This window comes from Ovis canadensis, chromosome 22, assembly GCF_042477335.2.
Source record: "Ovis canadensis isolate MfBH-ARS-UI-01 breed Bighorn chromosome 22, ARS-UI_OviCan_v2, whole genome shotgun sequence".
In the NCBI taxonomy this organism is placed as follows: Eukaryota; Metazoa; Chordata; class Mammalia; order Artiodactyla; family Bovidae; genus Ovis; species Ovis canadensis.
The window spans coordinates 66,820,907-66,954,241 of NC_091266.1; the positions used below are offsets into that span (position 1 = coordinate 66,820,907).

At 60.9% G+C, this 133,335-nt stretch overlaps 10 protein-coding genes and 3 long non-coding RNA genes across 32 annotated transcripts; 4 read left to right on the top strand and 9 right to left on the bottom strand.

Annotated features, from left to right (window-relative positions):
* Window positions 1-5,024: 5,024 nt before the first annotated feature.
* On the bottom strand, window positions 5,025-16,845 carry ADAM8 (ADAM metallopeptidase domain 8). 9 transcript variants are annotated; one of them, XM_069567447.1, is made up of 24 exons: window positions 16,501-16,845; window positions 15,378-15,481; window positions 14,443-14,519; window positions 14,269-14,347; window positions 14,105-14,181; window positions 13,791-13,974; window positions 13,450-13,509; window positions 13,300-13,368; window positions 12,848-13,017; window positions 12,665-12,746; window positions 12,164-12,312; window positions 11,743-11,920; window positions 11,417-11,506; window positions 11,144-11,333; window positions 10,975-11,056; window positions 10,511-10,673; window positions 10,015-10,092; window positions 9,397-9,481; window positions 8,488-8,602; window positions 7,844-8,021; window positions 7,401-7,484; window positions 7,198-7,251; window positions 5,847-5,924; window positions 5,025-5,476 (listed from the first exon to the last, which is right to left on the bottom strand). In XM_069567447.1, the coding sequence occupies exons 1-24, from the start codon at window positions 16,544-16,546 to the stop codon at window positions 5,426-5,428; spliced, it is 2,523 nt and encodes an 840-aa protein (XP_069423548.1). In that variant the 5' UTR covers window positions 16,547-16,845; the 3' UTR covers window positions 5,025-5,425. The 9 variants fall into 9 exon arrangements, with proteins under 9 accessions (XP_069423548.1, XP_069423549.1, XP_069423552.1 ...); XM_069567448.1 differs by having other exon boundaries at window positions 7,198-7,248; window positions 16,501-16,710; XM_069567451.1 differs by having other exon boundaries at window positions 5,025-5,472; window positions 7,198-7,248; window positions 16,501-16,701.
* LOC138427677 (uncharacterized) lies at window positions 16,365-21,518 on the top strand. Its single transcript, XR_011252108.1, has 4 exons — window positions 16,365-16,913; window positions 18,596-18,730; window positions 20,322-20,585; window positions 20,795-21,518. It is a non-coding gene; the product is annotated as an uncharacterized lncRNA (long non-coding RNA).
* TUBGCP2 (tubulin gamma complex component 2) lies at window positions 18,726-35,775 on the bottom strand. 9 transcript variants are annotated; one of them, XR_011252106.1, is made up of 18 exons: window positions 35,406-35,766; window positions 32,691-32,873; window positions 31,002-31,130; window positions 30,217-30,393; window positions 29,246-29,405; window positions 26,856-27,063; window positions 26,474-26,673; window positions 26,023-26,212; window positions 25,767-25,912; window positions 24,192-24,372; window positions 23,148-23,328; window positions 22,404-22,576; window positions 22,132-22,260; window positions 21,802-21,922; window positions 21,198-21,313; window positions 20,910-21,038; window positions 20,105-20,268; window positions 18,726-18,964 (listed from the first exon to the last, which is right to left on the bottom strand). XR_011252106.1 is itself a non-coding variant. In XM_069567440.1 (18 exons), exons 2-18 carry the CDS (start codon window positions 32,838-32,840, stop codon window positions 18,829-18,831), a joined length of 2,718 nt encoding a protein of 905 aa, XP_069423541.1. In that variant the 5' UTR covers window positions 32,841-32,873; window positions 35,406-35,775; the 3' UTR covers window positions 18,726-18,828. The 9 variants fall into 9 exon arrangements, 6 of the variants coding, with proteins under 6 accessions (XP_069423541.1, XP_069423545.1, XP_069423543.1 ...); XR_011252107.1 differs by having other exon boundaries at window positions 20,105-20,309; XR_011252105.1 differs by having other exon boundaries at window positions 20,105-20,309; window positions 21,170-21,313.
* ZNF511 (zinc finger protein 511) lies at window positions 34,974-39,007 on the top strand. 2 transcript variants are annotated; one of them, XM_069567457.1, is made up of 6 exons: window positions 34,974-35,713; window positions 35,904-35,977; window positions 36,269-36,470; window positions 36,617-36,741; window positions 37,903-38,037; window positions 38,705-39,007. In XM_069567457.1, the coding sequence occupies exons 1-6, from the start codon at window positions 35,561-35,563 to the stop codon at window positions 38,781-38,783; spliced, it is 768 nt and encodes a 255-aa protein (XP_069423558.1). In that variant the 5' UTR covers window positions 34,974-35,560; the 3' UTR covers window positions 38,784-39,007. The 2 variants fall into 2 exon arrangements, with proteins under 2 accessions (XP_069423558.1, XP_069423559.1); XM_069567458.1 differs by having other exon boundaries at window positions 35,502-35,713; window positions 36,380-36,470.
* Window positions 39,008-50,151: 11,144 nt separating this feature from the next.
* Window positions 50,152-54,180, bottom strand: LOC138427663 (uncharacterized). Its single transcript, XM_069567436.1, has 3 exons — window positions 54,084-54,180; window positions 51,307-52,206; window positions 50,152-51,208 (listed from the first exon to the last, which is right to left on the bottom strand). The coding sequence occupies exons 1-3, from the start codon at window positions 54,178-54,180 to the stop codon at window positions 50,226-50,228; spliced, it is 1,980 nt and encodes a 659-aa protein (XP_069423537.1). The 3' UTR covers window positions 50,152-50,225.
* Window positions 54,181-59,856: 5,676 nt separating this feature from the next.
* Window positions 59,857-61,710, bottom strand: LOC138427664 (spidroin-1-like). Its single transcript, XM_069567437.1, has one exon. It carries the CDS (start codon window positions 61,708-61,710, stop codon window positions 59,857-59,859), a length of 1,854 nt encoding a protein of 617 aa, XP_069423538.1.
* Window positions 61,711-65,441: 3,731 nt separating this feature from the next.
* LOC138427804 (uncharacterized) lies at window positions 65,442-72,314 on the top strand. Its single transcript, XM_069567785.1, has 3 exons — window positions 65,442-65,800; window positions 69,182-69,431; window positions 70,672-72,314. Exon 3 carries the CDS (start codon window positions 70,701-70,703, stop codon window positions 71,925-71,927), a length of 1,227 nt encoding a protein of 408 aa, XP_069423886.1. The 5' UTR covers window positions 65,442-65,800; window positions 69,182-69,431; window positions 70,672-70,700; the 3' UTR covers window positions 71,928-72,314.
* LOC138427806 (uncharacterized) lies at window positions 65,815-66,868 on the bottom strand. The gene is made up of 2 exons (XR_011252185.1): window positions 66,718-66,868; window positions 65,815-66,313 (listed from the first exon to the last, which is right to left on the bottom strand). It is a non-coding gene; the product is annotated as an uncharacterized lncRNA (long non-coding RNA).
* Window positions 72,315-78,859: 6,545 nt separating the features above from the next.
* CALY (calcyon neuron specific vesicular protein) lies at window positions 78,860-89,656 on the bottom strand. Of its 2 annotated transcripts, none has more exons than XM_069567786.1 (6): window positions 89,562-89,656; window positions 82,162-82,304; window positions 81,693-81,806; window positions 80,914-81,027; window positions 79,737-80,089; window positions 78,860-79,226 (listed from the first exon to the last, which is right to left on the bottom strand). In XM_069567786.1, exons 2-5 carry the CDS (start codon window positions 82,282-82,284, stop codon window positions 79,763-79,765), a joined length of 678 nt encoding a protein of 225 aa, XP_069423887.1. In that variant the 5' UTR covers window positions 82,285-82,304; window positions 89,562-89,656; the 3' UTR covers window positions 78,860-79,226; window positions 79,737-79,762. The 2 variants fall into 2 exon arrangements, with proteins under 2 accessions (XP_069423887.1, XP_069423888.1); XM_069567787.1 differs by having other exon boundaries at window positions 79,733-80,089; window positions 89,562-89,612.
* Window positions 89,657-99,034: 9,378 nt separating this feature from the next.
* On the top strand, window positions 99,035-102,703 carry PRAP1 (proline rich acidic protein 1). Of its 2 annotated transcripts, none has more exons than XM_069567461.1 (5): window positions 99,035-99,144; window positions 101,065-101,131; window positions 101,743-101,792; window positions 102,223-102,320; window positions 102,429-102,703. In XM_069567461.1, the coding sequence occupies exons 1-5, from the start codon at window positions 99,137-99,139 to the stop codon at window positions 102,638-102,640; spliced, it is 435 nt and encodes a 144-aa protein (XP_069423562.1). In that variant the 5' UTR covers window positions 99,035-99,136; the 3' UTR covers window positions 102,641-102,703. The 2 variants fall into 2 exon arrangements, with proteins under 2 accessions (XP_069423562.1, XP_069423563.1); XM_069567462.1 differs by lacking the exon at window positions 99,035-99,144 and adding an exon at window positions 99,918-100,066.
* A 5,959-nt stretch (window positions 102,704-108,662) lies between these two features.
* FUOM (fucose mutarotase) lies at window positions 108,663-112,128 on the bottom strand. Its single transcript, XM_069567459.1, has 6 exons — window positions 111,998-112,128; window positions 111,480-111,548; window positions 110,327-110,397; window positions 110,060-110,158; window positions 109,237-109,310; window positions 108,663-108,990 (listed from the first exon to the last, which is right to left on the bottom strand). The coding sequence occupies exons 1-6, from the start codon at window positions 112,080-112,082 to the stop codon at window positions 108,924-108,926; spliced, it is 465 nt and encodes a 154-aa protein (XP_069423560.1). The 5' UTR covers window positions 112,083-112,128; the 3' UTR covers window positions 108,663-108,923.
* Window positions 112,129-112,629: 501 nt separating this feature from the next.
* Window positions 112,630-115,498, bottom strand: LOC138427634 (uncharacterized). The gene is made up of 3 exons (XR_011252093.1): window positions 113,392-115,498; window positions 113,090-113,211; window positions 112,630-112,970 (listed from the first exon to the last, which is right to left on the bottom strand). It is a non-coding gene; the product is annotated as an uncharacterized lncRNA (long non-coding RNA).
* A 3,719-nt stretch (window positions 115,499-119,217) lies between these two features.
* On the bottom strand, window positions 119,218-128,764 carry ECHS1 (enoyl-CoA hydratase, short chain 1). The gene is made up of 8 exons (XM_069567395.1): window positions 128,508-128,764; window positions 127,212-127,409; window positions 126,680-126,807; window positions 125,203-125,302; window positions 123,950-124,054; window positions 123,384-123,503; window positions 122,291-122,358; window positions 119,218-120,061 (listed from the first exon to the last, which is right to left on the bottom strand). Exons 1-8 carry the CDS (start codon window positions 128,593-128,595, stop codon window positions 119,996-119,998), a joined length of 873 nt encoding a protein of 290 aa, XP_069423496.1. The 5' UTR covers window positions 128,596-128,764; the 3' UTR covers window positions 119,218-119,995.
* Window positions 128,765-133,335: the final 4,571 nt, after the last annotated feature.

The following is a 133,335-nucleotide window of genomic DNA, read 5'->3' on the forward strand; positions in this document are numbered from 1 at the left end:
CACCCAGAAACACCCAGTCTAGGGGAGTTCCAAGTGGGCTCGAGGTCGGAGTCTGGTGGACAGGGGAAGGGGCCCTTCTGGCCCCGGGGTACCCCTGCCAGGGGGCTGGTCCCCCTGTTGCGTGAGCGCTCCGATCCACTGGTCCTTCAGTTTCACCAGGTGCTCTAGCCTGGCCACCTTCATCTGCAGAACCTGCAGGCACACACACCCGAGGGACGCCTGTCCACACTCCTGTGGTGGGCAGCTTCAGCCCCAGGCTGAGTGTCCAGCCAGCCTCCCTGCAAGGCCACACCATCAGCGATAAGACCAAAGGCCCTCAAGCAGGCCACTCTGGGCAGAAACGTGGGCCCCTGAAATGAGCCTGAGACCCCAGGTGAAAGAGGGCAGGCCAGGAGAGGGAGGGGCTGCCCAAGACCCAAGGAGCCTCCTGGCCGGTTCCCTTTGCAGCCCTGCCCAGTGGCTCAGCCGGGCTGGGCAGGTCCTCGGAGCAAGCCTGCCGAGGGGACAGCCTCATATGCAGGGGTCACTTCTGAAGGGAAACAGCTGAGAACATGTCCCCGTGCAGACAGATGGTCGAGGACCGCCCGCCCGGGGCTCCTGCTCAGCTGTCCTCACGCACAGCTGCTGCCCCCCAGCCTCTCCCAATCAAGGCCAGGGCATAAACTCCCCTCCTGGAAGGAGAGCGCCTGCCATGCCCCAGCAGTAAGAGTGAACAGATCTGGAAGTTCGTCTGCCCCTGAACACGTGTCCAGAGGACAGAGGGCTCCCACTGGCTGAGGCAGGGGGCCGGCGTCTCAGCAGACCGACCCTCCGAGGGCCCTGAGTGCCAGCACACCATGGCTGGCCGCACTGCCCCTCGGCGGTGAGCGTGAAGGGCAGGGGCGTCCCGAAGCTGGGCGCTGCCTTGTTTCAGCTGACGCTGGAGGCTGGGACCCCGGCACCCCCCCAACCCTGTCAGCCCCAGGATGCTGCCCCTCGGCACCCCCTGCCCCCGCCCGCATCTGTTTTATCTGATGTCAGCGACAGTCACGGGACCGGAACTCAACTGTGTCACCACCAAACAGCAGGTGAGCTGTCTTGCCCTCTGGGTTTCAAAAATCAAATGCAGTTGGACCTTGATCAATCTGGTGGTGTGTGTGTGGTGGGGGCACCAACCCCTCCCCCAAGTCAAAACCGGCACACGGTCTGACTGTCGCGACTGCAGCGCAGACCACAGCGTCGTGGTGCCCATCTAGTGAACACCATGCGGTTCAAACTGCGCTGTTCTGCGGCCCACGGGGGCCGTGCCTCCGTGTCAGCACAGGGCCCAGAGCCGGGCAGGCGTGAGGGCAGCAAGGGGCCTTGCTGAGACAGGGCTTCCTCCCTGCCGTCCAGCAGATGCAAACCACAGGATGACGCCACCTTCCTGCTTCCTCAAAAAAGCTGTGTCGATTGCGGAGCCAGCAGGAACCGCTTTGTCATCACCATTTCTCCAGCTCCTCCAAACCCGAGGCTGCGCGGCCTGCACGCCCCACCCCCGCTGTCTCGGGTCCAAACATGCAGCCTGGACGCCCAACAGAACACGTGGGGGTTGCTGAATGGCAGTGACGGGACCCAAGCCTCTCCTGAACCCGGGAGTGCTGGAGACCCTCAGCGAGAGGGGGAACAGGCATACACCCCCAGAACCAGGCTTGCGTCTTAGGGAGCTGCCTTCTGCTCCCTGCCTGGGCCCCAGGGCCCTCGAGCCTGCCGTCCAGTATGTCCGGGTGGCAAGGCCTGTGAGTCTGCAGCCCCTGACTCGTGGTCCCTGGCGTGATGACAGGCGAGGCTGGGTGGTCAGTCTCCCCTCTGCTTCTGGCTATCTCTGGGATATGCTCTTGGGCCCCCCGCCGGCCGGGGCCCTGCCTGGCTGCTCCCCGCCTCACCGCATGCTGGTCCAAGCTACTTGGAGGGGTGCCTAGGCCTGTACCTTGACGGTCTCCTGGAGGACTACCAGCGCCCGCTCCTTCTCCTCCAGCAGCCACTGCAGCAGCCCAGGGTCCAGGCAGCGCCAGGGCTCCCGGGCTGGGCACCTGAAAGGCGGGCACGGGACTTTAGCAGCAGGCGGGCCTTTAACGGGCGGGCGGGCGGGCGGCCAGTGGGGGCGGTGCAGAGGGTTCGATCCGGAGCCCACCCTCTGTGTGCACAATGGCCCATCTTCCCTGGAGCCCTCTGACTCCAATGGGTCTCCGCCCCAGAGCACGCCGAGGGGCTCAGCAGGCCTGCGAGACCACCGGACCTGTCAGCTCCAGCCTCCAGCTCAGGTAGGGCCGTGCTTTGTGGCCATGTCGGGCCTGAGCTGGTCCACAGGTGCAGCCGCCACACCTCTGAACGGCCTCCTCATTCGGAGAAGCGACCCCTGAACCCGGACGACGGCCACCTCACATGGCCTTGCGGGGGGTGACGGAAGCAGGGCTCCCTCTGAGCGAGGCGCTCCCCTCCCGCTGGGTGCCGCCCCAGTGCGGCGGCGCAGGGCCCCACACGGGGCAGGCGTGAGGCGGTGGTCTGGACACCCCCAGCCTGTGCAGGGGAGGCGAGCCCCACCCACCAGCGTCACCACAGGAGCATCCTGCTTCCTGCAAGGGGCTCCACCGTTGTGCTGTGAGACCCCCGGGAGGGGCTGACTCCATCCTCGTCCGCAGGCCTGCCGGTGTCCCCGTCACAGATGGGCAGGGGGACGGGCTCCCCGGAGGAGAGGGCACGGCCTGGACCCGAGCGCTTCTGAAAAGGGACGCAGGCCGGCCGGGCACGGGGACACGGGGCCTCGCCCCCACTTACTTGCTGGTTTTACTCTCATCGTCAGGCAACGAGCCCGTGTCCCAACAGAGCAGAGGCCACGGCCACGCGGCGGTAGCCACATGTGCAGCCACGCCGGGCGGGTCCTCGCTGGCCTCCACCTTGTCCCTCCCTGCACTCAGGATGGGCCTGATGGCCCCAGGGGTGTTGACGACCACCTTTCGGATCTCCTCCTCCGAGACGCTGAGACCCAGCTTGTGGAAGGCGTTCCTGCAGAGGCAGTGGGTGCAGCCTGAGACCGGAGGCCCAGCGGGCACGCCCACCTCGTGCGGAGCGGCTGGACTGGGGTGCCTTCCGGCCCCCGCACCCACAGAGGCCTGGGGCCACCTCGTCCCCAGTTGCCACCCCGGACTCCCGGGGCACAGCGCGCTGCGCCTTCAGGCCGGCCGAGTCCCAGGCTCCCCGCTGCCTGTCTAGGCAGCACTCATCCTCCTGAGGCTCCTCGGCTCTGAGCAGGTGTCCCGCGCACTCACCTCCAGGGTGCTCAGAGCCTGACTTCCCACAGGCTGCCGCAGCTGCTGCCCTCTGCAGGCTTTGGGGGTGGGGGCAGCTGCCACCCCACCTCTGTCTCCCCTAGTCTCTCTCCCCTCCGAGTAAGTCCCACCAGAACCTGCCAGGCCTCAAGCCGGCTAAGGCACTGTCCCCTTGGGCAGGGTCCTCCAAGGGCCCTTGGCGGCTCCGCACGGCCTCCCCACTGCAGCCTCTCGTAAGCCCCAGATCGCCCCCTCACCGCTTGCTGTCACTTCCTGTGGTCCTGCCTGTGTCCTCACGTGACTTGTCACAACTGACACCGGCCCCGTCTCCTCACTTATCTGTCTTCCCTCTCGACTAGCTGGGCCCATTTACTGCTGTGTCTGCTGGGCCTGAGCAGTCGGGCACCCAGAATTTTTGGTGGGTGAGTGCCTGAGAGGCGAGGTCAGCAGGCAGGATAACGCCCTGCAGAGCGTGTCTCAAGCTGACTGTTGCTGGCCTCTTGGTGGGGAGCCCCCAGGAGCCTCAAGTGGAACTGGACAGTGTGTCAGGGAAGCCCGCGGCAGGGATGCAGCCTGAGAACCTGTCCCCAGCGTGGGGGCCGCCGACGCAGGCCAGCCTCGCGGAGCGAGGAGTGGGCCCCGCAGGCAAGGCGGGGCGGAAAGCCCCGCTCGGAGCCCTGCCTGTTGAGAACGTTCCAGTTGCTGCGCTTCTGGCCGCTGCTGCAGGTGGGGACCACCAGCCGCGGGCGAAAGAGCTTCACGACCTCCGCCAGCATCACTGGGGCGCGGCGGGCAGGGGTGTGGGGTGGGCCCAGGGCCCCCGGATGTTTGCAGCATTCGTCCCCCAGGGCCTCCACACGGAGGAGGATAGAGGGGGGTCCCGGGGAGCCCCCGCAGGGTGTGGGCGCCCCGGCGGGAGGACCGTGAGGGCCAGCGGGCTCCGAGGAGCTGCTAGGGGACCCCCCAGGGCAGGCGGGGGTGGGGCGTGAGGAACTCCTGCCCCCCACCCTTGCCGCCCCACTCCTCCCCCCAGGGCCATCGAGGCAGCGGCCCTCCCGCCCCTCTCCGGGGGCCTGGACGCCCCGGCTTCGCAGGGAGCCCAGGGCGCGGGGGCCTTCGCCTGGCCGTCCCGCCAACCAGGCCCCGCGGCTCCCGCTGGCCGAGGAGGACGAGCGCTGGGCTCTCGGCCTGGACCCCCAGGCAGGGCCCCCCGGCCCCCGGGCCCTCACCGCCGTCGCTAAAGTCCCGGGCCAGGTGGCGCTTGCGGCGGCCGACCGGCAGCGCGTCCAGCCGGGCGTAGAGGCCGCGGAGGGCGCCGGGCGGCGGCGGCGGCGGCGGGGCCGGGGCGGCGCGGCCTGGCGGCGCCCAGCATGCGGGCCCCCGGCGCGGCGCGGGCAGCTGCCGGCCGTTGCCGGGCGACGGCGCCGGAAGCGCCTGTGGGACCGGAATTCCGGGCGGGGCCGGAAGGGCGGCGCGCGCAGGTGAGGCTCGGGCTGGGCAGGGAAAGCCAGGCCCGGCGCGGTGAGGCTGGGGGTCCCCGCGACGGTGCAGGGCCGGGCGGCCCGGCGCGCTGCCGTGCAGGGGGCGCAGCGTCGGACACGACTGAGCAACATTCACACTTCTGTCTCAAGAAGCCTCGAAGTCACGTCTTATAAATTAAATTCCACGCTGTTTCGCATGCAGCACTTTACACTGATCTAGTAAAAACTTGCCGTCATTTAAAACTTGATCAATAACTTAATCGTAAAATGTAAACATTTTATTAAATTTTTGATCCCTGCTGAACGTGCGCCGTTTTCAGGAACCCAGATAAGACACCAGTGGCCGTCTGAAGACACACGTGGTTGAGGAGGGGCTGGCCTCCCCCAGCCTCCTTCCCCAGGTCAGGACAGCAGCTGACGGCCCAGCTGGGAGTCCTGGGCCCAGCCAGGGAGTCCCGGTCCAGAGGCCCTAGGCTGTGACCTTGAGACACAGAAGAGCTAGCGCTTCCTTTAGGACAGCTCAGACAGTCCTCAGGCCCTGACGGGGTGGAGGGCCTGGGGCCAGGCGGCTGCATCTGCTGCTGCTGCTGGTGAGGTCACAGACCGCAGGCAACATCCAGACAGGTGCACGGATGCCCCTCAGGGTGCTTTGCCCCATCACCTCCTCTGGACAGGGGGTTTCAGAGCAACCTTCGGGTCAACAGCTTCCTTGGGGAGGGAAAAAAACATAGTAAAGGCCATCTGCTACCAAGAGCACAACTGAATTAACTTCCTTTCACTTTTCTCAAAATTTGGATCCTCATTTCATCCAAAACCGTGACTGCTCAGAGTGGCAACAGCCCTGGATATTAACAGCTGATGCTTTATCAAGAAGTCTGTTCTCCATCCAGAAGCAGGAGACTTCCGTGCTTACACGTGCTACGCTAACGTGCAGAAAAAGACGTTAGCAGCCAGAAGAAGCAGTAAGCATTGAAAAGCCCTTTGACAGAGTACAGAGCAGAGGTTATGGCCTCTAGTGGGGGAAGTGAGCAAGCTCTGCCCCACCCGGTGGGCCCTGATCTGGCAGTGAGGGCCTCACCTGAGTGGGTCCAGGCTGGGCCCCTCTAGCTCCAGGCTTGACGGGTGGCAATGGGGGAGCACAGGTCGGCTTGATGACCTGGGAGGATGGAGACACAGCTGATGGCTGGCAGTGCCGGGTGCTGTCTGCCCAACACTTCTAGGAAGTTCCATGGGTGCTGTGCTCGGCCCCAGACTGGCCTGCAGGCTTCTCTGGGCTGAGCTCTCTCTACAGAAAATTGCCCTCAACACGGTCCCCACCCTGCCTGGTACTGCCCTTGAATGAAACCCAAGCGTGGCAGGGCCCCCATGCCTGGGCCTGTCAGGTCACCTCACCATCCTGCCCCCTCCCTCAACTCCCTGCCTCACCCCACCCCAACACTACCCAGGAAAAGCTCTTAAATTGCCAGAATGTGGGTCTTTGGAAGGTCTAAAAGCAAGGATTCGCCACTAAAATGTGCGTTCGTTTGCATTTCACCTTTCCAGGGGCAACCTAGGCTGGGGTGGGGAAGGAAGGTCTCTAGCAGGAGCCCTGCTCGGCCCAGGCCAGGGTGGGGTGCGGCCCAGCACCCAGAGGGCCCTGCTGAGTGGGGCTGGGGGCTGAGGGATGGGGGCGGCCTGCACTTTCTTCTCTAGCGCAGTTCCCTGGCTGCCTCTGCTTCCTGGGCCGGAAATCTGTTTGCCCAACCCCCGCCCCTGTTTGGCCTGTCAAAACCCCTCCTAAAACTTCAAAGACTTTTTCTTGTAACTTTACTGTAACTCTAAAATTAACTCAACATAAAAAGTTGAAAAGAGAAATAGGGAATCTTCATTGGCTAAACACTGCAGTAACGGTTGTCCCGGGCGAGACCCGCCATCAGAGGCCCCGTGGGTTAGCTTGAGGAGGAACTGGGCTGGCGTCTCTCCAAACACCTCCAAGCTTTAACCACAAAGGGAAGAGGGCTCTAACAGTGATTCCAGTCCCCACAGACACCACTGCAACCGGTGATGTCTCCACACCGCCGGGGACGGACAGGCTGACACGGGCCCACAGGACGCCTGGTGGGAAAAGCCCCGGCCCGGGGCGGGGAGAGAGAGCCTGGTCTTCCAGGCCTCACCGGCTGTCAGAGCCGGGGAGCCCCCGCCTGCGGGGAGGTGAGAGTGTGTCCAGGGGTGTGTAGGAACCTCACCAGTGCTCCCAGCAATGGAGGCAACCCACCAGAGCCGGACCTCACGGTGGGTAGAAGGGCCTCCCACACGCGCCCCAAGGCAGGGGGCCTGCTGGGGCGCCAGAGACTCACGTTTGGGAGAGACTTTTCCCAAACCGCGGAAGCCTTGAAAGAAGGGAGGTGGAGCCCACGGTGCCCCTGGGCTCCTCCCCATGGCCCTCTCACCTGCTTTGGCTTCAGCACCGGAAGGGGCTTGGCGGGAGGAGCAGGTCTGAGCTGCTGGGAGTGGGGAGGACTAGTCAGAACCCCCAGGCCCCCTGGGTGCTCTTCATGTCCTCGCTGGGCTGCCAGACTGGGCGCCTGGCCCACCAAGTGCAGCCACAGACCCTCCTCCCCCTGGGGCCCGCAGTGTGCCCCTCCCGGCTCACCTGGCCCGGGGCCTGCTGGGGGTACACAGGAAGCGGGGACGGTGGTCTAGCCGTGGCGGCTGGAGGCTGAAGGGAGCCTGGAGGCTGAAGGGAACGGGCGTGAGCCTGGGTCTCCCAGGGCAACCGCACCAGAGAGGCCTGGCTCAGAGCTGCCCCCCACCCGCTGAGGACCCAAGGTTCTGGCCCCTCCCCCAGCCCTGGGGTCACAGGGAGGTGCTGGCAGCCTCTGCGCCTCCTCCTGGGGCGTCCCCCTCCCTGGGACCGCCGGTGCGGAGGCTCTGAGCCTCAGGCTCGGTTCCGCTCCCCCGGCTCAGGCGGCTCTTCAGACCCCTTGTCCTAGAGCCTGGTTTTGCCTCCAAACGGGAGTCACGGGGGCCACTCTGAGCCTCGTGAACCTGAGATTTGGGGGTGGCCTGGAGTCTGTTGGGATGGCTGGCGCTTACAGCAGGGGGTGGTCGCTTAGGGGTCACCGAGGAAGCTGTGGGCTTGGGGGGCTGGGCGGGCGGGGCCGGCTCTGGGGAGGCCCCGGGGGGAGCCTGAGCCCTGCCTTTCGCAGGCTTGCTGAGCCCTTCATGGAACAGCGGGTTGGAGAGCCCCATGGCCGACTTGGGTGCCACATTCCTAGGAGAAATAAGATGGGTCAGTGTGTCCTGGCCTCAGGATTCAGCCCAGGGAATTGAGGATCCTGTGCATGAGGACCCCGGCCTGGCCCCAGACAGCTCAGCTGCAGCCGCCCCGCGGGGTGTGCGGGCCACAGCCCCACAGGGAGAGCTCTGGGGTCGGGCCAGGCCCAGGGCAGGGGGCTTGGAGGCCACTAGCAGGCGTGTCCTGCTGCAGCCCGCACGGGCCGAGGTCCCCACACAGCGGGCTCAGAGTGAAGTGTCACCCCCGGGCAGGGGGCCGGTGCGGCCTTCTCTGAGCTTCCCCGTCACCAACCTGTCCCCACAGCCCAACCTGCTCCCCCGCAGAAGGCAGGGGCCCAGGGCGGGGCCCCCACCACGGGGTCCCCTCTCCCCGCAACAGCACGAGCAGGCGACTGGCCCTGCACACGCTGACGTCCTATGAGCCCAGAGCACAGCTCCCCCACCTCCTTCGGACCGGGCTCCGGGCCCTGCGGTGGATGAGCACGCCCGCCAGGATCAGCACCAGCACCACCAGGGCGCCCACACCCACCAGCACACGTGTTCGGAGGCTCCCAGGAGCTGTGGGGGCACAGAAGGCCAGGCATTACCAGGGCCGGAACTGGCTTGAGGCAGCAGGGACCAGGAGGGCCCGACGGCAACTCAGCACTGGCCAGGCCAGCCTGGAGCTGAGGAGGGGCGAGAAGGGGACCACCTCCTTGGGGAAGCCAACAGTCAGAATCCTGGCCACACCCCTCCAAAGCCCAGGCCCTGAAACTCTGAGACCTGGTGCCTGACACTGGCGCTCCAGGGTCCCGGGGGACCAGTCGGGGGCTTGGTGCCAGGCGGCCTGGTTGGGGGGCTTGGCGGGTGGCCTCGGGCGGGGACTTAGTGGGTGGCCCTCGGTCCGGGGCTTGATGGGCGGCCCTCGGGCGGGGGCTTGGTGGTGGGCGGCCTGGTTGGGGGTCTTGGCGGGTGGCCTCGGGCGGGGGCTTGGTGGCAGGTGGCCCTCGGCCCTAGTGATGCAGGCGTGGCCAGGCCAGGCCCCGGGGGCCGCAGTGCTGTGCACGTCCTTGCGTTCAGTGGGGGATAGTGTGGGGCTGGGAGGCCAGTGTCCTGGGCCCAGAGTGGGTTAAGGACCCAGCAAGGAGCGGCCCGTGCCGCCTGCAGCCCTCCTTCTGGGACAGGCCTCCCTTCTCGGGGAGGGCCGCCCTGGACCCGTGCGGTCAGGCTGCAAGGCCACACCCCGCACAGGCCCGTCACAATTCAGGGGCACGCGGCCTCCTCTCAGCCCTGCCCAGGTGGTCTGAGGAAAGGCAGGACCAGACCCCGTCAGGCTTGAGAGCGTGTGGACAGACACGGCCCGCCCAGCCTACCTGCGTGCAGGTCGGACAGCGGCTCTGCACAGTGGGGCGGGGCCCAGCCCGGGAAGCAGTGGCACCGGTCCTTGTGGTCGCACTCCTGGGGAGCAGCCGGGCGTCAGGGCCTCGGGGCCCCACGCGCTGCGCTGCCCGGGGCCCCCGGCAGAGGACAGGCGGGGTGTCTAGGACCGCCACCACCAGGTTTCCTCCCAGGTGCCGACAGCTGCGGCCCTCCCAGACACTGCGGGGCTTTCTGAGCAAAGCAGGCATCGCCGCGGGGGGCAGGGTGGCATGGCGGTGGGCTTTCCTCCCCAGGAGGGGATGCAGGAGGGCACAGCCCTGGGGCCCGGGCCTTCCCAGGGTCAGACCTCAGAACCGGATGCTTCACACCTGACTGTTCTGCCCATGTGTCCACCGGCTCTGACACCCAGGAGATCCCCTACAGTCCCCGCCTCGGGAGGGCCCGGCAGCTCCTGACGCCCCCAGGGCGCCAGCCTTGGCCGTCTGTCTGTCTCGGGGCCGGGGGCGGGGGCGGGGGGGGCGGCAAGCGCGGCCAGCACATCTCTCAAGCCCAGAGGGCTGCTGGCGGGCTGCTGGCGGGCTGCTGGCGGGCTGTGCCCTGGGCCCACGTACCCCGTGGCTGTTGCACCGGGCGGAGCAGTTCCTGGATCTGTACACGTGGAGGCCCCGGCAGAAGCCGTCCCAGCAAACCTGGAGGACAGCGGGGGCCTCCTGAGGCGGCCGGCCGGGGCCCCTGCTTGCAGCACCCGTCTCCACCGCCAGCCAGAGCTGCCCCCCCCTTGCATCTGGGCTCTGGGGGTCCAGGCCACAGCCCCCACCCTCTCGACGGCCCCGCCTGCAGGTCATCTGCTGGCCAACCTCAGCCGTGGGAAAGGACTGCGCCCAGCCAGCTGTCTGCGGCCACCAGGGCCAGAGGACCCCCTGCCCACCCCCAGGCCTCGCAGACCGTCTTCAAACCCATTCACTCCGGGGGCTTCTCCCGCAGCCCCGTGCGCCTTCTGACTTTCTACCCGGGGCAGAGCGCTCCAGCAGCTGCCACAGCCCTGCTCTGGGCCCTGCAAGCTTGCCCCGAGCCCAGCGGCCTGACCGGGAGGCGTGTCTGGCCCACCTGCTCCTCGCCACACTTGGTGCCCTTGGGCACCGGCTCATACGCAGTGCTGCCATCCCGGACGACAGCTCGGCAAGTGCCTGAGGGGGTGGTGAGGATGCAGTGTCGGCCTTCCGGGGGGTCCTGTCCCCCCTCGCAGAAGAGAGTGCCGCACTTGTTGACCCTGGGGACAGAGGGACGAGCATGGGGCTGCTCTGTGGGGCTTCCTGCTCCAGGTTCAGCGCGCCAGGAGCTCCGAGGCCCCAGGCGGCCACAGGCCTCCACACCTCAGCCCCAGGGCCCAGCCCTCCTACAACGGCTCGGGCCGAGGGTCCCACAGGGCAGGGTGGCCCCCCCACCCCCGCCATCCGAGAGGCCCCGACTCAGCCCCAGACTCCTTTGTGCAGAGGACCTTCTTGTGGCCCCAGGGAGGGGGACATCCCGGGCCCCGGCCCCAGGGGAGTTGGGCCACAAGGGATGCTCACCTGCCGGACTGCAAGGGGACCCCAGCCCCGCAGCCTTCGGAGATGCTGTAGCGGAAGCAAGTCTCCACTGCCACCCGCGAGCCTGCAGGCAAGAGTGGGTCAGTCCTCCGGCTCGGGACCCGCTGCCACCCTCACCTCCCTGACGGTCCCGCAGCTGTGCCCCCCTCACCTGGCCCCCACAAGTCCTGGCAGCGCTGGGCCGGTGTCGGGCAGGCCCCGTTGTAGCAGTAGCCCCCTGGGCAGGGTGTGCCGTTCTCCCGGAAGGCATCCTCAGGGCACGCGGGCCGCCGGCCATCACAGTGCTCACCAAGGTCACACTGGTCCTTCGCGGGGCGGCACAGCTCTCCAGCCGGCTTCACCTGGTTCCAGGTGGCCAAGATCACCATGGGAACAGGAGGCCCCCAGCACGCACACCTGCCCTGAGCCCGGGCCCCAGGCTCACCCTGCACTCGTGGCAGCAGGCGCCGTGGGCACACTCGGCCCCCTCGGCCAGCAGGCAGGTGCTGGCGTTGCAGCAGCGGTTCTGACAGTCCTGGGGGGGGGGGCGGGGGGGGCGGGCGACAGCGAAGGTCCAAGTGGGCTGCACACCGGGACCCCTGCCCCGGCAGTGGGAAGACTGGCCGTTCCCACCCAGCAGCCCTGCCGGTCGTTTCAGGGTGTGGCCAGGTGTGCAGGGCACCCAGGGGTCGGGAGCAGACTCCCAACCTGCAGATGGGAACTTGGCCCAGGAGCCCAGACAGCGGAGGGAGGCGGTGCTCAGCTCTGTACCTCAGGGCGGCCACAGTCACACTGCTCCCCACGCTCCAGAAACCCGTTTCCGCACACAGGGCCGCCCACCAGCCGGTCAAGGTCTGGGGTGTCCACCAGGCAGGCTGTGCGTCGCTTCTCCAGGAACGTCTCCAAGTCGGCCCGGCTACAGTGACTGAACTTCCTGGGGTACTGGGAGCTGGGGGGGGGGGGGCCTTCCAGTTATCAGGAGGGCTCCCTGGGGTACTGGGAGCTGGGGGGCGTCCTTGTTATCAGGAGGGCTCCCTGGGGTACTGGGAACTGGTGGAGGAGGGCTTCCAGTTATCAGGAGGGCTCCCTGGGGTACTGGGAGCTGGGGGGCGTCCCTGTTATCAGGAGGGTGGGTGGAGCCAGCTCTGCGTGCTGACAGCACCCCCAGCCTGGGGCCCTGTCGGAGCCTCACCCGATGCTGGCCGCCATCACACAGCCGCCACCCTCCCGTGGCACCGGGCAGTAGCAGCTGGCGACGTTCTCGTCATGGTCCATGCCCAGGTTGTGGCCCATCTCATGGGCCATGGTGCTCGCCACGCCGATGGGATTCAGGCTGTGGTCCTGCAGGGGGGCCGTGCTGGCTGGGGCTGCTCCCAGGTCTGATGCCCCACCTCACTGCCTGCTCCTCCCCCACTGTCCGCCCCAGGGAGGCTGAGAGGCTTGGCGGTACTCCCGCCAACCTCGCTTCTTCAAATAGTAGATATACGATAATATTATTACAAATAACAGTAACAGCATCAGTGCCGTTCAGCCTGCCAGGGCGCAGCACAGGGCGGAGCCGCGGACCTGAGTGCCCCGCCCCCCCCACGTGCTCTGCGTCAAGCCCCAGGCCTCGCGACCGCCCCACCCCACCCCCCCGCCCCACGCGGCCGGCTACAGCCTCTGTCCAGCGAACCCGCGCAGACCCCCGCACCTGGTTTACAGCCCCTGAGTTCTGGGAGCACATGGTGGACACCTTGGCCAGTCCCACGGTGGTCCCGGTGAAATCGACTCCGCTGGAAGCAGAGCAGTGTCCGCCGGAGAGCAGCGCCCCGAAGCCCGCCCCAGGCCCCCGCCCCCCAGGGGCGCTGTGGCCCCCGCCCCCCAGCTCGCTCACGTGATGAGCTGCACGTTGTCGTGCGCCTGCCGGCCCACCAGCTCGCGAGTCCGCCAGGCCAGGAAGTCGTCCAGGGTGGCGTCGGGCTGGGAGCTGACCTGAATCTTGTCCCCACCATTCCACATCTCCAGGCCCACGAGCACCACGCGGAAATTGAGCTCCTGATAGAGCTGCCAGGGGACAGGGAACCGCGAGGGTCAGGCTTGGCGGTGAGGCTGGCGGAGGGCCTGAGACCCCGCGGTGTCCACTGTGATGCAAGGGGTCTCGAAGGCTGGGGCTGGGGCAGGGTCCCGGCAACCCCTCCCCCGGCGGGCGGCTCTACCTGCAGCCCGGCCGCCACCAGTGCCCCTCCAACCCTCCTGTCCAGCAGGGTTTCTGTCGGGCTGGCCGCGAGCTGCCCAGGGGTCCCAGCGGCCACTGCTGGAAGCCCCCAGGGCGGAAGTAGCGCCCACCTTGTCCACGTGGTTGACCACCTCCAGCACCCGCTGACGCATGGCCTCTCTGCTCCCAAACCGCTGGAACTGGAGGACGGCAGACCCTCAGCGGCAGCCTAGGGTCTCGCCCCGCCCATCCCCCCTGCGCCCCGCCCCCGCCCCAGGTACCTCCGTGCTGTCCGTGACCACGAACAGCTCCACGTAGCGGGTCTCTCTGGGTTCTGACCACTTTTGAGAAGCGGTAACAGGAATCCAGTCAGCCACTAGCCACAGCCCTCCTGTCCTCAGCCCATCGCCACATGCTGACCCCCTCCCGGGCCTGGAGCTGGCGACCGGCCCTCGCCAGCACTGGGGGAGCCGTGGTGGGGGGGGGGGTCGGGGGCTCTGCCGCTTCGGGGAGGAGCCAGACGCAGGCCCACCCCCCCCCCCTCCCCGTCGCTGAGCAGCCAGCAGTCTGGGGGCGCGCGGGCCCAAGCAGAGCCGGCAGGAAGCGTCGGGCCTCCACTCACCCGCGGTCTGAGGGCTGCAGACACCCGCGGCCCCAGGACTCTGTCCAGGCTGCGGTCATCGACGCCGCAGGTGCCAGCCTCCTGCTGCAGGTGCTGCGCCAGGTACAGGGCGTGCGGGCCTTCCTCCCCTGCCCCCGCCAGGGGCTCGATCAGGTGGACGGCGGGGCCCGCCTGGAAGAAGCCCCTGGGGCAGAGACGAGCGAGGCTCTGAGTCTGTGGCCCCAGGGACCCCACTGCCACCCCCGCAGACGCCTTCCTCCTGGGCCCCAGTCCCTCCTCTGGAGGGCGAGGGGCGCCTGGCCCGCAGCACCCACCTGAGGCCGGCGCAGGTGCTGAGGCTGGCGGCCGAGCGCGGGTGCCCCTCCACGCGGCCCTGGTAGAAGCAGTGGTCCTGCGGAAGGGGGGTGTGAGGACCCCACCCCCGTGCCCGGCTCCCCGCCCCCGCTGCTGGCCCGGGGCAGGGGCACGGGGGCCCTACCTGCCTCTGCAGCTTCTCTGTCACCTGGGAGCCGTTGGTGGCCGTGTAGGTCTCTGCGTAGCCGGAGCCCACCAGGTCCCTGGAAAAGAGCCACTGTGGTGCCCTGGCCGCCCCTGGTGCAGAGGAGAGGCTGGAGAAAGAGAGGTGTGGGGCAGGGGAAAGACGGGCGCTCACCTGTTCTTCCGAAGGTGCAGGGTGAAGGTGTGCCCTCGGGCCCCCAGGACGTAGCTGACACTCTCTGGGTACAGGCCCTGGGCAGGGGGCAGGGAGGGGTCCAGGGTGAGGCCCTGCCCAGCCACGCCCACCTCAAACCTGGAGGGGCAGCGGGGGCTTGGGCTGTACCCAGGGCGTGGGGCAGGCGGGCAGCTCCACCCAGACCTGGGCCTCAGGCCTCGGGGAGAGGACAACGCCCCTCCCAGGCCACGTGGGGGAGGAGGACCCCAGCCCCGACAGGACAAGGGGGCCAGGCCGCCCTCTCTGTTCAGGGGACCGGCTCCTGCAAGGCCCTGCGCCCTCCAGCCCCCCCCCCCCAGGCTGCAGCTGACCCCCCAGGACCGTGTGCTCAGAGTCAGCAGAGGGGGCTAGGGGCCCAGGGCGGTGGGCGGTGGGCGGTGGGCGGCTCCTCCTGGGACAGAGAGGTCAAGTCAGGGCTGTCTCCACCCTCACATGCAAATGTGCAGGCGCAGACCCCGACAGGAATGCCCCCAGGCAGCCCTGGGGAATCCCAGCCCTGCTCCAACACCCGGGAGAGGCAGGTGAGGTGTCAGCGACGCAGCCCACGGAACCACCCCACGTCTCAGAGTGAAACGGGGGCGGGGCCCCGGCTGGCGAGCTCCAGAAAGGAAGACGGGGCTGTGCCAGCCGGGGCCACCTGAGGCAGCCCTGCCTCCAGGGTGAGCAGGACGGAAGAAGCTGAGGCCTGGGGGCAGGGGGCAGGCTGCTGGGGCGGAGGTGAGCTCCCAGGAGTCTGCCCAAAGCCTGGAAGCCCCCGGCCCTCAGCCCCCTTGCTACAATCATGGGCACACAGGGAGCTATCACCCTGCTCAGTGGGAAACGGGCTCTGAGGCGGGTGGGGGGGACCCCCGGGCCAGCATCCTGCCGAGACTTACCAGGCGGGAGGGCAGAGCCCGCCGAGCACGGGGTACACCCAGGCGCCGGGGCGTCACCACCTCGTACTGCTCCACGTGGGGCAGGGCGGCCCCGGGGGCGACCCCTGCAGGAGAGGGGGGTCAGCAGTGCACAGCACACCCTCCTGCCCCGGGAGTCCCTTCCCAGCCTGCCATGCACGGCCCCTTCTCTGGGGGAATCACCACAGACCCTGAGGTCTGGCTCCCCAGCCGGAGTGGGGACCCTGCCTTAAAGAGACCACAGGACCCCCACCCGGGCGGTGCCCAGAGACGCTGCCCAGCGCCAGCCCGTCTAGGAGCTCACCAGCTGCCACCCAGAGCCCAGGTTGGCCTGGATACCGCCCCCCTCAGGGGCCAGGACGCACACAGGCCCTGGGGGGTGGGGGGGAGCGGGTCTGCCCGCCCCATTCATCTCCATGATCACAGGGCTGCATCTGAAGGCAGAGCGAGAGCCCTCTTCCGCCGGGCTCAGCCAGCCTGAAGCTAGAAGCTGCCCTGTACCCAGCCGGACAGCCCAGACCCAGAGCTGGCCACCGGCCTCACCCCTGAGGTCCTTCTTGCCAGCATTAGTGGTCGTCCCCCGTCAGACCATTTGGCAAAGCTCCAGGACAGAGGCCGAGGGGAGGGCGCCTGCCTGGGAAGTGCCCTCGCCCCAGAACCCACGGAGGCTCTTGGGAGCCAGGGTGGGGGTAAAGGCCAGCAGCACAGCCAGCACCCCCAGAGAGAGGCAGGTCCCCATGTGGCCAGGCAACTCCGTGGGGTGTCCCCGACCCCCCAGCTCCAGGCTGAGGCTCCTAGTCCTTCCTTTCTCGGCAGGCTGGGGCTCCCAGCAAAGGTGGGCAATAGCCCCCAGGCCCTGGATTGGAGCCGGGCGGGGGGTGGGGGGGCAGCCAGCCCTTCACTCTGAACTTCCCCGCAAGGCCCTCCTCCAGCGCAGGAAACGCCCAGCTGACCGTTTACCCACACAGTTCCCTTTTGCAGGTTCCCTGCGTCCACCGCCTTGGCTTCCCCGCTGACTGGCCGACTCCCCGAGACGAGCCCAGAGTCCCGCGCGGGGAGCCGCGGGCCAGGCGGCGGTGCAGGCAGCGCGGGACCCGCTCCTCACCCTGCAGCCCCAGCGCGGCGAACAGCAGGAGCCCGAGGCCGCGCATGGCGGGGGTCCGGTGGGCGTGGGGTGCGCGTCGGCCTTCGGGGGCCCGAGCGCTGGGATCCGGGGTCCGGGAAGGGCGGCGAGAGCAGGTACCGCCGCGGCTGCGCCCGCAGAGGTTCGCCTTGCGCTCGAGTCAGGCTCCTTCCCGCGCGCCCCACCCGCGGCGACCAGCCCCCGGGCCGCGGCCAATCGGCGCCTCGGGTGCCGGGAGGGGCGGGGCCCCCACCGCCCAGGTCTCCCGTTAGTCCCCTGAGGCTCCGGGTCAGCGACCGTAGCCGGTGCTCAGCACAGGGAAGTCTCCTAAATGTGAGCAGAATTGGCAGGGAGTCGGGCTGACACGGGCCACCCTGCAACACTGCGTCCTCCAGGTGGGTGAGGGACAGGCCGGAGCTGCCGGGGGCCTGCTGGGATGGCGGAGTTAACCGACTGGGAAGGGCTGTGTGTGTGTGTGTGGGGGGGGGGTCTCTTGAGGGGGGCATCCCTCCAGCTTCCTGGGAACAGAAAGCCTCAGCGGCCCCTGGGCAGCCCTGCCCCCAGGCCCTGAGCCCTTGCTGGGGAGCCTGGCGCAGGGCACGCCGGGGGGCAGCCTCTTCACTCGGGGCAGACACCCTGCACTGTGGAGAGGGCCAGGCGAGGCTGCCTGCCCGGTGGGTGGCCCAGGAGCGGGCCAGTGCGCCAGTGCCCTGCACGGCGGCTGGACAGCCTGCCCGCGGGCGGCTCCCCTGGTTTCTGCCAGTCCTGCCCTCCCGTCCTGCAGGGTGGGGCCGCCCCCTTTGGCCTGGTACCCAGGGACCCAGGCTTCCTGCAGCCGAGCTGCCCACTGGCACCCACGTCTCCTTCTGGACAGGCTCCCTGACATGGTCAGACGTTGGGGCATGTCAAGGCCTCAGGTGAGATGGTGTGGTGCTCACAAGTGGTTCCAGACCAGAGGTCAAAGTTCACCAGGCCATCATTCCCCCCAAAGTGAATCGCAGGAAAAGAAACCCAAGGCAGGACGGGCTCGCACACACTTTGGGGTGTTCCGGGCGCAGCTGACAGCGGGCGGCAGAGGTGGCTTCTGTCCCTGAGCTCACATCACGATGACGCGCGTGAGACGCCCAAGTCATCTGGCAATTTTACTTCTCTTCCTTGGTATTTATTGCGTGTTACCTGATAGCAGAAGTTCAAAGGCAGCCTGACCCTATTTGGGCAAAAACACCAGCTGCTGGGACTACATGGCCCCACAGCGAGCTGCCCAGAGCACAGCAGGAAGCTCAGCGACAGGGCAGCCGCCTCCAGCCAGAAAGCCCCCCCACCACCCCTCGACATGGGCCAGAGCCCCTCTCACCACAGAGGACCCGGCCACCAAGCCCACCACCGGCCCCAGCACCACCGGCCCCAGCGGTGTCTCAGGAGAGCCCAGTGCTGAGCCCAGGACAGGGATGAGGGCCTCGGGGCCAGGTGGGAGGCCAGCAGGTGCCCTCAGGCAGACGCTGTGGGCAGAAGCCCCACGGGACTGGCAGATAAGCCTCGCTGCTCCAGGGCAGGCCTGCACACAGCTCACAAGAGGAAGCTCGAGTCCACCCCGTTTGGATGGTGCCCTCTGCTGGGCACAGCCAGGCTGAGCGCTGCCCCCACCCCAGTCCCTGGGGGAACCCGGGCATCCATCCCCTGCCAGGGGCTAGGTGGTCAGAACTGGATTTTGAAAACGAGACACACGGAATTCTGCAGGAAGGGCAGCTTTGGCAGGAGGCTGGGGGGGCGGGGGGGCAGGGCAGCAGGAAGATGCTAACCACCGGACACACCCGGGACAGCGGGCTGGGTGGGGCCTCCCCTCAGGCGGCAGCCCCAGGCAGCTCTTGCACCCTCTCGGCTGTGGGCTGATGACGCACCCGCACCCAGGCGGCTCCAGCTGAGGACCAGAGGCTGTGCTGCCCCCTGCTGCCCGGAGCCGACCTCAGCCTGAAGGACCAGAGCGGACACCACACTGGATCTTGCCCGTGCCCAGCACCTTGCTGACCATCCTAAAGTTGTTCTAAGGCCATGTGTTTTCACTTTGCTTTATCTGAAGCCAAAAAATTCATCCAAGTAACTGCTCCATCTGGGAGAGGATGGCAGAGACGACTGCCCTGCCCCGTGCCTGCCCAGACCAGCAGACGCGCTCTGGTCCAAGTGTGAGCCCAAGAACGAGAGGAGACGAGTGCAGGTGCGTCAACTTTATGTCTGGATAGGACACAGGGCACACACGCTCTGGAGACGCCGCAGGGCGCCACGCCGAGGCTCGGCCGGGGCAGCTGGGCAGCGTCACTGTGCAGGCACAGCCACCCTGGGCACGGGAGCAGGGGGCCCCCTCGGGCCGGGCACGGTGGGGGCCACCTTCTGGCTCCTTTCTGCAGACAGGCGCTCCAGCTGCTCTGTGTAGAAGCCGTTGAAGTCCAGCCTGTGGGGGAAGCGGGTGGGGTCCTCAAGCCACCTCAGTCACCCTGGCGACACCTCACCCCCACGGCGAGGCCCAGGGCACTCGAGTCACCAGCACACGTGCACACACAGCCAAGGCGCCACCTGCTCCAGCGCCAGTGAGAGCAGAGTTTAAAGACAAGGAAACCCCCAGATCAAAGGGCAGACAAGCACCTCCAGCCCTGGGACTGCAGCTCTCGGAGCCCTCGGGCAGAACAGAGCAGTCCCAGTGTCCAGCTGAGCCGGAGGCTGCCCAACAGGAGCTTCCGGGAGCAAGGGCCGCCCCTCCTCCACAACCTCACTCACTGAGCGTAAACTGCCAGCCCAGAGCTGCAGACCCCACTGCTTGGCCCACAGGCCCCGTGCTCCACCCTCCACAGTCTCCCTCCTCCACTGCTTGGCCCACAGGCCCCATGCTCCGTCCTCCCCACGGGCCCCCGCTGCCTGGGCCTCGGGCCCTGTGCTCTGCCCTCCACAGTCCCCCCCACTCCACTGCTTGGCCCTTGGGCCCCCTCAGATCCCACACTCCTGCCCCCATTACGCCTGCTGCTCGTCGCTCCTGGGGTCACAGGCAGCGCACCCTATGGGATCACAGTCACGGCCCTGGAGGCGTGGCCACCTCGCGTGCCTGCCACGGCAGGCGGGGCGTGGGGAGGGCAGCACCCCCTCACTGCCTGTCTGGAGACAGGGTCCTCCCTTGTCCTGTCCTGGCTCATGGTGCAGCGGCCGGTGCAGCTGACCCCGGCCTGGCCCTCGGAACACAGACCCATTGGGCCGGGGGAGGTGCTGATGTGGCAGCCTCGCGCGAGCATGCGTGCAAGCACTCACGTACACACACCCTGATGGATGTGCGCACACTCAGACGCATGCACACGTGTGAACACCCAGACGGCCTTCTTTCAGCAGGTGGCGCGGACCAGCACCAGCACGCAGAGGCCAAGGATGCGGCCTCAGTCGCTGCGGTGTGGGGCTCGGCGGGGCGGGGGCGGGGCAGGGGCTCGGCGGGGCAGGTGGGCGCCGGGCAGTTCAGGACTCGGTGGGGCGGGGGTGCGGGTTGGTGAGGGGCGGGGCAGGGCAAGGGGCGGTGCAGAGGCTCGGCGGGGCGGGGCGGGGCGGGGCCCACCTGGAGATGACGCTGGCCATGCCGTGCTCGCAGTCGCTGGTGCTGTAGACGCTCAGCCGGGCCAGGAGGTCGAGCAGGTGAGCTGAGAAATTCTTATCGAATTTATTGATGGTGGCCTCGAAGCTGGAGGCCAGCTGTGGCGCGTCCACATGCTCAGCCAGGCACTGCAAGACACGGCGCCCCCAACAGCTCAAAACCTGCTCCTCTTTTTAAACAGAAGAACGCGTCTTAGAAAGTCATCAATAAAAGGTAAAAAGTTAGGGCATCATATAAATTCCTGAGACGGGAGGACCCAGGCCCATCCAGGCAGGTGGCCCTGCGTCCCTAGCCCACGGAGCCAGGAGCCAGGACGTGGACCGCGGGGCTTCCTCAGGGAGCTCAGATTTTCAAGCTGCCCCTAGGCAAGTGGGGAACCTGGAAGTGCCCGCATGGGCCACCTTACACCGCCCGCCCTACAGGACACACACCTGCACCTGATCAGGTGCGCAACTCCGCCAACTAGACAGACTCTGTTCAGGGGCCACAGGGCCCAATCTCCGTGCTCACTGGGCCCCCGTGGGTGTCCCCATGGCCTGGCCTAACCACACACCCTTGGATGACACAGCCCTGCCCTGGGAAGCTGGGAAGGGAGATCCTCCACGGCTTGTGTTTGGAACGTAATTTAAAAATAGTCTTTTTTATGAACCAAAGGCAGGCAGGAACGGAAGGACGTAGCAAGCAGGCTTCTAAGCACCGTGACCCGAACACTGTCAAATCCGAGGTGAGGAAGGAGGCCCGCCGGGGACGTCTGCGCGGCACCACCCACCTTGCGGGCGAGCTCCTTGCGGGCGCGTTCCTCAGCCCGCTCGGCCTCCGTGGGAGGCCCCTGCATCGTGCCGTGCTCCAGTGTCAGGCGGCCCAGCTCGCTGTCCAGTTTCATGCTCTGCGTGAATCTCTTGGGGGTCGGGAGGAATGCTCGTCAGCCACAACCAACCCCCGAGAGGAAACGTAGCCCCTGCGCGGCCAGGACGGGCTGCAGACTCGGGTCGTGGCTCCCGCCCCGCGCCCACCCAGTCCCGGCGGCACCTGCATGCAGTTGGTGAACATGACGCACACGGACATGAGCTTGGAGAAGACGCGCAGGAGCTCGGGGTTGGTCAGCATGCAGTCCTTCAGGCAGCTGTCCAGGAAGCTGGTGTGATGCCCCAGCACGTCGTCGATGTTGGAGGCCTGCGTGGGAGGCACCGTCGCGGGCGCCCGAGGGGACGGCACCATGTCCCCACGGGGCTGCTACCCATGCTGCTCCGCTCCTCTTTTAAACAACCCTGGGGCCTCTTAGGGAAAGCCTTCAAAATGTTGCTAAAAGACCACATTTAATGTGCCCCACAAGGTCTAAGATTTTGGTTTTTAAAGACAAAATACACTGTTCGCTGTACTTTTGGTCCTGGAGTTTGGTGACGTGCCCCTGGCTGAAGGGCCCCAGGGCCCTGGACAGGGTGCCGGCCCAGCACCGAGGCTCTGAGGGAAGGACGCACACCTCCAGCAGCCTGAGCCCAGGAGTCCCGCGCGCCCTGCCTCCCCTCCTGGGAGCCGTGGGGCCCGGTCCTGCCTCCCTGGCCCCTGAGCCCGCTCTGCAGACCCCCCCGCCCGGTGCGGGGCTGGCGGGGCTGGACTCACGGCCCCCCCTCCCTGGTGCGGGGCTGGCGGGCTGGACTCACGGCCCGCAGGTTCTTCTCCAGCACGTGCCAGGTCGGCTCCATCACCTCGAACATCATGTAGTACTGAATGTTCTGCACGAAGTTGAGCATCCGCTGCCGCAGGGTGAAGGCGCCCGCAAACCTGCGCGGGGCGGAGCCGTCACACGGGCGCCCCGAGGGCCCGGGCCTCCTGCTGCTCCACACCCGGAGGGGCCTGGGCTCCGTCCCGCCTGTTCGCAGCACAAAGGCGGGGCGGCAGAGGCCGCGGGCGCGTGCCGCAGGGCTGTGCTGGGTGTGCACAGGGCCCACCCGCCCGCCCCGGGCACCGCCCGCCCCGGGCACCGCCCGCACCACTTGGCAGAGTGCAGGGAGCGCTGCTTGGCGGCCTTGCTGCTGATCCAGACGCTGCAGAGCTGCCGCTCCACGTGCTTGCAGTAGAACACGTGTCTGAAGAGCATCTGGTAGCGCGTCAGGGCCTTCCTGTCAGCACAGGGCAGGCGGCTCCAACCGGCGCCGGGAGCTGCTGCTGCCCCGGACGCCCCACCCGAGGCTCGTGGGGCAGAGCGCGGCCCAGCAGCCAGTAACCCCCAGGGCACGAGCAGGCATGCGAGCCCGACGCGCACCTGTTAATGATCAGAGACAGGGGCCACTTGACCACATAGTCAAAGGAGAAGGCCTCCAGGCCGCTGAGCGTGAGCTCGGTGGGGTCGGCGTGGACCATGGCTTTCTCCTGCTTGGTCTCGATGGCCAGGACCCGCAGCAGCTGGGTGATGAGGTCGTGAGGCATCAGGTCGATCTTGGGGAAATGGACGAACAGCATCACACGCGGCCACACCCACCTCAGCATCATGGCTAGAAAGTGAGCCCAGAGCCAAGGAAGAGGCCCAGACACACGCTAAGTCTGGCAGATGGCCGAACGCACCGGACACCCACTGACAAGCTGAACCCGAGCTGCGGGAAAGGCAGAGCCGCACACGCCTGCGTCAGAAGGAGCGCCTCAAGTGGGCAGCCTCTCTCTACAACTCAAGAAACCTAACAATAGCCAACTAAGCCCACGATCAGCAGAAAGAGAGAATAAAGATTAGAGCAGGAATCAGTAAAAACACAACAGAGAAAAAACACAATAGAGAAAGCAGATGGAACCAAGTTAGCTGTCTGAAAGATTAGCAAAACTGACAAGGTTTTAGCTATACTTAACTAAAAAAACACATACAAATTACTAAGGACCGAGGCCCGTGTCCCTGCCCAGCGCGGCCGCAGAGGCCCACGCGGAGGCTGGGCGTCCACAGCCCGAGATGCGTCCCGACAGAGCCTGGGCACTCCCGGGAGCGCCCCCCCGCGGGGAGCAGCGCTCAACAAGGGCCCACCTTAAGGTCATCTTTGAAGGGGTCGGTGTTGGCGGTGCTCATACGCAGGGCCAGCTCCAGCAGCGCCTCCAGGCGAGTGGGCGTGATGTCGTCCACCGGCTTCTTCAGCTCTTCCTCTGTGAGGTCCATGAAGTGCACGAAGAAGTCGCCCTGGCCCATGAGGAAGTAGCGCTTGATGGACCTGCGGGCAGGCAGAGCCCAGACTCGCCCGGCACTCCCCACAGTGGGTGCCAGGCCACGAGGGGCTGGGTGGGGCAGGGAAGACGTGGAAGTGCGGCGCCCGTGAGTGCCCCCACCGACAAGCACACTTACATGGGCGTCAGAGGCTCAAAATGAGCCCAAAGGGATGGGGGCACAGGCCTGCCGCACCAGGCTGTGCAGGAGATGCCGCCAGACGGGCACGGAGGGGGCTGCAGACGGGCCCCTGGAAGGCAGGGAGCTGCCGAGCTCACGCACCTCAGGTGGGCCATGAGCCCCTTCTACCCCAGGAGGAAGCCGCGCACCTCAGACGGGCCTCAAGCCCCTTCTCCCCAGCCAGGAGGAAGCTGCACACCTCAGATGGGCCGCGAGCCCCTTCCCTCCTCAGGTGGGCTGCGAGCTCCTTCTCCCCAGGAGGAGGCCGCGCACCTCAGGCGGGCTGCGAGCCCCTTCCCCCCAGGAGGAGGCCGCGCACCTCAGGCGGGCTGCGAGCCCCTTCTCCCCAGGAGGAAGCTGCGCACCTCAGGTGAGCTATGAGCTCCTCCTCCCCCAGGAGGAAGCCGCGCACCTCAGATGGGCCGCAAGCCCCTTCCTCCCTCAGGTGGGCTGCGAGCTCCTTCTCCCCAGGAGGAGGCCGCGCACCTCAGGCGGGCTGCGAGCCCCTTCCCCCCAGGAGGAGGCCGCGCACCTCAGGTGAGCTACGAGCTCCTCCCCCAGGAGGAAGCTGTGCACCTCAGACGGGCTACGAGCCCCACAGGAGGAGGCCGCGCACCTCGGGTGGGCCGCGAGCCCCTTTCCCCCTCAGGCGGGCCGCGAGCCCCTTCCCCCCAGGAGGCGGCCGCGCACCTCAGGTGGGCTACGAGCTCCTTCTCCTCCATGAGGAAGCCCAGCAGCACCTTGCTGGCGTAGCCAAAGGCCTTTTCGATCTGCTCCACGTACGCCCGCTCCTTCAGCGTGTAGATGACCTCTTTGGCCGCCGGACAAGTGACGTCATGACCACATTCTCTGACCACGTTCAGGTATTTTCCTGGAAAGGGATGGAGAAAAGCGCATCGCAACTTTTGCTGCACAAGCGACCAACCGCAGGCCTGGACCTGAGAGGCCGAGTCCTATCGCTAGCCCGAGGCCAGGAACAGAACCACCTGGGAGAGAACTGTCCCAGAAACCACGCCCCCTGCCCCACCCAGAGCAGAGCAGCACAATACAGGCGTCATCCACGGAGCGTGCGACTTCCTGCGACTCCTCACCGCGGACTTTCCTCATCGAGGCCACGAGAATCACCTCAGAGAGCCAGACCCTGCACCACTTCCCAGCCCTGCCCCCAGCCCAGCTCTCAGAACCAACGTCAGGGCCCTGGCTGGAGCCTCCCCAGGTGACGTGTAACACACGTGTCTCTACACAGGTTCCTGACCCACAAGGTGATGCCTACAAGCACCACCGGTCCAGCAGGGCCTGTGCCCTTCCCTGCTTTTCCTCTGCTGGCCTGTGATGCTGGGAGAAACGCGGCACGTGCGTCTGGCCTTGCTCCTGGTCCATCACTGAGCACCTAGAACCCTCTAACCCCACCTGAGTTCACACCCTCAAGGGGACTCCTGGCCGTCCCTGCAGACCTTCAGGAGGCAGGCTGGCGGCCAGAGGGACCAACCACATGGCAGGACAGCGAGACCCTCGGCCCTTCCCGATACCTGGGGAGGAGAGGGGCTGGTGGTCAAGTTAGGGACCAACGGCCCACGAGAGCACCGGTTGTGCCCTGTCCTGGAACCAACGTGATCCCACTACGGGACAGGCTTGGAGAGCTTCTGGGCTGATGCGCACGTCCACCTGCCAGGAGGGAGGGGCCTGGTGGCCCCCAGCTCCTCGGGGACAGACACACTCCCGAGTGTGGGACCCTCCAGACCTGCCCTGCAGACCTCCTCGGGCTGTTTGTCTGTATCCATTACAACATCCTTTATAGCAGGCCAGCATATCTGCTAAGTAAAGTTTCCCCAAGTCTGGGGGTCGTCACAGCAAATATCAAACCTGGGGAGGCCCCAGGACCCTGACTGGGGGCCACACTGACAGACACGCAGCGGCCTGGGGACCCGATGCTCATGACGGGCGTCTGCCGGGGCAGGCCTCGAGGGAGGCCTGATCCCTGGGCCCACACTGCCCCGGCGGTTAAGTGTCAGATCCGAGTTCAGTGGGGTGGTCCCCTAGCTGGTATCCACGGGGGCGCTGGGCGCTGGCTGCTGTGTGGAGACGCAGGCGCCCGGGGGAGCAGTGGCGGGGGCGCTGGCTGCTGTGTGGAGACCCAGGCGCCCAGGGACCGGGGAGCGCAGTGGCGCCCGGGGAGCGCAGTGGCGCCCGGGGAGCGCAGTGGCAGGGGCGCTGGCTGCTGTGTGGAGACGCAGGCGCGCGGGGGCGCGCGGGGCCGGCACTCACCCGTGCTCAGCACCTTGCCCGCCATCTTCTGCAGGAAGGACGGGATGTGTCTCTGCACCACGGTGTAGCGCTGCTCCCAGTACTTGTCGTTGTAATCCTCCTGGATCTTCTCCTTGCGCAGCTCGTGTTCCTCCACCATGAACTCGCTGCAAGGCAGGGCGCGCGGTCCCAGGCGTGCAGGGGGCGGGGGGCCGCAGGGCCGCTCCCCACCCCCCCCACCCCCGCGGCCCCCCGCCCCCGCGGCCCCCCGCCCCACCTATACGGGTCGTCGATGATGCCCCTGTAAATCCACTTCTCCAGGATCTCGAAGTAGGGCACGCTGGCGGCCGTGGTGAGGTACAGACATAGCTCCTGCGCCTGGCTGTCCCCCGTGTAGCTGAAGCTCCGGTCGTGCAGGAGGCTCAGGGTCGCTCCCCCGACACACTCGCCTTTATCCACCGAGGTGGCTGCCGGGGAGAGGGCAGCGTTCAGTGCCGAGAGGGCCCCTGGCCACGCTGAGCGAGAGCCCTCAGCTCATCTCCCACCTTCTCAGGGGAGAGGTTCTCTTTCTGGGATAAATTCAAACTATGAAGCTGGGGTTTCTGGGAACTCCCAGAGTCAGTCTCTCGCAAATTCATAAAACGTAAAGCTACACAGCCTCGGACCGTTTGAAAAAATCGAAGACAAGCACCTTGACCCAGAGGGTCCCTCCCACCAGGCCCTCACACCTAGGGAGGCCAGGATGTCCACAGTGCGCATGGCTGGCTGAATGTAGAACCAGAGCTTCTGCAGAGACAGCAGGCCCTGCCTCTGCAGCTGCTCCAGCTGTGTGACCAGGATCAGGTACTCCTTCAGCAGCGTTCTCATGGCGGCGGCCAGAGCGTGGTTCACCTGTCCATACTCAAAGGAGGACTTTTCCTCGATGAACCTGAGAGGAAGGCGGCCCTGAGCACGAGCAGCAGGGGCTGCGTCTCGGGAGGGATGGCCCGAGGGCCTGTGGGTGCCACCTCCCGCGCTCCTCCGGGTCTGCGGGCCCTGCATGGAGGCCGGCCTCTCTGCAGGAGGGCTCTGTGCACGCGCTCCAGTCACTGTGGCAAGCCGGGTGCCTACCTGGTCACTGTGGAGTAGCTGGCAGCCACGGGCAGGATCCTGCTCACCAGCTCTCGGATGGACAGGTCCAGATTGGGGTCCACGAGGAAGGTTCGGCTCTGCCTCCCGGTGAGGGGCTGGGCCGTGATGTACCTGCCGTCCACACCCACCAGCACGTACAGCAGGTCCTCCACGATGGCCGCCTCCTGGGAGGCCAGAGGCAGCGTGCCTGTGGGTGCAGACACCAGCGGGCCTCGCCTCCAGAGCCCCACTCCACTGGCCTCTCTCCCCCACCCCCTCCCTCCATGTAACTTCCTCCAGCACCGCAGATGTGAAAACCAAGGTGACTGCCTGGCTTAACTGATCCCATCAGGGAACCAACGGTTGAGACTCCACAACCTCCACCAGCAGAGGCACTGACCACCCGACAGGCAGGGACCACACGGCGAGTCTGGAGCTGACGATCAGAGCCTTAAAGCAAGGGAAACCCTCCACACACAAATAACCGCTTCATCTTCAAAGGGACGTGAACGTCTTGGCCTCACAACACTCACAACCTGGTGAGGCTGGGTCGCTCAGAAGAAGGCCGGGACCAGGCTTTGCTGTGGGAGGGTCAAAGACGGGCGCCACGGTCACCACGTGGCCAGGAGGAGACACCAGGGAAGCTGGAGCCCGTCACGGACATGGCAATCGGGAGGGGCGTCAGACAGCACACTGGGCCTCATGGGGCACAGCAGATCCCTCCTCACAGATGGGGTCCCCCAGAAAGGGGAAACTTGAGAGCTGGGAGCTCTGCCTGAGGCCTCAATGCTGGGGTGGGGGCTGTGGAGGGGCGAGGGACAGAGCCACGTGCTGCTCAGACTCCAGGAAACTGGCCGTGTCTGCAGGACCTGAGCCCGAGGCTCGGGGACCCAGCGGGAACCACACACACGGTTAGAAGCGACAAGACGCCTGTGCCCACGGCCTCGGGAACAGGCCAGGAATTGTGGAGACGCGAGTCTACGCTGCCCAGCCATGGGCTGGATGGCCCAGACAAGCAGACGGAGCTGGAGGCTGGCATGAGGAGGGACGGCCTGGTCACAGGCGGGGGGCACGCCTCTGCTGTAGGAAGGGACTTGGGCGGCAAAATGACTGTGGGGGGCACCACGTAGCTGGCGAGGGATGCCCAGCAGGGCTGCTGCACGCCACGCAAGGAGGCAGGGCCCCCCAGGAGAGGCTACGTCCGGGGGACAACAGGGAGGACCGAGGATGACTGTGATGCTCACAGGCATCTTGGCATGGATGGCACTGGGGCCTGTGGTGCCAGGCCAGGGCGTGACGGAGGCCAGAAAGGTGACACAGGGCCGGTGGGACAGACGCCGATCTCGCCACCAGAGCCCACGCAGTGTGGCTGTTGGAGGGAAACGGGCAGGCCACCTGTCCTGGCCAAGTCCTCCCTGAAATAGCATCACACGAGGTGGCCTCAGGGGCCACCCTCAGGCACAGCGCACCCTTACCAGCGGGCAGCACAGCAATCCCGCTACAAAGGAAACCTGCCACATCGAACCCCATGAGCCCGGCCGCCCTAAGACCCAGCGCCCGGCTGCCTCCGCTTCGCGGGGCTGCACCTCCCCTCAACCCGGCAAAGCCTCCCAAGAAGGCTCCAAGCAGTGCCTCACGTGGGCCTGGAACCTACTGCGTCTTCTAACTGATCCAAACATGCAAATCAACACTCACATAGTGCATGACCTCGGGGAACAGCTTCCCTCAGGGGTTTTCCCACGGAACCTCTTTGGATCATGTTGAACGTGCAGCTGCCCCAGGAGGCAGGGCTCCAGGAGGCAGGGCCCCAGGCTCATCATCAGAGCCCCCACCCCCCCCCCCCGCCCCTGCTTCCCGCCCTTGGGTGTGGCCCCGGGGACCAGGCTCCATGAGCCCCACCACACGAGACCGCTGCAGGGCAGGCTCCTCTAGTGCCTGTAAACATGGCCGTGCCTCCGCCCCCGTCTCCCCTGTACACTGTGAGCAGGAGGGCAAGACACAGCTCTCTGCCCCCAGGGGGTCATGAGACGTGGGGGAGGGGCACAGACACCCGCACGCCCCAGCGCCCCTTGGTGCTTGTGGCCGAGGCCATCATCCTGATGGCAGAACCTGCAGGGACGTGACTCACTGTCGAGGACGACGACCCTGGGGATCCCGCTGCTCCCAAGTCTGCCCAAGCCCCAAGACACGCACGCTCCTGAGAGCCGGGGCACATCACCACCCACCGGTGGGGGGCAGGGTGCGGAGGCCAGCGGGTACCGCGTGTTGCCACATGGCCGAGGGCAGCAGAGGGCTTGGGGGCGGCACGCCGCCATCCACCCACCACCTCCAAGGAGATCAGCTTCCCTGTCCCCGTGAGGCCCCACTGTCCAAAGCTGTGCGTCACCTACCGATGGGCACAGCCGCGTCTGCGCTCGCGCCTGAGCCGGTCAGGAAGTCCCCGAGCAGCGTGGGCCTCTCGTACACCCACGCCGGGAAGACTGGGAGGCGCTGCCCTGAGTTTTTTTTGTTCTGCTTGTCTCGAAGCAACTTTCTTGTGAGTTCCAGAGACTGGGGGGGGAGGTTTTTAAAGACAGAAAGAAAACACACACCTTTAGTACAAACACTTAAAGTTAACACACTTACTGTATGAAAAGACACACCCCTAAGCACGTGTGAGGAACACACACACGTGGAAGCGAACCGCACCTCAACGCCCATCACGGTGACGGGGCGGGGCCCAGGTGGAGCAGGAGCCCCCGGCACGCAGGCGCCCAGAGCCCTCAGCGCACCCTCACGGCTCGCCCTGGCCCTCGGTGCAGGCCTGAGCTGCCAGCTGGGCACAGTGCCCACTGAGAGCTGGGCCAGAGAAGGGGTGCCCGCACCCGAGCCCCCTGGGCCGAAGCAGGGAGACACGGCCCCGCCGGCACAGGCAGGGGGCAGCGGTCCCCAAGGGCGCCGCGCACCCAGAGCACTGGGGGGGAGGGTACCGGGGCGGGCAGAGCTGTGAGGAGCCACAAGGCGCCGGACACAGAACGTGCCCAACCGGCACGGGCCTGCAGCTCAGACCTCAGGGTGTGGTTCTGAGGGGCTCGACGGCCCAGAAACAAGATGGGGGGAGACACCCGGAGAGCCGCCTGGGGCCAGGGCAGGGTTGGAGGAGCAGTAAGAAAGGGAGACAGAGCACCACCGCCCACCAGCTGCCCACACCCCCGAGGGAGGCAGAGCCGGGCCCGTGCTGGCCGAGCCCGCAGTGCAGGGGCAGCAGACGCCCCCGCCCCCAGGGCAGGCCAGACCCTCTCGCCCGGGGCCCAGGACCCCATCCCAGGGCCGGTGCCCCCGGGCCAGTCTCCACAGGCCAACACCGTGGCCACCTGCTCACCTGCTGCCACGTGGGGCCCGTGGCCACGCTCCCCAGCTGCTTCCTCAGCTCCTCCAGCTCCTGCATGGAGATCTTGGAGGCTGTGGCAGGGGTGCCGAAGCTGGCGGTGCTGCTGGCCGCAGCGCTGGCCGCAAGCTCTGCTCTCTCCTTGGCGTTCTGCTGCAGGTACTGCAGGGTCTGGAAGCACGGGGCCCTGGCGTCACGCTGGCCACACACAGCCGCCCCGCCGCCCTCCCGCAGCTCGGCCTGCGGGTCCTCCAGCTGCAGCCTGGTCGCCTCGGGCTGAACGCCACGAGCTGCCACGTCCCCAGGTCACCGGACAGGACCCCACACCCACTTCCCATGGCTCGGCCTGTCCTCCGCAGGTGGCTGGCCTCCCCTGCTGTGCGAGACATCCCTTCAAGGGTCCCGGCATGGGGCTACCAGGTGTCCCTGAACAGACCCTGGGCCTCGTGACTCGAGAGGAAGCACTGACCGGCCCCGCACACCCTGGGGCCACAGCTCACACTCTTCACGTGCACATCTCAGTGTCACAAGTAACACACGCTCATTTAAGAGATGAAAACAGACTAGATGACGGAGGACACAGTCCCTCAGCCCCAGAGGCCACCGGTAGCACTCCTCGTGCTTGTCACCATCAGGGCCCACGTCCGCTCGGGTGCATGTGAGTTATCTCAGTGCCGCGGGCCTGAGGCTGAGGGTCAACAAGGGGCCAGCACCAGGGAACAGGAGAGAACATGGGCCAGGCAGGACACCGCCCACCCGGCCCCAAGCCCGGCACACACCTCCCTGTCCTCCGTGAGCTTCGACAGCAGGTACACCAGGGGGTCCAGGTTCCTCGTGTTCTTAGATTTCAGTTCATCGTATTTCTTCAGAAAGTCCTCAGGAGTACGAGAAAATTCTGCTATTTTAACCTCAAAAGCACATTCAGAGTGATTTAGAGACTGTAACCAGGAACTTTACAAGGCTGTGCACTAACTAACTTCCCCCCATAAAAAAACCAGCATGAAGTCAGGGAGATGAGATAGTCATCCATCTCTGAAACAAAACCAAGGAACAACCTGTCAGACTTGCCCTCATCTCCCCTGTGGCTCCCTCGCTTCCTCCTCCTAAGCGGCTCACGGCCTCGCGCTTCTGTTAGCAGGTTACGCGTTCAGTCTTCACACTTCCCTCTGGAGCTCATCGCTACACACAGGTTCAGGAGGTACGTGTTCTCACTGATCAACACGCCCCCCTTTAAAATAAAGCAGATGCAACCGTGTGTTCTCAAACTCTGTTCTGCTCAGTTAAGCTTTCTGAGTTATCCTTGTGTCGTCTTAGGCTGGCAGAGTGAACGAGCTCTCACAACGTTCTGCTTTAAACGTTCATACTTCCTTACTCGGCTGCTCAGGCTTGGCTGAGGCAGGCGGAGTCTCTGGTTGCGGCGTGTGGGACCTAGTTCCCTGACCAGGGACTGACCTCCGTGCACCGGGAGTGCAGAGTCGTAGCCACTGGGCCACCAGGAGAGCTCCCATGCTGGTTTAAAACAGACTTCAAAAATGTCTTTTACAGATAACCTATGATTTTAAATTGCACAGTTTTTCAATTTTTAAAAATCCACTTTAAAATGATCTCACTGTGGCTAAAGCTGGGAGCTTGCTTTTCCACCCAGAAGAGAATCTGTGCCATGACGTGAACAGATCCCAGTACCATCTGGGCCTCCAGACGGAGGTCAGGCTGCCAGCTCAGGGCTCTCCAGGCCTCCACTCACTCGTCAGCGCACCCGGCGGGGAGAGGGGCCACGAGGAGCCGCCGGAGCAGAGCTGGGCAGAAACGCGGTCCACAGAGAGCATCCGACATCAGACGGGCACCACTGTGGCCACCCAGTGAGGAGAGTGAATCTGTGCCCCACACAGCAGTGGGGGCGGGACCACCTCACCCAGCCCAGCCCTGGAGGACAGGGTCACCTCAGCCAGCCCAGCACCGAGGGACGGGACCACCTCACCCAGCCCAGCCCGGGAAGATGGGACCACCTCAGCCCACACAGCCCTGGAGGATGGGACCACTTCACCCCACACAGCACCTCACCCCACACAGCACTGGGGGTCGGGACCATCTCACCCAGCCCAGCACCAGGGGACAGGACCACCTCACCCAGCCCAGCCCTGGAGGATGGGACCACCTCAGCCCACACAGCCCTGGAAGATGGGACCACTTCACCCAGCCCAGCCCTGGGGGACGGGACCACCTCACCCCACACAGCACCTCACCCCACACAGCCCTGGGGGTCGGGACCACCTCACCCCACACAGCCCTGGGGGTCGGGACCACCTCGCCCAGCGCAGCCCTGGGGGTCGGGACCGCCTCACCCAGCGCAGCCCTGGGGGTCCGGACCGCCTCGCCCAGCGCAGCCCTGGGGGTCGGGACCGCCTCGCCCAGCGCAGCCCTGGGGGTCGGGACCGCCTCGCCCAGCGCAGCCCTGGCGCGGCACTCACCTTGGCGCTGTGTGCAGACACCGTGGTCGTGACGTACGGGGTCCTGTTCTTCTGCAGCAGGTCAATGTAGACCTCAGCACCATCCCCTCCGTGCACCCGCAGTAGGCTGAGCAGCTCATTGACATCATGGTGAATCCGAAATTCACTCATGATTTTGGCTCTGAGACATTACAACGTGTTCCCCTAAAGGTAAGAGACAAGCCATTTATAAAAACAAATCCCTACATATAAAGAAAGTTTAAAGCAATCAAAGTTGGCCAATGTCCAGTCTTGAGAAGCCAAACTGTCACATGAGCCAGCCTGCAGGCCCACAGCTTCCCCGGGCAGACCCCACTACAGCCTGCACTGACCAGCCTGGTGGGCCCACAGCGTCCCCGGGCAGACCCCACTACAGCCGGCACTGACCAGCCTGTGGGGCCCCTTCCTGGGGAGGCCCTTCCACGCCCCTGCTGGTGGGGGCTGTCTCAGTGGGCAGCTCTGGGGGAATCGGAGCCCTGACTCAGAGCCTCGGCAATTGCGGCCAGTGTCCGGGCTGCTCCCCTGCTGGGGGCTGGCACACACACAGAGAGCGGATGCGGGCTAAAGGCCTGGGCCTCCTTCCTCTGGGTGACTCCAGCCTCACAGGGCCCTGGGCCAGCGCGGAGCTGCTCCCTCAGCTGGCAGCCAGCACTTTCTGGCCCCAGCTGTACAGACACAGCAGCCCCTGCCCTTCAGGGGTCCTGATCACACAGGGAGCTCTGCACAGGCCTAAGCCACTTCCCGTCCTGGCTCCCTCCACGAGGCCCCAGCTGCCACTCTGGTAACCGAGATGCTGCCTCTGCTCGCCCAGGCCAGGTGTTCACATCCACCACGCACTGTAGCTGGGTGGGCTTCCCCTTCAGCCCCACCTGCCCTGTCAACCAGATGTCCAAACGTCTCCTCACTGGATATATAACCTTCCAGGCCAAAACGGTAAATGAGATCCCACCAAGCAGACAGTAGTGGCCTGCATGGGGACTTCTGTTCTCCCACTGATGATCGGTCCAGTTAGCCATTATTATTAACACTAAGACAACGGCGGACAACTAGATTCAAAAAACAAACATGAGCAGGCTTTACGTGCTTCGCATAAACGTCTGGACATACCTACGCAGGATTCATAACTTGGGATCATGTACCACAGGAGACCCTGGGAAATTACAGGCAAGATTATTTCTGATTTTTATGAGGAGGTCTTTCAACAGATCCTCAAACCCTCCGTGAGCCTAAGAAGATTAGAACCACGGTGCCAACAGCTCCAGTGAAGACAAGCTATGAGTGAGACATCAGCTGGGGGAGCCTCAGCACACATGCCCACAGCGTGGGTGTTGACTTGTAACCACACAGAGAGAGACTCTAACCCCAAGTGACGGAAAACAAGCTCCCTGTACACGTACATCGGTCGTCAAACAGAGACATCCAACGCTGGCCAGAGGCAGAGTATCTCCAGAAAGCCAACAGCAAGGGTGAGCTGGCACGTAAGTCACCAGCACGGTACTTTTCACATCAGGAGGCGCTCACAGGACTACGGTCATGGGCCTGAGGCATGGCGGGGCAGGGGCTGAGGCTGAACCCTGACTTGGGGCTTCCAGGCTGTAGGACCCTGGACAAAAAGCTTGCCCTCTGTAGGCTTCTTCCCAAGGAGAATGAGTACCAGACCCTACTCAGGAAGCTGTCATGGAGACACAAGGCGGCACCTAAGAGTCTGCACTGTCGCTACCGAAGGAGCAGGAGTGAACACCGCTGCTGCTGCTGCACACGGCCGATCACCGGAAACGGCTGTTACCTGAGGAAAAGAAAACCGGCCGGGAAGCAGGGCCAGCAGCCTGAACCACGGCAACCTCGCGACCAGTCACAGAGCGCAGCGAGGCGGCGCTGGAGATGACAAGCGAACCAGAAGACACACAGAGCTCTCACGGGGCCTCTGCGACTCCAAGGGCTTCACCCACATTCTAAGAGGCTCCCAAGGCCTGGGGGTGTCCCGCAATAGCTGGCCCGAGGACCGCTTTGGACACGTGGATGCCAAGGACACTGCGTTTGCCCGCGGAAGAGACACAAGCGGGTGGACAGGGCTGCTGTGAAAAAAGCTCACGGAAGCAAACGTTTGTGTAAAAACTACCTTCGTGAACCCCCACACCTGCAGGAGAAAAGAGCGGACGTCCCACATCACAAGCACTGACGCTCCCAGGAGCCTGGGTTTGGGAACAGTTCCCGCGAGCTCTGCGGCTCTCACCGGCGGGCAGCACCGCCCTGAGAGGGCTTCCTGGCTGCGGCCTCGCTGGAAGGGCGCCCCTGATCCTCCCTGGGCAAGAGGCCGGGGGGCCACACTCCGACCGAGCCCCCTCCACAGCGCGGCAGCGCCCCGCTCGACACCGCTCCGAGGAGCGTCTAGCGCATCTTGCTGACGCTCCCGAGTGCTTCTCCCTGCTGGCCGCCGCCCACGGACCCACAGACCCCGGCGACAGAGACTGGGCTGCCGGGCGCAGCAGAGCGACACAGCGAACCGCGGGTCTCCCGGAGACCGCTCGGGCTCCGTCCCGGAGACAAGGCCGGCGCGGAGGCCGCGCAGCCCTTCAGGCGGGAAGCGCGGCGGGGAGCGAGCGCGACGGCGACGAGGGCCGGAAGGAGCCTGCGGGGCTCGGGGCGGGGAGAGGGGCGCGAGCCACCGGCGGGAGGGCCGCCCCGAGGCCGACTCACCACGGCCGCGCGCCGAAGCCCGAACCCGAGCGCGCCAAGCCCGCGGCCCCGCCCGCGGCGGCGGCGGAAGTGCCGCGTGACGTCACGTCCGGCCCCGCCCCGGCCGGCTCGCGGACGGTGGCCCGCAGGCCGTGCGGCCGCCGGCGCGCAGGGCGATGCAGTTGCCGCCCGCGCTGCACGCCCGCCTGGCGGGGGGCCCTGGGGCGGCCGCGCCGCTGCCCGTGCAGCGGGACGCCCTGGCCGGGAACGCGCCCTTCCGCTTCGCGGCGCGCCAGGTCCGCTTCCCGCGAGAGCACGAGTTCTTCGAGGTGCGTGAGCCGAGGAAAGCGAAGGCGGTTGCGGGTGGGGGCGGAGCGGATCCCAGGTGGGCGGGGCCAATGCTCGGGGCGGGGCCCGGGTCCTGGGGGCGGGGTCTGGGTCTTGTGGGGCAGGGCTCGGGCCCGGGTCCTGGGGGCGCGGGCGGGCGGGGGTGCGAGCCCTCAGAGCTGTCTTCCGCAGGACGGGGACGTGCAGAGGCACCTCTACCTCCAGGATGTGATTACGCAGGTGGCTGCGGAGCCGGAGAGGCCCAGGTGAGCGCTGTGGCCCAGCTCAGGGCCCTTCCTGCCCACTCCTCACCCCTCCCTCTGCTCGCCCCGCCCTGGTGTCTGCTCGGGACCACCGACGAAGCCAGCATGGCTGGCCTCTCCACCAGCTTGCTTGTCCGTGAAGATGTATTTGTAATGAAGGCAGGGTTTGGGATCGCAAGAGAAAATCCGAAGCTTTATCAGCTTTATCCGAAGCCACTTAAGGGGAGTGGTGACAGGGAGCCTGGCGTCCTGGCCTCCGAGGAATTGCATCCCCACCAGGCGTTTTTCTGCCAGGGTGCCTGAGTTCACTTGTCAGGTGGCCGGCTGCTGCCAGGCGTTTGACGCCCTGGAGGACTACGAGCACCACTACCACACTCTGCACGGAAACGTCTGCTCCTACTGCAGGCGGGCCTTCCCCTCCGGTCACCTGCTGGACACCCACATCCAGGAGTGGCACGACTCACTGTTCCAGATCCTGGCCGAGCGGCAGGACATGGTGAGTGACGCTCGCCCCCTGAGGCCAAGGGCAGTCATCACGGGGCTTGTCCCCGAGCCGTGTGCCTCATGGTGCTGGAGCCTGGGGTCCAGACTGGGTGAGGCAGTGGTCCCAGGGTCAGGGTGGTGACACGGTTTCTGCTGTAGTACCAGTGCCTGGTGGAGGGCTGCACGGAGAAGTTCAGGACCAGCAGAGACCGGAAGCAGCACCTGGTGGCTCATCACCTCTACCCTGCGGACTTCCGCTTTGATAAACCGAGGAAGGGCAGCCGGTGCGTGTTGCTCGAGGAAGCCGCCCGCTGAGCCCAGCAGGCCTGGGAGCGTGCGGGCGCCCTCGCGCAGCACCCATCACCCAGCGTCCCATGCGGTTGTGCGTTAACCCTGTGAGGCAGGGGTTACTAACCGAGAGGGTTGAGCAGGTGGAGGCGGTGTTGTACGTGGCCAGTCTGTCTGCAAGAAGGACAGGAAGGCGGGGAGCTGCCTTCCTGGGTCTGTGAGCCGGTGACCGGGGTGCCGGCACGGGGTCTGCTGGGGGTCCTTCTGTGCTCACGCTTTGCCTCTGCCCCCTCCCCCCCAGCACCTCTCCTCCATCCTCACGTGGACCTTGGGGGGTTTGTCCCAGGCCATGAGCCATTTCCCGCACATGGAGCCCTCTGGCTTTTTATCCGTCCCGTCAGTATTTTACAAGCTTGACCACAGAGCTGTGTGGTATTGCTCAGCATGCACTGTGGGAAGTGCCCCGGGAACTGCCCTGGAGTTCGTGTTTTCTTTGCCTTTTCATTAACTGATCTCCTCAGGGGAAGCTTTGTAACCATCTAAAGATTGCATTGATTGAAATCATTTTAGACTAAATTGTTGTCCCCAGTGAGGACTTTGCTGTTCAAAGTAGAATGGTCAGGAGAACCCACTTCAATACGGGAGGTTTTTCTAAGACCTTGAATGTGACATAACTCCTTTTTTTCCACGGAATCATTTTAAGGAGAAAGAAGTCATGCAGCGCAGGATTGAGGCAGTGGTGTTAGGGAGGAGAAGCTCACAGCGCGGGATTGAGGCAGTGGTGTTAGGGAGGAGAAGCTCGCAGCGCGGGATTGAGGCTGTGGTGTTAAGGAGAAGCTCAGTATCGTGTGACTGGCTTTAGTGAATTTCTCACCTAATTGTCGTGGAAAGACGCTTGGTAACATTGATAGTCATTTACCACATGACACCATGAAGGTAGTGGTTTAAAAGACAGTGTGACTGTTACACCTAAGTTCATAAAACGTGGTGTACGTCATATTAACAGTTACCTCTGTTTGTCCTGGAATTCCAGTAGCCTGGAATTACTCTGACAAAACAGCCATAAACAGCCAAAACAGCTTTGCGAGTTCAGCCCTGGGGGAAGGTGGGGCTGCAGGAGCTGACCCCAGGAGAGTGCTCAGCCTCTGTCTCCCCAGCCCAGCCTCGCAGGTGTCGACAGAAGCCGCCGGGGAGGACCGAGCACCCTCTGAAGGAGACGCCATGGAAGTCTGCTCCGAACACGCAGAGGCCCCCCCAGAACCTCCAAGAGAGAGGCGGGTCTACGGCCACAGGTCAGTACCTGGCCCCTTTCTGAACCAGGTTCTGAACTTGTGCTTCTGGGGAATTCTGGGTTTGACGCTGAGCGTCCCCACTGAGAGGAGCCGTGCTGGGCTGGAGTGTTGGCTTCTGGGGGAGAGGAAAAGCCTGACGGCCCGCTGCCCTCGGGTGACCTGGGGTGCTGGGAGCACAGCCTCCTCTGGCCGTGGTCTGGGTGGGGACGGAAAGACGCAGGAGGCGACTGCCCAGGTTGCAACCTGCCACCTGTCCTACTGCTAATGGTGTTTTTGTTGGATTAATTTGATTTCAAGTCTAATTTGGGGGTCAGTGTTGGAGAAATGGAAAAAACGACCCACAGGCTCACCCCGTCTGAGGGAGGACCTGGAGGCCCTCTGCGGCCTGCTCACAGGTGTGGTCACTCTGGCCTGAGAGTGAGCCGGGCGGGCGGGAGAGCAGGGCGGTGGGCTCAGGCTCCAAGGGCGGCGGGCACGGGGCAGAGCGCGGCCACGGTGGCCTCACTGGACGCAGGGAGTGCCCACCTGAAGAGCCCGTGGCCGCCCTGCGGTCCGCTCTGGAGGAGGGAGCATCGGAATGCAAGTCAGGCCCCAGGAGACTGCTGCTGCGTTGAGCCGTCTGTGGGCAAAACCACAGCGGTTTTGTGTGGACGATTTTCCATTTCAGGGTACCGTCGACCATCTGTTTTGGGCAGGGTGCCTCTCGAGGATTTAAAAGCACCAAGAAGAGAAGCAAGTGCCCGTGATGGCGGAGCCCGGCCGACCGCCCTGCTCATCCCTGGCCGTGAATAGCCAGCTGACTGGGGCCGCGGGGCATGCGCGGGTCCGGGGTAGGGACCCCTTGTGGGTGACCGGGGTTTGGGGAGCAGCTGCCACCCCGCACGACGCCCTTTGGCGACACATGGCGTAAAGAGTTTTCCTTGAGTGCTGTAGATGCCGAGGCGCGCGGAGTAAAGGGCCTTCAGCTACAGGGAGTGATGGCCATCCTTCTGTGCTGGGTGACAGGATTTCGTCCTCGGGGGCCACTTCTCAGGGGGGCGATGGGGTGACAGGTCCCTGGGGGCTCTCCCTAGTTTTGGGGAGATGCCCGGGGCCCTGGTGCCCGTGCTCGGGGCAGACTCCGCCTCGGACGGGGCTGCGAGGCCTGCGGAGCCAGAGGGGCGTGGCTGGGAGGCGGCAGGGCCCAGGCGGGCGGCCCGGCCCGGTTTGGCGATGCAGGCCCGCCACGCTGGGCTTGGGAGCGGGGCCGTCCCCCTGCGGGGCCTGCTGGGCGCCTGGGTCTGGGGTCCGGCCGGGTCAGCGGGCGCTGGTCTCGGGCCCCTCTGAGCCCCGCCAGAGCTGCGGCCGTCTCCTCCGCGCTGTTCCCAGCAGCGCTGAGGTCGCTCACCGCCCTGCCTGCCCCGCGGGGCTGTTCTGCACCTGGGCTGCTCTCTCTTCAGGTGGCCCCTCTGGCCCGTTCTCGGCTCCTGCTCCTTCTGGGCAGAGACAGTCAGACGCCCGCACTCTGCCCTCCAGCAGCCCTCCCCGGTTTCCTGTCCCTCGCCTGTCTTTGCTGCATTCCGGGTACCTGCTGGAGACCCATCTTTCAGTTCCCCGATCTTCCTATCAGCCGTATCAGGTGTGCTTTTGAACTCACTCACAGCCTTCAATTTCCAAAGTTATGATTTTCAGTTCTTCTAAGTGCTGCGTTGTTTTCTAATTTGCTGGACGTTCATAGCGTTTATCAATCTCACTTTTTCTTTCCTAACGTATTAACCCTGTTGTACTCTCTCTGACTGGTAACACCAATGCTTGGAGTCTGTGGGTCTGATCCCGCTATCATCTTTCCTGTTGCCTCACGCATGCTGCCTTCTTTCCTGGGGAATTTTGTGATGTTTGGCTGTGAGTTTTTATTTCTTAGAGTTTACCACTGGCGTTTCTCTGACACGCCTAAGCTCTAGCTGAAGAAATGAATAATTGTTTCTGCCATATGACTGCAGGTCTGTGATCTAGGACCACTTCACAATAAAGTATTAGAAAAACAGATTGTTAAAAATTGTTAGGTATGAATTTCCACCCCAATTCACTCTTCCACCCCTGCCCTTTCTGTGTTGCCTTTACACAACCCTAGCCAAAGCAGAACAGCTGAGGGATAGAAACTGACCTCTCATTTCACTCATAGAAAGAGAAAGAGAAATACACAGAGACCCATTCTTCTGCATCCAGTTGACAAAACCCAAAGGTCAGATGGCACGCCCTTCTGTGTGTGAAGTGGGGGCACCGTCATCTCTCATGGGGCCAGTGGGGGTGCTGCGTGCTGCAACCCCCTTGGAAGGGGGATTTACCAACACCCAACAAGTCGCTTCTGCACATGCTTTTGACCTAGCGATCCCACTTTTAGGACTACACTCTGAACCCACATTGCAATACTTCGAAAGATTTACACAAAAGGCAGTTTATTCAGTGAAATTCTTAACAACTAAATACTGAGAACAACTCAAATGTCCCAATTACCAAATGACCTGAGTAGTTTTGAGAACTGAAATTTTTTGGCTTGGGAAAAAGATTTACGAGCATTGAAGTTAAAAACCCATAGTCCTAAAAAAAAAAAAAACCCACAGTCCTGAACTTGAATTAGATGTATTGTCATAATGTATATGCCATATTTACTAAACCTACAACTTTACTGAAAGCCCAGATTAGTCTTTTGAGATCACGGACGCTATTGAGGAATACCAAGCTTGGGCTCAGGAGGCAACCCAGAAAGGTGCTGCTGGTCGAGGGCAAGACAGCTGGTGTGGGCAGAACAAGAACTACAGCCGGAAGAAATACATGGAATATACTTACATCCGTGAGTTCATAACGTCTTTTTAAAGACAAAACATGCTTCCACTGCAGAGACCCTGCTCCAGGGGCTGCAGCTGAGGACTCAAGGCTTCCTCCCCTGGCTCCTTCTCCAAGGACCCGGCCCAGTGCCTGCCTAAGTGGGGGTGAGGCCGCCTGAGGACAGGGCGCCCTTCTGCCCAGCCCCCTCTTGGCGGGCAGGCTCCACCCTGGCACCACTAGGGTGCTTGGCCGCTGGTCACTTCCCCAGCTGTGGGGCAGTGGTTCTTGCCAGGAGAGATAGCGGAGAGGACCCCAGGCCGGCTCCCCGCTGCCCAGCTCCTGGAGCAGGGGTGTCACAGAAACGTCTGCCATTGTCTCCCCGCCAGCTCCAGAGTCACACCTCGGAGACTGGGGCGCAGAGGGGTGAGCAAGTCAGTGCAATAGGTCGCTCCTAATCTCTTCCCAGAGGACTGACTGTTTGCAACAGACTGTGGGGAAGTTCAAGCGCAAGTTCTCAAGTTTCATGAGGCGGTGGTGGACACTCAGGAGGAGAGTCAGATAAGGCTAAGCTGGAGGCTGGGTCACAGGAGGGAACCAGGAAATAAGAAGACCAGGGGCGCCCTCGTGGGGTGGGAACATGAAATGCCAATGCAGAAAAGATTGTGTCGGATGCCGCATATTAATGCGTACATATGGAATCCAGAAAAGTGGTACAGATGAACCTATCTCCAGGGCAGAAATAGAGACATAGAGAACAGGCTTACGGGAATGGGGGGAAGGAGAGGGCATGACGAGTGGAGAAAGCAGCGTTGACTTGCACGCACTGCGATGTGTAACAGCTAGCGGGAAGCTGCTGCACAGCACAGAGAGCTGTCTGCTCTGCGATGACCAAGAGGCATGGGGCACGGAGGCGCAGGAGGGAGGGGCTGTGCGTGTGCTTTCACCTGACTCACTGTTGTCGTACAGCAGAAACTAACAGCATTATGAAGCGATTATACTCCAGTTTAAAAAGAAAGACTGTGTCAGACAGGCCGGAACTGGATTGGTTAAGCTGTAGAGGAATTTATGCCCAGGGGGTTGTCGAAATCAGTAGAGCAATCAGCTGGCAATTCAGTTCAGTTCAGTCGCTCAGTTGTGTCCAACTCTTCGCGACCCCGTGGACTGCAGCTCGCCATTCTTCCCTGTTCATCACCAGCTCCCAGAGCTTGCTCAAACTCACGTGCATAGTGTTGGTGATACAATCCAATGACCTCGTGCTGTTGTCCCCTTTCATCCTGCCTTCTATCTTTCCCAGCATCAGGGTCTTTTTCTATGACTTAGCTCTTCACATCGGGTGGCCAAAGTACTGGAGTTTCAGCTTCAGCATCAGTCCTTCCAATGAATGTTCAGGACTGATTTCGTTTACCATTGACTGGTTTGATCTCCTTGCAGGCCAAGGGACTCAAGTCTTCTCCAACACCACAGTTCAAAAGCATCAATTCTTCGGCACTCAGCCTTCCTTATGGTCCAACTCACATCCATACATGACGACTGAAAAACCATAGCTTTGACTAGACGGACCTTTGTCGGCAAAGTGATGTCTCTGCTTTTTAATATGCTGTCTAGGTTTTCATACCTTTTCTTCCAAGGAGCAAGTATCTTTTAATTTCATGGCTGCAATCACCATCTGCAGTGATTCTGGAGCCCAGAAAATAAAGTCTCTCACTGTTCCACTGTTTCCCCATCTATTTGCCATGAAGCGATGGGACCAGATGCCATGATCTTCGTTTTCTGAATGTTGAGCTTTAAGCCAACTTTTTCACTCTCTTTCACCTTCATCAGGAGGCTTTTTAGCTCCTCTTCACTTTCTGCCATAAGGGTGGTGTCATCTGCTTATCTGAGGTTATTGATATTTCTCCCGGTGACCTTGATTCCAGCTTGTGCTTCATCCAGCCCGGCATTTCGCATAATGTACTCTGCATAGAAGTTAAATAAGCAGAGTGACAATATACATCCTTGATGTACTCCCAGTTTGGAACCAGTCTGTTGTTCATGTCTGGTTCTAACTGTTGCTTCTTGACCTGCATACAGATTTCTCAGGATGCAGGTCAGGTGGTCTGGTATTCCCATCTCTTGAAGAATTTTCCACAGTTTGTTGTGATCCACACAGTCAAAAGCTTTGGCATAGTCAATAAAGCAGAAGTAGATGTTTTCTCAACAACAGAATGGGAAAGACTAGAGATCTCTTCAAGATAGAGATACCAAGGGAACATTTCATGCAAACATGGGCACAATAAAGGACAGAAGTGGTCTGGACCTAACTGAAGCAGATGATATTAAGAAGAGGTGGCAAGAATACACAGAACTATACAAAAAAGATCTTCATGACCCAGATAATCATGATGGTGTGATCACTCACCTAGAGCCAGACATCCTGGAGTGTGAGGTCAAGTGAACCTTAGGAAGCCTCACTACGAACAAAGCTAGTGGAGGTGATGGAATTCACAGCTGAGCTGTTTCAAACCCTAAAAGACGATGCTGTGAAAGTGCTGCACTCAGTATGCCAACAAATTTGGAAAACTCAGCAGTGGCCACAGGACTGGAGAAAGTCCGTGTTCATTCCAATCCCAAAGAAAGGCAATGCCAAAGAATGTTCAAACTACCGCACAATTGCACTCATCTCACACGCTAGTAAAGTAATGCTTAAAGTTCTCCAAGCCAGGCTTCAGCAATATGTGAACCATGAACTTCCAGATGTTCAAGTTGGTTTTAGAAAAGGCAGAGGAACCAGAGATCAAATCGCCAGCAACCATTGGATCATGGAAAAAGCAAGAGGGTTCCAGAAAAACATCTATGTCAGCAATTAGTGGAGTTTAACAGTGGGGTGTGGCCCCAGGGCCGTGTCTCCCTCAGCGCAGCACTCACCACTGGGAGGGTTGGGGGCGGCAGGGTGTGTGTGCAGCAGACAGTCGTCACTGAAATAATCCTACCAGTCACCAGAAAAACAATAAGGCCCAGGTGAATAACCTCAGATATGCATATGACACCACCCTTATGGCAGAAAGTGAAGAGGAACTAAAAAGCCTCTTGACGAAAGTGAAAGAGGAGAGTGAAAAAGTTGGCTTAAAGCTCAACATTCAGGAAACTAAGATCATGGCATCTGGTCCCATCACTTCATGGGAAATAGATGGAGAAACAGTGGAAACAGTGTCAGACTTTATTTTTGGGGCTCCAAAATCACTGCAGATGGTGATTGCAGCCATGAAATTAAAAGATGCTTACTCAGTGGAAGGAAAGTTATGACCAACCTAGATAGTATATAAAAAAGCAGAGATATTACAACAAAGGTCCGTCTAGTCAAGGCTATGTTTTTCCAGGCTATGGATGTGAGAGTTGGACTGTGAAGAAAGCTGAGTGCCGAAGAATTGATACTTTTGAACTGTGGTGTTGGAGAAGACTCTTGAGAGTCCCTTGGACTGCGATGAGATCCAACCAGTCCATCCTAAAGGGGACCAGTCCTGGTTGTTCATTGGAAGGACTGATGCTGTGGCTGAAACTCCAATACTTTGGCTACCTCATGGGGAGACCTGACTCATTGGAAAAGACCTTGATGTTGGGAGGGATTGGGGGGTGGGAGGAGAAGGGGACGACAGAGGATGAGATGGCTGGATGGCACCACCAACTCGATGCACATGAGTTTGGGTGAACTCCAGGAGTTGGTAATGGACAGGGAGACCTGGTGTGCTGCGATTCATGGGCTCGCAAAGAGTTGGACACGACTGAGCAACTGAACTGAACTGAACTGAACTGATAACCGCTCTAATGACAGAAAGTGAAGAGGAACTAAAGAGCATTTGATGAGGGTAAAATAGGAGAGTGAAAAGGCTGGCTTAAAATTCAACGTTCAAAAAACTAAGATCATGGCATCTGGTCCCATCACTTCATGGCAAATACACGGGGAAACAGTGGAAACAGTGACAGATTTTATTTTCCTGGGCTCCAAAATCACTGTTGACAGGCACTGCAGCCATGAAATTAAAAGATGCCTTATCTTTGGAGGAAAAGCTATGACAAACCTAGACAGCATATTAAAAAGCAGAGACATCACTTTACTGACGAAGATCTGTATAGTCAAAGCTATAGTTTCCCAGGAGTCATGGATGCATGTGAGAGTTGGACGATAAATGAGGCTGAGCGCCAAAGAACTGATCCGCTCAAACTGCAGTGCTGGAGAAGACTCCTGAGAGGCCCTTGGACAGCAAGGAGTTCAAACTAGTCAATCCGAAAGGAAATCAACCCTGAATATTCACTGGAAGGACTGATACTGAAGCTGAAACTCCAACACTTTGGCCACCTGATGGGAAGAGCCAACTCATTAGAAAAGACCCTGATGCTGGGAAAGATTAAGGATAAGAGGAAAAGGAAACGCAGAGGACGAGATGGATGGCATCAGCAACTTAATGGACATGAGTTTGAGGAATCTCCGGGAGACGGTGAAGGACAGGGAAGCTTGTGCGCTGCAGCTCACGGGGTCGCAAAGATTTGGACGCAACTTAGTGACTGAGGAACAAATACCGTGAAAGCTATAGAACACTGTTCAGATGAATAAGAGCGAAAAAATTAGAAACACATCTCATGCATGGTTAACTTAACATTGTTAAAATGGCAATACTCCCTGAAATATTCCCTAATTTATAGATTCAATGCACTCTCTATCAGAAACCGAGTGGACGTCTTTGCAGAAATTGACAATCTGATTCCACAATTCATATGGGACTGCAGGGACCCCAGAATAGGTCATTCTTGTTCTTGAAAGAAGAGCATAATAGGAAGGTTTCAAAACTTACTACAACAACAACAACAACAACTTACTGCAAAGCAACAGTAATCCAGACACTGGTACTGGCAGAGGATAAATATACAGGTCGATGGAATAGAACTGAAGGTCCAGAAATAAACCCACACACCTACGGTCAAGCGATATTTGAGGGCATGCAAAGACGATGGAGACAAGGGTAGTCTTTTCAACAAACGGTGCTGGGACAGTTGGATAACCACATGCAAAAGCATCAAGGTGGATACTTACCTTACAGAATATTAAAAAATGGATCAAATGTGTAAATGCAAGAAATATAGCTATAAAACACCTAGGTAAAAACCAGAGTGAATCTTCATGATTGTGCATTTGGCAAAAGATTCTTAAGTGTGACACCACAAGCAGAAGCGAGGCCTTCCCTGGCAACCCAGTGGCTAAAGACTCCTTGCCCCCGGTACAGGGCGCCCTGGGCCAGTCCTGCAGCTCAGAGTTTGCAGCCACGGCTAGAAATCCCACAGGCTGCGACTGGAAACCCTGCAACTAAAACCCAGCCCAGCCAAATCAATTTTTTTTTTAAGTGCAAGCAACAAAATTAAAAATAGCTACAATGGATTTAATCAAATTATTTTGTACTTCAAAGGACACTGTCAAGAAAGTGGAAAGACAACCCACATAATGGAAGAAAATCTTTGCAAATTCTGTATCTGCTGAGGATTTAATATCCTGAGCACATAACGAATGCTTACAAATGCTCAACACAAAAGAAAACCCAGCTGGAAACTAGGCAAAGGGCTTAAGCTGATGTTTTCCTAAAGAAGATACGCAAAGGGCAAATGAGCACATGAGAAGGTGGCGTCACTGTAAACACAGATTAAAGCCTGAGGCTTCACATTCACTCGGCTGGCTGCAATCAATATCTCAGGTAGAAACAAGTGTTGGACATGATAGGGAGAAACTGGACTTTCCGCTGTAATTTACCATGTTAACAAATTCAAGGGGGAAGCAACTGATCACTCAAATATATGCCGAAAAAGCACTTAACAGAGCGCAACCTGCACTGATATTAACGCATCCTGTTAACTAGTTGGAAACATAGGGCACGAAAAGCCACGAGTCATGCTTACAGCGAAATGTTAAAAGCATTTGCTCTGAAAAGCAAGAGTAAGACAACGATGCCCCTTCTGGAAACTTCTGTCCACACTCACACTGCAGGCTCTAGCTAGCCCGTAAGGCAGGAGAAAAGTGAGCAATGTGTACCGCTGCGTTTCGTTTCAGCTCTGTTTAACGGAATTTAATCCTGCCTCCTTCAGGTCCTGGGCGCTGCCCCTGGGCCTCTGGGTGCAACATTCACCACCCCGTGTCGTGGGCACAGGGGCTCACTGAGGGCGGGCGTGAGTACACAGTTCCTCATTCTACAAATTTTCAAAGTCAACCTGGAAAAACAGTGACATCATTCCTTGAATGTTTAAAGGAATAATGCAACTGTTTGGTGTGGTTTTTAAAAACACATGTTTCATACATGCTGAGACATTTCCTGTCCACATTTTACTGCCTCTGAAATTTTGCATCTTATCGCAGGCCATGCTGGTTAATTTGCTGTGTGGTTATTTTTCCTAATGGTCCAACTGATGAAAACTCACCACAACATATAGAATATCAGAAACAGCAAAACTGCGTGTATTTAGTTAATGAGAAAACACTTGTTTAAAAGTCAGATGAAAGTTCCAGAGCTCTGGGCCATCTGGGGAGCATTACACCCTGTCACGCCAGGGACACACGTGCGGTGCGGTCACTCAGAACCACTTCTGAGGGCATGCGCAGCACTGGCCAGGAGGCCAGCAGAGAACCTGCCTTTGCCCACTGCTGGCTGCATCCGGAAGCGTGTGGCCTCGGGTGATGCAGAAATGGCCTCTTTCTTAACAAGGTGATTATTTTGGCCTTCCAGCCTATCGGGATGAAGTATCACCTAGGTACTACTTTCCTGTAATGAAATGTTTCACACTCACAGAAGCAAATGTAAAATCGCCTGCATGTCCTGGCAAGGACAGTAGAGCCCACAGCCCCCCAGCCCCGCTCAGGAAGTGCCCAGTATCAGAGGAGTCCCTCGAGGAGGCCTCTGCCCTCCCGGCAATTGCTGTCTGTGATCATTCGAGACACACGGTCAGATGGTGCAGTCCCTCCCCCAGAAGTCCTGAAGCAAGACTGAGCCAGCCCCACCCTCTGAGGGGTCCACAGGCACAGTGCCTGCGACCTGGGTCCATGCCTGGAGTGGGCTGGGGGCGTCCCCCCAGACACAGAGTAGGCCAGGCTCGTGCAGGGGCCAGCAGGGGCCCTGGAGCTGACTGGGTGCCAGGAGGGGCCTGAGGCCCAGCCTGACCCCACCCAGGCAGCAGAGGCGACACTGACGTGGGAGCCTGCGACTCGGGCTTGGCGAGCGGGTCACGATCTGGGGTCCTCCACGGTCCCACCTTCCTCGCTCCACACTTCCAGGGTCACCCAGAGTCCACGCCTTCGCACAACTCTGCCACCCTCTGTCTCTGTCTCTGTACCTCCAGAGGCGCAGTCTGCCCTGAACTGCTGTCCTGCCCCTTTGTCCGGGGGCACCCCACGGGAGGGCGCCGGTAGGCAGTGAGGGGGCAGGGCGCTGGAGCTCGGGGCCTTCCATGCAAGGTCATGACGAGTGAATCCTCCCACACTGGCTCCAATGGGCTCCTGGCCGCTCGAGGGCTTGGAGACACAGTGGCCGAGGAGATGGTCACAGTCCCTGGGCCCCGAGACCTGGCCCAGAGCATTCAGGGGCCCAAGGAGAAGTCCGTGGGCAAACTGCCCTCTCCCGTCCTAGGCAGGACCCTATTCTAGAACCAAGGAACAGTCTTGGTAAATCTGCTTCAGCCTTGCCCAGCAAGAGCACCCAGCTGGTGGGCTCTGGGCCCCACACAGCCTGTCACCCTCCGTTAGTCTGGGTGCCAAGCCCTGAGTCAGACAAAAGACGCCGACCACCTCTGTGGGGACCTGAGCTGTGAGGCTCCCTAGGGGGGTCTTGGTGAGACCCGGATATGGAGACGGAGCAAACCAGCGCGGCCGGCTGGGTGCTCTGTGGGGTGCTCTGTGGTGCAGAGAAAAGGATGAAGTGTGACCAGCTTTAGAGAGCAGCAGGTGCGCTCCTGTGGGGGGGGGGGGGCCTGAGCAGACAGAATGCGCTCCGTGACCGCCCTCAGGCCCCCTGGCCCCTCCGCCAAGCTCACTTGGTGCAGGGACCCTGCCTGCCTTCCCCACCACATTTCCAGACCACCCCTGAAAGTCGCGACTGGAGTGGGTTGAGTTTAAACAGCCCGGGTTCAGGACTCGCTGGTCCACATCAGAGGAGAGACGGGAGCCAGCTCACCTCCTCCTCCCACCACCAGGCCGTCACCTCCAGCAGCAGGGCTTCTCTCTCAAGTCCTGACTTTGCATTTCCCAGGAGACCGAGGGAGAATGACTGCCAAGCACAGGAGTTAATGCCTCGCCACCCTTGCTCCCACTGCCTGGCTAATAGAGCTCCACCTCCTCCCTCTTCTCCAGGCGGCAGGACCCCAACTCTGCGGTCCCCAGGGGGGTAAGGGCCGGGAATTCCTTCCCCTGTGGGCCCCCAGCGGCCCCATGCCCCCGCAGCCCAGGCGGTGCGCAGCCCGCGTCCCCTCTCCAGCTCCGAGGGTCAGCTCGTCTTCTCACCCGGCGCCTGAGCTCCCGATTCCTGAACTAACCCAGCACGTTGTCCAGAGGCAGTGGGAGGCTAAGGATCAGGTCTCCGGCCGCCAGCCGTCCGTGCGGTCGTTGGGAGGTTCTTGCCCGCAGGCCCCGCCGGTCCTGCTGAGGGTGCGCCTGGCCCCGCCCACGCCGGCCCCCTCCGGCTCCGTCCTCGCGGGGGCCAAGCGGCCCCGCCAGGCCCGCTCCGCCGAGGCCGAGGCTCCGAGGCCGGCGGCCGAAGCGTGGGCGCCTGCGCATCACACACGTTCCCGCAGACAGCACCTGGCCTCTGGTGCAGCAGAGGAAATAAATGAGCGTGGGGAAAATGCCCTAAAATACGCGTGGACGTTTCCAAGCGGCCACGACGCTGAGAAAGTTCGTTACTGAAAGCAACAAGTCAGTTTCTCTTCAGCAACCCCGGCGCCAAACTACCGTTGTCTCGTCTTTGCGCGGAATCGGCTTCCGGCGGCCGAAGCCAGAAGGAACCTGCTAGGTCCCCAGGCCCGCGGCTGCGGGAGGCGGGGCCGCAAAGTGCTTCGCTGGCTGCCTTGCACACGAGGAGAAGCCCCGTTTCGGTCCATTTCGATGCTATAACACTATGTTCACTGCTTTTCAGGAAAATTTGTACAAACATGACTTTTTAAAAAGCTTTAAAATATCCGTAAGATACCGAGAGATAGGTCTGTACATCTATTCCAACACTATTAACAACAAACCACAAAACCCTTAAAAAGACGAGGACCCCAGACGCCCGCTGCGCACCAGCGGGGTCCCCGCTCCTTCCCGGGGACCGGGGTCCGCCAGCCGCGCGCCACCCCGCCCTTCCTGCCCAGCGGACCCGCCGCCCCAGGGTCTCGCGGCTCTAGGGCAGGTAATACAGGCCGCAGGCGGCCGCGGGCGCGGCGAGGAGTCCGGGCACCTGCGGCGGGGCGGCGGCGGAGCCGTGAAGGGGCGCGCCCAGCGGGAAGGGCGGGGAGGGCCGGGGCAGCAGCGGCCTGGCTGTCAACTTCAGCTTCTCCAGCTCGGCCTCCAGCAGTCGTTTGGCCTTGGCCCGGCGGTTCTGAAACCAGATCTTGACCTGCGTCTCGGAGAGACTCAGGCTGCTGGAGAACGCGGCGCGCTCGGCGACGGACAGGTGCTGCTGCTGACCGAACCTGCGCTCCAGCGCCAGCAGCTGCGCGGCGGCGAAGGGCGTCCGCGGCTTGCGGTCGCTCTTCTGTTTCCGAGCGCGCGGGGTGGAGGGCTGGGGGCGCCTGGGGCGAAGGAGCACAAAGCGGGCGCGCGGACGCACGCCGGGATCGCCGCCACGGCCGATCCTGGATGTGAGTCCCGGCTCTATGACCGCGGGCCTCAGGTGAGACGGGACCCCCGAAGCTTGCGGGGTAATAGAAGCAAGGTACGGGAGGGGGAGGGGGCGGCGCGCGGAGAGGGACAAAGCGGACTGGGGCTCTGCTTCCCAGGGAGGAGGGGAACTCTGCCCGCTTGGAAAAGCGAGAAACTTGGGCACGAAGCCGCAGCAAGACCTGAGCGGTGAGCGAGGAGGGGAAGCAGAGGCGCGCCTTGGCGGGGACTGTAGCGTGCGCGGCCAGAGCTGCTCCGAGACGAGAGGGCCCCGCCCCCGGGTAGAGCAGGGTAGGCCTGTTTGGAGGGGGCAGGTGGGGCAGGGCTCGCGCGCCGGAGGGCTTGGGCAGGCTGTCGTGGGCTGGTTTCTTTCTTCGCACTCAGGCCGGCGCGTTAGTAGATGGCTATTTCCGAAGTTACGAACGACAGCGCCTTTCGCGCCCTGGTCCTCCGAGCCTGGGCCAAGCGGGCTCCTCTCGCAGCCCGGGACGGCGCGACAGGGCACTTACGTGGGGCGCTCGAGGGGGCGGCCGGCGGAAACCAGGCCCGGGATTCCGCGGCGCCCCGCGGCCTCTCCTCCTGGGGTTGCACGGGCTCCGAGCCCAGCCAGCGCTCGGCTTCCAGCAACGACTCGACGCCGAAAGGCAGCGGGCCGAGTCTCTCACGGTCCCCGTCCCACGTCCTGAGCCCAGAGGGGTTCATGCCGAGCAAAGCCGGGGCCAGGCGCTGACGGGCGGGCGCTGGGCTAGCGGAGCCCGGCGGGCGCAGCGTGGAGGAAGCGCGCCGCGAGAGTGCCGGCGACTCGGCGGCGCCCCCTCCCTCGGTGCCCTTTTTATAAAAAGCGGCGCCCCTTTCGTACCCAGCTGTCCAATCGCCACAGTGACTGCCGCGTGGGTACAGACACCCATTGGTTTCGCTGATCCGGGAGGAGGGGACGGGCAACGAGGGGCGGGGCCGCCGGCCGACCCCGGACTGGGACCCGTGCACCCCAGCCCCGGCCTGCCTGGCGCACCCCGTCGGTTTCCTAGAGCCCGTTGTGGCCGGGCTGGGATACGGCTGGGGCACCGGAGAGCATGAGGCGCTGGCCCCAGCCTCCTCGCGTGGAGGAGCCCGCAGTGGGCGCGACGGGGTTGAGCCTCGGTCCGGGCGCCTCCCGCAGGGTCCTCGCCCGCCGGCGGCTCGTCCCGCTGCGCCACAGCCCGGAGCCGGAGCCATCGGCGCGTGCCTGCCATGGTCCAGGCGCTGTCTCCAAACCCTGGGGGTCACCTTTGACCGACCTTGCACCCGGACTGGAGACTCTGCTTCCGTCGCCTGGAAGTCGGGCCACGGCGCCCTGAGCCTGGGTGGCTCTCCAGGCGCCCGTAGCTGGCGGGCGCTCTCCCTGGCGTCCAACAGCTTGGCCCCTGGAGCGGCCGGCGGGGCGCGGCGAAGGTCCCAAGGCAGGGCCCGGGGCCACGGGGGAAGTCGAGGCGCCCACGTCTCACGCGCCTCCGACACGGGGCCTGGGACACAAGCAGGGCTCCTTGGGCCGCCGGTCGCGAAGTCGGTCACTGGGTGTCAGCCTCTCCTGCTCCACACTTGCTGGGCCGAATCCTCGGGAAACCCGGGCCCTGGGACCTGGGAAAAGTCCTGCGACTCCAGTTCCGACAGACCCCGGCCGGACCGCGGAGGTGCTTCCGAGACTCCGCGACCAGGTGGGGAGGGATCCCGGACCGGGTTCGAAGAAGGAGCGAAGGTCCGACAGAGACTAGCACGTATTGGGACTCTTTCCCCGAAACTGAACGGATCTTTGGTTTGGAGACCTCCCTGAGTGCTGCAGACGAGGCACCCCTCTGCAGTCTCTCCGCCAAGGGAAGAAACCCCTCACGCATTGTAGAATAGATCACGAGATTGGTTTGCCAGGAACGATTTCGTGTCAGAGTAATATCCCTGACTGCAGAAGCAGCAAACTAAATCGACTAAATGCTTATTTCTGAAAAAGCAAAGTTGTTTAATGAAAACTAGTTTTGGATGATGCTTTGTCCATTTAAGCTAGAGAAATTCACTCAGGAAGTTTCTCACCATGCAAATTTAGAAGCAAGACTGAAAGCGGCCCTCAGAGCCCTCCGGCCAGGCCTGTATCTGAGGCTAGACCAGCTCTTTCTGCATTCTGAGATAAATTGCCCTTTACTAATGTAATAAAGATGTTCTGAGTTGATTGAAGATAATTGCATCATTAAAGCACTTTCTTTGAAGTTCTCTCTCCTGATAGTTTATCTTTAGCAGGCCACTCACTGGAGCCTTTGAAAAAGAATTTTAAAGGGGATAACAGCCAGCTGCCTCGGCCTGCCCCATGTCCACTCAGGATGGCCCAGAGGTGGCGTCTGGGTAGATGACGCGGGGCCTGGGCTGTGCCTGGCTGGTCTGGGGTGGGATGGGGCTGTGGGGCCAGGTACCGGTACCAACCTTTGGGAGGTCTCCCTGGGGGCATCTGGACTGGTGTGTCTCCCTCCCAGCAGGGCGAGCCAGTGCTGACCAGGCTCCTGCCCAGCCCAGCTCCAGAGGTGGGTGGAGGATGGAGGAGAGCCCCTGGGTGTGGATGTCAAAGCCCAGACTGCAGCACCAAGCACGAACAGGCTCCGGCACGGCGGCCTCTCCAGCCCCACAGGGCCCTGGGACGGGAGATGGCTGGGGTGGTGGGCGTGAGAAGGACGGGATCCCATTTCTGTCAACGTGTGGGCTTTGGGCACGGAAGCCTGGACACAGCTGCAGGAGCCTGGGCACCGTCTCTGGCCACCAGAAGAGGTGAAGATGCCTGCAGGCACCTGGCTTCCCAGTGGCTCAGGAGCAGGCCAGCTAGGCCTGTTGTGTGGACAGGGGTCCAGGCGCAGCCCCAGCAGTGGCCCCTCTTGAGGCTGGTAGGTGCTGAAGCCAGTGCCAACTCCCCACCCCATCTCAGGTGAGCCCCTGAAATGATAGCAAACCTCAAAGACCAGCCCGCTCAGCCCGCGCTGGAGCAGACACTGACCCCAGTTTGAGTGGCATTGTTCCCGCAGTTCGCTCTGAGCCCGGAGGGGCCAGGAGGTCAGCAAAGGCTGGACACCTGTTCTTCCTGTGTCCTGGTGCCTCCTTTTGGTGCTAACTTCAAGGGGATGAGCACATCCTGATCTTCCAGAAACGAGGGATGAGTCCCGGCACGGGGACCGGATGCCGAGAGGCCTCCTGTCGGCGCAGTCAGCGTGGGGAGGTGAGTTCTGAGAACAGACTTTGTTTTGTAGGACTCATCCAGTAGGGTTTGGAACTGTGCGGGACTCAAACAGGAATAGAAAAGCTCCTCCCGTCTTGAAACCTGGTGGAGGGGAGGGTCTGCTGAAGTGAGAGAAAGCCAAGTCACGCTCACGGTGGCGGTGCTGAGGGAGGGAAGCTGGCACCATGTGACTGAGGACACTGACGGTCCCCTTTTGGACGTGGATAGAGGCAGCCAGCGTGGTCTCCATGGTGGTTTACAGGCGGGGCACCTTTGCTGGCCTATGGCCTGGAGACAGCTGACTCCTGGTCTTGCTCCAGGGCAGCCCCGCGCCTCCTTGGGGCCCTTCTAAAGGCCGCGCCTTCCAGACAGTGCAGTCTGCAGGGAGCACCGTGCAGCCCCACCACCTCATGCCTTACCCTCCGTCATCTCTCTCAGCCGAGGCCCCCGACAGCCTCCCTTTCCTGCCGAAAGGCTAGGACCATTCTCCTTCTCAAAGGTATCTGTGTTGGAGCCTTTAACTTTTTCCTTCTTGACTTATTAGAAAATTTCTCCAAATACAAGTGGTGGTTTAAATGACTCTGGCCAGAAGACGGCATGAGCTCCAGCAGCTGGTGGGTGTGATGAGGGAGAGGCCGCTGGATAGGAGGCCCATCTCCCCAGGTGGATGCTTGGGCATCTCTCAGGAGAGGACCTGCTCCAGGTCAGATGAGGCCCACGAGATGGGGAAGGCTCAGGTGAGGGTGTGGGCTGAGGAGAGAAGGCCTCGGGACTCATCCTGAGACCCCCGTCACTTCAAGGTGTCTCCTCACGTCTTTCCTTTTCCCCTGTTCCCATCTAACTTCTCTGCCAATTCACCTTCGTGCTTACTCTTTGCATGCAGAGCTTTGAAACTCGGGCACACCTCCTGATGAGAGAAACCAGAGGAGGAGCCCATTTTTATCGAGTGACCCTCTGTCCAGAGCAACAGGTGCAGCTGATTTTGTCTGGTACAGAACGACCTCTCCCCGCCCCGATGTCTGGTGCCTAATCCCCGGGACCCAGCAGTATGTCACGGTATGTGGCAAAGCTGGGATTGAGACTGTTCATCAGCTGCTTTGGGATGGCTAGAGCACCCTGGATCATCCAGGTAGACCCAATCTAATTGTGAGGGTCCTCAAGAGGCCAGAGGGGGCAGCGTGGGACGGACTGAGCCTGTCACAGCTGACTTTGGCTGTGGCCTCTAGAGGACCCAGAGCCTCCAGCAGGACCCACCCAGGCTGCTCACACCTGATTTAGCCCAGGGAGACCCACTTGGACTTCTGGCCCCAGGTCTGTGCAGGGGTGTATCTGCACTGTCTGCAGTCGGGAGATAGTGCAGTAGGGCGCTGGCGTCCCCTACGTGGCACTTCTTATCATCCTCGCTTTCGTGGGAGAGGAAACAGGCTCTGAGGGAGGCGATTTGGCAGGGGTCCAGAGAGAAGGGCCCAGCCCCGAGTCACTCTCAAGTCCGTGCCCCTCCCTCTGCACGCTGCTTGGGGTGGGGGCCTGGCACTGTCTCCATGGGTCAGAGGCACCCGAGAGCCGGGCTCCGTGGCACCTGGGGCCTTGCTGAGGCACCAGCTCTAGCAGAGTCCAGGCGCAGGCATCCCCAGCCGCCTCCCTTTATCTGCCTGTCCGGCCCCATCGCCAAGCCCCCAGGTGGGAAGCACTCACGCGCCCTCTGCTGGCAGGGCCGGGAATCAGGCTGTCTGTGCCTGGTGGAGGTGGGGCTCTGTCTCCTGGGCCAGCTGGCTGTGGGCGTCTAACTGCAGAGACCGGGTGAGCTGGAGGTCTCGGCGGACACAGGAGAGCAGTGGGCCAGGGCAGTCCTTGCCTGCAGCAATGGGGGCCCTAGGGTCGGGCTCGCGGGGCAGCCCAGGTGTGAGCCCGCGCACAGAATGGGTGGGAGAGTCCACCAAGCTCCACAGAGAGGATGCAAGGCAATGGCAGCCCACTCCAGTGTTCGTGCCTGGAGACTCCCAGGGACGGGGAGCCTGGTGGGCTGCCGTTGCCTGGAGACTCCCAGGGACAGAGCAGCCTGATGGGCTGCGGTCCATGGAGTTGCACAGAGTCGGACACGACTGAGCGACTTCTGTTTCACTTTTCACTTTCATGCATTGGAGAAGGAAATGGCAGCCCACTCCAGTGTTCTTGCCTGGAGAATCCCAGGGACAGGGGAGCCTGTTGGGCTGCCGTCTATGGGGTCGCACAGAGTCGGACATGGCTGATGCGACTTAGCAGCAGCAGCAGCAGCAAATATATATATATATATATATATATATAATTTTTGAGAGTGAACAGCTTTGGAGATGCTTGAGAAAAGGCGGGGCATGGCAGGAAAACACCACCATTCAGGAGAAGACGGGGAATGAGTGTAGGATGGTTCTGGAAATAGGAGCCAAGCCGCCACTCCAGGCTTGATGCCCCTCGGCCCCAAGGCCCTGGGGGGACAGTGACTAGACCCAGGGCCTCTGGCCGGTGCTCCAGGGGCATCTGGACAGGGCAGGACCGTGACCCAGGGGTGAACTAAGAAGGCCGCAAGAGGCCCCTGACACCAGCCCTTTGGGCAGCAGAGGCTTGTCAGTGCCCCCATCTCTAGCAACCAGCTGTCAGATTCATATTCTTTATTGTCTCCTGCTTTCTATTTCTGGACTTCCCTGGTGGCTGAGACGGTGAAGCATCTCGCTTACCATGCGGGAGACCCGGGTTCGATCCCTGGGTCAGGAAGATCCTCTGGAAAAGGCAATGGCAACCCACTCCAGTACTCTTGCCCGGAGAACCCCATGGACGGAGGAGCCTGGTGGGCTGCAGTCCGTGGGGTCGTGAAGGCTTTCTATTTCATTGATCTTTTTGTCTCCTTCACTTAGTTTATGTTTAGTTTGCTCTACTTTGTCAAGTTTCTTAGCGTGGAAACTGTCATGGATTCTCAAGCCTGTCTTCTTTGCTGGTATAGCCGTCAGCGCTGCGAATTTCCCTGTAAGCGCTGCTTTCATTCTTAGTTCAAAATGCTAATTCTCTTTTGATTTCCTCTTGGACCCAAGGTCACTCAGAAGTGTGTTACTGAGTTTCCAAGTATTTGAGCTTTTTTCAGGGATGTTTCTGGGTCTGTTTTCATTCTACACCCATTTGGTAGACCACACTTTGACATTTGTCCTTGGCCTTGACTGGGGAGGAGGGAAGGGGAAGCTGGGATGGAGAGAGATGTTGGGAGCAGAGGCCAGAGCCACAGAGCTCAGAGAAGGGGCCCTCGGACCCGTGAGGCCTGAGGGGCCACGGGACTCAAGGACAGGGACCCCAGGACTCTGAGCGAGTGACTCCACCTCTCCTGGGAGTTAGCGGCCCCCCCAGAGCCTCGGGGGAGAGCCTTCTGTCAGGACCCTGTGGCTGAGGAGGGACTGGGGGAAGTCATGCCCCCAGAACAGAGGAGACCCCGTGAGGCCTGAGTGCGGGGGAGAGCGGCAGCTGGGAGCAGTGGGCGGTTCCGGGGCCGGGCATGGCGGGGTCACACGCTCACCGCCCGGATGTGCCTGCAGCCTGGCTCATCTCTGTGCTGCTTGCCAGCCTTCTGTGAGGACTCTGGGAATCCACAGGAGCATCCCCGTGGCACCTGGGCCGAGGGATGGCGATACCTGGAACCTGGGGGTCCAGCCAGGAGCCCCAACGTGGCCCCTGGCTCCGGGGAGAGGAGGGAGGCAGGAGGAAGCCCCCAGCACAGGGCCTCACCACTCCTCTCAGCGCTCCAGGAAGGACTGGTCGGGCCCCCGCCCCACACCGCCCTGGCCTGGGAGGCAGGTGGACCTGGTCCGGAGAGGGGACAGGGCCCTGGTGGCACGGGGGAGCCACCCTGGCCCACCTTACGCGGCCTTTTGCCCCGTCCCACGGCTGCTGCACCGTGGATACGCGCCACAGGCTGCCGCGCCGTGGGTACGCGGTCTTTTGCCCCGTCCCACGGGCTGCCGCACTGTGGAGAGGGCCTCTCGCCAGCCGTGGGCACTGCGGACCGAAGTGCTGGTGAGGGGTACGGGCTTGTAGCATGGGTGGGGAAGGCCGCCGCCCCAGACCCCATCCTGGGAGAGATGGAGGGGTCCTCCTGGGTCTGGCTCCTCCCCAGGGAAGTTGGAGAGAGTCCTATTCAGCTGGGCCATGTACTTTCCTCCCAAAGGCCTTCTCCCCGCCCAGCCCAACTGCCCAGCACACGGCCCCCTCTGAATGCCCAGCCAGGCCCTTCAATCCTGGCCTGGCCCCTCCAGCCAGGCAGGGTCCTCCCCAGGGCCGGAGGAGTGTTCAACGGGCCTGATTACCAGGTGGGGCACTTTGGGGACAATAGGCGGCCTGGCTCTAGTCTCCAGGTGAGAGGGAGCTGTGGAACCCTCTAGCTCTGCTCTGCGCAGGGGACACACTCCGTGCCAGGCAACCACTGGTTAATCACCTGCAAAATACAATCGCGCCCCCTGGCTGTGAAAATCGCTTCAGGGACTGCGGAACCAACTTAGTTGCTGGGAGAACCCAGAATTGATTTCCTTTGGGGTGGCCCAGTGTCCAGCCACCCTGCAGCAGAGAGAGGGGTCCCCCCAGCACAGTCATGGGGATGAACCGTGTTCTAGAACATGCAAGGGGAGTTCTCCTTTTCCCCTGGTAATGAGCAATATCAGACTGTCCTCACAGACAGCAAGAAGCCTGGGGGTGATGCCTGGGAGCCCCTGCTCCAAGCGCCCACTACCCACCTGCCCACGGAGCCCTTTGCACTTGGGGCAGGTGGAAGGTTCTAGATGCTAAGGCCTGCAGGCATGACTTGGAGACAGTGCCCACGTCTCAGACCCGAGCTCCGCCCCCTGCATGACGCAGTGCTGTACCACCTGTGTGACGCTGCCCTCCTGGGCTCAGAGCTCACCCGCGGCAGAGGACCAGGGGCGTGTGCCCAGTGCCAGTTACAGGCAGGTCTTGAGGGGAAGGAGGGGTGAGGGAGGGTGAGGGGGACGAGGACTTGCGTGCCTGGCTCGTCTTGGCTCTGCTGAAGGGCTGTGCCCCCTGACCTGGCACCCTAACATCTCTGGGCCCCAGATCCCTGCTTGGTCTCCCCCAGATAAGCCAGAGCAAACACAGAAAGAATTCCCTTGTTCACGGTCATCAGAGCCTCTGCCCACTGCCCTTGCGCCCCCTCCAGTCGGCCAGGCACAGAGGCCCTGGGGAAGAGCAGGTCACCAGCCACGCAGGGCAGTGGGTGGCCTTAGGGGAAACAGAGGCTACTGGGTCCAGCTGCTCACCGGAGGGAAGGGGGTCCGTCTTGTCCCAGGCCCTCAGGGCTGACGGTGCCCGCGCAGTTGTCCGGGGCCTTGAGAGGGGAAGGCACCTCTGACTGGTCTCAGGGTCAGCTCTGTAGACAGGGACCCTCTTTCCAGTGAAGTGGGGTTCTGCCAAAGTGCCGTCAGCCTTCCCCAACCCCCATGCAGCAGGACCACTCCCAACAGGGCAGGCAGGCGTCTGAGTCTCTGCGGGAGGCTTCTGGAGTTTGTAATCCTGCCTAATCCTGCTTCAGATCCCCATGGGCAGGAGGAAAGCCACACGCAGCGGACTCAAGCCAGCCAGCAGATCCTGGTCCCGGGGACAGGCCAGGGGTGGCCCTCTGCGGCCCCGAGCCCCCTGCTCAGGGCCCTGGAGGTCCAGGCCCAGGACCTGTGCTCAGGTATGAAGCGGAAAGATGAAGACGCCCGCCTCACCTGCCTCTCTGGGGCCTCTCCTGAACTTGTGCAAGATCACACACAGGCCACGTCAGCCAGCCCGGCCTGAGCCCAGGACCAAAGTGAGCCAGAGCTGGGGCCCCCCCAGAACCTCGGGAGCTGCAGGGGACTTTCAAGGGCGCTCTGGGACTTCTCTTCACATTGAACAGACCCTGCCTCAGGAAGCATTACATGTCTTGGGACGTCCTCTCTGAGCTGATGGCCTTGCTCCTGAATGTGACCAAGCTGGAGGCCAAGGTGCAGTGAAGGCCAAAAGGCCCGTCCCCGGGCACTGCGTCCTCCCCGCCCGGGCCCCGCGTCCTCCCCGCCCGGGCCCCGTCCCCGGGCACTGCGTCCTCCCCGCCCGGGCCCCGTCCCCGGGCACTGCGTCCTCCCCGCCCGGGCCCCGTCCCCGGGCACTGCGTCCTCCCCGCCCGGGCCCCGTCCCCGGGCACTGCGTCCTCCCCGCCCGGGCCCCGTCCCCGGGCACTGCGTCCTCCCCGCCCGGGCCCCGTCCCCGGGCACTGCGTCCTCCCCGCCCGGGCCCCGTCCCCGGGCACTGCGTCCTCCCCGGCCCGGGCCCCGCGTCCTCCCCGGCCCGGGCCCCGTCCCCGGGCACTGCGTCCTCCCCGCCCGGGCCCCGTCCCCGGGCACTGCGTCCTCCCCGCCCGGGCCCCGTCCCCGGGCACTGCGTCCTCCCCGCCCGGGCCCCGTCCCCGGGCACTGCGTCCTCCCCGCCCGGGCCCCGTCCCCGGGCACTGCGTCCTCCCCGCCCGGGCCCCGTCCCCGGGCACTGCGTCCTCCCTGGCCCGGGCCCCGTCCCCGGGCACTGCGTCCTCCCCGCCCGGGCCCCGTCCCCGGGCACTGCGTCCTCCCCGCCCGGGCCCCGTCCCCGGGCACTGCGTCCTCCCCGCCCGGGCCCCGGCCCCGGGCACTGCGTCCTCCCTGGCCCGGGCCCCGTCCCCGGGCACTGCGTCCTCCCTGGCCCGGGCCCCGTCCCCGGGCACTGCGTCCTCCCCGCCCGGGCCCCGTCCCCGGGCACTGCGTCCTCCCTGGCCCGGGCCCCGTCCCCGGGCACTGCGTCCTCCCCGCCCGGGCCCCGTCCCCGGGCACTGCGTCCTCCCCGCCCGGGCCCCGTCCCCGGGCACTGCGTCCTCCCCGCCCGGGCCCCGTCCCCGGGCACTGCGTCCTCCCCGCCCGGGCCCCGTCCCCGGGCACTGCGTCCTCCCCGCCCGGGCCCCGTCCCCGGGCACTGCGTCCTCCCCGCCCGGGCCCCGTCCCCGGGCACTGCGTCCTCCCGGGCCCGGGCCCCGTCCCCGGGCACTGCGTCCTCCCCGCCCGGGCCCCGTCCCCGGGCACTGCGTCCTCCCTGGCCCGGGCCCCGTCCCCGGGCACTGCGTCCTCCCCGCCCGGGCCCCGTCCCCGGGCACTGCGTCCTCCCCGCCCGGGCCCCGTCCCCGGGCACTGCGTCCTCCCAGGCCCGGGCCCCGTCCCCGGGCACTGCGTCCTCCCCGCCCGGGCCCCGTCCCCGGGCACTGCGTCCTCCCCGCCCGGGCCCCGGCCCCGGGCACTGCGTCCTCCCTGGCCCGGGCCCCGTCCCCGGGCACTGCGTCCTCCCCGCCCGGGCCCCGTCCCCGGGCACTGCGTCCTCCCCGCCCGGGCCCCGTCCCCGGGCACTGCGTCCTCCCTGGCCCGGGCCCCGTCCCCGGGCACTGCGTCCTCCCCACCCGGGCCCCGTCCCCGGGCACTGCGTCCTCCCTGGCCCGGGCCCCGTCCCCGGGCACTGCGTCCTCCCCGCCCGGGCCCCGTCCCCGGGCACTGCGTCCTCCCCGGCCCGGGCCCCGTCCCCGGGCACTGCGTCCTCCCCGGCCCGGGCCCCGTCCCCGTGCAGTGCGTCCTCCCCACCCGGGCCCCGTCGAGAGGAAGGAGGGTCTTGGCCATCCTGTGCACCCTCCACAGCGGCTGCTGGGCAGTGCCTGGGGCTCTCCAGGGACACGAAGTGAATGAGGAGCAGCAAGGGGCCCAGGGGTCACACGGGGCATTCCCAACGCATCCTCCGACAGCCGTGATGGCGCCTGACACGGGAGAGGGACGCTTAGGCGGCCTGGTCAAGGAAACCCAGCGTGAAATCTGAGCAGAGACTCCAAGGCCAGGAGCGCTGTGGGGACAGAGGCGGGAGGGGGCAAGAGGACCTTGGTCATCACATCCTGGACTGAGGCTGTATTTTGTTCTAAACACGTCAGGGCAGAGATGGGCAGGAAGTATCAGAGGCTCAGACCAGAGGAGGTATGACAGCTCTCTCCCCCTGCCTCACAGGCTCCTCCAGCACGGTGGGTGGGCAGCAACCAGGAGCTCTGCAGAGACCACTGGGCCAATGAGGGCCTGACCGGAGCGAGTCAAAGCAGGCCAGCAATGTGAACTGTGTTTGAGGATGCTGTGTTTGGAAACAATATAGGATAGAGGATAACTAACAACTGAGCATCTAAGTTAACCCTGGTCCGAAAGTCTGTTTATTTAGACCGAGCAGCTGAGCGCACACTCCAGCAGGGGTCTAACCACCAGGTCCTGGAGCAGGGCGCCTGTCAAGCCAGGGCGTGAGCCAGGAGGGAGCGAGGGTCGGGCACCCCCAGACTGCCCGAGCAGAGTCCAGGTGGGTCGGGGTGACGGGCTCATCGTGTGGGAAGCTCACGGGCATGGAGGGAGCTCCTCCCCTGGAATGGCACAGGCTCTGGGCAGCCACCCTGGTCCCCGACCCTGACCCATACCTGCGGCCTCATGCAGCTGGAGCCCGGCCATCGCAGGGCCTCTGTGAGGTGGGCCAGCAGAGGACTGGGCCTCGACCGGAACTAGAGGGTTCTTTACTTCCCTGGTGGCCAAGCCTGGGCTGGGGTCCCATTGTGTGTGCCCCTCAGCCCGGCACTGAGTCACTGGACCCTCTCTGGGGCACATGTGAAATCCTGGAGGAGCTCGTCCCTCCCGGAGCTGGTGGCGAGGAGCCCGGCATGCCAGGGTTCCCTGCAGGACTGGAGGTCCCTGTGCTTTGAGGGGTGGGGAGGCATGCGACGGGTCAGGGGCAGCGGCAGGACCTTCAACCGAGGCCCGAAAGGGTCTGAGGCAAAGCTGAGGGATGTCCCAGCTTGAGAGCTCCTAGGGTGCAGGCACTCCCTGCCGTGTGAGCCTCGGTCACTCAAGATGAGCCTGTCGCCCCTGCCAGGTCCGGGCTGGGCAGCCGGTGGCCGCACACGTCCCAGAGAAGGACAATGCTTCCCAGGCGGTCGCGGGGAGGCGGGCCGGGTCCCAGCACGGCGAGTCCCAGTCCTCTTCCGGAGGCAGCCATGCGCGCTACAACCCCAGGAGGGGCTCCGGGGACCCTGAGGGTCCCCACCCGCCCACACGGGGCAGAGCGGGGCTCAGGCAGGCCGCTGAGGCTCCGCCCCAGACCTGGGCAGCGGGCCACTGCTCCTCCCAGGGGCTCCCCGGTGTCCCCAGTGAGGGCACTCTGCTGAGGAGCATCTTCACAGCCCTGCCTCTCCCTGCGGGGCTCGCTGCCCACCCTTTCATCCCCCCTCGTCCACCAGGTGTGGGGCTGGAGGGAGGCTGGGCTGAGCTGCCGCAGGCGGAGGTCCACGCAAGTCCCGCCTCTCCGGCCGGGCCGGGAGCGTGAGGCGGCGGGGCGGGAAGCCGGGGGCCCGGCGCACCCGGACCTCGATGGCGAGGGCTCCGCCCTGTGGTCCTCGGTTCCCGCAGCGGCTGAAGAAGCCAGGCTCCCCCGGCTCAGAGGTGCTCTGGCCACAAGGGCCCCCTGCTGGACTCTCCGATCCGGCCCGTCTGGGAGCGCAGGGCCGGCCGGCTGGCGGCAGGCTCCCCAGGGGAGGGCCAGAGCCTCGCCCCCGGCCCCCGCAGGAGCCCCCGAGGTCGGGCTGGGACGCGGCGCCTTGTCGTGCACACGGGGGCGTCCTGGTCACCGGGGAGGCGCGCGCTCCTCCAGTCCGCGGGCGGGGCGCACGCCTGCCGCCCGACGCCACGGCCGGGCGGGGCCCCGTGGGGAGGCCAGGCAGGTCCCGGGGTGGGCGCCGGAGCGGGTCCAACGGCCGCTCTTTCCCGCGCCCTGCGCCCTCCCCGGCCCGGCCTCCCGCGGCCTCGATCCCCGCGCAGCCTTTCAGGCCTCTTCTCCTGGCTCTCCCAGGGCACCACTGTCTCTCCTCAACCCGCCTCTGCCCTCCTCACAGCTGCCCCTCCCCTCCTCACACCCGCCCCTCCCCTCCTCACACCCGCCCCTCCCCTCCTCACACACCCCGCCTCTCCCCTCCTCACCCGCCCCTCCCCTCCTCACACCCGCCCCTCCCCTCCTCACACACCCCGCCTCTCCCCTCCTCACCCGCCCCTCCCCTCCTCACACCCGCCCCTCCCCTCCTCACACCCGCCCCTCCCCTCCTCACCCGCCCCTCCCCTCCTCACACCCGCCTCTCCCCTCCTCACACCCGCCCCTCCCCTCCTCACACACCCCGCCTCTCCCCTCCTCACCCGCCCCTCCCCTCCTCACCCCCGCCCCTCCCCTCCTCACACCCGCCTCTCCCCTCCTCACCCGCCCCTCCCCTCCTCACACCCGCCCCTCCCCTCCTCACACCCGCCCCTCCCCTCCTCACACCCGCCCCTCCCCTCCTCACACCCACCCCTCCCCTCCTCACCCGCCCCTCCCCTCCTCACACCCGCCCCTCCCCTCCTCACACCCGCCCCTCCCCTCCTCACACCCGCCCCTCCCCTCCTCACCCGCCCCTCCCCTCCTCACCCGCCCCTCCCCTCCTCACCCGCCCCTCCCCTCCTCACACCCGCCCCTCCCCTCCTCACACCCGCCTCTCCCCTCCTCACACCCGCCCCTCCCCTCCTCACACCCGCCCCTCCCCTCCTCACCCGCCCCTCCCCTCCTCACACACCCCGCCTCTCCCCTCCTCACCCGCCCCTCCCCTCCTCACACCCGCCCCTCCCCTCCTCACCCGCCCCTCCCCTCCTCACCCGCCCCTCCCCTCCTCACACCCGCCCCTCCCCTCCTCACACCCGCCCCTCCCCTCCTCACACCCGCCCCTCCCCTCCTCACACCCGCCCCTCCCCTCCTCACCCGCCCCTCCCCTCCTCACACCCGCCCCTCCCCTCCTCACACCCGCCCCTCCCCTCCCCTCCTCACACCCGCCCCTCCCCTCCTCACACCCGCCCCTCCCCTCCTCACACCCGCCCCTCCCCTCCTCACACCCGCCCCTCCCCTCCTCACACCCGCCCCTCCCCTCCTCACACCCGCCTCTCCCCTCCTCACCCGCCCCTCCCCTCCTCACACCCGCCCCTCCCCTCCTCACACCCGCCCCTCCCCTCCTCACACCCGCCCCTCCCCTCCTCACACCCGCCTCTCCCCTCCTCACCCGCCCCTCCCCTCCTCACACCCGCCCCTCCCCTCCTCACACCCGCCCCTCCCCTCCTCACACCCGCCCCTCCCCTCCTCACACCCGCCTCTCCCCTCCTCACACCCGCCCCTCCCCTCCTCACACCCGCCCCTCCCCTCCTCACCCGCCCCTCCCCTCCTCACACCCGCCCCTCCCCTCCTCACACCCGCCTCTCCCCTCCTCACACCCGCCCCTCCCCTCCTCACACCCGCCTCTCCCCTCCTCACACCCGCCCCTCCCCTCCTCACACCCGCCTCTCCCCTCCTCACACACCCGCCTCTCCTCACACACCCCTCCTCTCCTCTCCTCACACACCTGGCCTCTGCTCCCCTCCCCGCCGCCTCCTGCTGGGTCTCCCGCCTCCGCCTCCTCCCCGCCCCCTCGGCCTCCCGCCTCCGTCTTCACCCGGGGTAGCTGCCCCTTTGAAGCCCCCGCCGGCTTCCTACCGCGCGCGGAGCTGCCCTCAGGCCCCTTGGTTTCAGCTCCTCTTCATCCTTTCCTTTTCAGCTTGACTAAGACCAGCGCAGAAACCGGCGGCAGGGGGCGGGGTCATGGCCGAGGGGGCGGAGCCTACGCTCCGGTGAAGCCCCGCCCCACCCCGCCCGGTCCCGGGCCCCTTGGGCGGGCCGCGGAGACACCGCCCCGGCTGTTTCAGCGAGGCCGTGCATGGCCCGCTGTCCTGAGCCCACAAAACGACCAGGTGTGTCTCCCAGGTACTGTTTGGTTGTTTTTAGTGTTTGTAGGAAGAATGAGACGGAGAAGGAGAGAAAATTCGGACAGGTTTAGGGGACAGGCCACAAAAGCCCCACCCCAGTCGAGCTGGACCAAGGGCCTCAGAGGCTGTGCTGGGCCCTCCTGGAGGGGCTGGTGTGAAGGACCCCATAGGACTTGTCCCTGGGAGCTCGAGCTGAGGGGGGGGGCGGGGGTGGTGGTGGAGTAGTGCCCTTCGGGGTCAGCTCCGGTTCCCTCCGCCCCCAGCTCTGCCCACAGCGGTGAGGGCCTGGCCAGCAGACGTGGGGCTGGTAGTCTGAGGAGGGCACCTTCCGTTTGCACGCATCTTCCTGGGGAGTCTGTTCTCTATCTGGAACAATCAGCTCTTCATGCAAGGGCGCAGAGCTCGGGTGTAAACTGGCTTCATTTGCTCATTCACTCATGCATTACAGAAATAGATGTGGCCATTTTTCCAGCTGTACCCGGGCCCTGGAATGTAGCCCTAGGTAGCCAGGGAAGAACTTTGGAGAACAACTCCTTGGGCCCTGTCCCAGCTCAGGCCTAAGCCTGGCTCCCCAACTCCCATCCCCTGGGCCTTGCAGCTTCCTCCCCTTCTCCTCCGGGGGCCTCCCCTCCAGCCACACCACACACCCTCGCACATACACAGATACACGGACTCCCCCACACCCACCTGTGGCTCCCAGAGCCCAGAGACCTGCACTGGGGGGGCCGGACCCACCGCGCTGGCCCGGCTCTCAGCCGGGCTGCCGGGCCCAGGGTCCCGGGGGACACCCGTCAGACTGGGGCCCTCTGGACCCCTGCTGGCCTCCACCTTGTGATGAGGCCCAGACACCAGGTCTGGAAGGGCTCCTGCGAAATCTGGGACCGTGAGTGCAGAGACCTCACCTGGCCAGGGGCCTCTGTGGGTGAACCTCAGTCTGACCAGGTGAAGGCGCGGGGCAGCCATGGACATGCCCTGAGCTGACCAGCACCTTCGCCTCCCCCGGGCCTCAGCTGGGACTGTGGCTCTCAGGCTCTCGGCTCCCCACCCGTGTGCAGCACCCCTGGGAAGCAGGACCACACCCCTCCCTGGCCCCGAGGCCCCACAGTCCCTTGCGGGCTCTGCTGTGGGCGCAGCCCTGCCCTGTGCCCCCCGCCCTGCAAGGCCTCCGTCTGTCTTTTCTAAAATCACACTCAGGCTCCTCCTTGCCTCGTGGGTTCCTGCCCCCTCATCTGCCTGAGGTGCCTCAGCACACAGACTGGCAGGAAGGCAGGAAGCTGCTGCCACAAGGACCCCCCACTGGCTGCCCAGGAGGAAGTTCCAGAAGGGGTGAGGGAGTTGGGTCAGCATCCTGTTGTTGCCTTGAAAACAGAGAGGAACTGAGTGGCTGGCTGGCTGCCGAGGCGTGAGCTCTCAAGATCAAGCAAGGGGGAGGCAGGGTTCCATGTGTGTGGCCACATGTCTCCCCCACCGCCCCAGCCTGCTGTGCGGAGTTGGGGGCCTGCCCTCCCTCTGGGCTCTGGGCAGTGGGCCCGGCCAGGCACAGCTGAGCACAGAGCCGGCCACCAGCACCATTTCCAACCCCGGTCAGAGGCCCTTCCGCCTGCCCTCGCCTGAGGCTGCAGTCCGAGCTAGACCCTTCCTGGGGTTGTGGGCAGGCCCTGGCTAGGGGAGTGGGGACTGCAGGCCACACTTGAGGCCTTCCCTGGGCCTGGAGCTGCACCTGGGGGTGGGCAAAGTCCAGGTGTGGACACGGTTGACCCAGGGCAGAGGAGCCCGTCGTGTGGGAAGCTGACCTGAGCTTGGTTCTCCCACCCTCTCATCCATCCCAAATACGTCTGCTGCTTGGCAGGCTGGACACACGGGTGCCCACTGTGTCCACCTCCTGACCTTGCCGAGCAGGGCCAGTGAGCTGGGACACAGCACCTGTGATGGGGGCTGCGGGGGAGGGTTGAGACTCCAGGGGGGCCTTACTCAGAGGCTCCCCTGAGATCTGGAAGCAAAGAGGGAAAGGGTGAGCAGAGGCGATGGAGGCTGGGTGTGGCTGGAGCCCTGGGGCTGACCCAGGGGCCTGCAGGGTGAGGGGCGCTGGGAACTCAGGTGGAGACCACTTGGGGACCCCGCTGGGCAGCAGGGCCCACTCCCTCTGGCAGCACCCAGTGCCTGTCCAGATACCGATCAGAGGCTCAGACAGCAGCTGGCTGAGGTCTTCCAGTCCAGCCTTGATGCGAAGGGAGGAGGGAGCAGCCCTGCCGGTCCCCGAGAGCGCTGGGAACTCGAGGCTGGGGCCGCAAGGTGTTGGCTCCCTCCCCGCTCCTCCAGGTTGCGGGTATTGAGAGCAGAGCAGGACCCCAGCCTGGCTGGGGCAGGAGTCCTCTGGGCTGTGCTCCCAGGAGAGGGCCGAGCCCCCCAGGGCGGCCCCCGCGGGGCTCCAGCCAGGAGCATCCATCCTGCACAGTCAGCATCTGTGGTCCGAAGAGAGCCCCGAGGTCACAGCTCCGTCCCCCTGTTCGCAGTGCTCTGGTCACCCCTGGGCTTTCTCTAACTCTGTCCTGCCCATGTGACATCTCAGGTTTTTAAGTGGAAAGGTGGCTCAGACGGGAAAGAGCCCGCCTGCGATGCGGGAGACCTTCCGTGGGTCGGGAAGATCCCCTGGAGAAGGGCATGGCAACCCACTCCAGTATTCTTGCCTGGAGAATGCCGTGGGCAGAGAAACCTGATGGGCTATTGTCCTCGGGGTCGCAAAGAGCAGACACGACTCAAGTGGCTTAGCGCCACTTTGATTTAGCTTGTGTTTCTTCCTTGGGTATGAGGCTGACTAGCGGTGTTTTTCAAGTGATCACGCGTGTCCAATGGCCCGGATCAGAGAGGAGCATTTGGGGGCCGGCTCCCCAGGTGAGAGGGAGACGTCCAGGCCCCGAGGGACACAGGTGGCCCTCCCGGGTCACTAGGCAGCACTGGTGAAGGGAGCGAGGGTTTCAAGAAGCCACAGCAGAGTGCAGCTGGCCGGCCCCTCTCCTGGGGGAGGTTCCTGGAGGAGAGCAGCTGTTTGGGGAGGGTCACTGGCAGCTGGGAACTTCCCTCAGAGCTGGCAGCCAGCCCCAGTTACCAAGTTTGCTCCCCCGCTAACCCCAGCCTGGCCTGCCCTCCTGAGAAGGGTCACCCCCGCCCTTCCCTTCGCTACTTCCAGCGGGAGGGCTCGGCCCAGCCTCCAGAGAGCTCCAGGCCCCGCCAGGGCCTCTTGCTCACCTGGCTCCACCATCAGGTGGATTCCAAGCGAGCCCTCGCCGTCGCCTCCGGGACCAGCCTGTGCCCCTGCCCAGCAGCAGCTGCACTGGCCGCTTCCCCTGAAACCTCCTCCTTCCTCAGTTTGCTTCCTCCTTCACTTGCCTGCTGTTCATCAGATTTAGCACAGACGTCTCAGAGAGCCTCGGCTGCAGAAGTCCTTCCCACCACGGCAGACACGCCCCGGCTGCTCCCAGGCCTCCTCTGAGGACGGGCGTGGGAACAGGCAGCGTGGGCACCACATTGGAGGCCCTTGGTGCCCAGGAAGCACAGCGGCAGCCTCTGCCTCCCAGACGCCTGGACGCTGCAGGGGAGCGCCCTCTCCCCCTTGGAGGTGAGAGGAGGTGGCGGGGAGGAGGTGGTCCCAAGTGCCTGGCTTCCCCAGGGTGTCCCTCTGAGCCTCAGTGCCTCCTCCCCTGGTTCTCATCTGCCCGGCCCACTCAGGATGCAGGGGCCCTGTGGCAGGGGCAGGGGGGTCTAGACGACAGGGTCTTCCCGAGCTGACCTGGCCCTCGTGACCCCCACCCTGCTCCCCCAAGGGGGGAGGGGTCCGAGCCAGAGGACCCAGAGGCCGTGAGGTCACAGCCTGCCTTGGGCCTGCGGGGTTGAGGGCTGCTTGCTGGGACCTGCACGGGGCCATGGGCGCGTGAGGACGCCTGCAGGACGTGCTTTTGGGGACAAGCAGGCAGACCCGTGAGGGTGGCCCAGGCTCAGCTCTGGATCCTAAACGGGCGCGGCGGGGCCTCATTGGGGGAGGCGTGCAGAGCAGAGGCAGGCCAGGGCCCTGAACACGTGACCTCACCCGGGGCACTGCTGGAGGCGACCGCACAGCCCCAGAGCCCTCCCACAGCCCCGACACCAGAGGCTGCAGGCCTCGGCTTCCAGGATGTTTCCCTGAGGCCCACTCCTGGTTGCTGGACACTGGGTCTTCGTGAAAGGGTGGGTGGGGACAGCAGGAACTCCATGGGGTCTCCTTCAGAATGACACTGACCCCAGCCTGGGGGCTCAACCGGTGTCCTTGTCATTTCCCCAGAGCCCCACCTCCTGAGGCCATCACCACGGGGTTAGGATCTCAGCACAGGAAGTCTGGGAGGGCACAGACGTCCAGGCCCCTGTGCCGCTGGACACGTGAACCACAGGGGACTGAATGTGGCCTCCGTGAGCCCCAGCCCTTTTGGAGCCAGATGTCCTGTGCATGTCCCCAGAGGCCCTGAGTGGGCGCCGCAGAGGGCAGACCCCCAGGGTGTGCTGGAGCAGGGTCCCCGTCACTGGGGTTCGGTGGAGACCCGAAGGCAGGCCCCAGAGTGGGAGGGGCTCAGGGTCCCCCGGGAGGCTGTGTCCTCGGGACGGGTGAGGGGCGCCTGTGGCTTCCTCTGGCGGGTCCCAAGTGGGGAGGGGGAAGGCGGGCCGTCACTGCCCACACCTGGCAGGTTTGGGTGGTTGGTGTCTTTCTGGGCTGACCGCTGCCGGCTGCGTCTGCGGCTGCACCTCTGCAGAGGGTTGGCCGTTGTCCGTCTGCACAGTCAGCCCGTCCGTCTCCACCTCCTGCAGCCTGAGGGCGCTTCTCTTCTCAGGGACCAGAGGCAGACCCGGGGCAGCCCGCATGGGTTCCTGCGCCGGGGAGGAAGGCGGGGCCCCGGGCATCCCCCCGCTGAGGCCCGGTGACCAGTTCCACCTGTTTGTGAGCTACAGCAGCGTGGACGCCGTGTGGACCCACGGGCTCACCGGCCGCCTGGAGGCCGAGCTCCCGGGGCTGAGGGTGTGCCTGCACGAGCGGGACTTCACGCCCGGCAGGAACGTGCTGGAGAACATGGCGGGCTGCATCCAGCAGAGCCAGAAGGTGCTGCTGGTGCTGAGCGAGGACTTCGTGCAAAGCCGCTGGTGCCTCCTGGAGGCCGACCTGTCGCTCATGGGCTCCTGCCTGGAGAGGAAGCCGGTCCTGCCCGTCCTGCTGCGGCCCTGCCGAGTCCCGCTGCATCTCAGCCACCTGACCTACCTGGAGGCCACGGACGGCCGCTTCTTCCAGAAGCTGGTGCAGCTCCTGTGCACCCCCAACCAGCGCCTGGCGAGCCCCCCGGCCCTGCGCTCGGCCCCCGCCCTCTACAGCGGGAAGGCCCTGCTGACCCTGGACTGCATCAACAGGGACAGCCTGTCCTCGTGGGAGGTGGGCAGCTTCAGCACGCTGGCCGTGCCGGACGCCCTGAAGGAGGTGCTGGAGGACCCCGAGCTGTACAAGCGAGCCGTGGGCATCCTGAACGGCGTGCGCTCGCCGCGCTGCTTCCTGCGTTACCTGGGCTGCAGGGTCATCCTCGCCATAGCCCTCATGCTGCTCGCTGTGGTTTCGCTGTTCTTACCCTTGGTCTTGGGGCTGCGTGAGCTCCATCCAGCTCAGCGGCTCCTCGTCATCAGCGCAAATGTATTTTTCTGCCCCTTTTTCCTGATCTTAAGCGTCAACACCCTGTGCTGGCTCCGAAGGTCTTCCAGGAGGACCCTGCGGGAGCTGGCGTGCCGCGTCGGGGAGGCCAACCTGCTGCTGGCGCCGCACTCGGTGCTCGTGGGCTGCGAGACCAAGAACAAGCTGTACTTCGTGTACGTGGTGCTGGGCGACTGCAAGCGGGCCTTCCTGGGCGCCCCCGAGGGCGAGGCCGCGTTCCAGGAGGCCATCCTGCGGTTCTCGTCCAGCTACGCCTGCTGCCTGGCCCATGCGCACTTCCCCCACTGGGAGGAGGCCACGGGGGCCCCGGGCCACCTGGAGGTGGGCCTCTGCTTCTGCCAGTTTGTGTCCCTGCAGCTGAGGAGACTCGGGGCGGTCGGGGTGAACCCCGTGTGACGGTCTGAGGGCAGAGGCAGGGCCCCTTGCTGGACACCCGGCCACCCCTGGGGGTCCCTACAGACCGGGCTGCCCTGAGCTTTGAAGGCAGATTGAACGCAGGAGGAGAAGGGGAAGACAGAGGATGAGATGGTTGGATGGCATCACTGTCTCAACAGAGATGAGTTGGAGTAAACTCCGGGTGTTGGTGATGGACAGAGAAGCCTTGGGAGCTGCCATCCACGGGGATGCAAAGAGTCGGATTCGACTGAGTGACTGAACTGAAAGCAGCCGGTGGGGTTCCTCCTCTCTATCAAAGCAGGCGGGCCATGTGAACTGTGTGTGTTTGAGGATGTTGTGTTTGGAAACAAAAGAGGATAGAATGTAACAACTGAGCATCTAAGTTAACCCTGGTCCGAAAGCCTGTTTATTTAGACCGAGCAGCTGAGCGCACACTCCAGCAGGGGTCTAACCACCAGGTCCTGGAGCAGGGCGCCTGTCAAGCCAGGGCGTGAGCCAGGAGGGAGCGAGGGTCGGGCACCCCCAGACTGCCCGAGCAGAGTCCAGGTGGGTCGGGGTGACGGGCTCATCGTGTGGGAAGCTCACGGGCATGGAGGGAGCTCCTCCCCTGGAATGGCACAGGCTCCGGGCAGCCACCCTGGTCCCCGACCCTGACCCATACCTGCGGCCTCATGCAGCTGGAGCCCGGCCATCGCAGGGCCTCTGTGAGGTGGGCCAGCAGAGGACTGGGCCTCGACCGGAACTAGAGGGTTCTTTACTTCCCTGGTGGCCAAGCCTGGGCTGGGGTCCCATTGTGTGTGCCCCTCAGCCCGGCACTGAGTCACTGGACCCTCTCTGGGGCACATGTGAAATCCTGGAGGACCTCGTCCCTCCCGGAGCTGGTGGCGAGGAGCCCGGCATGCCAGGGTTCCCTGCAGGACTGGAGGTCCCTGTGCTTTGAGGGGTGGGGAGGCATGCGACGGGTCAGGGGCAGCGGCAGGACCTTCAACCGAGGCCCGAAAGGGTCTGAGGCAAAGCTGAGGGATGTCCCAGCTTGAGAGCTCCTAGGGTGCATGCCCTCCCTGCCGTGTGAGCCTCGGAGAACAACTCCTTGGGCCCTGTCCCAGCTCAGGCCTAAGCCTGGCTCCCCAACTCCCATCCCCTGGGCCTTTCAGCTTCCTCCCCTTGTCCTCAGGGGGCCTCCCCTCCAGCCACACCACACACCCTCGCACATACACAGATACACGGACTCCCCCACACCCACCTGTGGCTCCCAGAGCCCAGAGACCTGCACTAGGGGGCTGGACCCACCGCGCTGGCCCGGCTCTCAGCCGGGCTGCTGGGCCCAGGGTCCCCGGGGACACCCGTCAGACTGGGGCCCTCTGGACCCCTGCTGGCCTCCACCTTGTGATGAGGCCCAGACACCAGGTCTGGAAGGGCTCCTGCGAAATCTGGGACCATGAGTGCAGAGACCTCACCTGGCCAGGGGCCTCTGTGGGTGAACCTCAGTCTGACCAGGTGAAGGCGCGGGGCAGCCATGGACATGACCCGAGCTGACCAGCACCTTCGCCTCCCCCGGGCCTCAGCTGGGACTGTGGCTCTCAGGCTCTCGGCTCCCCACCCGTGTGCAGCACCCCTGGGAAGCAGGACCACACCCCTCCCTGGCCCCGAGGCCCCACAGTCCCTTGTGGGCTCTGCTGTGGGCGCAGCCCTGCCCTGTGCCCCCCGCCCTGCAAGGCCTCCGTCTGTCTTTTCTAAAATCACACTCAGGCTCCTCCTTGCCTCGTGGGTTCCTGCCCCCTCATCTGCCTGAGGTGCCTCAGCACACAGACTGGCAGGAAGGCAGGAAGCTGCTGCCACAAGGACCCCCCACTGGCTGCCCAGGAGGAAGTTCCAGAAGGGGTGAGGGAGTTGGGTCAGCATCCTGTTGTTGCCTTGAAAACAGAGAGGAACTGAGTGGCTGGCTGGCTGCCGAGGCGTGAGCTCTCAAGATCAAGCAAGGGGGAGGCAGGGTTCCATGTGTGTGGCCACATGTCTCCCCCACCGCCCCAGCCTGCTGTGCGGAGTTGGGGGCCTGCCCTCCCTCTGGGCTCTGGGCAGTGGGCCCGGCCAGGCACAGCTGAGCACAGAGCCGGCCACCAGCACCATTTCCAACCCTGGTCAGAGGCCCTTCCGCCTGCCCACGCCTGAGGCTGCAGTCCGAGCTAGACCCTTCCTGGGGTTGTGGGCAGGCCTTGGCTAGGGGAGTGGGGACTACCCGCCGCACTTGAGGCCTTCCCTGGGCCTGGAGCTGCACCTGGGGGTGGGCATAGTCCAGGTGTGGACACGGTTGACCCAGGGCAGAGGAGCCCGTCGTGTGGGAAGCTGACCTGAGCTTGGTTCTCCCACCCTCTCATCCATCCCAAATACGTCTGCTGCTTGGCAGGCTGGACACACGGGTGCCCACTGTGTCCACCTCCTGACCTTGCCGAGCAGGGCCAGTGAGCTGGGACACAGCACCTGTGATGGGGGCTGCGGGGGAGGGTTGAGACTCCAGGGGGGCCTTACTCAGAGGCTCCCCTGAGATCTGGAAGCAAAGAGGGAAAGGGTGAGCAGAGGCGATGGAGGCTGGGTGTGGTTGGAGCCCTGGGGCTGACCCAGGGGCCTGCAGGGTGTGGGAGCCAGTGTGGCACAGGGAGGGCCCCCGGAGGAGACTGGCCAGCGTGCGAGGGCCCCAAAGAGAAGGCTCTGGGCCAGGGCCAGTGTGAGCAAGGGCACCAGGCAGGTGGGCCCTGACCTCCGGGGCTCCGCGACAGGCTCCGCCTCAGCCTCTCCCTGGCCCGTAGGACCTGAAGCCCCTGCTTGGGCTGATGGGGGAGCAGCGTGGCCAGGACGTGGCGATGGATGCTACCCAGAGGGGGCACGTCCTGTAACCCCCGAGCTCTCGAATGGCCTTGGTCCCAGAACATTCCAGGGGGACATGGTCCCCCCCACCCCTGAGGGTCCCAACACCTGGCCTCTCAGATGCTCAAGGCAAGGTCGCCTTTGGGCCTCACGTGGAGAAGGAACCTCAAGGAGCAGTGGAGGCTCCTGCTGCCTTCCAGGGACGTCCGCCCCCCCGCCCCCGACTCTACTGGGTTCTCTGTCCCTGGCAAAGTCTCAGCACGTGTCCACCACACCAACTCCAGGCCAGAGCTGACTTCCAGATTACAAGGTGGCACCGCAGTCCACCCTGGCTGCGCCCGACCCGCCCGAGGGTCCACTCAGTGCCCAGGCTGTCGGTGCCAGCGAGCATGAGCCCCGGGCGTAGAGCCTGGCAAACGGTTGCCCTTTCATGCCAGACTCCTGGTGGCAGCACTGGGAGCCGGGGCCAGGGCTGGGGGCGGGGCCCGAGGCCCCGCTGTGGGCAACACGCACACGTATGTGGGTGCACCCACACGTGTGCACGCCCGTGGCCCTGTGGCTCCTGATGGCAGCGGCATTCCTGCCCTGTAGTGCCGAGCCATGGCAGACAGGCAGAAAGCAGGGCAGTCTGTCACTTCAAAAGGCTGACATTTTTCATCCTGAATTAGCACATTTGTGCAACAAGAAAGGGAACACATTTAAACGAGCCATTCCACGGAACGGCCTCTCACAGGCGTGTGGGAAATCACAGCCACTTTTGGACGGTGTGTGGGGGCAGGCAGGCCCTGCCGTAGCCAGCCCTGGGGGCTCTACGGGGCTCATGGGGCTTGGCCCCCACCCTGTCCTGTGCAGACCCCGCCGTCGGGGCAGGGCAGCATCAAGGGTGGGGGTGCTAGGCCTGGAGGAGTGGTCCCTCGAGAGGCCCCCGGCTTCCAAGGTGTTGAGGGCCCCCGGGATGGTAGGCCTCCGACACAGCCCCCGACCCCAGGGGCCGCGTGACGCAGGCCTGCTGCTCCCGGGTACCAGGACCTTTCCGCAGCCCGGATCCAGGCCTGCCCAGGGTCACACTGCCTGCTCTGGCCTCTCAGCCTCACCACCAGCAGCAGTGGCTAGAGGCTGGGGGGTACCCGGGAGTGGGGTCTTCACGGTGGAAGCAGGAGGAAAGGACCCCCAGTGCCCAGGACAGCACCCTGACCCCCACTCTGGGCAGGTGAGGGACCTTTGTGGGCAGATGTCCTGGGAAGCGCTTCCGCTGGGCCTGGGGCTAGCTCTCAGTGAGGCGACAGGCAGGGGGGCACTGAGGCTTTGCCCAGTGCTGGGAGCCCCTCACAAGGCTGCTGGTCACCAGTCCGGCATGCCACCCGCTGGGGTGCCCCCCGCGGACTCTGCAGAGGCCCCCACCTTGGCCCCGAGGTTTCCCATGAGACAAAAGAGGAAGGCAGTCACATCCTGTGACCCCCTTATCCCAGCTCAGGCCTGGACTCAGCAGGTGTGACCTGGGACTCAGTGATCAGCTCCCCAGGCCCCATAGGACCCTCCAGGGCCTTTTAGGACCCCTGATGCTCCCTAAGGTTTTCTAGGCCCCTCCACTGACCCTCCACCTGGCTGAACTCTGCCCTGTGGGTCAGGTGAGCCTTACCAGGGATGGTTGGGATGAACCAGAGCTGTCCTTGCCATAATCTTCACCCAAGGAGACAGGGAGGTGGGGTTCGGCCTGAGGTCAGCAGAGGGCTGTCCTGCACCTGCTCTGGGTGTCCCGGGCACTGTGTTGAGGCCATGAACTGGGGTCCTCTCCCCAGAGGCCCATCCCAGGGGGGAGACTTGGGTGGGGCCTGGAGGCATCAGGCGAAGCTGGGGCAGAGGGCAGATCCCAGCTCTTTCTAGACGATCCCTATGGGTCTTAGGGTCCAGCCGTAGCTGAGAGACATCTTGGCAAAAAAGACAGCTGGGCTGGCTGGCGCTGCGGGGGTCCACACAGGTGACTGGGCTGCTGTGAGGACAGCGGGGGGCTGGCTGGCGCTGCGGGGGTCCCCTGCAGGATGCCCTTGGCTGAGGCGGTGTGCAAAAGGCACCCTGGAGCTGGGAGCTGGCAGGGTGACCCTAGGGGCTTGGGAAGCCTGGCTCCAGAGCAAGTGGCCCACGTGCCCGGGCGGACACTCCAGCACCCCAACTTGGGGGGCTTGCCCGGGTCCTAGTTTTACTGACAAGAAGACTGAGTTTCAGGGTGCTGGCCCCAGAGACTGCGCAGCTCCACACCACCATGGCAAGGCTGCAGTCAACTCCTGCTGGCCCAGGTCCCTGCCACATGGTCCTGGCTGTGGGGCGAGTGGCAGGAAACCCGAGGGGGGATATCCCACCTGCAGATGTGGCCACCGGCCGGCAGTTTGGGAGGCCCGTTCCGAAGGGAGTCCCTGTCCAACACCCGAGGCCGCTGACCCTCTGCCAGCCCCTACCCTCTGCCCCAGCTGGGGAAGGAGGATGTGTGTGTGTGTGTGTGTGTGTGTGTGTGTGTGTGTGTGTGTGGAGGGAGCTGCATTGTTGGCGCCTGGAGGGGAGGTGGGAGTGCGTGTGTGCACACTGTTGGCATGTGAACGTGTGCCTGTGTACATGCGACTATGTACCCTTGGGCTCTGCATCCAAGAAGTCAACCAATTTCCCATCAGAAATACTAAAAAAAAAAAAAAAATTCCAGAACGTTCCAAAGAGCAAAACTTGAATTTGTCAAGCTGGCAACTATCTACAAAGTATTCACATGGTATTAGGTATTATAAGGAATCTAGAGATGATTTAAAGTAAGCGAGAGGATGTGTGTAGCTTACATGCCAATAATACACCATTTTCTGTAAAGGACTTGAGCATCCCTGAATTTTGGTGCCCACAGATTTCGACTATCTGTGGGGGGGTGGTCCTGGAACCAATCCCTGAAGTACCAAGGGACGACTGTGCGTGTGCATGTGAGTGCGTGCACACGTGTGCGGACGGGACCCTGGAAGGGTCACTACCACATCGTAGCGCAGGGGGCCGGGGGAGGCGGGGAGGAAGGGAGAGTCCTACTGCAGAGTCTGCCGCTGGGCCTTCTGCAGGGGGCCTGGCAGGCCACCCGGAGCCGGGTCCTGGCCCACGCCCTGACGCTGGCCGGAACCCACAGCCCTCTTGGTCTGAGTCCATCCTGGAAGCGTGTCCTGGAGCCAGCACGGTGCTGCCTGCCCCCTCAGGTGAGCCTGGTGGGCTGAGGGAGCCCGCAAGATGTGCAGGGAGGGTGGGGCCCTATCGTGTGTCTCTCTCAGCTTAGGTGCACCCGAGGGGGTGAGGGAAGCATCAGTTCATGAGGTTTGCTGCTGAAAACCCAGGAAGGCCTTACGAGGATGAACAGCACCGGTGAACTGTTTTAATTTGAAATGGTTTAAATTTCATCTCAACACCCTTGGGTTTTAATTCTAGGAGGTGAGGGAATTTCAGTTTAAGATCTGACTCTGACCTTGTGGTGTTAGGCGGTGTCCTGAGAAGCAGGCTGTTAAAACGTTCCGAAGATTCCTGGGGTTTGAAATCCTTAGGAAATCTAATTAATTAAGTTTGTCTCTTTGGGGAGATGTCTTAAAAAGTTCAGAGGGATTAAATATACTAAACGGATAAGACCATAAGGAAGGCTGAACGCCAAAGAATTGATGTTCTTGAACTGTGGTATTGAAGAAGACTCTTGAGTCCCTTGGACTGCAAGGAGATCCAACCAGTCTATCCTACAGGAAATCAGTCCTGAATATTCACTGGAAGGACCGATGTTGAAGCTGAAACAAAAACTTTGGCTTCCTGATTCGAACGAAGAGCTGACTCATTGGAAAAGACCCTGATGCTGGGAAAGATCGAAGGCAGGAGGAGAAGGGGAGGACAGAAGATGAGACGGTTGGATGGCATCACCGACTCAATGGACATGAATTTGAGCCAGCTCTAGGAGACGGTGATGGACAGGGAAGCCTGCCCGGCTGCAGTTCTTGGGGTCATAGTCGGACACAACTCAGCGACTGAACAGTGGCAGTGACATACTAAGGAATAAGTGAGGGCATATGCGAAGGTTACTAGATTAATAGCCGTTTTTAAGTTGAGCTTTAAAGCTTTTTTTCTAAAGAAAACCCGGGGTAAAGCGGACACGAGGCAGGAGGGCGCCCAAACGGGGTGCGGGGCGCGAAGCGGGAGCGCGCCCGAATCGGGGGCGGGGGGCGGGGGGCGGCAGGAAAAAGGCCGAGGACGGGGGACGCTCAGGGGAAACCAGGTGGAATCTTTACTCAGAGAAAAGCGACAGAGCTAGCGGCTCACGCGGGGCAGGAGGGGCGGCTACAAGGAGGGGCCTGGGAGCAGGGGCGCGACCACAGCGACCACAGCGACCACAGCGACCACAGCGACCACAGCGGGGGCGGCTTCGGGCGAGGGCGGCCACAGGCGCTGCGGAGACAGAGCGACGAGCGATGAGGGCGCGCGGGGCAGGGCGGGCGCAAGGGCAGCCCATCGCCCACCTGCGGGCGGGGACGGCCAGGCGGAGCTCCGCCCTCCCGCCTCCGGGTCACCTGACGCTGCGCCCCGCCCCGCCCACAGCCCCGCCCGCGCCCCGCCCACAGCCCCGCCCCACCCACAGCCCCGCCCCGCCCACAGCCCTCCCCCGCCCACAGCCCCGCCCCGCCCACAGCCCCCGCCCCGCCCACAGCCCCGCCCCGCCCCGCCCACAGCCCCTCCCCGCCCCGCCCCGCCCACAGCCCCTCCCCGCCCCGCCCCGCCCACAGCCCCTCCCGCGCCCCGCCCACAGCCCCTCCCCAGCCCCTCCCCCGCGCCCCCGCCCCGCCCCCGGCCCCAGCCCGGCAGGCGGGTCTCCAGGGCTGAGAGCACTCCCGGGTAAGCCTCTAGCAGACTGGGCCGGCGTACCCCGGGGCCCCGGTCCCTAACCCGGGGCACACCTACGCGGAGCGGCTGCGACTCAGAGGCCCTCACTGGGGGGCTGGGGGCGGCGTGCTCCCCGCCACCTTCTGCGCCGCCTCCTTCTCTCCCTGCAGCGAGGCGTCCCCGGGGGGCTTCCCGGGGGGCTTCCTGGAGGGCTCGGTGACCGCCGCCGCGGCCGCCGCGCGGGCTTGCGCCCTGGACGCCTTCCTGGGCCCCTCCTTGAAGGCGTGGTAGCTCGCGGACAGCCAGGGGGTCTCCGTGCCGTGCTTGCGGCCCACCGGGTAGGCGCCGATGGCCGCCAGGAGGCTGCGGTGGTGCTCGGGGTCCAGCTCGGTGTAGTACATCTCCAGGGTCAGCGGGGTGCAGATCTTGTGCTGCGGGAAGGGCGGGTCAGGGGCGCGAGCGGGGCGCCGTGGCGGGCGGGGCCGGTGGGAAGCGCCGCGCCCCTGGGCTCGGGAGGCCAGATCGGCCGGGGTGCGGGCGGCATGTTCCAGGGCCACCCGCGGTTGGGCGGTCACCTTCTGCTTTTAAGCAGTTCGATAATACTGGAGGCAGGGCCCCTAAACGCATTTATTTCTGCCGTGACTTCAAGTCACCAAGGGGCGGCCTCCGATTCAGAACTGAAGGCGCCACCAAGAGCCAGCCCCACACTGAAGGCAGGTGGCTGACCCGCCCGCGTCCCGCGGGTCCCCAGGGTGTCCCAGCGAGTGCGGGGCGTTAGCAGCCTGGTGAACCCCTGGACATGTAGTGAGGACTGGTGGCCACTGTGCGGAGCGTTTTCATCGTGGAAACCACGGGGAAAGGAGAAGGATTTAATTACTGAAAACTTCAGAGTCTCAGAAAAAATACACTGAAAAAAATCATTTCCTTATGAGGAAAGCTGAGAGAGGAAGAGGAGGAAGGGGAGCCCCTTCAAGCGCAGGGAAAACTCTCCACCGCCACCTGCTTCCTTAGGCTTCACTGTTCAGATTACAGGGAGAGAAAACTTCCTGCTAAAACACCTTTTCTTTGAATTTTTCTAAAGGTAAAACGTGACTGTTCCTGGGAGGTGATGTTCCCACAGAGCTAGGAACACCCATTGCCCTCTTGTTGGCAGTGGTGGGGAGGCCAGTCCTTCCCCTGGACTCCCCACGGAACCCTCCCTGGCACGGGGCTCCACAGCCCTTCCCAGGCCCAGTGCCCAGCACGCCGGACTTACCCGAAGCAGGAAGCCATCTGGGCAGCTGAACTGGTCGTACCAGATGGCCTTGTACATGATCAGGAGGCAGCCCATGAGCGCCATGGTGAAGGCGATCATCCGGCCCGTAGGCATCTGGGGTGGACAGGTTGGAGGGAGAGGGGAGGGTGAGGCTGGGCTGGGGGCGGGGGGGGCGGGCAGTGGCCTCTCAGAGAGGAGGGCGAGGAGGGGCAGACCTGTCACTGCAACATGAGAGGCTCCAGAGATCACTCATCAGGCTGAGCGAACTCCAGGAGAGGGCGGAGGACAGAGGAGCCAGGCGGGCTCCAGTCCTCGGGGGCGCAAAGTCAGACACAACTCGGTGACCGAACAACAGATTATAAAAGCTGTCAGTAATAAAGAGCTAGAAACGGAAGGGAAAACACATTTGCCAGATACACAGCAGGAAAAGTGACTCTGCACCATACGCGGGAACCCGGGAGTCACGGAGGAAGAGACACAGGTGACCCAGGAGGGAGGGTCCGGGGCGGGAGCAGGTGGCACGTCTCAGGGCAGGACCTCCGCTGACGGCGGTGGCTCCCCCCGGCTTTACGGCAGCGGCCTCCCCGGCAGGAACCTGGTGCTGCCCAGAACTGACCGCACCTCTGATGGGGTGGCTCGCCGTCCAGCTCCTGAGAGCAGGACGCTAACCAAGGAGCCCCGCCCACCCACCCAGCCCCGAGTCTGGGTGCCCACAGCTGGCAGTGCCTGTCCAGGCCCCCACCCCAGCCCTGACCCCCAGGGACAGGCCGGGCGCTTACCCTGCTGCGCATGTCCTCCGGGCCCCCGCTCAGCTTCTGGCCCTCCAAGTCGGAGAACTTTGTCGACGGGTCCCCGGAGGACAGCTGGTATTCCGTCTGCGTCTTAATGACCACCTGTGGGAAGGGACGATGCAGGGGGCCCTGAACTAGGAGGGCTGAGAGGGAGGGGGCCAGAGGTCAGCGGGCCTGCAGTGTGGGTGCCAGTGGCGGGGCTCTGGTGGTTACCAGCTGAGGCCAAAGAGATGCTGGAAGTCTGCTGGGGCTGAGGCAGGCCAGGACCTGGCCAGACCATGGAAAGAGGCCCTCCGAGGAAAGGGTGGTTCTGGGTGCTGGGGGAGCTGACCGGGTCACATGGCGGGCTCAGCCTGGCCCTTCCTCTTCTGGGTACACTGTCTTGGAGGAGGCCATACCTAAAGCTGCCTGGCCCTCCGTCCTCTGTCTCAAGGGCAGGCTGGGAAGGACCCCTCACCTGGTCAGCGAACGACGGCTGGAGCTGGCTGACGTCCAGGGGGCTGATCAGAGGGACGCTGTCCATGGTACCCCCGTCCCCAGAGCCTGTCTTCCCAGAGAAGCTGCAGTTCAGCTTCACCATGGTGGACGGCACTCCTTGTCCTGTCCAGAGGCAGACACAGAGTCACTGGCCACCCAACAGGGGCCCACATCAGCTGGACATTGAGCGGGACCAGGTTAGCCCTGAGGCTCCTCACACCAGAGCTGGGACAGGTCATGGGCGACCAGGCCAACCTCCTCAGGACGAACCGGGTGAGTCCAGCCACAAGATCATAGTCCCTTCCTGCCCGCCCGACTCCTCTGAGCCCCACAGCCATGCAGGTGATAACGCTGCTGACTGGTGACTGCCCAGACACGCACACCACAGTCTTCCACTGGCCCACGGCTCCAGGAACATTCTAAGAGTGGCAAGCAACAGAAAGCAATCCCAGACAGAAGCCCGGTGAGTCGGGTGGCCAGACGTAGCAAATAGAAGTACAGGACACCAGGTCAGATCCGAATTTCAGATGAGCAGCGGATGCTTTTGCCTTTCGTAACATATCCATGTAATAGGTAGTACAGGACACACTTATACTAAAAAGTTATTCATTGTCTATCTGAAATTCAGATGTAACTGGGCGTCCTTTATTTTATCTGGCGACCCTACTGGAGATGGGAAGTAACGAAGAGCTCCAGAAAGAGGCTGCTGGTGAATAAACCCGAGCTCTGGTCACATGGAGCGTGGGAATCACAGGGCACGTGGGGGTGGGCCTTCTGGGGGGCTGGGACCCCAAAAGGAGCAGGAGTGGCAGGCGGAGAGGACGGAAGGGCAGAGCTCCCCTGGGGAGGGCAAGACAGCTCCGCCTCTGGGCTGACCGCTGAGGAAAGGAACACAAGAAATGACTGCTGACCGAGAAAGAGAAACACAAAGCATGCTGGGTCCATCAGAGAAGAGAGAAACGGCCCCATGTCCATCAGAAATTAGATCTGCTGCTAAAATCTTCTGACAACTCCAGGCCCAAGGAGCATCACCCCTGAATTCTTCCAATCACTTAAGCAGGAAACAATGCAAATTTCATATGAAACTCATCCAGAGGAAACAAGGGCACCTACCCCAGCTTGTGAGGCCAACAGCCTTGATCTCAGCGTTTGGCAAGGACGCGTGAGAGAAGGGGCTGAAAGCTGTGCCACCCACCAACGCCAGTGACAAGGTCCCAGATAAAAGGCAAGCACAGGGGATCGAGCAAGACAGACAAAGCCTGGGTATAGTTTGGAATTTAGCATCTGAAAAGCAATCAATAGTTTTACCACATGAACAGAATAAAAAAGAAAATTCATCTGGTCAATTTCAATAGTAGCTGAAAATGTATTTGATAAGATTCAACATTTGTGTACTATTTTAAACATTATTGGAATCCCCTGTGGTCCAGTGGTTAGTGCTTTGTGCTCTCACTGACGAGGACCTGGGTTCAATCCCTGGTCGGGGAACTAAGATCCCTAAGATCCCACAAGCAGTGTGGAAAAACGTCTGTTAGCACACTAAGAAAACTTCCTTAATCTAATCAAGATTATCCACAAAAACCATACAGCACCCCTTACTGAATGTGATCAGAGAAAGCTCTGCTTTTAAAATCGGGTTGGGGACTTCTCTGGACCACTGGTTGGGTCCAGTGGTTAAGAGGCCATGCTTCCATGCAGGAGTTTGATTCCTGGTCAGGAAACTAAGCAGCCAAAAAAACAAAACAAAATAAACAAAAATTGGGAGGGAGATACAAGGCCCTTTATTATCAGTTGTATAAATCATGCTGGTAGTGGTCCTATTCAAACAGTAGGGTAGGAAAGAGAAATAAGAGGTACAAGGCCCGGAGGAGATTAGGTAATACTCTCATTAATCACAGAAAGCATCTTGTGTGTGTAGAAAATCCAAAAGAATCTGCAGAAAGTTATACGGATTAAAAGTGAGTTAAGCAGAGTTGAGTTTAAGATATTCAGAAATCAATTCTGTTTTTATGTATCAGTGACAAACAAATTAGAATATAACTTGTTGAAAGATTCCATTAAAACAGTATTGGAAATAATGAGATGTTCATGAGTAGGTCTAAGAAGACATTAGAAGGACCTCCCTGTGGAAAAACAGGAAACCTTCATCAAAACATTATTGACTAGGACCTAATCACTCCTAAATTCCCTGAATGGGAAGGACATGGCCATGGATTTTTGGAAGGCTCCATGTTTACATTTCCCCTCAAAGTGTATAGAGTCAAGAAATCGGAATCAAAAGTCCAAGATGAATGTAGTTTTGTGTGTGAATTCAACAGGCTTTGTGATTTTATACGGAAGGTAGAGGGGCAAAGACACTCATGACAGCTTGGGAAGGTCCGAGGGGGTCGGGTCTGCCAGGCGGCCAGCTCATCACACAGCCGTGTGGTGTCGCTGCATAGAAGGCCCGCAGACACACCCCACACACGGGTCAGGAGGCGTCCCTGCAAAGCGAGGGCACAGCCACCTTTCAATAAACAGCGTCCACATGGCAAACAGTGGACCCAAGCCCCACCTCGCAACCACAGAAAAATCTACTCCAGGTGGAAAAGCCGAGGTGGACAAGCATCGTGGAGACAGCTCAGAACACTTGCCTGGCCTTAGGGAGGGGAAGCCCTTCAGTGTCATGGATAAGCACTAGCCACAAAAGGAAACATCGAGAATAGAGCTACATTAAAATTAAGAGCAGAGGATGAGATGGCTGGATGGCATCACCCACTCGATGGCCATGAGTCTGAGTGAACTCCGGGAGTTGGTGATGGGCAGGGAGGCCTGGCGTGCTGCGATTCATGGGGTCGCAAAGAGTCGGACACGACTGAGCGACTGAACTGAACTGAAAATTAAGAGCTCCTTATAACAAACTTATAGTTACCAAACTTGCTTATAGCGGGGGTAGGGGAGATAAATTAGGATTTGGGATTAACATATACACTATCCATAAACTTTGGCCACCTGATGCGAAGAACTGACTCATTGGAAAAGACCCTGATGCTGGGAAAGATTGAAGGTGGGAGGAGAAGGGGACGAAAGAGGACGAGATGGCTGGATGGCATCACCCACTTGATGGCCATGAGTCTGAGTGAACTCCGGGAGTTGGTGATGGACAGGGAGGCCTGGTGTGCCGCTGTCCATGGGGTCGCAGAGTCGGGCACGACTGAGCGCCTGGACTGAACTGATACCTGAACCAGATGAATGGCAAGGGGCTTCCCTGGTGACTCAGCGGTAAAGAACCCGTTTGCGAGGATGCAGGAGACATGGGTTTGATCCCTGGGTGGGGAAGATTCCCCCAGAGGAGGGCGTGGCAACTCACTCCAGTATTCTGGCCTGGAGAACCCCACGGACAGAGGAGCCTGGTAGGCTACGTCCATAGGGTCTCAAAGAGTTGGACACAACTGAAGTGACGGGGCATGCACGCATGCAAACAGCAAGGGCCCACTGTGGCCCAGGGAGCTCGACTCAGGGCCTGTAACGACCTATAATGGGAGAGAATCCAGACAAGAACAGTCAGATACGTGTACAACCGAACCACTGCGCTGTGCGCCTGAAACTGACACCACTGTCAATTAGCTACACTGAGCTTCTGCCCAAAAGAACACCGCCTTCAGGGGGCAGAGACGGAAACTGGGACTAGGAGCAGATATCTCCAGCTCCTCAGACGGGCAAAGGCTCGTTTGTCCAAGTCCTTACTCTGGGCACATGTGGACGTGAGCTTATTTTGGAAACAGGGTCTCTGCAGATGTAGTCAAGTTCGGATGAGCTCATACTGGATTAGGGTGGACCCTGATCCAGTGACTGGCGTCTTTATAAGCAGGGGGAAATCTGGCCACAGACACGCAGGCAGGACGCCATGTGAAGATGGAGGCAGCTATTGGAGGGAGGCGGCCACAAGCCAAGAGACCCCCGGGGCTCCTGGGGGCTGGATGAGACGAGGAGGGGTGGGGGGCGCCTCCCGTGGAGCCTGGGAGGGAGCGCCGCCCTGCCAACACCTTGGCGTCCGCCTCCAGAGCTGTGAGTGAGGCAAGCTGTGGTGATTTGTCACAGCAGCCCAAGGAAGCCAGTAAGCCTCAGACATCTAAAATGCAGAGAGCGTCTCAACGTGGGCAAGAAACACAGGTAACCCAAGAGAAAATCGGACAGAGGAGGATTTCAGAGGGCCCTGAGCGCGGAAGTGGGGCTCCGCCTAGGCTGTTGGCTCTGCGCCGGCCTCCCTCCTGCGTGCACACCCAGCAGGACACCCCAACCACGGGACGCGCTGTTCCTGCGGTGGAGTGAAGGGAAGGAGCCGTGCAGCCTGCAGGAACAGCCCTGAATCACAAAAGAGCACTTAAGCCAAGCACAAGGGAGGTCGGAGAATAAGCAAGCCAGCGCCTCACTCAGGCCCCGTGGCGCTCAGGACCCGGGGGTGCGGCCGGCTCCTGGGTCAGCAGAGCCCCAGGGGCCGCTCAGGGGACCGCGGGCGCTTCTCGTCCCCACCGGGATGCTGGGTGCCGGGGGCTCACTCGTGACCATTAGGCTGCACCCTTGTTTCACGTGCTCTTCTGAGTTTGTTATATTTCAGGACAGGAAAAGTTAAAAACAAAACCAGGGGACAGCGGGCCAGCCACAGAAGTGCCCACACTGTGCCCTCGTCTAGGACTGGGCCCCCACCCTCCCGTAAAGGATGGACTGACTGGCTGTGCCCTCCTCACGAGGACCCTGTGGGGGTAAAGGGTACAACCAAGGGCTGCTGTCCACCCTGAACTCTGAATGTGGCTCCCCGTCCCCACTGTGGAGGATTTCAGAGGGCCCTGAGCGCCGAAGTGGGGCTCTGCGCCACAAAGACTGCCTGGCCTCCAAACGCCCACACTCGTGTCCTGCGAGACCCTTCTCAGGTAACGGCCCCACCAGCGCCGTGGTCCTGGGCACAGGCGTCGGCTCTCACTCCGCCGTCCAGGCCTTGCTGTGGGCTCCCGTGCTGGCGGACCGGCGGGAACGAAGAGGTGGAGCCCCTGCTGGTGGCAGAGACAGAGAGACCTGCAGGGTGGTGAGTGGGAGGTGCTGGACAGGGAGGCTCAGGCGGCCACTGTGCGGTGGGCAGGAAGCCCCTGGCCTGGGCTGGGAGAGGGGTCGCCCTGCCGTGGACTCCCCAGGCGCCCAAAGAGGAGGGTTTTCTTAGGGTCTTGAAACGGGGCCCTTCCCTGAGCGCCTCGCCTGGGCGGTACAGACCAGCAAAGCGCCCCCACTGCCACCCACCCCAGGCAGGGGGTGAGTGCTCTTCCTGATGTGTGTCGAGGTCTGGCCCGGGCTGGCCTGCGGATGACATGGGGGCACCTGGGGCGGGCCATCTGTCCGTCATTCTCCACCAGGACAGCGCTTACCTGACGTCCACTCTCCAGGAGGCAGAGAGGGCCAAGGAGCACCCAGTGCTAAGGGATGAGAAGCCCTGAGAGGGGCGGGGGGGGGGGGGACAACTGGGATGGGGGGAGGGAGGTGCAAGGTGAGGTCAGGGAGCCCAGGGCTTGAGGGGAGCGTGGCGGGGGCGGGAAGGGCAGCATCCAGGGGGGCCGGACTGCGGGCCTGCACGCAGCAGACGCCCGGCCACTCTCACACCCAGCCCGCGGTTGAGGAGCGCTGTGCTGCGCGGAACGGCAGAGGTGCACCCCGACGCCTGCAGACTGCCGATTGCAGGTTGGTGGCCTCGCCCTCTGGGCAGGGGATGGCCGAGGTCTCCCCCTCGCCCCACCGGAGGTCCCTCCCCCGGGGAGACCCGCCCCTGGGTTCCCTTTCAGCCCCAACTCCTTTGATCGGCGTGACGTCATGTTACATCATCTGGGGTTTCCACGGCAATAGAGACAGGCAGGCCACGGCACGTCTTCTCGAAGAAAGGAAGCTTTGGAGACCCATGTACCCTCTGCGCCTGGTCCCAGGCAGAATGCTGGGCGGCACGGGGAAGGCCGGGTCCCCATCATTCCTTTCCCAGGCGGAATCACGTGGACCCTCTGGGCTGGCTGGCTGGGCGCGTTCACACGACAGACAGAGCTGGGGGAGCGGGAGGGCTCTTCCCTCTCCCACCCGCCCCTCCCTCCACCTTGCGGCGTCACTGTGCTTTCTGCAGCGGATCAGCTGCTCCCCGCTCTCTGCAGTGCGCGTCTCCTCTGTGAGACGCGGGGAGCGGGCACAGGATGAGCAGAGAGGCCGGGATCGCGCTCCGACGGGTGGGAGGGCACAGACCCTGAGCTGCCAGCCCCCAGGCAGCTCTGCTGCAGGCCGCGTCACAGACTCGCTCACACGCGCCACCCTGGGATGCTGCGTCACCCGGAGGCGCGCGCCGGTGCGCACCGCGCGGGCACGAGCGTCCTGTGCGCACCGGGCGCGCGTGTGCCGGCGGGGCGCGGGGGCTGCGCGCTCTGCTGGAACCCCGCGGAGCCCCCCCCACCCGCCCGCCGCGGCCCCGGCCCAGGCGATCTCCCGCCCGCTGGCCTGCAGGCCAGTGGTGAGCTCCGCTGCCCATTCAAGGGCTGGGGTCTGCGGGCGCCAGTCCAGCCCGAGGCCCGGGCGAGGCGGGGCAGGGAGCGGAGCCTTCCCAAGTAGCCGACACCTGTGGACCCCGAACCTGTGGCAGGTGGTTCAGAGAACTGCCCCTCGGCTTCTTGGCCACTGCCAGCCTTCCCGCAGCCTGCCTCACCACCGCAACCCCGTGCCGCTGCTGGCGGCTCTCCTCTGTGCCCTCGTGGGTCCGAAGCCCCTCCTGCGCCCCCCACCCCAGACCAAGCTAAACCGGCCCTAGAACCGGCGCCCCCTCCTCACTTTCGGACGCCGGCTCCCACTGGCTCTCTCAGACCCGCAGAGGTGGAGCTGGCTGGTGGGGAGGGGGCTGCAGTCACCAAGCGGTGGGGATAGCTGATGTCCCAGCGGTCCAAGATGCCCCCCTCTACTGAGGAGTCCGGCAGCACGTCGCGTCTGTGCCGGACACCCACGGCCCTTCCGAATGTCCAGGCAGGGAGCTGCTTCCCCCCCGGGGGCTCCCGGATCCTCCCGGAGGCCTGACAACATCCTGCCCTGGGGTCAGCCGGGCCCCTAAGTGGAGGACCCCTGCTTGGCCAGCTGCCAGCGGGTCCGCCGCAGTGCCCCCACCCCCACCCCGCACACACACCTCGAACACTTGCATTTCATACATCTGCGCACACGCACCTCGCACATCCATGCACACATACAGTATACCTGCGACCCCTGCACATACATCACACTCCCCGCACACACACACCACGCATACCTGCGCCACGCACTTGCACACCCCTGCACACACTTGGCTCCACACCCCCACACCCAGACCCTGCTCCACAAGAAACGGAAAAGGCTCACAGGCGTCTCCAAGGGGCAGCTGCGCAGGATGCGGCGGCAGGACAAGGATGCGAAGGAAGGATGCGGTTCCAGACGCTTCTTCGCTGGGGCGGGGCGGGGGCGGGGCCGGGCCCCAGACCGAGGCTGCGGTTGCCCAGGAGACGCAGGCTGGGGGAGGGGCACCGCGGTCTGCAGCCGCCGGAACCGGCCCGCGCGTGCCCGTCAGAGCCTGCAGCGCGTCCCCAACCTGTCACAGACACACACCCACATCCAGCCATGCACACACCTCACATGAATGCATATGCCTCACACACACATCACACACACGCCGTTCACACACGTTGCACACACATATACCTCACATTCTCGCACTCCAGGCAGGGCGGGAGGTGGGGTGAGGGGGTGCATACAGAGACCCCGGCCAGCCTCCCACACCGCAGGACGTCAGGCACGCGGGCACCACCTGGTGGCGGGCGCAGACTCGCCCTCTTGCTCCCTTTGGGCAGCTTGGTTCAGACACAGCTAGTTTGGGCCCCGGCTGCCCAGAGGGTCTCCTCCTCAGGTTTCAGTGTCTGAAGCCTCTGGGTGCCGGGAGCCAGCGTGAGGAACTCCGTCCATGGCAAAGGGCATGAGGAAGGGGGCCTGGCATACGCACAGGTGTGATCAAGCCTAAGGAAACCCCCTGTTCCTGAGCATCTACCCCAAATCCAGAGTCTGTTTCATGCTCTCACCTACACCTCTGACTTCCGGGGGGCTCTCCCCATAACCATTTCTCTCGGAGAAGGAGTTAACTTGCAGCCCCAGTTAATAAAAGTTCCTGGGCGTGACAAGAGTGTTTCAACTTACAGACTCTTCTGAAGGTTCTCTGGCCTGCCTGAGCGGGTTTGTCCGGCCATATGTGATTGTTTACAGCCTCCCAACCGTGAGAGGCACGAGATGCTTTAAAACTTTCTAAATACATGCTCTTTTGAGAAGTTACAAAATTATTAGTATAGTATAGTGGGTTGATTAGGAATTATATTGGTGAAGGGTTTTTTCATTTGTCGTGCCAATAATTGCTGCTAATTCCCTGCCCTGGGTGTGACAAGCACGTCTCAGGTCAAACCTCTCTGCTGACAGACTAGCTTGTGTGACAACCTCTCAACCATAAACAGCACAGAGAGTTTGGAGTACTTTGAAAGTGGATCTGAGGTTAAAGCGTCTGACTTCGATGCGGGAGACCAGGGCTCGATCCCTGGGTCGGGAAGATCCCCTGGAGAAGGAAGTGGCAACCCACTCCAGTACTCTTGCCTGGAGAATCCCATGGACAGAGAAGCCTTGTAGGTTACAGTCCACGGGGTCGCGGTGAGTTCACCTTCACCTTTCTCATTGTTGAGTCCATGATTGCCGCCAGGCCTCCATATCCTTAGGCACCTGGGAATATATTAATCAATGTATTTGGAATATAGAAAAGGAAATATAGTAGTTTTTGAGGTTAGCAATACTAGACTTTTTGAGTTAATGAATTTTCTCTTTTGTTATAGATCACTGTACTTTGTTATAAATCACTGTGTCCTTGCTAGGTAAAAATGTAACTTTATCACTATCTTAAGACTAAATAGATCTTAAGGGGAGCGTTGGTGAAGGGTTTTCATTTGTTGGGCTGATGTTTGCTGCTAAATCTCCATATTCCCTGCCCTTATAATGAATACAACTAGCATATAGGAAAAATAAGTATTAACCGTTAAGATTAATCATGTTAAACCTTAGGCTAAGTAAGTTCCTTTCTTGACTGTAACCCGCTACACCCTCACCCTACCGGAATGCAGCTTTATCTGGTACCTTCAGAGGGTGGTGCCTGGTTTAAGAAAAACACCCTTGGAAAAAATAAGTTTTTTGGTTATCAGAAAGAAAGGATCATAAAATGTCAGCAGGCCTCATGGCCAGAAGATGATGTAAAACCCATAAGACCTTTGTATAATTTTATATGAAGCACCTGATTGTGACAAGGGTCAGGTCTGCTGACCCCTGCGTGACTCTGTATTCATCCTTATGTATAACAAAAGGTATATAAACAAACCTAAAAAATAAAGAAATGGGATCAGTTTCTGGAAAGGCTGATTCCCCCGTGTCGTTTTCTTCCCTTCTGGCTGAATTCCCATCTGGTATGTGGGGTACTCACCAAGCCTGCTAATTCTGCCTGGGCTTCTAAGATCGGACCGGGGAGGCCTCAGTGCCTCCTCTCCTTCGGGAAAACGGAAAGACGCCTGTGGCCTACGTAGGTGGTGATTGGTATTCCACGTAAACCAAGTTATTCAGCCTCCTTTTCTCCACTAATTTTCCTACTACACTATCCGTTTCTAATATCTCTCTGTATCTGTAATTAAGTAAGTTTTTTCCTAGGACGCCTACTCCGTCTCCCCTTCGAATTACCCTGGATCCACCGGGGCTGGACCCCGGCACCTGGGCTGCTTTGCAAGGACAAGCCTGTGGCCCTTGGTGGCCGTTGTGGCCCAGGGCCTGCACAGGGCCAGCCGTAGAGGGGACGCACTGTCTGGCTGGCTGAGTGAGCTGGCGAGCAAGGGCTGTGGTCCCGGGGCCCCCGGCCAGGGCCCAGGGCACCCTCGCGCCAGGGTTGGGGCCCCACGCTCAGGCTCACAGCCGCTGAGCAACGGCGGCCGTCTCTGCTGTGTCAGCCATTCTGCTGTGGGCACGCGCCCCAGGGTGTGTGCCCCGCTTTATCTGGCCGGTCTTTCTGGGCTCGGGGACACACAGTAGTTCCCAGGTGTGTCCGCTGTTGACAGCGTGGCTGTGGAGGCTCTTGGTGTTGGTGTGGACTTTCATTTCTCTCGGGCGGGTATCACGGGGTGGAACTGCTGGGTTGGGTGGCAGTTCCCATGAAGCTTTTTGAGAAAAAGGTAACCTTCTTCCCAAAGTGGCTGCACACTGCGCGTCTCTGCCAGGGACACGGGCTGAGGGTGGAGTCTCGGCTCCCGGCTCCCTCCAGGCCTGTCGCTGCCTCTCCTTTTTATCGCTGCCGCCCGTGTTCAGTTGCTGGAAGTGTTTGACTGTTAGCTGCTCAGTTGTATCCGACTTTGTGATCCTGTGGACTGTAGTCATCACTGAGCCCCGTAGACTGAGGGCCTTATACAGCAGGACTTGTCTCCTGGTGCCTCTGGAGGCTGCATGTCAGACACCAAGGTGCTGGCCTTTCTCCTCGCCTTGCCGGCTTCTCGCTTGTTGACAGGTGGCCTTCCCTCCGTCTGCGAGTGTGTTCTACACTCAGGATGGGTTGGGGCCCACCCATATGACTCCACTTCACCTTGAATATCTCTTAAAGACTGTGTTTCCACACACAGTCCCATTCTGAGGTCCTGGGGGTTAGGGCTGCTGCACGTGAGCTGTGAGAGGACACCGTTCTGCTCATATCACTGGCCTCATACCCACGAGGAGGGGGACTGATGTCTCACTGGGGTTCAGTCTGCACCCTTAATAGCTCACGACGCTAACAGCAGCAAAAATTAATCAACAGTGGCTCTAAAGAAAAAATAGAGAATTTTATTCAAGCTGGCCTGAGGCTTATAACTCAGAAGATTCTGAGGGCTGTTCTGCTTGTTAAAGTTGAAGGGACAGCTATATTAATACAGTTTCAAAACAAGGGATTGTTCATCGAAACGACACTGACATTTTATGCAAAGCTCACCGAAGATACGCATTCCAGGTCTGTCAGCACAGGCATGAATCGAGAGACTTCCCTGGTGGTCCAGTGGGTAAGAATCTGCCTGCCAACGCACGGGACACAGGTTCAGTCCCTGGTGTGGGAAGATGCCTCATGCTTCAGAGCAGCGAAGCTCGTTCTCCACAACTACTGAGCCGGTGTGCTGCGACTGCTGAAGCCCCCAGGCCGGGGGCCTGCGCCCCACAACGAGAGGGGCCGCCGCAGCAGGAAGCCCGAGTGCTGCAGTGCAGAGTGGACCCCCCTCTCTGCAACCAGAGGAAGCCCGCGGGCAGCACCAGACCCAGCACAGGGAAAGTACATAAATATGTGTAAAAAAAACCACGTATGAGTCGAGCTGCACGTCAGCTTGGCCCCTACAGAACTAGGAAGGGAGGGAAGAAGGGAAACAATCTGGCCTCCGTGGTGAGGCAGATGCTCTCGCTCTCGAGGGGTCTGGTGGACGCACGCGGCAGGCGTACGTGAGCAGGCCCAGGGCCGGGGGCCTTCCGCGTGCCCTGTCTCGTCCTGCCTCCAAACACTGCTTCTGCTTTGTCAGTAGCTATACATCTCTCCGTGGGTTTCTTTGCCACCTGTATACGTTTGGTGAAATGTTGGCTTAAATGTTCTGGACTTTTTCCAGTTGTTTGTCTCCTTGTTACTGAGTTGTAAAACTCTTCATATATTCTGGCCTCAGAAGATTTGCAAATAGTCTCTCCCAGTGTGTGACTTACCTTTTCACTTTCTTGAGTCTCTTTTGAAGTGAAGTTTGTAATTTTGCTGAAGCCCCAGAAATCAGTTTTCTCTGTTATCTGTCATGCTTTTGGTGTTGTGCTTAAGAACTGTTTCCTTAATCCAAGTCTATGAATATTATCCCATTTTTTTCTTCCAGTGGTTTTGTAAGTTTAACTTTTGCATTTAAGCCTATGATGCATTTTGAGGTGCTTGTGTACAGTGTAAGTTACAGGTCTAATTTTTGTTTTTTGCATATGAATATGCAGTTGTCTCAGGCTTCCCTGCTGGTCCAGGGGTAAAGAATCTGCCTGCGATGCAGGAGACACAGGTTCCATTCTTGGGTCAGGAAGATCCCCAAGAGGAGGAAACGGCAACCCACTCCAGTATTCTTGCCTGGGAAATCCCATGGACAGAGGAGCCTGGTGGCTACAGTCCATGGGGTCGAAAAGAGTCAGACATGACTTAGTAACTAAACAACAACAACATTTTTCAAATATCTTGTTCACCACAGGCTATAAGTAAGAGCTGTGGAGCGTGCACTGTACAGGCTGGCGGCATGCCAAGCTGGTTGGTTACTCTTGGTAGTTAGTGCTACGTGGCCTGGTTGGTTTGAGTGGAGCGCAGACACTGAGGTGGTGAGGAATGTACTGACTCCTGTTAGGCTGGTAGTGATGTCAGCTACTGGAAAGATGACATCACTGCAGCCCAGGAAGGGCTCCTGTCCCTCAAGGTAGAAAGCAAGTTCTGACAACAAGTATTTCCCATCTGAATGCAGAGTTCCAAAGAATAGCAAGGAGCGATAAAGCCTTCTTAAGTGAACAATGCAAAGAAATAGAGGAAAACAATAGCAGGGAAACACTAGAGATCTCTTCAAGAAAATTAGGGACACCAAGGGAACGTTTCATGCCAAGATTGGCACAATAAGGGACATGGGCCTAACAGAAGCAGAAGAAATTAAGAAGAGGTGGCAAGAATACACAGAAGACCTATACAAAAAAGGTCTGAATGACCCAGATAACCACGATGGTGTGATCACTCACCTAGAGCCAGACACCCTGGGCGTGAAGTCAAGTGGGCTTTAGGAGGAATTACTAGGGACAAAGCTAGCGGAGGTGATGGATTTCCAGCTGAGCTGTTTCAAATCCTAAAAAATGATGCTGTTCAAGTGCTACACTCAATATGCCAGGAAATTTGGAAACCAGCAGTGGCCACAGGTAGAGTCATCTCTTCTGTTGTTGGAAGAGAGTGTTTGCTGTGACCAGTGTGTTCTCGTGGTGAAGCTCTGTTGGCCTTTGCTCTGCTCCATTTTGCACCCCAAGACCAAACTTGCCTATTACTCCAGGTATCTCCTGACTTCCTACTTTTGCATTCCGATCTCCTGTGATGCAAAGGACATCGTTTTCGGTGTCAGTTCTAGAAGCTCTTGCGGGCCATCACAGCGCCGTCCCGCTTCAGCCCCTTTGGCGTTCGTGGTCGGGGCATGGACCTGGGTTGCTGTGATAGTGGATGGTTTGCCCTGGAGGCGAGCAAGGGTCCTTCTGCCATTTTTAGAGAAGAACTCAGCAGCGGCCACAGGACTGGAAAAGGTCAGTGTTCATTCCAATCCCAAAGAAAGGCAATGCCAAAAATGCTCAAACTACCGCACAATTGCACTCATCTCACACGCTGCCAAAGTAATGCTCAAAATTCTCCAAGCCAGGCTTCAACAGTACATGAACCGAAAATTTCCATATTTACAATGGATTTAGAAAAGGCAGAGGAACCAGAGATCAAATTGCCAACATCCATTGTATCATAGATAAAGCAAGAGAGTTCTAGAAAGACATCGACTTCTGCTTTATTGACTATGCCAAAGCCTTTGACTGTGTGGATCACAACCAACTGTGGAAAATTCTTCAAGAAGTGGGAATAACAGACCACCTTACCGGTCTCCTAGGAAATCTGTATGCAGGTCAAGAAGCAACAGTTAGAACTGGACATGGAACAACAGACTGGTTCCAAACTGGAAAAGGAGTATGTCAAGGCTGTACTGTCACCTGCTTATTTAACTTCTATGCAGGGTACATCATGCGAAATGCCAGGCTGGATGAAGCACAAGCTGGAATCAAGACTGCTGAGAGAAATAAGCTCAGATGTGCAGATGCACCAGCCTTATGGCAGAAAACGAGGAGGAACTAAAGAGCCTCTTGATGAAGGTGAAAGAGGAGAGTGAAAAAGCTGGCTTAAACTCAACATTCAAAAAACCAAGATCATGACATCCTATCCCATCTCTTCATGGCAAATAGTTGGGGAAAACGTGGAAACCGTGACAAAGTTCATTACCTTGGGCTCCAAAATCACTGCAGGTGGTGAGTGCAGCCATGCAATTAAAAGATGCCTGGTGCTTGGAAGAAAAGCTATGACAAAACTAGATAGAGTATTAAAAAGCAGAGACATCATTTTGCTGATGAAGGTCCATTAGTCAAAGCTATGGTTTTTGCAGTAGTCATGCACAGATATGAGAGTTGGCCCATAAAGAAGGCTGAGTGCCAAAGAAGTGATGTTTTTGAACTGTGGTGTTGGAAAAGACTCGAGAGTTCTTTGGACTGCAAGGGGATGAAACCCATCAATCCTAAAGGAGATCAGTCCTGAATATTCATTGGAAGGACTGATGCTGAAGCTGAAGTTCCAATACTTTGGCCACCTGATTCGAAGAGCCAACTCTTCGGAAGAGACCCTGATGCTGGGGAAGATTGAAGGCAGGAGGAGAAGGGGATGACAGAGGATGAGATGGCTGGATGGCATCATCAACTCAATGGACGTGAGTGTGAGGAAACTCCAAGAGAGAGTGAAGGGCAGGAAGCCTGGCGTGCTGAGGTCCAGGGGTCTCGCAAAGAGTCAGACCCCACTGAGTGACCGAACAACAGGCAAGGGTGGGGACACAGTCCTCAGATCCACTCAGACCAACTCAGGTAAGCCTTCAACATACTTGGTCTTTGAGTTAGGAGATTTATTTAAAAAGAGCACAAAGAAAGAGGCTGGGATCAGTCACCCTTTGTGACATTTTGGAGCCTGGTTCCAGGAGTCCTGATGTCTCTGGTTCACACTCTCAGGCCAGGTGGCCCCTGGCTCCAGGATCTGTGAGCTCACCGTGCCTGGAGAAACAAGCTGTTCAGTTCAGTTCAGTTCAGTCGCTCAGTCGTGTCCAACTCTTTGCGACCCCATGAATCGCAGCACACCAGGCCTCCCTGTTTATCACCAGCTCCCGGAGTTCACTCAGACTCACGTCCATCAAGTCCATGACGCCATCCAGCCATCTAATCCTCGGTCGTCCCCTTCTCCTCCTGCCCCCAATCCCTTCCAGCATCAGGGTCTTTTCCAATGAGTCAACTCTTCACATGAGGTGGCCAAAGTACTGGAGTTTCAGCTTCAGGATCATTCCTTCCAAAGAAATCCCAGGGCTGAGCTCCTTCAGAATGGACTGGTTGGATCTCCTTGCAGACCAAGGGACCCTCAAGAGTCTTCTCCAGCACCACAGTTCAAAAGCATCAATTCTTTGGCATTCAGCCTTCTTCACAGTCCAACTCTCACATCCAAAGCTGAATGGGTGGCTAATCTCCGACAGCAATTTAAGTCCATTAACGCTGTTATCAACTGGAGCAGTCAGTCACCTGATTCTGATTAATTGGCATTTAGGGAGCACAGGTTGAGGTCAGAGGGAACAAGAATGGGATAAAGTTCAGGGTGGAGAGATTAATCATGAGCTCAGGGAACTCAGCTTTAGGGGGACTCAGTGTCACTGCTAGGAACAACTCTCTAATTAAGTTGATTGTTGCGGGCAGGGCTAGCTTTGTAAGTGCTGCTAATAGTCGACTATCTTTTTGCCTTTTTATACAGTTCATGGGATTATCACAGCAAGAATACTAGAGTGGTTTGCCATTCCCTCCTCGGGCAGCAGAGGATGAAGTGGTTGGATGGCATCACTGATTCAATGGACACAAGCTTGGGCAAACTCTGGGAGATGGTGAGGGACCAGGAGGCCTGGCATGCTGCAGCCCATGGGGTTGCAGAGTCAGACACGACTTGGTGAGCGAACAATAACAGCAGTCGCCATGTTGCCTTTAGTGGAGGAATGTTTATGCCCTGGGCTAAAATCCTGGCTCAGCTGTGAGTAGTTCAGGTCTTCCCTGATGGTTCAGACAGTAAAGAACTGCCTCCCGTGCAGGAGACCCAGGTCAGAAAGATCCCCTGGAGGAGGAAATGGCAACCCACTCCAGTACTCTTGCCTGGGAAATCCCATGGACAGAGGAGCCTGGTGGGCTGCAGTCTGCGGGGTAGCAGAGTCGGACCCGCCGGAGCATGCACAGAGTCCTTTCATGTGAGGCGAGGCAATGAGCAGCTCCAAGGGCCAGAGCCCGTCTGCACCATCACAGCGTCCGGGCGAGGACAGCTACGGTGTGGTGTGGCCCGCAGAGGAGCAGCGATGAGCAGGCAGAGCTGTTACGACTACTCTCTGTGCAGAGAGTGAAAGGCCTGGGTCTGCTCTGCATCTTGAAGGCTTGAGAGCTGCAGCTGCAGGAACCGTAGACCCTGCGTGGGGACGTCTACACGCACAGTCGGCAGTGTGATCCGCAGAGGTGCGCTTTCACTGGAAGAGCTCTCGTGTGATAACTGTGTGACAATATGGGATAGAGTCAGATATGGCTGACATTTCAGGAGTCCTGCAGCTGTGGCTGAGGGCCCAGTGGGCAGGGCGGGCTGGGATGCCCTCTGGCTTCCAGCCATAGTTGGCCCAGCTTGGGGTCAGAACCCCCACCGCCCCCTGCCCCAGTGACAAGGCCTGAAGCATCAGAACACAGGCGGGTGGGGTGCAGGCGGTGCGGGTCCCAGCGTGTGGAGAGATGGGGCGGCAGGGCTGAGCCAGGTCTCAGGAGCAGGCTGAGAGCCGCTCCTAGGGAGGGTCATGGGTGTGACCGACGGGTGGAGGGGGACCCAGTCACCTTGTTAGCACAGCCAGGATCCCTGGCCCCTGACCTGTGTCCAGACACACCCACATGCGGGCCATAAAGCCTGGAGCGGCAAGAGCGGGAGGAGCGGGAGCAGGCCTCTGGACACCCGGGCTGCTGGCTGCCTGGGTCTGAAACCGTAGGCCCCCAGAGCACCCTGTGCACCAGGAAGGCGGCCTGACATGAGAAGGTAATGCCCAGCATCCTTAAACCTGGGTCCCCTCCACACCCCGTCTAACCACAGCTTTGCTGGGCGGTCCCTTGGGTCCAGAGCCCCAGCACAGGGACCAGGCTCGGGGCACCTGTGTCCAGAGCTCCGCTTGGTTCTGGACGGGGGTCCAGGCTCTGTCTGGCTGGCACCCCAGGCTCTGGCTCCTCCTGGGTGTTCCGGGCTTGGGGACAGAGCTCTCCCTCCTGAGTCACCAGAATGGTTGCTGTCCCCAGGGCTCCATCTCCAAAGGCCACCCCTGTGGTTCGGGAGCGAGAACCCCTGTCCCTTGGGGCCCCTTGGCCCTGAGAAGCACCTGAGAGCCCCTGGAGGCAGGGGGGAGACACCAGGGTCAGAGGAGGCAGGTCTATGGCTGACAAAATGGAAACGGGGTTAAGAGGCTGAGGTAGGGCTGGAGGCCTGGGGGGTCCTGGGGGGGCGGCAGCTGGGACCCAATGGCTCATCACCCTGGGAGCTGGGGTTGAGCCCGGGAAGTTCTGAGGCTCCTGCTGGGCGCCCCCTCCTGTGGGCCCCTCCTCAAGTCAGAGCTCCCCTGGCCGTCCTGTCCTGGGGGCTCTTCCAGGAATCCCAGCTTGGACACGAGGTGGGCCCATCAGTGACTTGGGGACCTCCTGGTGTTCAGAGCCTCTGCCTAGGGCTCGGCGCCCAGGTCAGGCCAGCGCCCTGCAGACCAGGGCAGGTGCCTGCCCTTTGCCCCCGTGATGTGCCTGGAAACCCCCACCTCGACGTGCTGAGTCACCGGAGGGGCGAAGGTCTCCGTGGGGCTGGAAGCGAAGCTGAGCATCAGGCAGGAAGCCTTGGGCCCCTCCCCAACCACGGCCCCCAGGCCTTTTCCAGGAGCGGAACGCTCCCTACACACAGACAGCTGAGCTGTGCTCGGCAGGTGAGATGGTCTGTTTATTGAAGTGAAACCCCACTGGAGTTTCCAGTCTGGGAAACTGGGCAGCAACCAGTCAGCAGACACAAGGAGCTCGAGCGGCACAGAAGTGGAGGCCGTGCCGGGCAGCAACCTGAGCCCGGAACACGCAGCAGCTGCGGGTGGCCGGCGTGGCGGGCTGCTCTCCACCAGGCCTGGAAGGCAGGGGCTACAGGCCGCTGCCCCCGCGGTGCTAGGCGATCCTGGACTGTCTGGTTTGGATTCTGTCCCGGGAGGGCCCAGACTGCAGTGAGGTCTCAGTTCAGGGCCAGACACGACTGAAGTGGACACACGCAGCAGCAGCAACTCCACAGGGGCCTAGTGTCCTGAGGTTTAATAACGTCCACAGGGGCCTAGTGTCCTGAGGTTTAATAACGTGAGATACCAGGGCACGCACACAGCACACACCTGCACACGTGTGCACCCTAACACGCCTCACGCCCCTGCCGTCAGCCCAGCCCCCTCGAGCGCTCAGGCCAACTCATGTCCCCCGCACCGCCCGCGCCCAGCCTCGGCCGCGCTCCCCAGAAGCCCTGCTCGGGCTTGGTCTTTGAGCTCCTCAAGGTCAGGCTGCAGGTGTCCACGCAGAGCACCCCATCTTTCCTGCCCACGTCTCCGGGGCGGAGGGAAGTGCTGTCTGCCTCTGAGGAGCCACAGGGTATAGCCTTGGGGTGCCGTGGGCCCCAAGAGAGGAGCCCTGAGCTCGCACCCCACCCGTCCCTTGGCCCCAGGCCCTGAGTACGTGGTTCCAGAGCCGCAGGCAAGGCCCGTGGGAAACCAGGGCCTGCAGGGTGGGGATCAGGTGTGAGCCTGGCCTGCGTGTCTTGGTCTGTGACGCTAGCTGTGAACCTGAGCAGAACCCGCCCTGGCTTCCCTGGTTGGACCACTGCTGGCCAGGCCAGGAGTCCTGCCTGGACGCCACAGGGCAGGAGCAGCCCGCCCCTCACCCTCCCCTCTGCCCCCAGGCTCCTGCTGCTCGCCAGCCTGATGGCTGTGTTGCTGCTGGAGGCAGGCTCAGCCCGGACCCTCCAGGTACGTGTGGGCTCCTCACCCAGCCGCCCCCGGGGCTGGAGAAAGGCACCAGCGGATGCGACCGCAGGGCCTGTGGGCACCGGGGGCCTCAGCAGGGTCTGCTGGACAAGTCTCGATGACCCCAGGTGAGCCAGGTGGAAGAGGGGGCCTGGTGAGGTGCCCCTGTGCTGGGAAGCCCAGGACCCCTCCACGTGTGGGGTTGTCCAGGGGGCCACGACTGCTGGGACCATGTCCTTCTGCAGCCCCGGGTCCAGGCCGCCCCGCCCTACAGCCTGCGAGTGCCCAGGTCAAGGGGGAGACGCAGGAGGACAGGCACAGCTGTCCCGCAGCTGCTGGGCCCAGTCACTGCAGTGGGTCGCCGTTTCACCGGCTCCCCGTCCCTGTCGGCCCTGCCGGAAGGACAGGCAGAGGAACTAGCCCCCGTGCTCAGGCCGCAGCCCCTGTGCTGTCCCCAAGGGTCCCCAGAAACCGCAGGGCCTCCAGCCAGAGACCCGGGGCAGGATGGAGCCGGCAGTGCCTCGGGGGCCTCTGTGCGGCCCCTCCCAGCCGCCCCCCACGACTGCACCCTCGGAGCGCTGCGCTGTGCCTCACCTGCGGCCTCGCTCTCCCAGGTCCACGTCCAGACCAAAGGCAAAGTCGGCGCTGAGCAGGACACACAGGAGTGAGTGCCCCTGGCAGTCCTTTCTGTCCCCTGGGCACCTTGGTGGAAGGGGGGTCGTGTCCAGCTTTGGGGAGAGGAGGTACGGGAGCCCCTGAGAGCTGACCAGCGGCACAGAGCGCAGGCCTGGGGGGCTGAGCAGTCCCCTCACCGCCCCACCCAGGGGATCCAGCCCCTCAGCCCCCAGCTCCCTGGCACCCTCTAGGCTGGCGCCCGCTGGGCGGCCAAGGCGGCAGATGATGGCCGTGCGGGCCGGGCGGCCACAGCCCTGTCTGCAAGTCCCGGGCTCCGCTGACCTGCCCTGGCCAAGCCCCCGAGCCTCCTCCAGGGTCCACCCACAGGAGGGGCACGGCGGGGACCCTGGCCTGGGGCTCTGGGCCTGGGACGGGCCTCCTGCTGTGCACGGGATGGGAACCTGCGCTCTGGCTCACAGGGTCTGGGACGCCCACGCGGTCGAGTCTCCGAAGGACGACCAGCTCATCTGGCTACTCATGGCACCCAAGCTCATGGCCCCCAGTGAGGAGCAGAAAGGTGGGGGCAGGCACTGCCCGCTGGGCCGGAGGCCATGGGGTCGGCTTGGATGGATGGATGGCGCCTCGGGAGGGAGATGGAGGCCACAGCCGCTCTGTCTGTCCCCAGGTGCCAAAGCCCTGGCAGAGACCGAGGACACCCTGGGCCGCGTCCTGGGCCCGAGGGAGGGTCCTGAGCCCGACCGGGACAGCCTGTTCCACGCTGGGCCCGAGGAGGCCCTGGAGGAGGCGAGGCCCTGGGCCCGGGCGCTGCCCTCTCTCCAGGTGCTTCACGGGCCTGAGGAGGACCGAGACCACGTCTACCACCCCAGGGAGCCCTGACCCCGCCCCGGCCGGGGAGAAATAAAGCCTGCAGAGGGGGCTGCGTGTCCTCAAGAACAGTGATCGCGGCGCGCCTGCTGTCTGGGAGAAGGGGGCTGCCGGCTGGCCCCACACATGCAGGGTCCCCCTGGTGCAAGCTGAGCCTGGGCCCCGCCCAGCGCCCTCTTGCCTGGCACTAGCTGCTCCCCTGGCCTCCCCAGGTGCTGGGATGGGCGGGGATGGAGCAGCATTGGAAAGCGGGAGGACTGGGAGGAGGGGACCCGGCACTGCTGGCTCAGGGGACCGGGCACGGGCGAGTGGGGCAGGCGGGCCTAGGCTCCGCGTCGGCGGCTCAGCAGGCCCGCTGTTGGCCGTGGGCGCAGGTCACTGGAGCGCACTTGGCATCCACACGCAGGTGTAGAGGGCTCTGGCTGTGGCAGCCACGTTCGGGGTGTAGAGGGGCACACTTGGTACCTGGACCCTCCCCACACCTGGACGGAGCCTGCTCAGGGCTAAGACACACCGAGGTGCCCAGCGGGGGCCTCATGCGCCCTAGGGCCAGCATGTCTCTCCCCCAGTTCCGAGCTCCTCAAGGACCCAAATGGTAGCCTCACCCCCAGATGCACTGCTCAGCAGCGTACAAGCCTCCCAGCCCCATATGGGAGCTGTCGCACCCACAGCACCAATGAAACCACGGCCTGGCAGTGATCTGCACAAAGTGAGAAAGGGAAAGTCGTTCAGTCACGGCCGGCCCTGCGACCCATGGGCTGACTGTACACTCCATGGGATTCTCCAGGCCAGAATACTGGAGTGGGTAGCCTTTCCCTTCTCCAGGGGATCTTCCCGACCCAGGGATCAAACCCAGGCCTCCCGCATTACAGGTGGATTCTTTACCAGCTGAGCCATCAGGGAAGACCTGCTCAAGGTCTGGTCCTAACTGGGGCGGAGCGGTGCTGGTCCCCACCAGGTGCCTCACCACCCTCCAGCTGAGTACAGGGGCAGTGCCGACTCGGCGCCCTGCTCCTGCCCCAGAATCGCCCAGGCCTCAGGCGGCCCTGAACCTCACACGGCCCTGAACCTCACACGGCCCCTCCAGATCACGCTGTCAGCGAGGGGACAGCCATCTCCAGTGAGAATACAGGCGATTGGGCACCACTGTCCTGAGGAGGGCAGACCCGGGTCCACACTGAGCACGGCCTTGGGCAGCCCAGGGGGTGTTTGTGGCCAAAGCTGCCTCCAGCCCTGCTGGAGCCTGGTCACCTTGGGCCCTTCCTGCACCGAAGGCCCAGGCGGAGAGGCAGCGGGCGCTGGGGGCCTCAGGGTGAGCAGGGGACACTGGCGGAGGCCGCGGGCTACTCAGCCCCCTGACTGAGATCCTGGGGAGGTCTGTCACCTGAAACGGCCGTGCCCCTTCTCCTTCATGGCAGTCGGGGTGGAGGGCGTCAGAGGAGCCCCACCTGGCTGGCTTCCCCTGCAACCCCCTAAACTCCCAGGGGCATTCGTGCTGCTCAACCGCCTGAGGGTGCCAAGTCCTTTGACTCTGAGCATGGTCACCTCCCTCTGCCCCCAGTCACGAGGCAACGCTTCTGCAGTGACTGTTGGTGGGGGAGGCACCCGGACACGGAGGGGACAACTGAGGCCAGCCCTCCTGGGAGCCACAGCCTTCTGCCTCGATACAGTGGCCCTGGGTACAGCACCCCCATCTAGGGACGCAGGCTCTTAGCCAGGCGGTGCCCTCCGACCCGCACCTCCACACACCTGAGCTGCCCCGAGTGGGGTGGCTGTGACCCGCGGTGTCACGGGGCGTTGCTCCCCCAGAGGCTGTGCTCTTCCCCGAGTCTGAGCATTTGGTTGAACCCAAGAGTGGAAGCGACAAACAGATTCAAGGGACTAGGTCTGATAGAGAGAGCGCCCGAAGAGCTGTGGACGGAGGCTTGCGACACTGTGCAGGAGATGGCGACCAAAACCATCCCCAAGAAAAAGAAATGCAAAAAGGCAAAATGGCTGTCTGAGGAGGCCTTACAAATAGCTGAGAAAAGAAGAGAAGTGAAAGGAAAAGGAGAAAAGGAAAGATATACCCGTTTGAATGCAGAGTTCCAAAGTACAGCGAGGAGAGATAAGAAAGCCTTCCTCAGCGATCAGTGCAAAGAAATAGAGGAAACCAACAGAATGGGAAAGACTAGAGATCTCTTCAAGAAAATCAGAGATACCAAGGGAACATTTCATGCAAAGATGGGCTCAATAAAGGACAGAAACGGTAGGGACCTAACAGAAGCAGAAGATATTAAGAAGAGGTGGCAAGAATACACAGAAGAACTGTACAAAAAGGATCTTCATGACCGAGATAATCACAATGGTGTGATCACTCAGCTAGAGCCAGACATCCTGGAATGTGAAGTCAAGTGGGCCTTAGAAAGCATCACTACGAACAAAGATAGTGGAGGTGATGGAATTCCAGTTGAGCTGTTTCAAATCCTGAAAGATGATGCTGTGAAAGTGCTGCACTCAATATGCCAGCACTTTGGAAAACTCAGCAGTGGCCACAGGACTGGAAAAGGTCAGTGTTCATTCCAATCCCAAAGAAAGGCAATGCCAAGGAATGCTCAAACTACTGCACAATTGCACTCATCTCACATGCTAGCAAAGTAATGCTCAAAATGAGCTTCCAACGTACAAGTTGTATTTTGAAAAAGGCAGAGGAACCAGAGATCAAATTGCCAACATCTGTTGGAGCATAGAAAAAGCAAGAGAATTCTAGGAAAACATCTACTTCTGCTTCATTGACTATGCTAAAGCCTTTGACTGTGGATCACAACTGTGGAAAATTCTTAAAGAGATGTGAATACTAGACTACCTGACCTGCCTCCTGAGAAACCTGTATACAGGTCAGGAAGCAACAGTTAGAACTGGACATGGAACAACAGACTGGCTCAAAATTGGGAAAGGAGTACATCAATGCTGTATATTGTTACCTTGCTTATTTAACTTATATGCAGAGTACATCATGCGAAATGCCAGGCTGGATGAAGCACATTCTGGGGGAAATATCAATAACGTCAGATATGCAGATGACACCACCCTTATGGCAGAAAGTGAAGAGGAGCTAAAGAGCCTCTTGGTGAAGGTGAAAGAGGAGAGTGAAAAATGTTGGCTTAAAGCTCAACATTCAAAAAACTAAGATCATGACATCCGGTCCCATCACTTCATGGCAAATACACGGGTGAACAATGGAAACAGTGAGAGACTTTATTTCTTCAGGGTCCCAAATCACTGCAAGTGGTAACTGCAACCATGAAATTAAAAGACACTTGCTCCTTGGCAGAAAAGATATGACCAACCTAGACAGCCTACTAAAAAGCAGAGACATAACTTTGCCAACAGAAGTCTGTCTACTCAAAGCTTTGGTTTTTCCCATAGTCCTGTATGGATGTGAGAGTTGGATCATAAAGAAGGCTGAGCCTTGAAGAATTGATGCTTTTGAACTGTGGTGTTGGAGAAGACTCTTGTAAGTCCCTTTAACTGCAAGTAGATGAAACCAGCCAATCCTAAAGGAAATGAGTCCTGAATATTCATTGAAAGGACTGATGGTGAAGCTGAAGCTCCCGTACTTTGGCCACCTGATGCAAAGAACTGACTCATTAGAAAAAACCCTGATGCTGGGAAAGATGGACGGCAGGAGAAGGGGACGACTCGGGAACCACCGAGTCGAGGATGAGATGGTTGATGGCATCACCAACTCAATGGATGTGAGTTGGAGCAAGCTCCAGATCGTGTAGGACAGGGAAGCCTGGCATCCATGGGGTTGCAAAGAGTGGGACATGACTGAACGAGACCCTTCTGGTGGGCACAGGGGATCCCCAGCAAGAGCCTGTACTAACTGAAAAATGCTGTGATACGGCAATCTGTCGTCAGAAACATCTTCGGTCTTCATCCCTGATCCTGGCACGGACGTCCTAAACCCTCGGGACTTGCTGTGATGAGTGCGGCCCTTCACTGTGCGAAAGAGGTGACTCTGGGAAGGTCCCTAAGGATGGGGCCAGTTACCCACCAGGAATCGAGGGTTGGAACTTCCAGCCCCACACCCAGTCCTGAGGGAGGGGAGGGGGCTGGGGGTTGGATCAATCGCCAGTGGCCAGTGCACGTCATGAAGCCTCCAGAGAAAATCAGAAGGCTGGATCTAGAGAGCTCTAGGGCTGCTGAGCCCGTGAGGGGGTGGGGAGAGCGGCAGCCCAGAGGGCAGGGACGCGCCGCCCCCAGGACCCACTCACCTGGTGGTCCCCACGCCCTGTCCTTTTAGGGTGAACGGTGATCCAGGGAGTGGCTTTTTCCCTCAGTTCTGTGAGCTGCTTGAGGAAAGCAATCAAGCCCGAGGAGGGGTGGTAGGAGCCCTGAGTCTACAGCCAGTCAGCTAGAGGCACTTCGGAGTGGCATCTGGAGAAGGGAGTCGTCGGGGCGGTCCTGAGCCTGAGCCTGCGGGACCCGACGCAGCCTGGGCAGGCGGTGCCGGGGCCCAGCTGGACAGCAGGTCAGCCGCTGGGGCCCCAGGAGAAGTGGGGACCAGGATCGCTAAAGGCCGTGGTCCAGAACCGGCAAGAGCCTGACCACTCACGTCAGCAGAGACAGCAGACAGAAGGCCACACCCCCCCGAGAGGACGCTCAGCGTCATCAGCCGTCAGGGAAGGAGAATGAGGGCTGCAGGTGACGCCGGGCGAGTCCCGCTGGGGGGAACAGGCCCCGGGCCGGAAGGCGCATTCTCTGGGGCTGGGGCCTGCTCAGCGGCCTGAAACAGCCTGGGGGCTTCTTACAAAGTCACACACACACGTGCCCTACAGTCAAGCCTTCAACAGGGGTGCTTACCCCACTCATGTTCACAGCAAGCTCATCTGTAACAGCTAAGAGCTGGAAGCAACCCAGAGCCCCCCAGGAGGTGCCGGGGAGCGGGGGAACTCCGCTCAGCAGCAAAGAGGAATCGTGGACTCACACGGCAAGCACCCCACACAAGCATGCTGGGCACAAGCGGCCTTCCGCTTGAGCGAAACTCTGCAAAGTGCCATCCTGGGGGGTGGGGGTGGAGGTGCTGATTCAGCACCCAGAGGAGTTCACCTGAACACGTTAAACGTGATCAGCCACTGCATGAGAATCCACCTCAACAAAGCTGTTTCAAGAGAGGCCCTTCTGTGGCTGGAAGTGGCTGGCTGTGGGGTCAGAGGTCTGAGATTAAGCCCCAGCGGTGGCGGGCCAGAACACAGTCCCCTCCCCAGGCTGAGTCCCAGATCTGCCCAGTGTGCCTATCTGTCCTCCAGATCTACCAGCCCCGGTCCAGACCACGGGAGCCTCCCCCGAGCCCTGGGGATCCCCGGTCACCCCAGCTCCCGCGTCTAGTCCTGTAGTCTGGAGGAGGAAGGAGGGAACCCTCAGGGAGGTACCCTGTGCAGTGGCCAGTGGGACCCCTGCCCACCGTAGTTTGAGACTCAATTTGAGAAGATGCCAGGAGGCCGTCGCTTCCCCTCTGCCACCACCCCGGCCATCCCCAGACGCACTCAGGTTTGTGTGTGCCCAGTCAGTAGGTGCTTAACCACTGGAGCGGGAACACGGCACTGCCCCCCCACCAGCTGACGGTCTGGTCGGTCCCGAGAGCTTCCGGGCCAGCCCCTGACACCTTCCCTCCTACCTTTTGGGCTGAAGGAACGGCCCCAGCCCCTTCTTCAAGGACCACCTTAGTGCTTGCAGCTGAGCAGGACTAGCCCAAGCCCACGCCCACTCAGGGCTGCCCGGGAGGCTGGCACACCCCCTCCAGGCCCCCTGCCCTGTGCTACCTCACCAAGGACCCCCACCCAGACCCCATGTGTGCTCTCCCCACTCACAGGTCTCTCTCTACCTGTGTGCACTCTTGTTCCACATCCCCCTGGACCTGCCAAGCAGGTGACCCAAACCTGCTGGGAGGAAGGCCTTACCTCCCCTCTGAGGATTCACCAGGAGTGAGTGGGGGTCTGCTCTCTGGGGAGCCAACAGCCTCCCTTGCACTCAGCATCAAACAGGCCTCTGTGAGTCAGGAAACCGCTACTGTTTAAAGCTTTGGACCCAGCGCTGGGCACACCACCACACTTTTGCATCATTTCCATAAACGGGATGACCCCGGCCCTGGTCAGCAGAGGCCCACGCAGGGTCCCGGCGGGGCGAGCTTTGGGTGCTGCTGGGGAGGGCCAGGCTGGCTCATCTGGCCACCGGACGGACGTGTCTGCTGGTGGCCTCGGCAGGCTCGGGGGGTGTAGATTCCTCTCTGGGTGGGTGGTCTTCAACAGGCTTAGCACAGGTCTTCAGGAGCCAGCACCCCCTTCTTGAGGATGAGATTCCCGTAGAGGGCTGTCTCCCTGCACAAGGAGCAGGCTGAGCGGCAGGCGGGGATGGAGAGGCCCCAGCTACCCGGACCACCGCTCTGGCGCCCACCCGCGCACGCCCAGGAAACCCCTTGCCTCTCTCATTCCCTGTGGGGTGTTTAGTTCAGGGGCAGGGGCTGCATGGAGGGTGGCGAGAGCTCTGGAGTGGGGACGGGTAGGGACCCTGCTTGGCAGACGTAGCGCAACCCAGTGGGCCCAGTGGATCCAGCCAGAACTCACCCTGTTGCCACAACAGCAAAAGCCTTTTTCGCCCGTTCATAAAACGCAAACCTCTCCACCATCCCCAGGGAGAACTGGAAGGCAGAGTGGGAGGGTTGAAGCTCAGGCCCGAGGGCAATGGGAAACTGCAGGCAAGGGCCCCAAGGACACTGGCCTTCTGACCTGTGCGGACTGGGCAGGCAGGGACACAGGGGGCCGTGGTGGCCACCTGCTTGGGGCCCCAGAATCACCTGAGCTGCAAAATCCCATGGGCAGAGGAGCCTGGTAGGCTGCTGTCTATGGGGTCGCTAAGAGTCAGACACGACTGAGCAACTTCACTTTCACTTTTCACTTTCATGCATTGGAGAAGGAAATGGCAACCCACTCCAGTGTTCTTGCCTGGAGAATCCCTGGGACGGCGGAGCCTGGTGGGCTGTCATCTATGGGGTCGCACAGAGTCGGACACGACTGAAGTGACTTAGCAGCAGCACCAGCCCTCAGAATGGTGGGTGGTGGGGCTACTGTCCAGACCAGGAGCCCCGGGTCCTTTCAGGAAAGTCCCACCCAAGACCTGCCCGGCCCTTTGCAGGACAAGGGGCGACAGGCAGCATCGGGCCAGGCCTCTGGCCACAAGTGGGAGCCAGGAGTACCCTGCTATTCTCAGGATGGGGTGTGTGAGGACCCCCAGGCAGAGTTAGATGAGGGTCCCGGGAGGGAGGGGGTTGGCCGGGGTGGGAGCTCGCATAACCGTGGGCCATAGTTCCGGGGCTGTCTTTCACTTTTCCTGGGCCTCCAAGGCACAGAGGGTCCCTGGGCCCTTTCCCAGTGGGGATCTTAGGCTCACCTCATAGCCAGCCCTGGAAAGGACAGACTGGTAGCTCGTCCACACTGGGGCCAGCAGGCCGTTCTTCCTGTCGCTGGGCACCGGCTCCATGACCACAGCCTAGAGACGGAGAGGCTCGGCTCTGTGGCCACCCCCCTCCCCCCGGGCGCCCTCAGGGCTCCTCTGGTTGGCTCAGCGCCTCGGGAACATGCGTCCTTCCCATCCCCATCAGGGCAAGTGGTCCCTGCGCTCTGGCAGAGGGTAAGCCGAGGCCTGGAGCAGCCTTACCGGGCTCTGCACGTAGGTGTCCAGGGGTAGCAGCTGCAGCACGGCCTCTAGGAGCTGGGGGATGCCCAGGCCTGCGGGCAGAGGACGGCCTCAGACACAGGTGTGAGCGGCCCGCGTGGGAACACTGACGAGGTCACACTGAGTCTCCCCGCCGGAGCCGCGGCCCCTGTCTCTGTCTGCCCCTGCCCACCCCACCTTCACTCTTCCACACAGGCCGTTGGTGGTGACCTCAAACACGTGTCCACCATGAGGGGCAGCCAGGCCACTTTCTTGATCCAAGGAGGCCCTGGAAATGACCCCCTGAGATGATAGTGGGGTCTGAAAAGAGGCCTCTCTTAGCTGCCGTCAGACCTGTCCCGCTTGGCTCCAAGGCCCTCTGCTCTCCTGAAAGTTGGTTTCTGATTGTTAAACTAGCGTGTGTTCACGTACAAAACTGGGAAATACAGAAGCCCGTGAAAAGAAAGGACTGTCCCACCCTCAGAACATCACTGGGGGTGGGAAGCACCAGGCACATCCAAGCCCAGCCCACCTCCATTACCGTCAGGACTGCTAACCCCTCTCTTTCGTGTCCCCTCCAGGACCTGGTCCCGACCCCCAGTCTCACCTCCCACTGTCCCCTTGCGCGACCTGCCCTGCTCCCCCACCCCCCAACCCCACGAGAAGGTGAGAAGGCCGTTAGAGGCGTGTGAGTGTGCGGACACCTGGAACATTTGGGGCCAGGGCGCCAGTGCTGGGTGGAGAAGGAAATGGCAGCCCACTCCAGTGTTCTTGCCTGGAGAATCCCAGGGACAGGGGAGCCTGGTGGGCTGCCATCTGTGGGGTCGCACAGAGTCGGACACGACTGAAGCGACTTAGCAGCAGCAGTGCTGGGATTCCACAGCAGAGCACAAGCTGAGCTCCTGTACTGGGCTGGGCACCACCGCTCGGTCAGGCCTGTTTCCCCATTTGTAAGAGGCCACCAAGTGCTGCGTGAGACGGGGCAGGAGGCCCAGGCTCCCGTCTGGGGGCGGGGGCTGCGGGGAGAATCTGCTGAGACCTCCTGGGTCCCTGGGGCAGTTCCTGCGGGCTTGGTGGGGGCGGGGCAGAGCCTCAGCAGCCGGCGGCCCAGAGCCCAGCGCACCCTCCCACCCACCCTGCGGCAGGCGGGGCTCACCGTCGGCGCGGATCTCCTCCGGGCCGCCTCTACAGATGGAGCTGCTGGGGAAGTTCACGTCTGCAAGAACTGGAGGGCCCGCACGGCCAGACATCAGCGCTGGGTCGGCTCACGTTCCTCGCGCCGCGTGGGGGGCACAGACCCGGAGCCGCAGGGCCGACGCCTGAGGACTCGCCCCGCCCCGCCCGGGTCTGCGATCGCGAGGGACCGGAGCCTGCGCGCCCGAGGACTTGCGGGGTAGCCGAAGGCTGGGCGGGCTCCAGGCGCGCGGCCGCGGTCCCAGGAAGAGGGACCGACGCACACGTCCCAGACCAGCCCGGGCGCCGGCGGTGCGGGCCCGAGGGCCGTGAGCGGACGGGGCTGGAGCGCGGGCTGCGGCGGGGCGTGCGCGGGGGCGATCGGCCCGGACGCCGGGCTGGAGAGGGAACCGGACCTGCCCGCCCCCGCCCAGGCCCGGCGCCCTGCCTGCCTGCGGCTCGCGGGGCCAGCTCTCCCGGAGGCCCGGACCCCGCGCTCACCGATCTCATCTCCGTGCCCCATCCGCGCCAGGGCGAAGAGCAGCTCCGGGGACAGGAGCGCGGGGATGCCCTTGAGCACCACCATGGTCGCGGGCCGCGGGCTGGCGGCCGGGGGCGGGGCTGCGCGGGGCGGGGCTGCGCGGGGCGGGGCTGCGCGGGGCGGGGCTGCGCGGGGCGGGGCTGCGCGGGGCGGGGCTGCGCGGGGCGGGGCTGCGCGGGGCGGGGCTGCGCGGGGCGGGGCTGCGCGGGGCGGGGCTGCGCGGGGCGGGGCTGCGCGGGGCGGGGCTGCGCGGGGCGGGGCTGCGCGGGGCGGGGCTGCGCGGGGCGGGGCTGCGCGGGGCGGGGCTGCGCGGGGCGGGGCTGCGCGGGGCGGGGCTGCGCGGGCGGGGCTGCGGGGGGCGGGGCTGCGCGGGGCGGGGCTGCGCGGGGCGGGGCTGCGCGGGGCGGGGCTGCGCGGGGCGGGGCTGCGCGGGGCTGCGCGGGGGGCGGGACCTGGGGTGGGCAGGGTCTGGACGGAGGGTTCCCCAGCCAAGCGCTGCGGACCAGGGGTCGTTTGGGGAGCGGTGGACACCAGCCCGTCCCAGCGTTGCCGGAACCAGTTCTAGAGAAACTAAGAACCACACTCGGAGAGCTGGAGAACTCAGATTTATCATGTCAGGGGGCCCGGAGGAGTTAACACTCCAAGCTCTAAGCCCCGAGCAAAGGGGTTACAGAGTTTTTGGAGACAGACTATAGTGGGCTTTCTGGTGGCTCAGACGGTAAAGCGTCTGTCTACAATGCGGGAGACCTGGGTCCGATCCTTGGGCCGGGAAGATCCCCTGGAGAAGGAAATGGCAATCCACTCGAGTGCTGCTGCTGCTGCTGCTGCTAAGTTGCTTCAGTCGTGTCCGACTCTGTGCGATCCCATAGATGGCAGCCCACCACGCTCCACCATCTCTGGGGTTCTCCAAGCAATCCACTCCAGTACTACTGCCTGGAAAATCCCATGGACAGAGGAGCCTGGTAGGCTACAGTCCATGGGGTCTCAAAGACCGAGCGACTTCACTTTCCTACAGTGGGCTTCCCTCATGGCTCAGTTGGTAAAGAACCCACCTGCAATGCAGGAGACCTCGTTTGGTTCCTGAGTCGGAAAGATTCCCTGGAGAAGGGATAGGCTACCCACTCCAGTATTCTTGGGCTTGCTTCCCTTGTGGCTCAGCTGGTGAAGAATCCCCCTGCAATGTGGGAGACCTGGGTTCGATCCCTGGGTTGGGAAGATCTACCCACTCCAGTATTCTGGCCTGGAGACTTCCATGGATTGTTTTTTTTTTCACTTGATAGTGGGCAACACTAGCTGTTATACGCTGGTTTAAACTAAGGGAACATCAGTCAAGATAGGGAGGGAGAAGCCTGACCTTTACGCTGACAGGCATGATTCAGCAGGTTTGCAGGGGCTGGGCGATTGCAAAGAGCAGGACAAGGGTGAGTGAGACGAGCTCCAGTTCCTAGCGTTGTGAGTCCCCGCTTTCTGAGACTGCATGATCCAGACCTTGCGAGGAGCAAGCTGAGTCACAGAGGCAGAATGAGCAGGAGGTTATGTAAGATTCTAACTTTTACGCTTCACCAGCAGCCGCCGGTTTTGGGGGCTTCGGGACCCCACTGGGTCCAGGATCCGGAACCCCACATTTGTGCTCGGAGCCCCCCAGTGCCTTCCTTGCTCCAGGCCTCTGTTCTGCCCCCAGGCCTTGCTGACTTGCTCCCCACCCCTTCCAGCCCACAGGGTCTGTGATGCCCTGGGGTGGGGAGGAGAGGGTGGCGGCATAGGGCTGACTTCTTCAGCCAACCCCTTCACACTGGAAAGACCCTGAGGACAGGTGGAGGCGACCTCCTCCCAAGTGCAGAGAGCACCCCTCCCGACCCCCAGGTCAGCCTGCTGAGACCCCTCAGGGGCCTGGCTTGGGGCAGCACCCCTGCTCTGGACAATAGCTCTCTGACTCCACTCTTTGGCCCGGAATCCTGGATGCCAGCTCTGGGGTCACCCCTTTAGGTTCAGTCCTTCAGAGCTGGGAGCACCTACCACTCCGCTTCCGTGTACGGTGTCTCCACCTCCTGTGCGCCGTGCTCAGAGGCTGGGAGAAGACACCCATCACCCCAAAGGGGAGGCCGCAGCCTCAGCCTCCAGGGCTGAGTCAGGACTATGGTCCTGAGGACTGATCTTGGCTGCTGTGTGTGGACAAAGAATGTCCCTGCCATGTTCCCAGGTGGCCCTATTGCCAATGCAGGAGACGGAAGAGACACGGGTTCGATCCCTGGGTCGGGAAGACCCCCTGGAGGAGTGCATGGCAACCCACTCCAGTGTTCTTATCTGGAGAATCCCATGGACAGAGGAGGCCGGCGAGGTCCAGTCCATAGGGTTGCAAACAGTCAGACAAGACTGAAACGACTTAGCACGCATGCACACCATGTCATTGAAAGGATACCGAGGCCACCGAGCCTTCAGCCACTGCAGCTGCACCCGAGCTGCGCCCTGAGGGGGTTTACTACGGAGAAGAAAAAATGATCCTGGCCCTAGATAGCTGAAGTGAAGTGAGTGAAGCCGCTCAGTCGTGTCCGACTCTTTGCGACCCCATACACTGTAGCCTACAAGGCCCCTCTGTCCATGGAATTTTCCAGGCAAGAGTACTGGAGCGGGTTGCCATTTCCTTCTCCAGGGCATCTTCCCAGACTGAGGATCGAACCCGGGTCTCCTGCATCGCAGGCAGACGCTTTACTGTCTCAGCCACCAGGGAAGCCCCTAGACGGCTGAGGTGCATCTTAAAGGCATGATTCCGAGGAGCCCAAACGCTGGCATCTCCCCATGCAGAGGCACTGAACGCACTGAGACGTCTGCTTTTCTTTATTAGCAATGACCTGCTGCTGCTCCAACTATAACCGGTTTTTTGTTTTGTTTGCAAAAACTCCCTATATACACTGGCTCCTCTTGTTACCTGAAGACTGGGTTCGCCTCTCAGTGAGGTCGAAAAGGCCCCACCAAGCTGGCAAAGACGATGAAAAGAAGAATTTATCACTCACAGCAAGTAAGGAAAGCACGAGGGATTTTTCCCACTAGCAAAACTGGGGAAGTTTTAAGCTAAGGGCACCACCAGAGGGGCTTGAGCAGAGAATTCAACATAAAACTGGAGCAAAGGTCAGGTCAACAGAGCCCAAGTCTTTGTTGTCTTAAGTCAGGAGGGTCAGCATCACAAGCCCACCCTCTACCTGGGCGGGAGCCTTAGTTCCTGCAGAACTCAGTGCATTGTCGCGTTTATCCCTTGAGGAGTCACTGCATTTTCTCCGTCCCTGTGTCCCCTTGTGCCTTTAGGGTCACTGATGGCTGACCTGTTCAAGGGCCAGCACCGTGACCAGGCCTAGATCACAAGACGGCTTAGACCAAAACGGGCTGTCTTCCATCAAGAATGCCTCTTATGCTGTGAAAGTGCTGCACTCAATATGCCAACAAATTTGGAAAACTCAGCAGTGGCCATAGGACTGGAAAAGGTCAGTTTTCATTCCCATCTCAAAGGCAATGCCAAAGAATGCTCAAACTACCACACAATTGTACTCATTTTACATGCTAGCAAGGTCATGCTCAAAATCCTCCAAGGTAGGCTCCAATATTATGTGAATCAAGAACTTCCAGATGTACAAGCTGGATTTAGAAAAGGCAGAGGAACCAGAGACCTGATTGTCAACATCCGTTGGATCTTAGAAAAAGCAAGAGAGTTCCAGAAAAACATCTACTTCTGCTTTATTGACTATGCCAAAGCCTTTGACTGTGTGGATCACAACAAACTGTGGAAAATTCTTCAAGAGATGAAAATACCATACCACCTTACCTGCCTCCTGAGAAATCTGTATGAAGGTCAAGAAGCAACAGTTAGAACTGGACATGGAACAACAGACTGGTTCTAAATTGGGAAAGGAGTACGTCCAGGCTGTATATTGTCACTTGGCTTATTTAACTTCTATGCAGAGTACATCATGAGAAACGCTGGAGTGGAGGAAGCACAAGCTGGAATCAAGACTGCCGGGAGAAATATCAATAACTTCAGATATGCAGATGACACCACTCTTACAACAGAAAGAGAAGCTAAAGAGCCTCTTGGTAAAGGTGAAAGAGGAGAGTAAAAAAGCTGGCTTCAAACTCAGCATTCAGAAAACAAAGATCATGGCATCTGGTCCCATCACTTCATGGCAAATAGATGGGGAAACAATGGAAATAGTTAGAGACTTTATATTCTTGGGCTCCAAAATCACTGTAGATTTGACTGTAGCCATGAAATTAAAAGATGCTTGCTCCTTGGAAGAAAAACTATGACAAACCTAGACAGCATATTCAAAAGCAGAGACGTTACTTTACTGACAAAGGTCTGTATAGTCAAAGCTATGGTTTTTCCAGTAGTCATGTATGGATGTGAGAGCTGGACCATAAAGAAAGCTGAGTGCCAAAGAATTGATGCTTTTGAACTGTGGTGTTGGAGAAGACTCTTGAGAGTTCCTTGGACTGCAAGGAGATCAGATCAGTCAACCCTAAAGGAAATCAGTCCTGAATATTCATTGGAAGGCCTGCTGCTGAAGCTCCAATCCTTTGGCCACCTGGTGTGAAGAACTGACTGACTGGAAAAGACTCTATGCTGGGAAAGACTGAGGCAGGAGGAGAAGGGGACGACAGAGGATGAGATGGTTGGATGGCATCACTGACTTGATGGACAAGAGTTTGAGAAAACTCGGTTTGGTGGTGGACAGGGAAGCATGGTGTGCTGCAGGCCGTGGGGTCACAAAGAGTCGGACACGACTGAGCGACTGAACTGAACATGGTATCAGTCGAGAAAGCCATTCCTGCCTCTTTCTCTGGGGACCCCCTGCCCCATCTACTTACACTCCCTCAGCTCTGTGGAGCAGGCCCCTCACAGCACTCTGAGAGGCTGTGTCCAGGGCTGCAGTCTTCAGCAAGGCCACTGCACAAGGCATGATCCTCAGCTTCGGGCTGTGCACTCTCTTTCGTGGACGCGCGTAACTGTCCTCCCTAAGTGGCAGCACCGCCACCGTGCCGTGCGTGATGTGCCTCCCGAGAAGCGGGCCTGTCTCCTTTCTTGAGCCAGGTGGGCTTCTGTGACTGCCGCCAATAGAATATGCTCTACAAGCTGCTGCCTGGCTTCTGGGGGCACGTTGTAAAAGGCAGTGTGGTGTCTCCCTGCAGAACACTTGCTTTGGTGTTAAAATCTAATAAACTTGGCAATAATTTGTTAGGCAGCAGTAGCTGACTAATGCAGATGGCTCCTGTGCCAAGACGTCAACAAAAATCCTGCTGCGCCAGCCTCGGCCCTCCACCCTGTGTCTGGCCCATCCCTACCCCCCTGCCCCCCAATCCATGCACTCAGGGTAGAGGGCAGACCCCAGTTCAGATGCCCATGCCTGCACCAGCTGGGCAATACCCCCGTTTTAGAGCCCAGCACCTAACCTCGCTGCCAGCCTGCAGACCAGCTTTGCTCAGGCCAGCCAGCTCTCAGCCTTCCGTGCTTGGGCCCCTCCTTCCAGGGCTAGCTACCTTGCTCACCTGAGGACTTACTGCTGTTGGCCCTGCAGGAAAGCCCAACTCAGAGCCTGGACAGGCCAGGCTCTCTCCCCTTGGGCCCTGCCCCCTCCACCTCATCCCTCAGTGGACCTCAGCCCTGCCTGTGGTGACGTGCCCAGAGGCCTGGCAGGCTCCAGGGAAGTAACCTGGAGGCAACAGACACCCCACACCCACTGCCCGTCCCTGAGGAGCCTTGGTGGCCAAAGCTGCCCACACACCAGCCACCCACAGTGACCGACTGCACCAGCGCGAGCAGCGCCTGCTCTGAGGCCCGAGTGGAGACTCGTAGTTAACGTTCCCTGAAGCTTATTTTTTTAGTAGAGATATAGGAAGGAAAAACCAAGTTTATGGATACGTGAGAAGGAAGTTCTCAGCTTCAAAAACCAATCACAACCCAAAACCAATATGGGGCGGGAGGTCAATTAACTCAAGAGGGAGTGGAGGGCTCTCTGGGCCTGTGGTCCCTGCCATCTGCCTAGGGTTTGCCTGCTGCCCTCTCACATACAGCAAAGCACGTGGTCACACGTGGACAGTCCCGTCTCTGCCAAGCCCGGGGCCAGCACACAGCCCAAAGAGAAGGTTCTGTTCCCTGGGCCTGAGGGTAGGATCCATCCCTGCCACATTCTGAAACCCACAAGGCCCTGTGGGTGCAGACCTTTGAGACACACACGGACACTCACATGTGGGCCTCACGTCCAGCCCTTAGCTTCCAGCTGGGCCACTAGGACAAGGGTGCCTATGGGCCTCGGAAGGGCTCCTTCCACCTGGCCCCCAGCACTCGGGACTCCATTAGTCACAGTCAAATTTATTGTTTGTTTGGCTGTGCTGGGTCTTAGTGGTGGCTTGCAGGATCTTCTGTGCAGCTTTTTTTTTTTTTCAGTTGCAGCATGTGGGATCTAGCTGTCTGATCAGGGGCTGGACTCAGACCCCTGCACTGGGAGCTCAGTCTTGGTAACTGGGCCACCAGTGTAGTCCCTCCAGGAAGCAATCATGAGGCCAGGCGTGACGCGTGTGGAAAGCTAAACTAACGCATTTACTTCCTCAACGTGAAGCTCCCCCTGCAGACGCCTCTGCTGGTGCATTCCAGAGGGCGCGTGACCCGCAGCTTTGGCACGTGGGTCCCCACGTCTGTCACGGTGAGGACCGCCGGCCGGGCCTGGCCTTGCGGCCCCAGCAGAGCCTGATCTCACCGTCCCTTTGCGCCTGCTTCCTTGCTCTCCGTGCGAGGGCGACCCCATCATCCAGCACCTTCAACGACTTACCCTGGCGTTCTGGCCCCATGTGAGCCGCTCTGCGACCCTCTGCCGAGGGGGATGAGGCTGCACCCCGGCCTGCCTGCTGCGTGTACTGTGAGGGGCTGGAGAGGCGGCAGCGGTTCTGATACATGACAAGACCCTCACAGACGTGCCTGAGGTGAAGTGCAAGGGTTCACGCAGAGAAAGTGTGCCGCACTGTCGTCACGACGGCGACACGGGAACCTGGGCACGGTCTCAACACGCTACGCCACCTGAGCAAGCAGATCACAATGGACACACGCCATGAAAGACGTCAGGGCCACTGAAGAGAATGCGAGCAGGAATCATGTTCAGCCATGGAAAGAAATGGACTGTTACTGTTACAACCTGGGTGGACTTTGGAAATATTATATTCAATTTGCAACAGAAAGAAAGTGCAGTAAAGGTCCCCAGGACCCGGGGGGCAGGCGGGGGGCCAGGCAGGGAGTCAGTGTTGTGGCGTAGTTTCTGTTTGGGGCGATGAAGCCGCACGGAGGCAGATGAGAACGCTGAGCGCACCGCTGCCAGGCGTACATTTAAAAACGGATAAACAGCAAGCTTTCTGTTATCTATTTTAGAACGAAAAAGAATCACAGTCATGAAAGAACAGGGTGCGTTTGTGCGAAAGAAGCAGAAATGTTCATTTTCATACAAAGAAAACCGAGTTTCACACGTGAGCGCATGGGCACAGAAAATCGTAAGAGCCAGGCAGTCCCCCTCGCACGAGGATGGGGCCTTCGCGGACCCTGTTCTGTTTGAATGCTGTTGCTTAGAATGACAGACGAAAGTGTTTAAAAAGTGATGGAACACCGAAGAATAGAAACGACCAACAAAAGGCCTAATGTGACCTGAGGTCTGTCAGTCAAGAGCATGTCTCTCTAGAGACCCAGCAACAAGGCCTTCACTCTGAGTGGCCATGTCCACCGCTGCAAACGACACAGTGGCCGAGCCGGGGCCCCGTGACCACTGGGTGAAGGCCGCCTGCCCCCCGCAGGCTGTGAGCCCACACCACCCCGCAGAGCTGGAGGGAAGCCACGTGTCACCGACATTGCGCACAAGACAGAAGCATTGATCAGCTTCTGAAGCTGCTCGTCCTCTCGGATGGGGGGCCGAGGCAGAGGCCGCCGGCTGTCACTGGTCTTTGAAGTTGGCCTTTCTCTTCTCCACAAATGCGGCCATCCCTTCCTTCCGGTCTTCCTGTGAGGAGGAGAAGCAGGGGTGGACGGTGACTATTCCCGAGGCTAGGCCTGCTCACTGCCTGCCGGCTCCTCCCGCCCTCAGCCGTCCTCACCCACAGGCTCTGTGGGGGGGTCACCTCAAGGGTGAATGACCCAAGTCCCTGACCAGCGAGGGCGGGCCCGGGAATGGGTATTTTCACAGTAAACACCCCTGCCCTGCCGTGGTGACCGTCCTTTGGGGGCCACTAACCTTTGAGTGGAATACACCCTCATCTAGAGAGAGCCTCAGGTCCATGCGCTTGGTCACTCAAATCATGACCTGGGTCCAGTCGTGGCCTGTGCCACGTGGTGTCCCAAGGGTTAGGGAACAGGACACAAGGAAAGGCTTTGCCTCGGCCCTCCTTCCTCACACACGCACACACACACGCGCTCACAACACAGGAATCCTCGCACACACACATGCACACACACAGAAGCGTACACAGGCAGTACTCACACACACGCACACACATACCACACGCATGTGCTCACACCACACGACTACTCACACACACGCATGCGCTCACACCACACGTGTGCACTCACAGTACATGCATGCACTCACACGTGCACACACACGTGCATGCAAGGCACTCACAGTACATACATGCACTCACACCACACACATGGACACACACCACACAAATCCTCATACTACACGCACACACTCACACATGTGCACACACATGCATGCACTCAGGTCACAACACACACTCACATACAAGTACACACACATGGACTCACATGACACATGCACCCCCACACACGTGCACACAATGCACTCATAGTACGTGCATGCACTCACACCACACGCATGCACACACCACACGCGTGCACTCAGTACACACACACACTCACATGTACACACACATGCACACACACAAATCTGCGCCTCAAGAACCAAAGTCACTTTAATTTCTTTCATGAAACACCTATTTATGATTTTCTGATAGTAAGAGATGAATTTTAGTGACTATTAAAAGAATGACTTCCTTCAAGTTACTAGCAGATACCCTAGAAAATAATGTGCCAAGGTTTCAAATTATAGTGTTAAAATGTATTTGATCCCCATTCCAAATAACTGGAACGATCTAGGAAGACCATGGGTAAATAGATTGCCTTTTAAACACAGGAACTGCTATTTAAGTGTGCAACTCCTAAGATCTTTTGTTGTCAGGAAGCATTTAACAGGAGGCTTGCTATGCGCTGTTTCGGATCTGTCAGGAATTCTCTGTTCCTCAGGAATTAAGAGGAGAGGCAAGCCTCTCCTGGGGGCTGAGGAATCCAGGCATTTCCTTCGTTAGTTTTTCTATATGGTGATAAGCACCCTCTTCCTCCTTGTGAACCATTCAGTAAAAGTGATTGTTTACAACCCTCTCTCTCTTTAATATGGGTCACCTATGTTTTGTAAGTCTGGAATTTAATCTTTACCTTTGCTGAGAATAACTACCTTGTAAGACGGTATATATGCCCCAGCATGCTGATTGAAACACCTTTGCCCCATCAGAGCTCTGGTCCCCATGTCTTTATCTCTCTTTCTCTCTCTCTCTCTCAGGCTATTTCTTTGGAGCACAGAGGCCCTCTGAGCTCACTTTCCTGCCCTGGCTTCCAAGACCCTCTCGAGAAGGTGCTCTGCGCCTTCACCCCATCGAGAGGGCGCCTGAGGCCTCCGTGAACAGAGCAAGCCCCTTGCCAGGGGCTTTATTGGCTTTCCGTGTAAACCAAGGAATATCAGCCTCTCTCCCCCTTACTTTCTTATTGTCGACTCTGGACCACCAGGTTCTGGTCCATTAAAGGACCTCGACATCCTGCAATATGGAATCAGTGTAGACACCTTGCACTTCGAGCTTCTACGTGCTGCGCTGTGTCATCTGCTCAGTCGTGCTCAGCTCTGTGCGGCCCCACGGACTGTGGCCCGCCAGGCTCCCCCGTCCCTGGGATTCTCCAGGCAAGAACGCTGGAGTGGGCTGCCATTCCCCTCTCCAGGGGATATTACTGACTCAGGGACTGAACCCAGGTCTCCCGCACTGCAGTGGATTCTTTATGGTCTGAGCCACCAGGGAAGCCCCATTTATTTGCAAATGTCACTGCCCAGCTACAGAGAGGCTATGAGCTCTGACCAGAGAGAAATGGTGATAAAATCTACAAGCAAATTCCAGAACTTTCACGGCTGGACCATGTGATTTCCCGCATGAACGAGGCTACTCACGGTGGCAAAAGTTGAGTAGAAGAGCTTCTTCTCCAATTTAACGCCCTCTGCTAATGTCATTTCAAAAGCTGAAAAAGGAAACCCTGCAGTGAGGAGCTGAGACACAGACTTGGGAGTGCAGCACTTTCTCCAGAGGCAGGAACCAGCCTGGGGACCGACGTGCACTCTGATGTCATGGGATTAAAGTGTAGCCTCCCTCTCCAGGGTGTCGCCTCGGCTGCAGCCCAGTGAACAGCTGCTCCCGGGCTCCCCTGTGTCCTGTGTGGGGACCGGCGTGGAAGGTGGGATGGAAAACTGTCCAGTCACAAGGGGGCTGAGGAAGCCCAGGAATGTGGACTCTAGAAGCACGACAAATAAGTACGGACGACACCGAAAACGGAGGTGTGGGCAGAACGGAGCGAGGCCCAGGTTAAGTCTGCAGCAGAGGCGAGGGGGCGCGAGGCTCATGGAAGATTTTGCGGCAGCATCTGCAGCCAGGTCCCGTGACCAGCGCCAGGCGGTGACAGGTGCCCCGGGCCTCACCACGCGCTCCATGCACTTACGGGTGAGCCCAGGGAGCGGAGCCAGGGTCGGGGCAGCGTGGCCCTCCAGGGACACTCACTGCCCTCACAAGCGGAACAAGCAAAGGGACAGCCTCACTCCAATGCTGAGACGAAATCACCGTGTTAACATGTAAGCGATTCTCAAGAGGGGTGGTCAGAGCTGCTCTGCTGGTCAGGAGTGGCTGCTGAGCCCAGACCCTCAGCCAGGAGGGCAGAGCTGCCCCTGGCTCACCCCTGGACAGTCAGGCGCAGCTGCAGCAGAGAGGAACTTCTTCCTCCCAGGTTCTGCAGGGGACCCTTGCCCCTTGCTCGCCAGCACTGGCCCCCAGGCTGGCCCAGTTCTCAGGTCCTGCTTCCAAGGGGAGCTCAGACCAGTTCAACAGAATTTGTGAGCAAGCAGCTAGAGACTAGAACGCAACAAAGAGCCAAAATCGAAATACTGAGAACCCTAACAATTTCTGTCCAGATCAATTGAGACGCACAGTTCAGACCCCAACTGTCAAGTCTTGCGACTGCCCCGTGCGGCCTCCCCTCCCTCCCCTCCCCTCTACCTGCGTTCACCGACTCTTTGGCCATCGCTGTTACAATCTTAGAGTTGCTGGCAATTTTTTCTGCACATTGGATGGCTTCTTCAACCACTGTCTCAACAGGAAAAACTTTGCTTACAAGACCTACAACACAAAAAGGTAAGCAGCATGTGGAAACAGCCGGTCCTAGTTCTCTGTCATAGCGTAGGCCTCCACCAGACATAGGCAAGGGTCCTCAGCGAGCCCTGGTGGGGCTGCCACCCTTGGCTGTCGAGGTTACGGGGCTCTTACAGCCAAAGGTCACTGAGGGGCCCGGAGCGGGCCTGCCTGCAGGGTCTTGGAGACCCCCCACCGTTCACGTAGGTTCTGAGAAGTGTGACGGTCTCACTGTTAGTCTTTAATCCACGTGGACATCTGAGCCACTCTGCTGTGCGTGGTGGTATTTCAAACAGACACAGGCAGTGAGTATCCTGGACTCGCAGGACGCCAGAAAGCTCTGTGCTAATCACTGTGGGAGTCCCTGGGTGAGGCCCTCCCCTCTCCACTCAGCTCCCAAGGGGGCAACTCCATGGGGTGGCCCCAGCCTATACCTGCTTGCTTGGCATCCTGGGCTGAGATCCGGTCACCAGTGAGGACCATCTCCATGGCCAGCGACTTTCCGACGGCACGGGTCAGTCTCTGGGTGCCCCCTGCACCTGCAGGGGCAGAGGGCTGCTGGGCATGCCGCGCTGTGGCCAAGAAGCCACAGACAGGCTGCTGGCAAGTGTCTAGGGCCTGAAGACCTACAGCACTCGGCTGGGGGTGGGCAGAACTGGGAGAGACCCAGACATCACAGGGGAACCTCCTTCCCACAATCACTCAGGCCTCTGCCTCGTGCCCTGGGGCCCTTGTACCAGCGCCTCTCGTGCAGGAGTCAGACTCTGGATGGATGCCTGGAGCTCGCAGACCTTGATCTGACCCACCCTGGGGGGCAGCTGGGGGCAGCCTCCGATCACAACTGGCTCTGCTCGCAGAGTGGGACGGGGGCAAGGCTCCTGCCTCACGGGCCTGGGGATGTGCTCCTCTCCCAGGCTCTTCGGGTATCTAGCCCTACGTGGACTTCGCCTCCACGGGCCCTGCCCCCGCCCACTCAACAGCCTCTGACTGGAAAGACTGGTCTGCCCGTTCACCTGCCCACAGTGAACCCCAGGGCTGCCAGGGCGAGGCGAGTGGCCACCTGAGGGAGGCACCCACGGTCCAGCAGACTCGAGCGCTACCTCAGCACGGTGGGGACCTTGGGCATTGGGACAGGGAGAGCCTGGCGGTCCCCTCAGCTGACCCCACCCTGCCCACTGCCTGGCCCGCTGGCCTGGGAGAGACGCTGGGCTCCCGGCTCTACACTCGAGGTAGAGACTTTGTGGGGAAACAGCCTGTAGCTCTCGTCAGGTGGGCCGAGGGGCAGAGGCATCACTGTTGGCCTGCCGCTCCTGTCGCCCTCCCGCGGGGGATGTGCTTCCCTGCTCTGAACCTGCTGAGGCCACGGGTCTCGCTCTGGCCACTGGAACAGGAGCCCTCGGTGCTGGCCCGTGGTCTCCGTGTTTCCTTCTCCGAGCTGCTGACCTACAAGGACCCATCCTGGACGCTCAGCAGCAAGAGTCACTGCGGCCGGAAGCCAGAGTGAGGCCAGTCCAGAGGGGCTGGCAGGGCCCCAGGCCCCCAGGCCCCGCCCACCCCACGGGGAAGGTAGCGCAGCCAGGCTTACAGGACAGTCCCACTCTTTCTGTCTGACGCAGAGACAGCCCAGATGCCTGGCAGAGGGCAGATTTGGGGTGATGACTTGAAGAGCTGACTCGAGAGCCTTTACCTGGGATGGTTCCTATTAGAATCTCCGGCTGCCCAAACTGGGCTTTCTCCCCAGCATAAATGATGTCACACATCATAGCAAGTTCACAGCCGCCCCCGAGCTGCAAAACAAGAGGCACCGCAAGAGGACCCCAGTTACGATCACTGTTTGCTCATTAAACTTTCTATAAAAAGGAACGCAGTCTGGGGTACAGCAGACGTCCACACAGAGATGGCAAGTCAGGTAACTGCCTCCATAAGCCACATGCACAGCCGATGCTGTGAGGCTTTCTGGCAAAGGCCAGACAGCACATGCCTTTGGCCTTGCGCGTCCTACAGTGTCTGCTGTGGCCACTCCGCTTGGCTGAGGGAGCTGAAAGGCAGCCAAGAGCGGGGAGAACTGAGAGGCTGCTGCGTTCCACTACACTCTGCCCGCTGACCCGCTCACCCCAAGGAAGCTTTACTAAGGAACTGTGAGTTGAAAGGTCCTTCTCACTTCTGCACAGGCCACAACCAGCCCCAGAGCCTCTGAGCCATCCAGGTGCCTGCAGGAGACCCCGACACCAAATGGGGCACCCAGCGCTTTCACGGGCAGCAGAAGGAGCTAATTTATAAGGCAGTGCAGGTTGGAAAGTCATCAAACTGCACAGAAAACCAACACATGTGCCCTTAACCTTACAGAGGGGAGGCAGCTCCTGGGGAGCCTTAGGGACCATGCTGAAGACTAGGGGCTTTACTAACAGGGGAATCCAAAGGCCAGGAGCTGAACCCCCTCCCACAGAGCAGATGCTAAAAGCTTTACAGGTCTTGCCTCTCTCGTTATCACCGAGAATGAGACACAGCCTCCTCCGAATAAAAACCGGTGCTACTCTGTTTATAATAGCCAGGACATGGAAACAACCTAGATGTCCATCAGCAGATGAATGGATAAGAAAGCTGTGGTACATATACACAATGGAGTATTACTCAGCCGTTAAAAAGAATTCATTTGAATCAGTTCTGATGAGATGGATGAAACTGGAGCCAATTATACAGAGTGAAGTAAGCCAGAAAGAAAAACACCAATACAGTATACTAACACATATATATGGAATTTAGGAAGATGGCAATGACGACCCTGTATGCAAGACAGGGAAAGAGACACAGATGTGTATAACGGACTTTTGGACTCAGAGGGAGAGGGAGAGGGTGGGATGATTTGGGAGAATGACATTCTAACATGTATACTATCATGTGAATTGAATCGCCAGTCTATGTCTGACGCAGGATGCAGCATGCTTGGGGCTGGTGCATGGGGATGACCCAGAAAGATGTTATGGGAAGGGAGGTGGGAGGGGGGTTCATGTTTGGGAATGCATGTAAGAATTAAAGATTTTAAAATTTAAAAAATAAAAAACTAAAAAAAAAAACAAAAAAAACCGGTGCTACTGTACAAACACAGTTCCTTCGGGCGCTCTGAGTGCAAGGAGGTGGCGGGGGGTGGGGGTGGGGACACTCACGGCATAGCCATTGACAGCAGCTATGATCGGCTTCTTGACACGTGTGAGTTGGTCCCAGTGGCTCAAAAACCCGCCAGAGTAACAGTCCTGGAACGTGTGGCTCTGCATTTCCTTGATGTCGGCTCCAGCTGGGTGGTGGGAAATGACCTTCCAGTTACCAGAGGCAACTGCTGAGTGTCCAGGGGTAAGCACTGGGCTCTGGGGGAGGCCACATGGACACACAGCTGGGCCGGGGGCACGGTGACGGCGGCGACGCAGAGGGACGCGGCCAGGAAACAGCAGGAGGGGCTCAGGGGAAGCGGGCTCACTCGCATCCCTCTCGCCCGAGACCCGCCTGCCTCTGAGCAGGCTGACTGTGCTGGCAGGGCACGCTCAACATTAATCAGAGAGCCTCCTCCAAGCAGCTCAGGGTTTGGTCTACCTTATGTAAATAAATCCTCAAGTTGCAGAACCTGCCTGATGCCTTCATGGAGGTATAAGGCAGCCTGCCACGCCACAGGTGGGATCACATACCTCATGTTGAGCAGCTCACCTGCAAATGCCTTCACCCCGCCTGTGAGGACAACGGCCCCCACGGCTGGGTCTTCCTCGAAGGCCTGCAGTGCCTGGTTGAGCTCCGCGATCAGGCCATTGCAGAGCGCATTGAGGGCCTTGGGGCGGTTCAGCTGGATCAACCCCACGTTGCTGTTCTTTCCCTTCTTTGCTGTGATGATGTACTCAAAGGCTGCCCCTGGGAAGAAACGGGAAACCGGGATTTCCACTAACAGAGGCATCAAACTGGGGGATGCATTCTGCCACGGCACAGGGCGATCCCGACGCCTGAGGGCCCCGCCCAGTCCCTGGTGCTGCAGCTCACGCTGCATGGGGGCTTCTGCAGGCCCTCTGCTTTCACAGAGGCTGGAACGCTTCCCTATGTTAAGACAGCCCCAGCAATGGCCAGCAGCCTTCCTTCTGAATGCTTTGGTTGGCATCGCCCTGAACCTGTGCTGCAGATGCCAGGCATCATGTAGAAACAAGAGATGAGGAAACTCTCTCTTTAAACAGATGCCAACTGGGTGAGTGACGTGCACACAGGCAAAGGGCCACTGCCAGACAGCAGGGGCACCCTGCTCAGGCCTGGGAGCCAGAATGACCTGGCGGGGGAAGCTTAACCAAGGCAGCTGCCTCCTTGAACGGGGTACCTACCCGGTGGGCTTGCTGGGGAGTGACTGAAATCACCCATGTGTGGGCAGCATCCCCCACACCCCACATACAAGCCCCCAAAAAGACGGCTAGGGACAAGCCAGGGTGCAGAAGCAGGTGGTCAGAAGGGACTCGGGGAGCATCAACACCAGGTAACAGCTAGAGTAAGCGGACACACAGGTGAAGGAAGAGGCTGCAGAGACTCGCTCCCAGAGATGTGGCCAGAGTTCCTGGGAAATTCGGGGTGGTGGAGGGGCGGTGGGGGGGGGGGTGCCCGGCTGCCGGGGGTGGGGCAGGCAGACTCTGAAGGGAGGAGCAGTGGACCCGGGGAGGCTGGGCAGGAGGCACCACAGGACAGCACGCGCGACCCCTTCCGACGGCAGATGCGCGGACCGCGCGTCCTCCGAAGTCTGAGGGCTTTCACAGAGGTCTTGCTGAAGTGGCCAGAAGTCTTGGCACTCAGCCCCGAGTCCCCGGGGTCGAGACGCTAGTGACCCCAGGGCTCCGCGCGCTCAGGAAGGAGGTGCTGGGCGGGGGAGTCAGGCCGGACGCTCCCCGGCAGGGGCGCGGTGCGGCCCAGGGGCCCCGGCCCAGGAAGAGGCCCGGGGACCCCAAGCACAGCCCGCCCCCGCGGCCCCGCACTCACTCGAGGCGAAGGAGCGCTGCACCGGGCAGAAGAGCCAGGGCCGCAGCGGGGCGCGGACGCAGGGCAGCAGGGCACGTAAGGCGGCCATGGCGCTCGCGTGGACGACTGTGCCCTCCACCCGCGCGCGCGGAGAGCCCGCCCCGCGGAGCCGCCCCGCGGAGCCGCCCCCCGGCAGCGCCAGTCAGGGCCCGCCCCGCCCACCGGCCCGGGTCGCGAGACCACGCAGGTGTCGCGAGACCACGCCAGGCGGCGGAAGTGGGCGGGGCGACGGGCCGGCGGTTTAGGGAGGAGGGGGCGGAAGAAGGGTTCAGGAGGAGGGGCGGAGGCGGCACAGGGCTGGGGGACGGCTTTGGAGTTCAGGTCCTGGTCTTTCTCCCGCCTGTGCCGCCCCAACCTGTAGGAACTGTTGACTAAAAAGATGCACGATGTGAGAGTGTCAAGTTAAGTTTATTTGCGGCAAAATGAAGACTGCAGCTGGGGAGACTACCTCAGAGAGCTCTGAGGGATTGTTGCGGACAGGCAGCGGGCGAAGGCCGATATCAGATTTTGGTGAACGGGGAGGTCGCTGCGATCAAGTGCTTACTTTACAAACGGTTTTCTGTTAGTCATGAAGAGCTGATGTCAGGGTGAAGGGATTTAGTGCTTTTCTAGATATGAAGAGATGGAAGGACTGGGGTCATGAAATCAGTGTCTGAAAATATCTGTCTAAAGACCTGTTAGACCAGTTTCCCTGGAGCACAGAGTACCTCACTCTCCACCCTGGGTGAAGGCCGGCAGCTGCAGTAGCACAGGGTTGGATCTCCGCAGACCCAGATGGAAAATGCCCTTGGCAAGTGCCCACTGGCAGCTGACAGAAGTAGCCCGGAAGATCTGAGAGCAGTTGCTCCGGAACTAGCTGAGCCGTGCGCGTGGAAACTTGCGTGGCTTGCTCTCCTCTGCCCCCCAAGGCCGGGGCCTGACGACGCACAGCTGGTTGGGACACCGGAGTGCCAAGAAGGGACCGCCAGGGGCTCGTGCGAGTGCACCGGTCCACCCGTGCATGGTGCTGGCCCGCAGGGCTCTTAGCGGAGCTGTCCGCTGGCCTACACTACCTCGGTCTTTATTCTAGGCGCAGCTGTGCCCTTGACCTTTGTCCCTTCCTGCTGTGTCTCAGGCTGCGAGACAGGCAGGGTGTGCCCACTCCTGAGTGACAGGACCTCGAGCCACAGCTGGGTCATGGACTCTGAGCTGGAGGCAGTGGCTTTCTAGCCAAACCTGCCTGTGGACTTTCTGGAGCTGGGCGGACCTACTTGTGACCTGAAGTCAGATCTCAGGGCAATGTTCAGGTGTAATAACCAGAGAAAGCCAAACTCCCCGACAGTGGGTGTTTGCAGGACGTCAAGCAAAGGAGTTAGGGACGATCTCGGATCCACTCAGACCAACTCTGATAACCCTCTGACCAACTTGGTCTTTGAGTTAGGGGATTAAAAAAAAAACGATTTTCTTAAAAAAGAAAGGTTGAGATTCATTTTGTGACATTTCTGAACCTAGTTTTAGGAGTCAGGATGTCTCTGGTTTACGTTCTCAGGCCAGATGGTCCATGCTTTAGGGGTCTGTGAGCTCATCTTGCCCTGGAGAAATAACCTGAGTTTGTACATGAATGATGTCGACAGCAGCAACTTTAGTACATTAAGCCCTTTATCGACAGCATCCATCTTAGTCATCTGACTTACCTGGTTAGTGTTCAGTTAGCACAGTACTGAGGTCAGAGGGCACAAGAAAGGGAAGTTTGGGGTGGAGAGATTAATCATGAACTCAGTAAGAGCATTTGGTTTTAGGGGGACTTGATTTAAATGTCACGGAGAATTCAGAGTTAATACTGTTTTGCAGTGTGGAGGAGTTGAGAGGCAGATGTGCTTAGACAAGGGAAAGAGAATTTATTAACCACATGCTTCCTTTTAGAGGCATCACGTAACTGAGTTTTCCCCTGCTGAGCACTGTGACAAACATCCATTAATACTTTCTGCTCTCCTTCCTCCCACTTCATGGGCCGGAGGCGCTCACGAAGCGTGTGCAGCATTAGTCGCAGCAGCTGCACTAAGTGGCTGAGGGAAGACTTGCAACATCATAAACAGTTCGTGTCACTCTGAAGTTCATGTATTTATAGGTCTAGATATAACACAGGTGAAGCAGAAGACTGACTCTTTACATTGGTAACTAGATGCCTATTGAATACTAGATGTGAATAGTTTTATTTTTATAAGATGTAACTGGTGGTGCTAGTGGTACTCTTGCCTGGAAAATCCCTTGGACAGAGGAGCCTGGTGGACTGCAGTCCATGGAGTCTCTAAGAGTCGGACACGACTGAGCAACTTCCCTTTCACTTTTCACTTTCATGCATTGGAGAAGGAAATGGCACCCTACTCCAGTACTCTTGCCTGGAAAATCCTGTGGACAGAGGAGCCTGGTGGGCTGCAGTCCATGGGGTCTCTAAGAGTCGGACATGATTGAGCAACTTCCCTTTCACTTTTCACTTTCATGCATTGGAGAAGGAAACGGCAACCCACTCCAGTGTTCTTGCCTGGAGAATCCCAGGGACGGGGGAGCCTGGTGGGCTGCCGTCTATGGGGTCACACAGAGTCGGACACGACTGATGCGACTCAGCAGCAGCAGGGGTAAAGAATCTGCCTGCCAGTGCTGGAGACAGAAGAAATGTGAGTTTGATCCCTGGATTAGGAAGCTCCCCTGGAGGAGGGTATGGCAACATACTTCAGTATTCTTGCCTGGAAAATTCCATTGACAGAGGAGCCTGGCAGGCTACCTTCCATAGGGTCACAAAGCGTTGGACACAACTGAAGAAACTTAGCATGAACACACGCAAATTTTAACAATGAAATAATGTCTTTACTTTGATTTATAAATTTCAAATGTTTGGACACCTATTATTGGCCTCCATTTGTATTCTTGCCCAAATTCTGCAAAGTTGAGGGTGAAGATAAATTAGCCTACATGGTACTACCTGGTGGCCCAGCGGTTACGGCTCAGAGCTCTCACTGCTGGGGGCTTCGGCTTCATTCCTGGTCCATGACCAGGAGAACTATGACCCCGCAAGTTGCATGGGGAAGCCAAAAATAAAAGAAAAAAAAATCACCTACAAATGAAAAGCAAAATGGATGTTTTCAAGTAAGTAATACAATCCAAATTAGAATTTAATACTCAGCAAAATTTTATTTCCAGGCTAATGGAAAAAGCAAGAGAGTTCCAGAAAAATATCTATTTCTGCTTTATTGACTATGCCAAAGCCTTTGACTGTGTGGATCACAATAAACTGCGGAAAAATTCTGAAAGAGATGGGAATACCAGAACACCTCACCTGCCTCTTGAGAAACCTATATGCAGGTAAGGAAGCAGCAGTTAGAACTGGACATGGAACAACAAACTGTTTCCAAATAGGAAAAGGAGTACGTCAAGGCTGTATATTGTCACCCTGCTTATTTAACTTCTATGCAGAGTACATCATGAGAAACACTGGGCTGGAGGAAGCACAAGCTGGAATCAAGATTGCCAGGAGAAATATCAATAACCTCAGATATGCAGATGACACCACCCTTATGGCAGAAAGTGAAGAGGAACTAAAAAGCCTCTTGATGAAAGTGAAAGAGGAGAGTGAAAAAGTTGGCTTAAAGCTCAGCATTCAGAAAACGAAGATCATGGCATCTGGTCCCATCACTTCATACCAAATAGATGGGGAAACAGTGGAAACAGTGTCAGATTTTATTTTAGGGAGCTCCAAAATCACTGCAGATGGTGACTGCAGCCATGAAATTAAAAGACGCTTACTGCTTGGAAGAAAAGTTATGACCAACCTAGATAGCATATTCAAAAGCAGAGACATTACTTTGCCAACTAAGGTCCGTCTAGTCAAGGCTATGGTTTTTCCTGTGGTCATGTATGGATGTGAGAGTTGGACTGTGAAGAAAGCTGAGCGCTGAAGAATTGATGCTTTTGAACTGTGGTGTTGGAGAAGACTCTTGAGAGTCCCTTGGACTGCAAGGAGATCCAACCAGTCCATTCTGAAGGAGCTCAGCCCTGGGATTTCTTTGGAGGGAATGATGCTAAAGCTGAAACTCCAGTACTTTGGCCTCCTCATGCGAAGAGTTGACTCATTGGAAAAGACCCTGATGCTGGGAGGGATTGGGGGCAGGAGGAGAAGGGGACGACAGAGGATGAGATGGCTGGATGGCATCACGGACTCAATGGACGTGAGTCTGAGTGAACTGCGGGAGTTGGTGATGGACAGGGAGGCCTGGTGTGCTGCGATTCATGGGGTCGCAAAGAGTTGGACACGACTGAGTGACTGAACTGAACTGAAGGACAGAATAAAGACATTTTCCTACAAAGAGATGACAAGAGCTTTTACCACAGTAGGCTCTGTCTTAGCGTGGGCTACGGTGCTGTGACAGGCATCCAAACGGGAATGGCTCCAACATGAAAGAATTTTTTTCTAACACTCCCAGGCTAGTATTGAAGTAGGTGGCTGCTATCCTTCATGAAATAATTTATGGACAAAAGCACAAATGACAAAAGAAAAAATATATATATAGACTTCACCCAAATTAAAAACTTTTATGTTTCAGAGGGAAACCTAGAGAGTGAAAAGCTATCTCACAGAATGAGAGAAAAAGTCTCACCAGTCATGTGTCTGAGAAAGGTCTTGTGTCTAGAAGATATAAAGAATACTTTCTACTTGCTAACCAAAAAAACAGTCATTTTACCATTTTTGTCTATTTTAGAGACTCATGACTCAATGGACATGAGTTTGAGTAAACTTCGGGAGTTGGTGATGGAC

Bases quoted from the DNA above. Each gene is read 5' to 3' on its own strand.
- TUBGCP2 (XM_069567440.1), bottom strand. From the start codon at position 32,840: ATGAGTGAATTTCGGATTCACCATGATGTCAATGAGCTGCTCAGCCTA. The intron at 30,394-31,001 runs GTGTGTGCCGGG...CCGTGCTTCCAG, and splicing joins AGCTCACGGAGGACAGGGAG to ACCCTGCAGTACCTGCAGCA. The intron at 21,039-21,169 runs GTGCCGCCGGGA...CCGACCCCCAAG, and splicing joins TGTTCACCAACTGCATGCAG to AGATTCACGCAGAGCATGAA.
- LOC138427664 (XM_069567437.1), bottom strand. From the start codon at position 61,710: ATGCCCCGTGTGACCCCTGGGCCCCTTGCTGCTCCTCATTCACTTCGT.
- CALY (XM_069567786.1), bottom strand. From the start codon at position 82,284: ATGGTGAAGCTGAACTGCAGCTTCTCTGGGAAGACAGGCTCTGGGGAC. The intron at 81,028-81,692 runs GTAAGCGCCCGG...TGTCCACCCCAG, and splicing joins CGGAGGACATGCGCAGCAGG to ATGCCTACGGGCCGGATGAT. The intron at 80,090-80,913 runs GTAAGTCCGGCG...CCCTTCCCGCAG, and splicing joins CAGATGGCTTCCTGCTTCGG to CACAAGATCTGCACCCCGCT.
- ZNF511 (XM_069567457.1), top strand. From the start codon at position 35,561: ATGCAGTTGCCGCCCGCGCTGCACGCCCGCCTGGCGGGGGGCCCTGGG. The intron at 35,978-36,268 runs GTGAGCGCTGTG...TTTTTCTGCCAG, and splicing joins GCGGAGCCGGAGAGGCCCAG to GGTGCCTGAGTTCACTTGTC. The intron at 36,742-37,902 runs GTGCGTGTTGCT...CTGTCTCCCCAG, and splicing joins AAACCGAGGAAGGGCAGCCG to CCCAGCCTCGCAGGTGTCGA.
- PRAP1 (XM_069567461.1), top strand. The intron at 101,132-101,742 runs GTACGTGTGGGC...TCGCTCTCCCAG, and splicing joins GCTCAGCCCGGACCCTCCAG to GTCCACGTCCAGACCAAAGG. The intron at 101,793-102,222 runs GTGAGTGCCCCT...TCTGGCTCACAG, and splicing joins GCTGAGCAGGACACACAGGA to GGTCTGGGACGCCCACGCGG.
- LOC138427804 (XM_069567785.1), top strand. From the start codon at position 70,701: ATGGGTTCCTGCGCCGGGGAGGAAGGCGGGGCCCCGGGCATCCCCCCG.
- FUOM (XM_069567459.1), bottom strand. From the start codon at position 112,082: ATGGTGGTGCTCAAGGGCATCCCCGCGCTCCTGTCCCCGGAGCTGCTC. The intron at 110,398-111,479 runs GTGAGCCCCGCC...CTCTGCCCGCAG, and splicing joins GGAGGAGATCCGCGCCGACG to GCCTGGGCATCCCCCAGCTC. The intron at 108,991-109,236 runs GTGAGTTCTGGC...CTCCTTGTGCAG, and splicing joins TTTGCTGTTGTGGCAACAGG to GGAGACAGCCCTCTACGGGA.
- LOC138427663 (XM_069567436.1), bottom strand. From the start codon at position 54,180: ATGGAGACCACGCTGGCTGCCTCTATCCACGTCCAAAAGGGGACCGTC. The intron at 52,207-54,083 runs GTGAGCGTGACT...CTTGTGTCCCAG, and splicing joins CCTCCCTCAGCACCGCCACC to GCCCCGTGTCGGAGGCGCGT. The intron at 51,209-51,306 runs GCTCGGAGCCCG...GCCCCACGTAAG, and splicing joins GGAAGCCGAGCGCTGGCTGG to TGCCCTGTCGCGCCGTCCCG.
- ECHS1 (XM_069567395.1), bottom strand. From the start codon at position 128,595: ATGGCCGCCTTACGTGCCCTGCTGCCCTGCGTCCGCGCCCCGCTGCGG. The intron at 123,504-123,949 runs GTATAGGCTGGG...TTTGTGTTGTAG, and splicing joins CCAGGATGCCAAGCAAGCAG to GTCTTGTAAGCAAAGTTTTT. The intron at 122,359-123,383 runs GTAGAGGGGAGG...TTCCTTTTTCAG, and splicing joins CAAAGAGTCGGTGAACGCAG to CTTTTGAAATGACATTAGCA.
- ADAM8 (XM_069567447.1), bottom strand. From the start codon at position 16,546: ATGCGCGGCCTCGGGCTCCTGCTGTTCGCCGCGCTGGGGCTGCAGG. The intron at 10,674-10,974 runs GTGAGCATCCCT...CTCTGTCCCCAG, and splicing joins GTCCCCTTGCAGTCCGGCAG to GGTCAACAAGTGCGGCACTC. The intron at 8,603-9,396 runs GTAGGCTGGGCG...GTGCCCCCACAG, and splicing joins GCTGTCCGACCTGCACGCAG to CTCCTGGGAGCCTCCGAACA.